The sequence below is a fragment of the Lonchura striata genome, chromosome 1, assembly GCF_046129695.1.
Source record: "Lonchura striata isolate bLonStr1 chromosome 1, bLonStr1.mat, whole genome shotgun sequence".
Classification (NCBI taxonomy): Eukaryota; Metazoa; Chordata; class Aves; order Passeriformes; family Estrildidae; genus Lonchura; species Lonchura striata.
The window spans coordinates 51544191-51669966 of NC_134603.1; the positions used below are offsets into that span (position 1 = coordinate 51544191).

Genomic DNA, 125776 nt, shown 5'->3' on the forward strand with positions numbered 1-125776 from the left:
CTGATACCAAATGATTTCACTGAGTATTCTGTAGCTTTTATACTGTGAGAAATAGTGAACAGCTATTCCTCAACTCCCTTCTTTGTACTACTTGTGGTATTGTAAAATTTAACACATTTCTTCCCTTTCCCTCCCACAGTATGTTTTCCAAATTGATGGTCTTGAGATTGCTTACTCTTTTTCTTTTGGGAGTAGCTCCATTTTGCAGATCAATGTCACTATTCTTATCAACACCCTTCCCAGCTCAAGTAAAATCCTTTCTAAATCAATGGCATGAAAAGTATATTTATGAGAACAGAATGTTAACTCCAACATTTGTTTCCTATTTTTCAACATAATATTCATCCCAAAGAGATCTCCTGGTCTAGCTCATGATAGCTTTACCTGTCTTTGATAAGAAATCTTTTCAGTATGTTTGAAAATCCATTTGTATGAACAACTGTAATGATCTGCTCATTGACAACTTCAAAAGACTGCAATAAACTTACAACTAAAACGAAATTGGGGCTGATGCTTCCTCTTTATCTGATATTTACATTTCACCCATGGATTGATTTTATTGTCTCCTATAGTTCCTCCAAATTTGATTGATAAAAGTCAGATTTACTGCCCTCAGAACAAATTCTGTAGCTTTTTTAAAGACTGCTGCAGCATCTGCTTTTATTTTTAATGGAAAAAAGAAAGTCCTTCAGTATCCTGGCTGCAACTTTTTTACCCTTTTCTATTAATTTAAATAAATGTCTAGGATTAAGGATATAAAGATTGATTAAATAATCAGTAATATATACTTCATGACTGGAAAATAGTTCAAGTAGACACTTTACAACTAATTTCAGTAATCTGTCAGTCTGGGGAGACCCTTTAGCAGCCTTTCAGTACCTGAAGGGAGCCTACAAGAAAGACAGAGAGGGACTTTTTACAAGGGCACAAAGGGATAGAACAAGGGGAAATGTCTTTAAACAGAAATAGGACAGGTTTAGATGAAATATTAGGAAGAAATCCTTTACTACAAGAGTGGTGGCACCCTGAAAATGTCACCCAGAGAAGCTGTGCATGCCCCATCCCTGGCAGAGTTCAAGGCCAGGCTGGATGGAGCTTTGAGCAACTTGGTCTAATGGAAGGTGTCCCTGTCCATGGCAGAGAGATTGTAACTAGATGATCTTTAAGGTCCCTTCCAACCCAAACCAGCCTATGATTCCACAACTTCTCTACTCTGCCTTCACTTGCTTTTATATCTCAAATCTTGTATATGGTAAATAAATGCTTTGTCAACATGGAGATTTCCCTTTAGCAATTCCAGTCTTGAACAGAGGATTCCAAGCCTTTCTTTTCCGCTAGAACCTGAAGCCAAATGCCATTTTTCTCTCATGGAAATTGCCAGGAAGTGCAGAACAGTCTTAACATCAACATACTGAGGAGTCTGTGTCTTCATTGCTGCATTTACGAAGACCTGTCAAGTCTTGGCAACAAAATTCATGCTATCAAGTTAAAAACCCAAACATATACTAAAATTTGATCCAAAAATAAAGGATCTGCTGAATTACTGATTGAGAAATTAAGAGATGTCTCCAGGATACTTGCAAGAATGTGCAAATTATGCATGGCTACTTTGTAGTCCTCATTCAGAGGAAAACATACACAGTAGTCTCTAAGCTTGAAAGAACTAAATGGAAAATGGATAAATCAGGGTGCAATTTTCCTGCTTGCAGACCTCCATAACAATCTCTTAAAATCTACCTCTGTGAGTTCCCTGACAGAGGAAAACAGATGAATAGTGCGAAAATTTGAAAAAAGAAAGGCTATTTTCCTCAGCTGAGCTAATATTCATACATGTATGTCACATGTATCAATGCCATACTTTCCAGAAACATTTCAGAGGTTGACAAGAAAGATCCACAATTTTACAAGAGCTTTTAGTTAATGTTTTCCTGACTCTCAGGAACGCAGAGAAGATGAAATGTGGACCTCCAGTAATAAGACTTATGTAAGTATAAATAAAACCCACTTCTACTTTTATAGAATATTCTACCATCTGACTGATTGGAATAAAAATATCATTGTAGTCCCTGAGATCATCATCTGCAGACTTATGTAACAGCAGAAACTGTTTTTCAGGAAAAATATTAATTGCAGCCTATTATTAGCCATGAAAACATTCTTCAGTCTTGTGAGTCATGGTTCTTGTCATCAGGCTCAATGCCATTGAAATGTGTTTCCAAAGAGCAATACCCTTAACTCTACTCGACACAGTGGTTGTGTTATTGTGGTTAAATACTGGCTCTCCAACAATTTATTATGAAATAAAATGGGTACATGTGGAAGGACTTGAATGGCATCACATACATTTGGACTTCTGAAGTGGAGGGCTGATGCTGCCATAGCAACTGCTCAAATTTTAAAACACCACAGTTAAACTCTCTGTTGTGATAGAAAACAGCTGTATTGGTAGCCTGGGGTCACCCAATTTTTACAATTACAGTTGTTTGCAGTGTGATCCATATTTATGCTATTAGGGGCTGCATTTCTCTAAGGATTTTACAGGCAGACTGGTGACTCTCTTGTCCTTCCTCCAACCTGACCAAGAATTTTGTCAACACCATATTTTCAGAAGATAGAGCTCCCTGTATATGTATTTATGTACACAGATACCAAAGCTGTGATTGAAGCTGGATGTTTCAATAGTAACATTGTCTTGATGTAGCTATTATTTGATTGTAAAGTATAATCCCTGGACTTGTAAATAAACATATTCATATTTTGGAATCTTACTTTATGTATTTGTATGTATATATTGCATCCTCAATCACAAACTTGGGGCAATAAAATAAGCCTTTTGCCAGATACATTTATCTGATACTTCTGTTCATTCTGAACCTAGCAGAGGTTTAGGAGACTACCTCGGCTTAAAAATTGTGATGCTTGAAAGTTTGTTGATGAGATATTTTTAATTTCTATCTTTTCTGGCATTACTGTTTACAATATGGTACTTCAGTTTTTTTTGGTTTTTTCACAATTAAGCAGTAATGAAGCAGTAATTATATTTAGTAATTATATTTATCAAATATTGACCTTTTTTCATAGGCTCAAGTGTTACATCTATTACAGTTATCTACCTCATGGGCAAATAGCAATATGAAAATATGTATAAATTTTTAATCCTTTTAATGTATTGAGTTCAGTTCCTGTGTTACATTCCTCCATTCCTCAAATGTTAGTACTTTACCAAGTAATTCCATATTTTCTCTATCTGCACCATTGCTGCTCTGAACTTGGTTCTCACTACTCTCAGGCTGCTTATGTCACTCTGGTGGAGTAAAGGCTTTATGTAAAGGTAGAAGATATTTTAATCTACCTATTTGCAGGTCTTTTATGTATAGTAATTGCATTGGGTATCTTTGAGCTGAAAGAGAATCAGTTGTTCTGGCATATAATCCAGCCCCCCCCTGTAATTTGCAACTGTTCACAGCCAGAAATGGTGTATTATGAAAGAGCTGCTACCTATTAAAATATTTCTGTTGGGAATCCATTAGTGAAAATTTATGTTCCATTAGTGAAATTAGTTATGTAGCCAACATAGCTTTCTACTAAGTGCTGGATGAACACTCCTCTCCCTCCCCACCTTTTAACCAGTTCACAAGTCATAGCAGAGCTTCTGACCACTGCTACCCTAGGGAAATCAAATGAAAGTATTTTTGGATATACAGTCAGTGCTACAAAGCAGAAACTTTCCTGTAGAGTGAAATGATCCATATAGATATAGGAACACAGTTATAGTTATGCTGATACTTTTGACAGGGTGCAACAGCTTCTGTAGGTAGTTTTCTCATGCTTTGGGGTATCTCTTTTAGCTCAATACATGTCTCCTCAAAAGCACTTCAGGCCAAAATGAAAACAAACTTTAAAGCACATAAAGGATTACAAAAAGACTAGAATTAACTCACTGTCAGGGATATAAATAAACTAACATAAATTTAAACCTTTCTCAGAGGAAACAATCTTTAAACAAGTTATTATTTTCTAAAAAAGAGTGTGAAACACAAACTCATTATCACATAAGCTGTTATATCTCTTGGTACCCCATGGAATGAGATGGGTAAAGAGTGGGTATAGCATCCACATGACAATCCTGAATACAGGCATCTCACAGGAACACTGGCTCACTTTACTGGGGATTTTTATTTCAGTTCTGGCTCTGAAACTGCTGGTATTTGGGAAGCACTGGACATCAAGGCTGCTGCATTGTCCTTGTGTAACACCAAAGGTTCCTTGACCTCAGTGCAACAGTGTGGAAAATAGATTATGACACTCATTCCTCACTCATGTTTTTAAAAATATACACCTTTTTATCTTGTGACCAGAGGTTAGCACAGGCTAACTGCTCTCAATAAATTTCTATTGCCTCTGAAAACTAATCAGCTTGGGAGCTCCTAATATACCATCATCATCATTACATTTGTCTTTGGTAAATTTACCTAAAATGTCTTTCCAGACAAGTAAATTGCAGCACAGCAGAGGAGATGAGAAATTGCTATTCACAAGTTACTGCCTTGCAAAGGTTAGCTTATAAAAATGTGTGCTGACTTAAGTAGTGCTCTTCATTGCCATTTTGGGGATGAAGATTTGGTTACATTAAGATTTCTTAAGATTAAGAGGGTGTTCTCATACATATGTAAATAAGAGGAATTGCTGAGTTCTGAAAAAATCACTTAGCTTTGCTTGCAGGTTTTTAGGAAATTATAAGGGCTGTGAAGATAGAAAACTTGCTTTAAATATTTCCATTTGTCTTACAAAACGTCAGTTTTCAGTACTTCCTCAAAGGCATCTCCCAAGGATAGTTAGGATACAGCACTGAAGAAATGAGTCAAGTGCCAGTTCTTGGTTGATAAGGTAATTTTGAAAAATCAGATACCTGACATCTATGTAGAGATCTTGTCCCACCAGTGGCTGCTCTTCCATGGACTACACAGGATTATCAATTTAAAAAATAAAAATCCTTAATAAAGGCTTGTTGCAGCAGGTAACATTGAGATCCTTACTTGGCCAGGTTTTACAGTTTTCTGAGAGCACTGATTTTCAGAAGATAAAAATCAAGTAGAAAAGAATCTTTGTAAACTTATAAATCATTAAGTTGTCTGAAGCTGTATGTGTGTATTCAGATGCTATGGAAGTCATTAACATGTTACAATGATGAAGAAAATGTCTAGGAGTTACTCTGGTGATATAGGACTTACATATGACAATTTGTTCCTATTATTTAGTATGATTCAAATTTTTTTAATGTGAAGATGCATGCCTAGAATTTTATATGCAAATTAGTGCCTCTTAATCTTCCTCCCATATGAACCAGAGCATTAGCTGGACCACATTTTCAATAAGGGGAGCTCCATATATACATCTGTGCTTACATGTGCAAATTCCAAAGCTGTCCTTGCAGCTGAATGTTTTGGTATCTGTTATTTGCATGAAAACTGTTGTTACTAAGGGTAAAACATAAGTATGCTTTGTAACAAATTATAGGCCTCTGTTTCCTGGAAAGATCTGTGCACATTAATTAATATAATATAAGTAATACATTGCCTGATCTAGTATCTCTTTTAGGCTTACAAAAATGGTAAAAATTTACTCCATATTTGGGAAACTACGACACCGAAACATCATATGCTGGCCAAAAGCATTGCTGTATCATTGCAGTCCCAAGCCACCAAAGGCATGTTGGATTGTTCAGGCATCTAAAGTGGAATTGTCCCATAAAATCTCAAATTGCCCTTTTATTGGCTAAGCAGTGTGAAGAAGTGCATGCTCCTCCCAAAAAACTGCTGTAAATAATCTTCCTGGTTACAAAGGGAAAGAGCATGCTTTACAAACAGACATATATTTGAAGCACAGCACTTCCTTAAGCAGACCAGTTTGTATAAGAGCTTACACTTTGCTCTTACCTCTTCCTGAGCATAAAATCTTGTGCCAGAGTTTTGCAGGGTCAGAGTAGCATGCACACATTTTTCTTAAAGTTATTAATTTGGTTGTAGAAGTCAGTGATATTCTTAACTCCTTCCAGGGCTCTAATTTCCAAGGTCTGCTTTTATACTTACTTCATTTACTCAATATTTCAGCTGTTGCAGATTATAGAAAAAGTTATCTCATCCATTGGATGCAGGATAAGCAAAAGGAGACTAATTTCCATAGCTACATTTAACATGTGTGAATAGCACTTAATTTTTCAGTAGGGTTTTTTCTCTGTAACATTTCCATTAAAATGAATCATTCTAAATAATGAAAATTATTCTGAAAAAGGGAGCCACAAATACATGCATAGAGTGACTGGTATCTGTTCCACTTTACCTTGCATGCTGTCATCGGAGGATAAATTTATAAACAAAGATTTTCCAGGATGTATTGCAGATTTGTGAAGAACAACATTATCTGCTCAGTCTTCATCTTTCCTCTGTGTCATATGTTCTGTAGCTTGGGAATACTGTACACTGTTTACTGCAGGCATGTGTTTTGCATGTCAGGACATGATCTAAAATTTATGTACATGGATTTTTGCATTGTGACAATTCCCACCTTTCACCAGTCTTTCCTAAGTACAGAGGAATGGACAGCCTGAATGGGGTCCTTCTGAAAACACTGCTCCAAGTGGCAGAGAATAGAGCCATCTATTGACTGAGGGGTACAGTAATGTCTCCCTTCTAACACTCATAATGCTTTGAGAGCTTATGTGCCACCTTCTGAACACCAGCATTGCTCACAAGTTTTTATTTTGGTAAGTGCCATACTTCACAGATGCATTCCTGAGAAGGAAAAGAACTAACTCCCATAGCCCCCAAGTGTGATTCTTTTAGCTATTAATCACTGTGATCTAGAGAGCCTGTACAGGACTTTCTTCCAAATGTTAGTATTTAATTTAGTAGCTACCTAACAAAAATGTAGGTGTAATGTAATAAATTGCAAAGTACACAGCAGGACTGTCTGCTCCAACATTATTTATTAAAAATATACAAACAATGTCTCTTACACATGCCTGGAGACTTTATGCTACCATGGTTAACGTGGAAATACTTTATTACCAATAGCTTAAAAAGGCTGTACATAAGGCCATAATGAACCCAAAAATAGAAATCACTGGAGAAAATCACAGATGAATGGAAACAGAATCTTTGCACAGTAACAGCTAGCAGACACATACATTTCCTATGAAAATAAGTAGTCCTCAGTTTTTAACTAGGAAAAAAAAAGGAAAACAAACAAACAAACAAACAAACAAACCGAAAACACCACACTAAAAGAAAAGACGCTCTACCAACCCAGTATGCTCTGACCCTCCATTCCCGCTAAGGCAGCGGAGCAGGCGCCAGCCCCCACTGGGTGGCACTCAATAACCAGGCGTGGAGCGAGCGCCGTCTGCGCGCCCCGCTCCGGTCCTGCCCAAGCCGACGAGCTGCTGCCGGCGGAGCTGCCCCTCTCCCGGCAGTATTCTGAGCCACGGCTGGATGTTTTCCATCAGCTTGGCCTTCACAGCTGGCAAGAGCAGCGCTGTGTGCTCTTGGCGCAATTGGATCTCAGGATGGAGACAGCAGCTGTGACAGGACAAGGCGCTGCCCCAGCAGCAATCAGCGCTTTGCTCAGGACCGTCCATCTCTCGTACCAAAGCCTGACCTTTACTTCATCCTTTTGTTTTGTGATAACAAGTCAGAACAAATCAACCTGTCAAACCTTCATGAAGAAGTTCTAATGCAGTTGTTGACCAAACCTAGTTTAATATACAGTGCCCACCATAATGAAACAAAGAATAGCAAACTTTACATCTGTTAGCACGTAATAGGGCACCCTCACAAATGTCAGCCTTTCAAGACTATGTGCATTCTTCAGGACTCAAACCTAGTCTTTTAACAAACACTAATCTTAAAAAAACTTTCTTTAAAAGTTTCTCTCTTTTTTTGTGACGTGAACTTGTTTGAAGTGAACCAAATATCTGAAAAAACCCTCACAGGAACTTAGTGCTTATTGATTTTGCCTGCTAAAACACGGTATCGGCATAGGCCTTTGTTTTCCATTTGTATGTTAAAGAACATAGTGTGTGAACATGGAATTGGCTGCAGGAGGTCACACTGAAGACCCATCCAGTCCAGCTGTGGCCAGCTGTGGCAGCATTACAGAGCAACCAAATACTGATGACAAATGCTCGCATTCCTAGCAGCCCAGAGCTCAGGCACGCATACAGAGGTGAGGTTTGTGCTTCATAGCTTTTGGTAGCTCTTTTGTTTATTTGGTGGGGGTACAAAAAAATGAACTTGTTTTATTTCCATTTTCTCAACATGTATACAATTTGCCTTTGGATAATCTCCATGGCAATATGTTCCACATTTAAATACACATTGCTTGAAAAAGGGTCTATTTCTGTTTGTTTTGAAAAAAAGAATGTTGCTGGGTGTAAGTATGTGTTAGACACAGGAGAGAAGTTTGACAGTTTTAAATCAGATGGGAGGGCTGCTTAATCCTAAACAGACTTACAAATGCTATTTGCATCATATATGATAAAAGGAGCCACAATTATTTTTATATCTTCTCTGAAGTCAAGTGATTACAGCATGTATAAGGCTTGGCTGCAAAGCCTATGACCTTGAGAACCAAAATAGCACAATGTTTATCCAGGCATAAAGATGCTGTGAGTATAAAGCTTATTATTTCAGGCCTTTCCAGACTGAGAGAAAAGTGTTATATTCATAATGACATATGGGAAGTATGGTGATATAAAGCACTGAGGTGAGATTCTGGCCATGTTTGAGTCATCTTACAAGATCTTTAGATGTGAAGATAGTTTTACACCTACCCAGTTCTGAGGCTGTCTGTGCCTGAGGAGCTGTGCCTGTTAACTTATGCTGTTTAAAACTCTCTGAGGCACTCACAGGGTCACAACACTTCCTTGTATCATCTCCGTCTTGTAAAACTTCTATGATACAAAATGCACGTCGTATATTTAAAGTCAGCTGAAGGTTCAACCTCTTTGAACTGACTCTAGACTAAATCCATGAAGAAGCTCTGTGGTTCCTCCTTTTGACAGCTTATATCTTAGTGTACTGCTTCCTCTAGAAGTCAGGCCAGGGTAATTATAAGTGAACCTGCTCCCTTAAATGGATAGGAAAAAGAACTTTGCTTTGGAAAACAATTTAAAGACCAGTGGCTGAAAGCTTTTTTATAAAAAATGCAATTAAAATCTAATTATAAAAGCCTGGATGTTTCTTGCCTTTATTCACAAGTATCATTTTTAACAAGTGAAAAATGGGCCTTGGCATTTACCCATCCTAAGGTCAGCCAGAAAGATAGGTGCAGACCTAGAGTTTAAAATTAATTTTGAATAAATCTGAAAACAAATCTCTCTAGACAACATTTCTTCCAGCTGAACCTATGTGAAGCCTGTTGAATTATGTCAACAAGGAAAAAATTTGACCTATCTTCTTTGTAAAATGTTGCAAATACAACAAATACATTGAGTAAACTGTTCCAGAAGGAGTGCAGCATCATCATCCAAAATATGTTGTAGGAAACACAAGGGTAGGTAGTGAGCTGAAGACTTGCATCATGGGGAAAAAAAGCTAAATAAGGATTCAAATCTGTTCAAACAAATTTAGACTTGCTGCTCTTATTTCTTTCGCTATTTAATTTAGAACAGAAGATCTACTTATCAGTAAGACAGAACCAAATTCACCTCTGGCTTAACTCAGCTGGATTCAAGACCAGGACTGAATCAATATTTTGATTGCCAGAGGATGACACAGACTAGGCATGGATAAAGTGCAGGATACAATTCTACCTACATATATTGAATATGTAAAAGCAGTAAGAACACTTAGTGCTCAATACATGGATGAAAACACCCCAGTATTTACTTGTACAGAAGACTTGGTCTACTGGACTCACAGATATCTTGTTCCTGTCCTCAACTTCTGTGTGGTACTACATCCCCTGGCAGGAGTTTCTTCTCGGGTCCTGCAAAGCCTGGTAAACTGGTGTTGGTACCAGAATCTGCTATTTGCTGATGGACAACTGGGCCCTGGGGACCACTGGGGGAGAGTTCTGAGAGGGTGAATCAGTCAACACTTCAAGAAGGCATCTGTTTCTGCTCAGCATTTAGGTAAACCTCTTGTTAGCAAACAAAAATCAAGCAATGTTTAAACATACAGACCTAAACACTAATTCTTATATCTACAATACTGTGACACTGCTCCTGCTGCATTGTGGTTTCTGATGGTTGCATCATTTAACAATTCTCAGCCTCCAAGGCAGTGCTGGCTGAGTTTGACAGCTCTCCAAGGGAAGCCAGAACTAAAGGGGGCATACTCTCCTTTCCCCAGTCTCCACTGTGCGTCACTTCTGTTTACACGTAGCTTTCATGTCAATCAAGACCAGTCTGGTCCAAAGGTTTCCTTCCTCTTTCTCTAGGTCAGAGCTAGTCTGTTCTGTCTGCCAGACAGATTTTACACCCTTCTGTGTGCAGGTCCAGTCCAGCCTCTCCAGGTGGGTGTTTTGCTGACTGCATGCTGATCATCTGATTCAGACCTTTGCAGACTGGGCATGATTATCTCAGCTCTACTATTTTTGTGTAACTATGTCGAGTAAACAGGTATTACACAATATTTCACTTCCTAAGTCAAACAGTCTTGTGATATGTCTGGATACCCAGGCAAGCAGGACGCCTCGTGTTTCTGCTTTAATTCAAGCAGACTTGTAGCATATTTGGGTACAACACAAACAAAATATATTTTTCAAAAAGGTCTCAATGCAAAATTTTCCCTACTGAGTCTTGCTTTCTGGCATTCTGGAGGTAAATTAGGCCATCCTGCAACTGAGCACAGCATGACTTTCCTTTTTTTTGTCAAATCACCTTTTACTCAGCAGGGAGCTACTCACTGACTCATCTGAGAACACCCTCTCCTCCTGAGCCACTGTAAACTGACTTCTCCTATCAGTCAAAAATGTGCATGTAAATATTGGGTTTTCTATAAAAAGGAATAGATCATTCACATGCTTAAATGTTAAGATGATGACTGTGCACTTCCCTGACTTGCAACTTGGTAGCAATAATGATTACTTGTTTAATGAGGTCTGGATACAAATACTAGAGGGAATTTATAATCTACTGTTCTTCAACTGTGAACCACAGCAGATGGTTTCAGTCTATGCAGATTAAGAGCACGGTAACACATTTTGTATTTCCATAATAAACAAGAATAAGTTAACACCAATTACAGTTAGATTGTGCAAAATAGGAAAGACAGCATTCCAAGCAGTGAACATCTACTGATTTGAGCAGATTTTGAGATAATAAATATTACATTTGGCAGTTTAGAATCATCCATACCACAAATGGAGGAGAAACTGTGAGAGAGAAGAATGCATCTGCCAAAATTGGGATTTGGTTCTCCTTTCCTTTACATCACTCTTCCACTCAAGTCTTTACAGTAATTTCCAACATAGGTTTTTTTATGTCAGAACTAGTTGGTCACTGGAACAGTTCCCCTGAGTTACCCTCTCTTACATCTTATGTTGTCTCCAGGAGGTTAAATCAAAGCATAAGCAGGAGAGGACAGATGGGGAAGTGCAAGAAAATGACACATCAGTATCCATCAGTGTGTCTGCTATCAGTTCCAGCAGTCTTATGTGTTGTCATCAGAGCAAAGAAGAGCATTAACAAGGAATTTAAAGGTTGTATTAGATATTCATACACATAGGAAATTTCTTCCTATTGGGCAGCACAGGGCAATCATGAAACTATTGGGCAATGGATATTGTTAACAGATTTTCCACAAACTCACCTCAACCAGACCTGCACAAAGGCCTGCTCAGGAAATCCCATGCCCTTGGTTTTTGTTCATGACTCACCATTCTGCAGCCCAGGTGGCTGAATTGATGTCAAACATGAGTTGGCAGTTCAAAGCTAAGCGATCTCTTGTCACTGCACAAGGACAGTGTGCAAGATGGAGAGGGCATTCTATGCATGACAGCATGTGCAGCAGAGACAGGCATTTCTGTTGAGTTAGTGACAAGGCAGGTCCTTGCTTATCTTTGAGGAGGGATTGGCAGTTAGCAAGTGTCATGCAGATTGAACCACGGATTTAGTCAGGAAGGGTCCAGGATGCAAAATGATACCTGGTGTCTTTGCTGGTGCCAATAGTTCATAATGTCACCTGGTTTCTGACACAAAATAGCTATTGTACAATTGAATCACAATAATTACAGGGGTTAGATAGAAGAAACTGTTCCAAATGCAGCTTGTCTTGGAAGCAAAAGCAATCATTTGGAGAATAAAGGAAAGCCAGTACTTTCCCATATTTTGTGGCCAAATTTAGAGAAATTGTTCACATCAAAATTCTGAAGGACTGTGAATGGGGAAAGATTGAAATCACTAGGATATTTGTTCAGGAGGGAGAAAAGAATGTGAGAGTGACAGAAATGCATAACAGACTTATAAGTCAGCAAAGCACAAGGGCAGAAGCTGCATTAAAGTGGGATTTTTTTTGATGAAACCCCAGATAGGAATTGTATGCTGAGAGATGTAAAGAGAAAGGATGATAAAACCCTAAACAGGAAAGACAGGTGAGTTCAAGGGCACTATTTTAAGATATGAGGGGTGAAATCATGCCTGGATCTGTGAAGAAGACAACCCAAAGAAGAGTGACTAGAAGAACTGACAATGATTAAAGACAGTCTGATGTGTGGGCAACAGAAACTAATAGAAATGATGAAATTAAGTTCTTTGGAACATGGTCAGAAGAGGAAGACAAATGGGAAATTTAAAGTCTCACTGTCTATCGTGGCTGGAATATCACGCTGCAGACGAGAAAGTGCATATGTGTTTTTGGGTCTGGAACACTCCTCTGTCTCTTCTCAGGCTCTGCAGGGTGAGCATGTATCAGTGTGTCAGCTTTCATGAGAAAGCTGGGCCTAGGCTCTGGCAGTCATGCTGTTGGCACCCAGGCTGGGTGCTGGGTCCCAGAAAGGTGTGAGTGTGTAGGGGACACAGCTGTGGGAGGCTCTCATGTTGCAAGTAGGATCTGTGCCTCCTGTCAGCTTAGCAGAGATTTGTTTCACCACAGGTATCAGAAGTGTGGAACAGCTGGATTCTACCAAATCACTAAGGTATCAAATCAGCCTGTCTGTTCCCAACACACTTAATTACTCTCCGGGCTTTAGATAGAAGACAAACTTAATTCCTGTATTTATAATTATTATCCATAGAGCTGTGAAGGTAGCTCTCAGTAGGAATATATGTTTTGGTTTACATGAGGTAAAATAGATTCCTTCCCTGAGGATCCACTTTGATGCAAGGGAAAGACAGATCTGACCTGGTGATAGCAAGAGCTATGCCAACAGAACATAAAGTCCTGCCAGGATCATCCAAGGTGAAAGATCAAAGATTAAAGAACAAATGGAAAACAGCTTCTGGTCATCTAGGATGGTGTCTATGTAATCACTCAGGAGAAAAAGAAAAAGTTACTATAATACAGTATAATTATTATAATATATAGGATAGTAGACAAAGAGTGCAGAAACCTACTGTGCCCTAGGATACCTGACAGAACACACAGCATTAGTTTTTAGACAAATGCATTAGAAAGTCAGTGCCGTAGAAGTCTTACTAGGCAAAGTAAAAACAGCCTTTTAAACTGCATGATAATAGCAACTGCATAATAATAACTTGACCAGAAGTCAAATTAATTCCTGGTAGAATTTTGCTGCTTTTAGGGGCAAAATGAAGATGTTGTCTCTTTTCATGCACACATTCGTTGTGTTGCATTTTTTGTTACTATTTTTTGTAACCTCAACCCCAAGAGGTGTAATGCATTTTAATTTCACTTTAAGTAGGTCACTGTTTTTCCTTTTCTGCACTGCCCTCTTTCTAAAACAACTTGTAGTCTAAATCTTATTTATTCATTTCAAAGGGGGGGGTGGGGTGGGGGAGGGGGGGTGTTGGCCAGGGAAAAAGCTCTACAGAAATTTCAAATCTATTTTGGCAATTTGACTGAATTTGACTTTAACCTCACCCACTCAATGCCCACCAGGCTGTTTTCAAGTTTTTGCTTTTCCATCTGCTAGTCCTACACAGAGAAGGATTTCAGGAAGAAGGCATCCCAGAAAGATTAATCTGCATACTGCAGATAAGAGGAAACTTGTTCTTGAGCACCATGACAAAGCAATGCAACTTGTTACTAAAGCTGTCACCATTCTGGTTATGCAGGATTTTTGTAAAAAGACAGTGTGTTACTGACCATCAGGAGCTTAAAAGAAAACTGCCTAAAACTTAATCCAATTATGGCCTTTCCATATTTGTCTCCACTGAAAATTACAGTTAACTCTTCTCCCGTCTCCCAGATACCTTTCAGAACTTGGTAATGCAATAACTCACAAAACACCAAAACAATAATTTACCCAGCATGAGGTGGGGAGAGATCTCAGTGAGGGACTGCCAAGAATCAGTGTACATGCAGGGAGTAGCTGTCTACAGGAGGGGTCATCTCTGATTGCTTGCCTGAAAGGTGGGGGGAGATTACCTCAGTAAATTGCGAGCGTGGGATGCTTCAGGTTGTAACATCACTGGCTGCATTAGGTCAGCACCCTGAAGCCCAGATTACAAATCCAGGGCCATGCCACAGGGACTGCTGTGCTACTTGGAGCTTGTGAAAGCAACATGCAGACTCCCATCTCTGTCAACACAAGATGTGAGGTTCACAGGCACTGTGGGAGGGAGATATAAATAATAAATGAGCTATATAATGACAGCTAGCTGTACCTAATTATAGTTCTAGTTGCCCTTTTGAATAAAGAAAGTTCAAAGCTGCTGCAAAAAGAGGCTGATACCTTTTCTGAATGGTGTTTGAACTTCAGAGATTATTAACGGAATCCACACCAGCCTGTCATAGCCTTGTTGAAGAGAGAAGCAATGTCTCTAACACCAGTTTATTTACACATCAAAACATTATTCATATTAAATTAATATTTAGCCTGAATACAGAAGCAATACAAGAATGAAATTAAATTATGTACATTATTTTGAAGATGTTCTTCCTTACGGCTTTTGCTACCTGACTTGGGAGACTAACATAGGAGAGCAGCTCTGCAGGCTCTGTACATAGGGAGCAGCTAACTCCAGAATGAATTGCAGGTCCCTAGTCTGGGCATTTAAGTATCCAATTCTAATTTGTTCCTAGTGCCCTTCCTATGCTGCAAATCAGGGATCATGAATGTCTGATCACTATGTACTGAATTTCTCTCAGATTAAGGGAAAACCACAGCCCATGGTATAGGATGCCCACAGAATTGGTGGGCTTGTGTTCTTTTCCAGCTCTTGGTCACTTCTTGTGGCTTACTGGGGGTCAATACACATTTTCCTCACATTTTTCTATCTGTAAAATAAATTCAATAATTCCTAATCACATTCAAAAAGAAATCTTCATCTTTGGGTAACAAAGCTTTAATTCCATACTATGATTATTTTATTCCCAGCACAAGTATCTATCTCTATTGGTACATTTAAGTTATCATTACATATTTCTAAATAATTTGAGTAGTAACTTAAATTAGGATTCTTTTTAAACTTAAAGTGCACCTTCATACATAATATGAAATGTTCTTTTGCATAAAAGTTAAATTTAAACTGCTAGAGGATATTGGAAAAACTGCATTTGTAGAAAGTCCATATACAATTCCAAGGGACTTGTAAAAGTGTACAATGCCTTTGGGCAAATAGTTAACAAAAGTAATTGTGGGCTGTTTTTATTCCATGTCGTATGTGCCTTTCATTTTCTTTTCAGTCTCTGTCCTCTTGTAGTTTTTTCTCTAAAGAAAAATGTTCTGTGGAAGTGGTTCCATGTGCAATCTCTACACTACCCATAAAGTCATCTTTTGTTGGAGGAGTTCTTCTGTGATGCTAATAAATACCCATTTTAATTTTTACAGTTTTTAGGTGAGTGTGTTAAACAATCAGGCACTTTGCCTCTACTTTGCTTACAGAAATGGGTCTCAGGTAATATTTTACACTAATTTTGCTCTTAATATATATTATTTTTTGATTAATTAAAGCTAATGTATCAAAAAAATAACATTTATTAATCTGAAACACTCCTGGGTATAGAGGTTGGTTTTCTGTATAGTGCTGCAACATGAAGATTGCAAGTAAGAATGTTTTGTTTCCCAATATTTTATGGTCTTAATTATTTAATATGATCTCTTGTGTTCGTCCCCTGTGTTTTTGCACTTCCTAAAATAGATCTCTGTAATGGTTAAATACAAACATACTATGTATATAATAAAGGTGGGTTTTTTGTTGGTTTTTTTTTGCTTTGTTTTTTTGAAAGACCAGAGAAATGTTAATAGCCTTTATTTTTTCTCTTTTTCGTAGTTGACAGCAGAGTTAATTAAAGGTATTTTAATGGGATAAAAAGCCTCTGATACAATTCGACAGATTTTAGGTTCTCTCCAGATTACTTGCTTTCAAAAGAATCTCTTCAAATGCCTTGCCAACTTTCACAGTTCCCACACTGCAAATTACATTCTATTTATATTACTTAATGTTAGAGCATGTATTTGTGGGTGCCTTATCCCTGAAGGTGCTCCAGGCCAGGTTGGATGGGGCTCTGAGCAACCTGGCCTAGTGAAAGGTGTTTCTGCTTATTGAAGGGGGATTAGAACTAGATGATCTTTAAGGTCTCTTCTAACTGTGTTATGATTCTGTGACTCTAAAATAATAAAAATCTAACATTTTGATGTATGCTTGGCTAACATTACTTGTACTCCTATGGCTGAAAGTACTACTTTTGAATGTCAGAGAATATACAGTGAATCCCTGTATATGTGTACATGAATAATGGGTTAAAGATTAATGAAAACTGATTTGTTTATTTTTGTATTTCAAAATGGAGAGTAATGTAACAGCCATTAAATTAAATTGAATTAAATACTATTATTGCCATTTAAATCAAAAGCCTGAAAGCAATTTTTTGGCATAATGCATACTAATAAAGAAATCCAACAACACAGAAATTAATTATTTGATTGCAAGTGAAAAAAATAGGTATATGAAAATAAATCAATGAAAATATCAAATTCTGGTAGCGGTACTTAAATTACAAATGCTGATAGTATCTGTCAGCATTGAGGAAATGATGAATAAGCAGCAGGAACACAACCACTGACTACACTGAATCCAAATGTAAATGGCAGTAATCTAATCAGAGCTAGTACCACATCCTGCCTGATCCCCAGTGAAAATGAAAAATGTTCTGCTAAAAGGACATAAACTACACTAACAGCTCCTAAGTGTATCTGTGCACATATGTACATATCCCTGTAAGCACACATACAATTATTTGAAAGAGTAATATGTATCCTAAAATGTCCTAATACGTTCAATGTTTTGTGTTTTGTGTTTTCTCTCTGTTGAAATGTACTGTGGCACTTGTTGCCCCATACACACAGCTTTCTCTACAGGAAAGCTTTCTTTTTCAGGTGCACTCACATAGCATGGCCACCATAGCTCTCACTAACCTGGCCTTTTGTCCCTGATGGATCATTTTGTCAGTACAAATCCATACCATAATCATGAAATCTTTTTAATAAAATTCTGTTTGCTGTAGTGTAGTTAATCCTGCCTTTTTGAAAATTTATACAAAATAAAAGAAGATAAGTAAGAAGCTGGAAAAGGTAGTTAATGCTTTGGATGAAGGAAAACACTGTAAGGAAAGCTGAATTTGTGTTCTGCTGTGTACTTATTAGAAGTAATTGTTACTCACAGTGTCAACTTGCAAATCATCAGAGTTTTAGTAAAAAACATTCACGGATATATTTTCAGTGTGAAATTAATGAAATTAATAAGGCTGCCCACTGAAAATCATGGTAGTTGAGAGGGTGGGATTCCTCGTCAGAGAGGAGGAGGATATGGTAAGAGATGTTGGAACTTCAGGTGATGCTTTGCCAATCTGGAATGCTGAGTACTCATCGGAATAAAAGACTTCCTCCTGAGCTGCTATTCGAAAAACATGAATTTATGTGACAGTGAAATGGGTACATTTGTACTCATCATGAAACCTGAAGGATCAAGGCTCTGCACAAGGATGGACCTGTGCACCATGTTCCTAGGAACCAGCTGCACCTAAGAAAGAGCCTGTTCCTCCCGTCTGGCGCAGATGAATTGTGGATGCCCCATTCCCAGGCTGGATGGGGCTCTGAGCAGCCTGGCCTAGCGGAAGAGGTGCCTGCCCATGGCAGGGGCTGGAACCAGATGATCTTCACGTTCCCTTCCAACCCAAACCATCCCGTGATTCTGTCATCCGCCATTTCAGCATTTGTACTGTATTAACCGGATTATGCTGTCATACGAGAATGCTTCTCAGACGCCAAAAAGACAATGAATGTTTATTGTTTTTCCTAAAGGAGTACAAAACATAGGTGCAAGCGGTCCAAACATTAAAACCGCAAACAAGTGGGCAGGAAAGTGGGCAACACAGGACTGCAAAAATCTTCACTAGCTTCCTGCCATTTTCCGCTGCTCCCAGCTCTTGTTTCCGAAGAAATCAGTTTTCTCCACGCTGGTGTGTGCCACGAGAGGCTGAAATGGGCGCGGGCACCCCGGGCACACTGAGGCGGGGACCGCCTGGGGCGGGGATCGCCCGGGGCGGGGATCGTGTGAGGCGGGGATCGTGTGAGGCGGGGATCGCCCGAGGCGGGGATCGCCCGGGGCGGGGATCGCCCGAGGCGGGGATCGCCCGGGGCAGGGATCGCCCGGGGCGGGGATCGTGTGAGGCGGGGATCGCCCGGGGCGGGGATCGTGTGAGGCGGGGATCGTGTGAGGCGGGGATCGCCGGGGCCGGGATCGCCTGGGGCGGGGATCGCGTGAGGCGGGGATCGCCCGGGGCGGGGATCGCCGGGGCCGGGATCGCCTGGGGCGGGGATCGTGTGAGGCGGGGATCGCCCGGGGCGGGGATCGCCTGGGGCGGGCAGGGACAGGCGGGACAGCGCCCGCTCCCAGAGCGGGCACGCGCGCTGCGGCCGCGCCCCGGCGCATGCGCGCTGCGCGTCTCCTTGGCGCGGCGCGGAGGGCGAGCCCCGGCCTCAAGGAGAGGGACCGGGATCGGGATCGGGATCGGGACACGGAAGCGCAGCGGGAGCGGGGATCGGCGCTCCTGCCGCCGCCGCCATGCTCCTGTGCGCTGCCCTGCGCGCCGCGGCCGCTCGCTCGGTAAGGGCTCCCTGCCTCCGCCGGCCGGGAGAAGGAGAGGCCGCGGGACAGCGGGGAGGCCGCGGCGGGACGTGGGGAAGGGCGGCCTGGGGCTCGGTCGGTGCCTGGGATCCAGGATCGCGGACCCGCAGTCCCGGCTCTTGTGCAGAGACGGCCTGATCAGCCCAGTCTTACCAGCAAGCAGCGTGCACCCGCAGTGTAGTGTCGCGGGAGGGTTGCAGCCTTTCCCTGTCAAATGTCCCATCGCTGGGAGCGCTCCAGACCAGGCTGGATGGCACTGAGCAGCCTGATCTTTAGGGCCCTTCCACCCTAAAGCGTTCTGTGAGTCTACTTTAAGAAAGCTCACAATTGCTCAAGAATTAAGTATAAAAAGAAACGTAATTTAATATAAAATTAATTTTTAATAGAATAAATACTTGCGGTAAAATTATACAAATCTTAGTAATACTGGCCAGGATCTAGAAATATTGATCTGTTCTGGCATGTCAGAGTGCAGAGGATAGTTGAACAGAACTTGCATAGGGTTCTGTTCGTTCTTCAGGTTTGTGTTTACATCTGTCCTCTTGTGCAGTTCTCAGCATTTGGTTTGATAAAAGCTAAAGAAGCATGCAAATGCTTGCTGGAGGAGAACTTCAGTAGCAGTGGTGTTTTCTGCAAACTTTATAGCAGATAGGATGTAAAGTCACAAATGGGGAAATTTATCATCAAATGTTGGACGAGAATTTGTATTGAAGGCACTTAAATTAAGCAGTAGCAGAGTTAAATCCTTCATTTCTACATTGTTCGAACTGGCCAAGGCAGGAGTAGAGAGATTTACTCTACTAATAGTACAGGAGAGCCCTTAATAGTCTCTTCTTGACTTTTTTAAATTATTAGTGATGGCAGTAGCACTAATGGCTTACAGTTAGAATGGAAATCAGGCTGGTTCTGAATGCAGCCACTAGCAGTATGTGCATTAGTAACACTGTATTTTGCTTGTAGGCAAGACAGATCCGATACTTGCATGGAACAGCAGAGCGCAATGCCACTGGAGCCTTATTTGTGGTAAATAACCTGTTTTACCGTAAGGGGGATGGGTCACAAGAGTTTGGCATGTGCTTTTTCAAATCAGCTTAAAAGCTTGTGATGGGCAGAGCTGTGCTATAGAAACCTACTGTCATTTACAAAGAAGAGGGTTTTTTTCTATAGAACCTTTTATTATAATTGTAATGGAGCTTTATTTTAGGTTTTATTTTAGTTTTTGGCTCTTAAGTTTCTTGCCTTATATAGTGAAAATGCTGTATAATTCATATGATTGCAGATGAGACTTTGCTTAAACTTTATTTCATTATAAACCAGTTCTTGTTTCCTTTATTTATTTTAGTTGAGTTTGTAATTGAATCTCATAAAACTTTTTGCATGTGCAGTTTCTTGCTTTCTGAAATTTGCTGCAGAATTACCTGTGGGCTCAAGTCCTAGTTGTGTTTACAGGAGTTGAAAAGTACAGTTCTTGTTCATGTTCTGTGTGATACAGCAGGTGGTACAATGAGTCGTAATTGAGGTCATTAAGCACTGTCATAAAAGGCATAAACAGTAGCAGTAATTGCAAAAAGTAAAAACCCCTTGAATTTAAGTTTGTAAAGCAGCTGTGTTGTTGGTCTACCTCTGAAGAGAATTGAAGCATCTCAACAGAGTATGTGTTTTGTCCCATTCTGCTCCATTCAGAGCTTTAGCTGGTCTGCAGTTTAACAGCTGAATAATTTGGCATTTTCCCAACACTTGGTAAAAATCAGCCCTTTACTAAAGAGTTGACCACTGCTGAAGACAGGTGCTCAGGATTTTTGGACATGTTTACGTTCTTTCTTTTCTGCAGCTGTCTCTACAGCTTTAATCATAAAATGAATTCAATAGGATCTCAGTATGTGCTTTGTGTACTTTTCCAGAAATCTGAGCAGGAATTGGCGATTTACAGGATAAGAGCTGCTGTTCAAGGAATAGAGAAAATGCTGCAGTCTGGCAATTTAGGAAACTTAAGAGTAGTTGGAGGTTGGTGAAGACAGGCAAAAGATATCTTTGGCACCTTAATAGTTGTTATGTCTGACATGTGAAGCTAGATAGCTTTGTAAATTCAAGATTTATGTAATTGTGTAAATTATTTGCTACAGGGAGGAGCAAAGGCAACTAGAAAAGTAGGTGCTTTGTAGATGTTTATTTAATAGCATTACTGATGATTTATTCCACAGCAGAATTTTTGCTAAAGGAGCATAAGAACTTGGTTCAGTGGGGGTTTGGTTTTTTCCTTATTGTTTTTGTTTTCCTCAGTTTTTGTTTTTTAATAAGGTAATACTTGTTCTTCTCTGAAGTAAAAGGTAATGGGAAGAAGACAGCCGAATGTCACTATATGTGTGTGTAATTGTTTGCCCTAACTAAATTCCAGATGTTACTTAAAATGTCAGATTTCAAGGGAGACTTATCTTGCTGGTTTGAGACAAAGGCATTATTTTCATCAACACCAGGTGTTCATATACAGTCAGAAAATTTGACTTCCCTTGGATTTTTGTAGAGAGAAAAAAATTTAAAGTTTTTTTTTTTAATTACAAGCAGAAATGTCAAAAGTTTAAAAACTGCTTGTGCAGGACTAATGGGACTAACTCAAACCTGTTGTGGTGGTCCTTTTAGTATGTCAGTTTACACACAAATGTCATGGGTTTATTTTACAAAGCTTATTGCTGCTTCTTGCACTTTTCATGTATAAAATCTATATGTGAGGTATAGATTTTATAAATGAAAAGTGCAAAAAGGTAAATGCATGCTGTGTATTTGTGTTGTAATAGCAGAGGACAGGCTAGCAAGGGATCTGGTTGTCATATGGATGTCATAAAATCTATTATTAAAAGGCACTTCTGATTTGCATGCCTATGTTTCCCTTTGCAAACATGTTACTTGTTAGCAGAAACACACAGAAATCAGAGTTCTTCTGAAATGCCTTTGTATTCTGAAACACCCAGAAAGAGCCTTTCTCTCAATCATTAAATTCAACTAGGTGCCATCACAGGCAGCTACATCGCACTTCAGTGAGAGGGTATCAAGTACAAAATTAGGTAGATTGTTTGCCCGTAGGAATGTAAGAATGTTTGGAATGCTCCAAACCTTTATGTTCTGATGGCTAGGGAAGGCCTGATTCCAGATACATTTATTATGATTACCTTTTTTCATTGGAACATGTATTCTCTATACTTGACTTCTACATTATTTTAGCTTTCTTAACAGCTAAAACTTAGCTTTTCTACTTTATTGTTTTCAATGCATGGACTGAGTTTCCTTAACACATCAACAGCCCTGAAGTGGACTTTGTCATAGGGCTGCAGAGGGGGTTCAGCTCAAAAGGTTGAAGAATTGCTGTATTCAAGTTTTAGTTACTTGTGAAGTTGGTCAGTAAGATACTTGGGTTTGAGAGCACTTCCAGCATTCTTAAAGTAAGGGGGAGTTATATCTTGAGTTCTGTTGGAGTACTGAATGTTGCGTACTTTCCCTTTAGAGGAGGAGTAATACATATTTTTTCAGTGCTGATTTGATATGGATTCTGAACAGGTTGTTGCCCTAAACATTGTCCCTGCAGCACCCCCAGTTCTCTCATTTTGGTTTAAGTTGCTTTGGACTGGTGTTTACCATAGGGCATAGGTCACGCTTCAGGCCAACTTTCTTGCAGTATACATGGAAACCAAATTATTCTAACTATTCTGTAATTATTCAGTGCTCTTGAATAATTTTCTGTGTCAAGAAAGACAGATGATTAGATCACTGGGAAAAAAGAAAGCATAATAATAAAATGGCCCAGGTTGGTGTAGCATAGCAAAAAGAATATGAGGTGACCATTCAGCAGCCTTAGTGGCTTCCATGGGAGTGCACTGGCATCTGTGGCTTGGGTAGCCTTTGCAGTGAAGGTGTTCCTACTTATATAGGCTCTGTTCTGCAATAGAAATGTGATACAGTCGATGTATGAATGGAATGAAAACTTACATAAGACTTTGGGAAATTGGGGAGCATGAGACGAGACTTGGAACAAGACTTGTATGGGAGGAGAGTGCAAAGAGAACAGAGCCAGACTCATTTTAGTGGTACCAGGTGACAAGACCAGAGGCAATGGCCTCAAAGAACATCAGGAAACACTTTTTAATTATGAGGGTGACAGAGCACTGGCACAGGTTGCCCAGAGAGGTTGTGGAGTCTCCATTATGGGATAAATTCAGAAGAAGCCATGTGGACACAGTCCTGGGCAAGCAGCTCTGGGTGTCCCTGCTTGAGCAGGGGAGTTTCACCCAGATGACTTCCTGATGTTCCTTCCAACTTCAACCGCTCTGTAATTTAAAATAGTTCTCTTTCCAATATTTCTCTTTTTCAATTTATCCTTATTTCTGATCTTGCTCTCTAAAATCTGCATCCTAAAAAAACATGTGGAAATGCACCTATGTGAATTAGGAGCATGTCAATGCGTGCAGGTCTCAGATAAATGGCACATTGTCAGACAAATGTAAGACTAGACAACATATAAATTCCTAACTGTTCAGGAGTCCTAGAACTGTGTAAACTCTTGATGAAAACTACCAAACTCTTCATGGCCCAGAATTAGATTAAGTCCTTTCAGGAAAACGGAGGATATAAAAGGTGGCATGGCCTATTTATTGCTCACCTCTGCTATAGCCTTTACAATATATCATGAAACCCTGCTACAGCTATACCTGTATTTTCCAATATAAAGTCTTTATTATCCCTCTTCACATGTAGGGCATTTAAGGATATCAGTTTACAGATGATACACTGAAAAGAACAGCTGCTCCAGACAAAGACGGAAATTTTAATAAATCAAATACATTTATTTACAAAAGCAGTTGAGACGAAGTACAATTGCTAACTATCAAATAGCTACAGAAGGCAAAATAATGGCAAAATAGGCATGCAGATTTGAGAAGGAAAAGCTAAGTTATGGAAATACCATGAATTTTGGAATTGATCTGTGCAGCTAAGACATGGAAAGGTCTGTAAGGGAAAAAATAATAAAAGTTGCACAGTATTTCCAATCAGTCTTTTCTCCATCGGCCTCTTTTTGAGAGCTTTTTTTACTCTTTTTTTCTACCAATAAAATTGGTAGAAAACACTCACCAAGACTAAATATGAGTCATCAGATCCTTTATCTGGAAGGGTCAGTCTGAAATAATGGGAATCGTGTTCCTCTTTTATGTTGTAAACCACACAATAAGCAAGAAATTAACACTAAATAAAATATTAGTGTGCTCAAAGGGTATTATTCATATTTCTGTAATTCCTCTTTTTATAGGAAAGTCATCCTTGATGAAGTATTTTATCAACGCTAATTTTATATTGGATTTGAAACTGTGGTGAGGGCACAATGCTTTCAGACTGATGGTGGCAGTCATATTGTCTGCTTTGGGATATAGACAGGATAAGCACAGGTAATCCCTGGACAGACCAACAGATGTAATTGAAGTATTTGCCCTTGCAATATTTCCATATTAAAATTTCTAAATCTAAGAATATCTGTGGACCACACACATTCTAAGTTCTTAACTGATGATACATACTTCAGTATGCAAGTGTTTCAGCAATGCTAAGGTTTTCAATAAATCCTTTCATTAAACCATTGCTGCTTAGTAAGAACAGTGTACTGTGGCAACTGCAAAATTGCCCTCGATTACTGGAGGAAATGATGCAAGTGGAAGTCTGTGGAGGGGGTTTATTTGTTCTAAATACACTTCTAAAGCTTTTATTCTAAAGCTGGATTACTTTGAACATCAAGCCTCAAGTATAGCTTGTATTTCCCCACAAACTTACCCTTTGATTTCAAATTTTCTCAATCTGAAAACAGTATGAAGTTTGGGATTAAACTTTACTCTATGTATTTAAAGGAAACCAAAATGAGCTGCTTAGAGACAGCTAAAAATTCTGTGCAGGAACATTTTCTGGTGGAAAACTATTTTAATCAGAACTAAGATTTTATTACAGGAAAATGTTACTATTTTCAAGACCTCCAAATTTTTATTTTCTGAATATATAAGAAATAATTAAAATTTGATGTTTCCCTAGAAGACCATCTTAAAAATAACTTGTTAGAATACATTATTTTGGCAATACTGATTCAAAATTCTGCTTCTTACATTTTTATTCAGATTTGTTTATAAAATTAAAATGTTAAAAATCCATTACAAATCAAAATAATATATTAAAATAGATTAATAATGTGTTTGAATGTGCAAATATTTTAATTCTACAACAAACTTATTGATGAATTATGGAGTTTTTTTTTAAATTAATGTTTTATGGTAAAGGGAAAATGAACTGTTGTTTTAGTCTCTTGTTTATTAAGGTATTAACCAGAGCATTCTTACTCTACCTATTTTAAATTTGAACATAATTGTCAAACTGTATTAACAGTGTTAAAATATGTATTTTGATAGTAACACCGTACATTTTCTCAATATATAATTTCACGTATTTCTCAGTAAATAATTTCTTTAGTGGGAAGTAATAGGAATAGGTAATGATTTTTAAGAGTGATGAAATAATTATCAATATTTTTGATAACTTTCCCAAATATATTTAATCACTTTAGTACTACAACATTTTAATGTGGACTATATAGTTTTTATTCAAGCAGCTCAACTGTAACTGTGTAACAAGAAGGTATTTTACAACAGCAAACATGTCTTGAATAATTTTCTAACAAGCCATTTTTACATGTTTTTCTTCTTTTCTTGAAGCATAGAGATAGTCCTGAAAACAATCCAGATACTCCATTTGAGTTCACACCTGAAAATCTAAAGGTATGCAGACAAAAAAAAAGTTCAATACACAGATTTTGTCTTTAGAGCAGTACTGATTTGTTTTCCTTCTTTCCCCTTAACAAGCGAATAGAAGCAATCATAAACAACTACCCAGAGGGACACAAATCTGCAGCTGTCATGGCAGTACTGGATTTGGCCCAAAGACAGCATGGATGGCTGCCCATATCAGCCATGAACAAGGTATTTAGTACTTGATTATCTTTCAAGCATAATTTTATTGTTATCTTTCAATACCTTATTAGACTATTAACATCAATTAATGAAAGCTTATTAACATGGGAATTTACATGTAGCACAGAATTGTGAGAATTCTCTATGAGACTACATTTTTAAAAATAAAAGGGAAAACTAATGCAGAAAACTCAGGGTTCTGTTTATATAATAGCCCACTGCTAGAAACTACAGGCAGAACAAATAAAAAATCAGATAAAACCTATTCAGATAGTCTCTTCTACCAGAGTGATTGTTAAATTAGGAACAGAAACTTGATTTTGTTCACTGCTGAATGTGGGGGAAGAAAAAGAAGGTAATGTCAGTGGAGTTTTCTTCCTCCCAGATTAATGGCATTTCACACATTGCCTGGATTATACTTAATCTCAAAATCTGCAGGGCAGTTTTAGTGTAGTCGATGTCAGGAGTGTTGAGTAATACCTTACAGCAAGTGCCTAGAAGACTTGTCAGGTTCATTATTAAAATTGCTTCAGAATAACCAGGCAAACAACTACACTGCTTCAAAGTGAGAGACTGCATGACAGTAACCAAATACCAAGAAATAAAAAAATCTGGTTTATATTCATATGAATAAATCTGTTGCACTTTGGGCACATCTGGTATATCATCAATTTTAAAGTGTAAAGTTTTAAATTCAGTTTAAGGTGAGGATTTTGAGCATTAGGGGAATGACAGAAGGAGGTGAATGAACATTTAAAGAAAGGCAACTACAGTTTCTACAGCATAACATAAAGCCTCAAAGTTCCATTAATGCTGACAGTGTATTAGTTTATTCTAGTTTCAGATTGATACTATGTTTAAAAAGATCTTAAGGCTTTTAAGTGAACAAATATTTTCCATGATTTCTTATTTGCCTGCTGGAGAAACTGGAACATAAAACAGTTACTCTGTTGAAACCAGAGCCAGTTCTCAACTTGAGCAGTTTGCCAGGGTTCCATGATAATGAGATCAGGATACTTGCACGAGAACTGGCTCCATGGAGATCATGCTCCACTCTGTACTTATTAGCTGTGCCAGGAATCTGCATATGTAGCCCTGGTGTGGCACAGAACCTGCTCTGTATGAATTAGAAAAGCACAGTACCAGCTTACAAGTATTCCTTACCAAAAGGCTTCCATGGATTAGTGTGGGCAGGCTCGTACGGGTTGGTTCATTGACACAGCCCAAGTGCAGTGTGAGCTGGAGCTGACAAGGAAAGCTCAAACCCAGCTGACTCCTCACATCCTCTTGTGTCTTGACAAGAGATGGTGGAGGGCAGCTGACTCGAGCTCGTCGCTTTGCTGATCCACGGCTTAGCAGAGTTTGTGCTCAAGCAGGGTGATGCCAGTCAGAGAACTTGGGTATCTGGTCTTGGCACTTGGAATACATTTGTGCTTTGATACCCATCCCCACCCTCTTACTTACCTGAAACTGCAAACAGGACAGGTGACTTCACTGAAATGGTTTGCTAATTGCCTTTACTGCTGCCCTCTGAGAATTCAATATAGCATGTTTTTGCCTGTCACAGGTTGCTGAAGTTTTAGAAATGCCTCCCATGAGAGTCTATGAAGTAGCAACCTTCTACACCATGTACAATCGCAAACCTGTTGGGAAATACCACATTCAGGTCTGCACCACCACGCCATGCATGCTGCGAGACTCTGACAGCATTTTAGAAGCCATTAAGAAGAAACTTGGTATGGCACAAATTTGTAATACACTTCTTGTACTTTTTTTACCTTTGTTTAATGATAACAACGTAAAATTCTTCATATAGTGGAAGAAAAATCTGGCCTTGTTCAACTTCATAAGGTTCACACAAGCCCACGTCTTTATGCTGTCAAAGTCCCTCTGGATGATGACATGATGTTAACATAATTTATGAATTCTCCATGGGAAAAGTCAATTGAGAATGGTGCATCATGGGACATAAGGAATACTCAGGGATTTTGTGTGTGGGTTGGGGCTTTTTCCTCCTCTTTGGGTGGTTATGGGGAGAAGAGAGGGTAAGATCAGCAACTGACAACTCTTCCCGATATGAAAAGATTTGTTAACTTTTTCTAAGAACCAGTGATAAGAGCTGCAGAACAGCTGTCTATTATCTGTCATTTCATATACTCTGTTGTCTGAAAAAAAGGCATATTTAGGTGAAATGTCTTGTTACTGCATAGATAGCTTAATTTCAACTGAAACGCTCAGCTTGAGAAATCAAAGCAGAAAGGATGATTCTGTAGTTTTTACTGAGACAGGCCTTACTTAAAATTTTCATAATTTCCAACCCCTTCCTACTAGTAAATGGAGGAAAACTGTCTTTCAGTATTTTTCCTTCCATAGAGTATTTTGTAGAGATCAGACCCTGAGATGTTACTTGGACTAACTCACCTCTTGGGGAAGGTCTGTATCTCTTAACAGTAGAACAGTAACATGGATGCTAAGTATGTGTACAGTTTGGTAAATCATCTTTTGTTTATAAACTTGAAAGTTGTGAATTTGTAGCTAACAATATTTGGATGTTGGTTAATTTGGGAACATTCAACACTGTAAATTAATGCATTTCCTATTAGCACATAAAAGCTATGTGTCCGTATTTTTTCATTTTACTGTATTGATTACTAAAAATGTTCTTGAGTAGATCTGTTGTATTTCTTAGAATTGTCATTTCATGGTTATTTTTTCAGTGATTCATACGTGTAAACAAGGTCTCAAAACTATATCTGAAAATTGACTTAATAGTTTATTAGAAACTTCTGTTTAATGGAAACATTTTGGACTCATTTAAAAGTGTTTAACTTTGCAAATGCTTTTAAGGCCCAACTACAAGTAATGCAGTGTCCCTGGAGGACTTAGATTTATGCTTCATTACTGTTGTTCATAACCATTGCTGAGTCTAATTAATTTATTGGTTTAGGTATTAAAGTTGGAGAAACAACACCGGATAAGCTCTTCACGCTGATAGAAGTGGAATGTTTAGGTGCTTGTGTAAATGCACCAATGGTACAAATAAATGACAATTACTATGTAAGTACTGCATTCTCTTTTAAAAGATTAGGCTTCTTTGCTGGCTTACCTGTATTTTTCAGTTGTTCCAGATTGTGAAGTTGTGGTCAGTTTTCCAATTCCTGTTGACAGGAACAACTCATTTTCTACAGCATCTTTTAGTTTCTTGCTAGAATACTTCATTTGTATCAGATGCATGAATGTATTTTTCATTTCAGTTACTGTCTTAATTATACAAGAGGAGTGATGCATTTTTGTGATTGTGGTCTGCCTGTAAATCTGGAATTTTAAAATAGGTATTTGATAAGCTTTTGAAAGCATTTTAAAGCAGTCTGTTGCAAAGTATGGACTAATTTAAGAAGTGTTGTCTTGAACTGTACCCCAAATTTTTCTGTTGCAGCCAACACTATTCTGCATGACACACATCATGTGTCGTGGCATACGTGTAGTCGGTAGGGAGAGATCCAGCTCCCTAATAGCGGGAAGCTGAAAACACAAACCCTTGGCCTCTATCGACATTGCTTAAGTTTTAACATAATATCTACAACTACACATAAAGTCTCAACATTAAAATGACAGCAGACTTTTCAATCTCCCTCATTCTTTAAACCATTATATGTGTTAATGGATAGGATCAAAATTACCTGCGCTAGGGTCACACTGATCTGATAAATTTGAAGTGCTGCATTTAGCATAACTGATGACTCTCTCAGTTTTGTCAGTGATTTAATTTTTTGTTTTACAGGAAGATTTGACACCCAAAGATATTGAAGACATAATTGATGAGCTAAAGGCTGGCAAAGTTCCCAAACCAGGCCCAAGGTATGCTATCTTTATAATAAGCTAAAATATATAATTGCCTGTGTTTATAAATTACATATATTATATTGGTCACCTACACAAAGGGTGATTCTTCTGAGAAACTAAATTACTTTTCCAGTGATTTGAGTTCACAGCCTACAGCTAAAAAGAATTTACTGAACAGAAGTGCATGCATTTAAAGACAAAACAAACTTGAAAGAACTGAGAATTTGCATGTTTTTGATGACTGACCAGAGGAGAATGAAATGTGAAAACATGAATTCTGATTTGTCTTAGTACTTAATAGGTGAATGATGTCACCTGTTGGAATTTTTGTCTAGGTCATTTAAACCAACAAATTTCCGTTGGTTGGCTGGCTTGTTGGTTGTGTTGGTTTTTTCTGATTTCTGATAAAAAACAAAGACTGTAAGTTAGTGAGAGGGTTGTCACTGCTGAAGTTTTCTTATCTGTTATTTCCCACTGTTCTTTGTTAGCCCACCTAGGTTCGCATCAGTGGGGAAATTAATTTGACTTGGGTGTTACCTATTCCTATTGTTTCTTTAAAGATGTTTTGAATACAAGAACAATAATCTTGAAACAGTTACAGTTTCAAATAAAACCAGGGAAGCGCCCATAACAAAACTGTGATTATAAAATTTGATGCTGCCTGGCCAATCTATAAATAAATAAAAGAAAACAAGTGGTCTTAGCTTGCATTTCAGTTATGAATTTTTTTGTCAGTACTTGAATTTAGAATCCTTTCACTTTAACAACTACATCACATTTTTTTCCGAAGGCTGAATGGGAAGAACAAAACAAAAAATAGTGGCTTCAGCCTTAAGTGATTTGTGACTGTCCTCTATCCAGCAATTAAACAGAATATGAGTTATTATCAATACCAGAAATTAATAAACTGCTTTCATTTTTCAGGAGTGGACGTTTTTCTTGTGAGCCAGCTGGTGGCCTTACTTCCCTGACTGAACCACCCAAAGGACCAGGTTTTGGAGTTCGAGATGATCTCTAAGGATTTTTGTAATAGAAGATGAACTGTCTGAAAAGAATAAAGTATCTTAAATCTTAGTAAAATGATGTACATTCTAATGTTTTGTTTTAAAAGAAAAATAACAGCAATTAGACTGCTTAACTTACTGTGGTTTTAACTACAGCAGTTTAATCATAATTCCAGATTGTAAGAAAAGTGGTTCTGTAGACTGTGTAAAGTGACTCCCTGAAAGTATCCACTTTCTCACCAAAGAGCGTAAATGAGAGATTAAAACTTACATCTTTTGATCTGTCATTGAAAATTGTTTCAGCTTTTTCTAAAGCTCTTTGAAGCAGCAACAAACCTAAATTACAAATCTGGCATGTGCAAAGAACAAAATTGAAAGGAGATTATCTGACAAAACTTCATCATGTTACTTTTATTGGCAATTTATAATCAAACACACACAAACAAGAAAGGTTATCTGAGCCATGTTGTGTAAAAAATCCTGTAGGTTCAGTTAGAAGTGGTTCTTCTTAAGTTTAATTCTTCTTAGTATCATTCTGTAATCAGGAAAAATGTAAAGCCCCAAAGAGCAGCAGTATTCTACTAAAAGAATTAAAAGCAACAAAAACCAACTAACTTCCTGTGCAAATTTATTTAGTAAAGACAAAGTATGGAGATGGGGGAAGACAGAATATACCAAAACAGTTCAGCATGTGTTTAACAGTAATAATATCTGACACTGGATCCTTGTTCAGAGATACTTCTTTGACCTTCTTACTGAGCACCAGCTACCTTCAAGAACTAATCTATGTGAAATTGAGGAATTTCTTTCAATATAAAAAATCTGAAGACAATTTTTTAAAAAACTGAGTGCATACTGACACTTCATACCTATGCTTATAAAACTGGGTAAATGCTTTAGCTATGCAGACATACATTTCCATGTAAATTAGGAAATGTGGACGTATCAGTCACCTGAGACCATACTGCACCTGCCTCATCTCAAATATGTCACGGAACTTACATTTGCATTACAGTTGATGAGACAGACGAACCTTAACCTTATAATTTATAATTTTATTTTATATTATATTTAGTTTGTTTTGATAGTCTTAATTAATAGTACTTCACCAAACTATTCTCCCTCTTTGGAGTTAAATTCTGTTTTTACAGATTACCTGCATAATGGCTATCTTGTGTAGTCTGTTGATACACACCTTTATTTCAATACACTGTGAAGTTCCTTCACACGCCATTGAAAAAGCAGTATTACTGTTGGTAGTTCTGGGAACAAAATATATCTGTAAATCATTTGTATGAGAAACTTGGCTATCTTCCATTTTACTATATTTATAAAATGAAATAATTTAATTGCATTCAAATGGAAAAGAAAATCCAATACATATATATAACTCATGAGTCAAGCAGTTTCCAAACAAGCATGAAAAAAAATTTTGTGAGAAGCAGTCCAGAACATAATGCACAGAAGAAAATAGTACGTGGATTGAAATCTTATCTGTCATATAAAGTCTCTGCTCTTCTGAAAGGTCACTCCATGTTTGTAATAGCCTCAGGCCTTGTAGCAGGCCAGGCATCTGGCACTATGTGGCACTTCTCTAGAGACATGAGATGAGGCAGACTGCATCTCTTATCTTGATGCAAAGACAGACTCAGTTTAGTATCCCAGTCTGACTACACTGTCTATTCCATTTTAACAGCAAAACTGTATTCTAGTTCATAAAGCCTTACCTTATTCTAACCTTTGAAGTATATGTTGAATACAAGTGAGGATGTTGCATGCATTGTGGAACTATACTGTGCTACAGTTATTCATGGTTTGGTATGCAGCAGTGAAATCCCACTGGATTGCGCAATCATGTTGAAGGGAAACATAGTTTTGGACCTGCCAAGGTTGAAACATCCAACTATACAAAAACAAAGCTCTTGAATGCCAGACTCCACCCATTTTTAAAGCCAGACAGCATTTGTAGCCTTGCAGCACTTTTCCCCCCATTTCATTCCATCTGCATGTGACAATTTTGATGTCTGTCTCATGAGCAGAACATGGACCTCCCACAGTTCCCATACTTGGGAGATTGCTAGTGATGTTCCACAAACAAGCTGTCAGTCATTTTGATGTAATGTGAGAATCTGCCAATCACTTGACTAGAATAGTATAATTTACATTATCCCTACTGTATGGCACAAATCTGATCCATCACTCTTTGAGTACTGGAGGCAGCTACAAGACTGTGAAATTATGGTAGACAAAGTAACTATTCTCTCTTATCTTACCCACTCCATCAATTATATGAGGCTTTATGGTCCTGGTTTCTCCTCAAAAAAGTTTGGGCAATCATTGTATTAAATGGTTAAAAAAAATCACATCTTGCGTTATTTCAGGTTTTGTTGAAATTTGAACATTTCAAACATCTCAAGTAGAAATACATATTCTACATTATTCGTTACAGGTACTGCTTACTATATGCAATAAATTAATTTCACAATGCAGGATTGTGATGAGAATTAACAAGGTGATCATTATGAAAGAGTTCCAGAATTGTGCAAGAATTGATGCATCCCAATTCTCTGTTCTGTTTTTGAATAGCTGTAGATAATACCTTGTGCTTGCTTTTACTAGTATTAAAAATGTGTATTTTACTATATACATTTGTAGCAGGAAAAATGTAACAAATATTATCAGAACAGAATTTTCATTATCCTCAATAGCAGAGGGTCACTAATATTAATTCTAGGCAGTAGCACTAACCTGTCAAATAACACTTGCAATTCTACAGTTTCAATCAAGTGGTTAATATCCTGGATTGTAAGAATAGTGGGTGGTGAGTTAAGCAAAAAATGAGTCAATTACTGCACCAGTCCACACATTCCTGAAACTGTTACTGTAGCACCAACTGAACTGATTATGTGTTTGCAGTGGTCTTGTTTGCCTCTTCTTGAATGAGGCAAAAATTAAACAACTCACATACTGTATTAATTATAATATTAATAATTTATATTCCACTTTCTAGGAAAGTGGAATATAAAGAAGAAACTGGGGAAGAAAAAAAAAAAAAGACTACCTTGAGAAGATTTTAAAATAGGTAGCCTTGAGAAAGGAAATGTGATTTAGGATACAGAAGCACAAAGACACCAAAAGAATCCACTGGACTTCAAGAGTAGGAGGTGACGATTCTTTCCTTTGTTGAAGGTAGTGTGGAGTAATAAGAAATTCTAGATACCAAACGAAGTGTGTGATGTTGGATAACAGAAAGAATTTCCATTACCACCACACACTGCTAGAAAAATGTTATCTAGAACAGTGTTCTGTCAATTAAATAGGGAGAAGCAGTGAAATCCCATCCCACCTGTGCAGGATGTTTGCTGGCCCCATGGGCTGACCTGCCAGTTACCTCTTAAGAGGCTAGCACACATGCTTTGACCTGTGTGGCATCCCGCAAGTTCTTGTGTCAGGTTTTTGTACTGCAGTCTGAAATTTTCAGTCCTTCAGTTACTAAACTGAATTCAGCAATGACACAGTTCAAGCAGATGCTGGACCTGTGTGGTCTGAAGACCGGTAGTTCACAGGGCTGGTGACACAGAATGGGAAGGCAGATCAAAGGAAGTCCTAAGCACACCAACACCATGCAGCTACAAAAGCATCTTGCAGCTGTGCTAGATGTAAAAGGGAGGGGCTGATGGAAACAAGGGCAAGAAATGAATGTAGGGGTAGCAACTAGCAGTCAACTGACTGATGCTTTTCGTTAGTCCAAACAGTAGTTCTTACAAAAGGCTTAAAGAACAGTATTTTTTCCAGTTACTGACAGATATTATTATCATATCCTAACATCTGTTGCAGCAGATATTGCTCATGAGACCCCCTTCCCCATTACCTCAGTGTCTGGTTATGAACACCTAACACACACCAAATTCCTGGAACTCCACACTACTCATGCACAAGGATCAAAATGCAGTATCACAATGCAGGCCACACCTGTAGCCTGTCACGTTTAACCATGTGCACCCATGTATAACACCATGAAAAGAAAAATTATTCTGCTTTTGCAAACTGCTCTTACTTTATGTAGGCTGACATTCCATAGGCTGTCTGTTATTCAATGAGTTTTCCATTTCTAGAGATAGCCTCTGTCATCAATCGAACACAAAAGAATTTGAAGGCAGCTCCCTTTGTGGCATAGTCACTCACGCTGACAGAGCTGTTCCTGGCCACTGGACAGTGCCCACTGTACACTAACAGAATCAAATGAAAGTGAAGGCAGTTACTTAACAACACAAATCATCTGTACCAGCATTTGTACAGGAAGATTGTGAAAGCAAATGAGACAAGTTTGTCTGAACAGTAAGCCGTGGAGCATGGGAACGAGAGATTTTTGATGCCATGCTCTATCCATGCTGATAGATCATTGCGGGGAGGAGGGGGGAATCAGAATGTACAGCAAGTCCACATAATAGGTGTCTTCAATCAAAGTTATGTTTTGATACAGAAAAAACCCCACTTTTCTGATGAATAGGAAATATTAAGGAATTTCTATCCAGTAACAGATTAAAGCAATCCAGTAGCAGAGTGACCACAGCAATTAAAACTATGCTAAAGGACTTTGTTTAGCTACCATGTCAAAATACTACACCTGGCGGCCCTTCAGCATCTCCCAGAAGCGATCTGGAGAACATTACTCGAGAATTCAGGAGTACAGCACCAGACGTGTTCCTTAAATCCTGCCACATACGACTGTTGTTACAAGCAGATGCAAAACCTCTCACGAGTGCAGATGAATGACCCCCCTTCCAAGGCTGCAACTAGGCCTACATCGTCAGTCAACTCCGTAACCCCTCAGATGCCTTTATATGACGTCTGACTCATTTGTACAAGCAGAGCACCCCCAAAAAACTAGTTTGGAAACCCAGAAATTGCCCTGTCCTGCAGCGGCGGGCGGATGGGAATTGTGCCTAAGTGGGGGGCGGGGGACGCAGCACTGACCAGACCCCAGGCGCGGCGGGAGCCGCATCCCGCAGCCTTTCGCGAAAGCGAACGGCCACCCCGGGCTTTCCAGCACCGCGCCACACGCACCTGCGTCCGGGGGCTTCTCCCAAAAACTGCGGGGCCTTTAGCCGCTGCCCCTCGGCACCCACTAGCCCGGCGATGGGATAGAAGGTACGAGGGAACGGGATGGGCAGCGCCCGCCGCGCACGCGCACTGCGCCGGGGAGTTAAAACTCACTGCGCCATCACCGCCGGAAAAACCCCTCCCCGGGGAGGGGGCGGCAGCGGCAGCGCTGGGCGAGGCGAAGCGAAGCGGGGCGCGCTGGTGGCTGTAGGTCGGCTCCCGTCCCGCGGCAGGGACCGGAAAAGCTCTCATCCGCCACCTCGCCCATGACCAGCCAGGGCCGCCGCCGCCATTTCCAGAAGGTTCCAGCGACCGCAGCCCAAGAGGATGCGCGGCTGCCCCCAGCAGCCCCCCCGTCGCGCATGCGCAATGCCCGCGCCCTAGTCCTCGTCCCAGCCCCGTCCGTGTGTGGCATCCCGCGAGCCCGTTATTTCCCGTCGCCCTGCGGGCGTCCGCGCCCGTCTCCTTCGGGATGGGGCCGGCCCTGGGAATGGAGAGAGGCGCTGCGCTGCCCACCCCGCCCCGAGCGCTCTGTCGTTGGCAGCGGCACCGCTCGACCGCGTCCCGTGCCCTGCGCGAGGCCCACGTGGGCGGCGCGCGGCCAATGGGAGCGCCGCCGGGAGGGGGCGGGGGGGAGCCGAGCGGCGGCGCGGGGTGTGAGGAAAGGAGGGAGGGAGAGAGGGAAGAAGGGAGAGAGAGGGAGAGAAGGAAGGAAGGGAAGAAAGGAAGGAAAGACAGGAAGGAAAGAAGAAAGAAAGAAGGAAAGAAGGGCGGGTAGGGTGTTCGCAATCCCTGGCGCCTGGAGCCGCGGCTGAGCCTCAGCCCCTGAGCACTGCGGGCGGCACTCGCTGCCCTGCCCGATTCCCCGCGGCCGCGCCGTCCACAGAGACAGCAGCAGCAGGAGGAGGACGCGTCCCGCTGCCGTGCTCCCGAGAGAAGGTAAGGACCGGAGCGCACCTTCCCGGCGCGCGGCGGGGACCCCCGGCCCCGCCCGGTGCCCGCGGGGTGCCGCCCCTTGTCCCTGAGCTGGGGGAGCGCCCACCCGGAGCCCGCCTCGGCGGTGTCAGCGCTGCCGCCGCGTCCCCCCGGGCAGCGGGCACCGCGCCTCCCGCCCCGCTCCGTCCGGCCGCGCTGTCAGCCCGGCAGCGCCGCGGCGGGGGCCATGGCCGCCGCTGTCACCGCCTGGCCCGCCGAGCCTGGCCGCTGCCCCGCCGAGCCTGGCCGCTGCCCCGCCGAGCCTGGCCGCTGCCCCGCCGCCCGGAGGTTCCCGCGGGAGGCAGGGCCGGCAGCGTGCGGGGAAGGCAGTGAGGCGGCGCGGGTGCCGAGTGCGGCATGGCAGTGTACACACACACGCACATAACACACGCGCCCCGCCTCCGTGTCGGGAATTTCGGCTGCTCCCTGCAGCCTCGGGAGTTGGTCCGGCAGCCCGGCCGGATAACGCGTTCCCTGCCTTCCCTGGCAGCGCCCGGCAGCCGCCGATGTGGATGAAGCGCGGCAACTCGCGCTGCACAGGTGACAGCAGGCAACAAAGGAAGGGCAAGGAATGAGAGAATGCCAGGCTCAGTTGCTCAGTTTTTCATTCTAGAGCCTGTCAGACTCTCGAGGTACCATTGATAATATTCAGTCTTGTTTGGTTGGGTTTTTTGTTTCGGTAGAGGATTTTTTTGGGGGGTTTTTTTCCTAAAGACTGTGTATGCAATAAGAAATTAAAGGATTCCTTTTTTACTTTAAACTCCCAAATAAAATAAATATTCTGCACAATCATAGAATCAATTAGGTCGTAAAAGATCCCTGAGATCGTTGAGTCCAACCTGTGACCAAAGACTGTCATGTCAGGTAGACTGTGGCACTAAGTGCTGTGTCCTGTCTTTCTTTAAACACCTCCAGAGGCATTGATTCCACCACCTCCCTGAGCAGCACATTCCAATATCAGTATTATTATTTAATATTAGCATTATCAGGTAAAGCTCCCGTGGAAATTGCCTGGACACTGTCACTGTGTTCCATGCCTTTCTTCTGCAGCCCATGTGATATGGAAGAAAGGGAATATTATGCCCCTGAATTACAAAGTAACTGATGGGATAAAACAAATTTTTAATGGAGAAAAGTGAGTGATGCTTACAGGAGCAAAAAGCTATTGGACAGATGTGGAGCAGTCCAAATGTACTTATGTTCCAGGAAAAAAATGTCTAATTTTGGAATACTATGAAAGGGTGAGATCATCATGTCTATAAGAAATCATTAACTATTATTAAAATAATTCATTTTGATAAATTATTGACAAGCCATGATGTGGAGGTTGGGGGTACTTCTCTCTAATTTTCAAACAGCAAGGGTGTGGGTGTTTTCAGTATGCAAGTTGATCATAGATTGGTTGTCCTCAAGTCTTGGTTACTGTAGGTAGGGACATAGTGAGCTGCTGTGCAGGTGCTATCTCACTGTAAGGAGCCTGTGCTTTCTTTTCCTTCTTCTGCAGTAATCCTTTGCTATAGTTCACTGGGTGAAAGTCACCAGAGCAACAGATCTTCAGCATTGTCTGAAGATGTCAAGGTACTTCAACTGTTCTTTTTATTTGAGGTTTATGCAGGTGCTGGGTGTCTCTTGCTTTTCTTCATTTTTGAGGTGGAAATTCACACTCCCTGCTGACCTTGTGACTTGATCAGCTGGGGACCTTAATCTCACCCTTTGTGGATTTAGTAGCTTTCTGTGCAAGCTTGAGAAATGCTCTGTTCCAATAAAAATTGTAGGGTTTGAAGTACAGCAGAATACTACTCTGGGAAGGTAGTGGTGAGCCCATTGACTGACTGTGTCTTTCTACACTCCACCTTCCCCTTAATAGTTCTACTTTTCTGTATGCGTTTTGCAGGCTAAAATGTCAAGGATGTTTTTCTTGGCACCCAGAGGATCATGATGGCTTTCTTGTGGCAAAGTCAGTTTTTCAGTGTGCAGTGTGTGAGTCCCTTTTCCTATTTCCTGGCTTTTCTGTAGTAATCACTGAGTGTGGGCGGTGATCAGAGAGCCTTTGGTTCTTTCACAAAGATGACAGCTCAGTCTTTCAAATATAAATATTTCTGCCTTTTTATTGCCATCTCTTTGTGTGTTCCTCTCCCACCCAGAGGATTATTCAAAATTGTTTGTGAACTCATAATACTACAGATATTAAAGCTTGGGACATATGTTGTGTAAGAAAGCAAGCCCCGTGCCACAAACTGAAGTCTGTGTGCAGTTTCTTCCAACAGGCTTGCACAACTGGTGACTTCTTAGAGGAAAGGATCTTTTAATAAGCAGGCTAAATGAGTGCTTGTGTGAAGCTTCTGTGTTGGTGTTTACTTGGCATTAGTTGCAGGAGGTACTGCTATGTTACCACTTAACCATAGGAATAAAAGCATACACTGAAAATCGAGTATCTATGCTTACAAATCAATGGTCACCAGTCATTCTCAAATAAACAGTTTCTTTGCACCCTGTTTAAATTGCTAGAAACTCCATAAGCTGTGGCAGCTTTAACTTAACTAGGTGGAAGGTCCTGGATCTCCTTTTTAGTGGAAATATAGGCACCTAGAAATGACTGAGCTAGAACTTCTTCCTCAGTATTGGGCATACTGGCAGGAAAACAAATTGTATTTTTTGAACTGATTTACCATGTTTAGACCATCTTAGGCCAGTGAAATTGCATGAGAGATTTGTGCAGTTGATCCTCTTCAAAACTGGAAAAAACTATTGATCACGAAATATGTAATGATTAACCTGCTACCACACTGTTAATATACAAACTCAGAACAACCTACTTTTGACATTTTTTTGAATCTTACCTTACAAAGTGATGGGCTGGGCATGACTGTTTGGTGTTTCTTCTTTTCTGTGTTCTCTTGCAGATGGAGTATTATAAATGTTGATTGGTCATTTAGTCTCCAAATCAAACTATTTTTTAACTACATCATTAGACTCTACTTAGACTCTAGTGACAGATGGTATGAAATAAATATTAGCACAAACTCAGTCTTGCATTTTGTGTTATTACACTGAATGATTTTATTAACAGAATAACAGAAGTCAGAGCTCTGCTAACATCTTTAGGTTTGTTTTTTTTTTTTATCAGTTCATTATTATTCCAGAACATAGAAAAGTCTTAAAAGTTCTTCTGTAAGCTTATGGGGGCAGTTTCGGGACCTTTATTGCCACCTTACTTAAAGACTAAATATTCATGTAGAGACATGAAGCCCTTGAGAGTATGTCTTTGCCTTAGTTTATTTTAGATTATTTCCCTGGATCTGATGAAGGATCCTTATGTCTGCTGCAACTGCTTTTGTCTTTCACAAGCAACATATGAATAAATGCTCCTCAGGTCCATGGCTTCTACAAAGAGTGCTCTAGGTAGTGATAATGTCACAAGAGGACTGATTTCACACTGGTTTATGTTAAGAAAAGCCATTAACAACATTAGAGACAGAATTAGGGGCTATATTAGAGGCAAAAACTAAAAATGCACTCTGAGGAGAAAAGCTTTACATATTTTCTTCTCTGGTCATCTCCTTTCTATCCTTGAGTAGCTTGCTGGAGATAAAGAGTATTGGAACAACTCTTTCCTTGCCTTGTATCTTATGTTCATGAAGCTGGAAAGCATCAGAGGTAGAAAGCACTTTTTGCCCTCCTCTCTGGTCTTCAGAATGTATTCAGTGCAACAAACCCCAAATAACCCTTACACATTTCCAAGTGTTCTGTGATAGATCTTTAAAAGTTCTGTTTGATGATGGCAGAAATGAGCTTAAAGACATTGCCTATGGTTTTCCTTCTCTTTCCAAGCCTTTTGCATTACTCCTGCTTAATAGGTATCTGGTTATCAAACCTCTCTAGCTCTGTTGGCCAGATAACTTTCTTAGCTGATTCGTGGAAGTGTCTTCCTCTTGTTTGTTTCCTTCAATATTGTCTGCAACAAGCAACTAACTGAGAGAAACCAACTTTCTGTGATGCTCCGTACTCTTTGGCAAACTACTAATCTGGGTTCTTACTACTAGTTTAATAATGAAGGGAAAACAGGCATTTCATTAGTGTTACTGTCTTTCATGTGTGGGTAATGCTAATCTATTAATCTTTTGACTTCAAGAAGAAACTGGTGTCTTGACACTCGTTTTACCTTTTTTAAGCAAATAAAAAAAATCCAGTTATTGAAAATAACTGGTTCTTTGCTTTCCAGTCCCTTTGATTCTCCAGATGACACCATAAAACTTCAATGAAAGTCAACTGCAGTACTCACTGTAGTTTTACAGCCCTAAATAGTTATACTTGTCTGCAAACAAGTATTCTCCTTGTTCTGTTTCTACTTCATCTGTTCCCTTGCTATCTCTTTTCCCCCAGAGAAAGATTATTTCTGTAAAGGAGCTGACAGATTATTTTGTTGTTATTTTTTGTGAGATTTGGCGATGGCCAAGAGGTGGCAATAAAGCCTGTTGAATATGTTGCCTGTCTTCACAATTTAGCCAGGACAAAAACTTCTGTTATCCATTTGTGAACCCATGAGTAAGCCAAGATTGCTTTCTGTCCTGCATCTACTGCTTTAGATTCTTCTTATGAGTAGTAGCACTCCAGCTACCTACTTTACCTGTCCTGAATCCTGCTATGACTGAAGGACTGTGAGTAGGTGTTGGGTCTTCATCTGTTCTTAGCCTGTGAAGGGCTTTTGTGTGTGTTTTAAGTCATGTTCTTTCTGGCAGTGCTGCAGGTAAGTTGAGGATTTTCTTGGTTTTAGATTGACAAATTATCATTAGTTTATGAAGATTTAAATAGAAATTACTGAGGTCCTAGTAATAACATATGGCATAGTTACGAAATCTATTGTCTTGGAGATCTGTAGGTTTCTAGAGGGAAAGTAGATTTCTGTGGAAGGAGTTGAAAATTGTTTGGCAGTACGTTTGCTTATCTTACCTTTGTCGAAGTGCTGATAAACAGGCTTTAAGTTTTATTCTGGTAGATTCTGTAGTCTTTCTTAATAGAAAAGTATTTATTTAGCAACATCTTTAAGTAATAATCTGTATATCAAACATGATGTTTACAACTCCACTTCTCCGTGTACTTTAAAGAGTGTATCATGTTAAGCTACACTGTGCAGGTGTTTCCTTTGAACCCATAGCTCATCCTAAAAAAGACTCAAGAGGAAGCACCTGTGAACATTCAAGTTTATAGACTTGTAGATTAAAAGTGAGGACTAATGGATTTTGCAATAAGTGGTTTTGGCTCCTAAGAGTTCTTGGGCCAGCATATTCTTTTATTTCCCTGGAATAGAATTCCTCTTTGTAGAATCAAGGATCTCCTTTATTTTGAGAGATTATTGAGAATAAAGGGCAATCCCTTCAGGCACTCTGGAAACTTATCTGTGTCTGATTCTGAGAGGCGAGGTTGTTTTTCCATGTAAATGTTTATTTTGACACCTAGGTCTTTCCCTCAGTAGGAATACAATGTTTGCATTCTACACAGTTGTCCTGATACAATTGGAGTATGACACCCATACTCAGAAGATGCACTGGTTCTTCTGGCCAGCTGTGTGAGGATTTCTTAGAATAAATGCTGTCCTAACTATGTAGCATAAGTTTCTGGAGAATGTAGAAGACACAAACCTTGTCCTGTGCTGAATGTGTCAGCAGGTGGAGAGATCAGCCTGTAGCCATCCTGCTGCTGAGGTAAAGAACATTTGCATTTCTGATTCATGGGACAGAATCATGGACTAGCTGAGGCCAGAAGGCCCCTCTGACCTCCCATCTAACCCTGCCATCTAGTTCCCCCCAGCCTCCCCACAGGCTCAGCTAGAGCAGTGTGCTTATGGTCATGACCAGTTCAACCTGGAATCTGGCCCAATACTGCAAGGAAAATATTATGTTCTAATGTTAGTTATTCTGTTGAGATTCCTTGCTGAACTTATGGTTGAAGGCTTGGTAAAGTTTCAGCTGTTGTAGTTGATGTGTTTTTCCTGACTAATTTTTAATAGTCAGAGCATGCATTCTTCTTGTACTGCCTGTGTGTGGTAGTCTTGTAAAGCTGTGGTACATTCTACCAAGTTCTGCTATACAGATTCTTAATTAAGTCATTAAAAAAAAATAAATTACTAATTAGCTGGTTGCATAAGTAAGACTTCTTTTTGGCTGTTAAAAATGTAGTTTCTGATAATTCTTTTTAAAGAAAGGCAAATCCATTTATGCCTTCTGTACATTATTTGTGCTATAACTTAATGGAAAAAGTCTCTTCCGGTGCTTGACTCTGAGTAAGCTTGTGAGTGAGAAACTGAAAGTGAAACAATCTTATTTTCTGTTGCCAAAGGAGAAATACGAAAGGTAGCTGAAGTATAATTAGCAATAAGAGAATTTATTTGGAAATTATTATTTGAATATTGAGAACATCTGCAAAGGAACTTAGTCCTTTTTTTTGATCCTTTGGAATTATTTAAAGAAGAAAAACAATTCTTTCTTCAAGCTGTTCTACTTGTTTTTATTCAATGATTCTTTGCAGAGCAGCCAGCCTGTGTATGAGCAATAATGGTAGTATCCTCCATGAAAAGACAAAGGGTTAATCTGAGAATAGAGAAATGCACTTGAGAATAATACAATACTGACTGATTGATTGATCTTGAATTCTGGCAGCAGTTCAGTTCCTTACTGGCCCACATGAAGGAATGCTGTAGAAATATTCTAAGTGGTTCAGAAGGAATGATGCCCCTTGTCACTATGTGGGAGCCACTTCTGCCACACTGAAATGAGGGCTTATGTCTGACTTCTGAAAGGAAGATTTGTCACCATTCTGGGAGAGGCAGTGTTTGTTTGTTGATAATGCCAGGAGATAACCAGAGATAACCCTATTCCTAAACATTCATTTCTTTTTTACATCTTATCCTTCCCTTTTTGTGGTAGGGAATATGTGTCTATATGCATAAAGAGAGGCTTCAAAACAAGTCTCTCAGAAACAGGGAGGAGTTTCTGCTTTTAAAGAATTCCTAACCATTCTTTAATGAAAATCATGTGAATGTTATGCAAGTTCCACAAGCTTCCAGCTTTTGTACTTCAAGCTGTTCAGTTTAAAATAATTTTTTTCATAAAATGTAATGCTTTTCATGCAGCACTTTTATTGGTTACTGAGAGAAAATTATATGATTGAATGGATAATTGTAATAGAATGGTCTGCCTTTTTTAGCAATATAATACTGGCTTATTTGTAAAGATCCTACCATTCCTGTGCAACCTGGGATGCCATTGTGATATCAAATGTCCTACTGTTTTATGCTTTTCTAGAAAGTCACCTTTTTCCAAGCCTGTTGTGAAAGTTAATAATTACTTAAGACTATGGTTTTCCAAGTTCATTTGTAATATATATATTCAGTCTACATGCTTCGCTACTAAGCAAGCCCACAGCCCTTCAAAAATTTCTCTGAAGTAATGGAGAATTCTATAATCTTAAACTGGTAGAACTGCTGTTCTGAATATATAGACATCTGTATTATTTCTGTATAAATCAGAGTACTTATTGTAAAGAGAGTTCCTTTAATTATTGTGAAGATCCTGTGTGTTCCTTTTATTAAACAATTAATATTTAGGATTTCAGACTTGTGAAACAATTTCTGTCCAAAAATTTAAAAAAGAAATCATGATATTTGATTGTACTTTCTTTTCTTGTTTGTTCAGGTACCTTCTCATCAGTGCTTTCCTTTTCCAACTCTCTGTTTATATAAAATATTTTTTAGGGATCCCTGTTGCAAAGCACCGTCTTCCCTGCTCACATGTTTTCAGGGTTGTGCTATCCTGTTTGTTCAGGCTGTGTTTGTCAGCAGTTTTTTTTTTTCACCCTAAATAACATTATGTAAACAGATTAATTTCTAAGGCTTTTTTTTTCTTTTTTTCTGTTTTTTTAAAAAAGGAAGGAGTCCAGCATCCTAGAAGGGAGCTGTACAAGAGTCATCTGGGAAAAGGATTCATCTCTTCCCTCCTTATTTTGCTTTCTACCTTTCCTCAACACCTTACAGGGTTTTGTTGAAGGTTTCTTGGTGTCTTGGATTGGTCTTGATACAAATGGGTTTACACAGGTTTAGGATCCATGAATCTAAATAATTATTTGAGAGTGTCCCATCTTTTGAAAATGACCTTTCTAGATACTTGGTCTTCAATACTCCTGTGAGATGTTAAAGACTGTCGCACTATTTTTTTTTTTTTTTTTTTAGTTCTTTCCTGTTCAGTTATCCATGTGGAAGAATTTTAAAGGTCATTTATAGATATTTGGGATCCTTCTTCTTTTCCTCTGTCACGCTCTGCTAGTAATTTTTAGGTCTTACATGCCAAACAATATTCAGTTGGTTGACATAGCACCTGCGAGGATATTTTGACAAAATGTTAGTTTTTATGCGTTTTTTGCAGTGTCTTGGGAAGACATAAACAGTAATTAATTCCATATGAGTTTAGAAGTGTGATACCAACAAACTGCTTTGATTTTTTTTTTTCCTCCCATAATTTTGATGAGTGGAGTGACATCTGTAGTGGGAGGATCTCAGAATCTGTTTGAGACTGGAAACTTCAGAGAAAGTAGAGGAAGGAAATGGGAGGAGTGTGTTGCAAAAGAAGAGAAACAAGTGCTTCTTGTCCATATTTGCATGACTTCTTGCTGTGTTCTACTTCTTGCTGTGTGGCTAACCTTTACCTTCTGCTTTGTATTAGAGCAGCATTGCTCTTTTGCCCTGCTGCACACAGCAGAATTGCATCATGAGTTGATGGGGCCTTGGATAATATTCCACTTTAAATTATAAACTATATGAATGTCTGGGGTTAAATGCATTTCTACAGTCTAGGTTACCGCTCTGGGAAGAGTCCTGTGGCAGAAGCTGAAGTAAATTCTCTAATTTAGGAGGTTGCAGGAATAGAGGTTCCCATGTTGAAGGAAGTTGAACATGGACCCTGAAAATTACCTATTTTCAGTCTGGTTTGGATTTTGTGTGAGCTACGGGCTTTTTATGAGCACATGCTAAGTGTTTTCTGCTTTGAGACTGTTTGACCTGCAGAAAGAGTGGTTGCTTGCAGAAGTTGAAAATTAAGTCAGTAGTAGCTATGGTCTAACCAAGTATTAACTACTATCCAATGCAAAATAATCTCAAAAATAAAGTCTTTGATGTTACAAGTGTGGCAGATTGGTCAAACTCCTCACTTCATTTTTTCTTCCCTTCATTATTTCTGTCAACCTAATTTGCCATCTGTAAAACGAAGGAAATAATGCATTTTCATCTTCCAGCAATATTGTGAAAAGAAATTAATATTTGTGAAGGGAGATGGTACGCTCCTTGTTTTGATTTATGAATGGTAATTTCTTTGGAGTTGTCTGGGATAGGTGCTGCTTTTTATTTAGGATGTTGGTTTTGGGGTTTTTTTTTTAAGGTATGGTAGATGTTTTCTTCCCTTTAAGAATGTAGAAATCAAGACAAGCTTAAATAGCAGGAATCATGTTAAAAGTGAGAAATAGATTATTTTTCTCTAGGAGCAGGTTTAGCCACTTCCTGCAGCTGTTTGTGATCATTTGTTCTTTGAAACTTCACCAGGTCTGATAGGTAGATTTTGGAATTTTAGTTGAGAATTTGTGAAGCAGGAAATGCCCAATTTACTCCAGTAAAAGTTTCAGTCCTTACTTGGTTGATATTTAATATTATGTAGTTGCAAGAAAAGCTTTGGGAAGGTGCAGGGTTATTCCTAAAGACAAGCTGTGGCATGAAAGAGGAGTAGTTTTTTGCTCAGATCATGCTGTTACTGCAGCATGATCTCTAATGAGCCATATGTATGAGCCCATAGTACCTTTAAGTCTGAAGTCAGTCCATGTAACACATCTCTAAGACATACTGGCATGTGGTATTTTCAATCAGTGAATAGGATTTTGTAAATTAAATCTTGGGCCAAAGTTCTTTCTTCTTCCACAGTATGCTGCTTGTGAAGTATATGATTTATAGGTGCCTACAGTTAGGAAATTTTGTACTTTCCATACTTCTTTTACTGTGTTTTCCTGCTCAAGTAACAAACTCAGCCTGGTCTGTGTAAAGTTCAACTGAAGTTGAATACGTCTGGCTGACTAGATAACTGAGAGACTTAAACAGACCTCTACATGTCTCTTCCCCTCAACTATTCTTTAATTCTATGTACAGTGAAGTTCTTGTATTCTTTGATAAATAAGTGTTTAGTTAAAATAAAAGAGGAAAAATAAATCTTACTAAAGGTTGATTAGAAAGCTATAGATTCAGTCATGCTCTTTATTAGAGAGTATTTTTATAAAGAAGTTGACAAGTATAGCTGCTACTACTACCACAGAGATCAATTTAAGAGTGTTGTGAAATCTGTGGAACTTGACACTTGAAACCAAGCACAGGTAAACTCAGGCTCTTAAAGTAGGATTATCTATAGGAGCCCAAGAAACTATATAGGCCAAGTGCAACTAAACTGCTGCAAAGGCTTTGTTTCTTTTCTGCATAGGATAGAGTTGTATGTCCTCACTTTTTTTTTTTTCTCTTCCTAGTAGAAATTCCTAGACTATGAGATACATTCCTTATTTTGGTAGGAAGTAGTGGTGAGTTCCAGCTGAAGTATTGGAAAATCTTTCTTGCTGCCTGAATGTTGGCTGTTTTTTAGGGACTTCATCCTATCCCTGTATAGTGTAGTCTGGCATGCGATGAGTAAGTACTTCAGAGTATATTAAAAGCTGTTCTGGAGATTGTGAGTAGTCACTGCCCATGCCTGTTTTACTGTTACATTTTATTTTACAAAGGACACCTTCATAAAATGGAGTTCAAATAAGTAGTTTATTTTGCTTATTGCAGAAAGATTTCTACAATTCGTAGGTTTGAATCTCAGTATCTCAACTTTTCAAATTAAAATGTAGGTATATTCTCTGATAGGACAATGAATCTGTTCTGTCTGTTAGCTAGTATCTGAGGAGTCTCCACAATATATATATGTGTATATATATATATATATACAACTTAGCTCATGGCACATATTTCTGAAATGTATGTTGATTAGGCTGATGCTTTGTTTTCTTCAATATTTTTAATATATCCACTAAAATCTGGTATGGCAAACTGTTGCAGGGAAGAGGTAAGGTGCTGTTTCTAAGATTGCACAATAGGTATAGCAAAAAAGTAGAACTAATCCCAGCATTGCATGTTCTAGCCACAAAGTTGTGTCAAGTATTGTGCAAATCTTGAAGAAAAAATGTAAAAAAAAGAATTTCTCACTTCTGAACCAAGAATGTTTTGTCATATTTTTATCATCAAATGTTGTAAAATCTGCCAAATTTGTGACTCATGTCCGTGCTGGGTACTGCATTTGCACTTAATACAGCAACAGACTGTTGCCTTAGGCGCATTAGTTTGAGACTGTGTTGGAGCTTAGTTCTTTCATCATAACCCGGAATGTGCATGCACTGAACCGTCGCAATTGTGTGAAAAGACCTTGTGAATATTTTCCAAATAAAAATGTTCTTGTCACCTTTCATCCGCAAAAGCCACTGCATATAACATTCAGACAGTGTTCTCTCTACAATACTAAATTGGTGTACTACCTAAAGCCAGTAGTAGTTAGTAATTTATTTGCTGGCTATTGCCAGAGAACTGAATTGTGAGTACAATGAGACACCATGGAGCGCAGGGCAAAAAGAGTCTGGTAAATTGTTCTGTTCATTGTATTTGAAGGTATTATAGTGTGTACCACATACAGGAAGTGGTGATGGTAAAAATACAATCTCAAATAGTACAGTGTACACAAATAGCCTTTTATTTAATCTTTTCTTATGCAGAATGTGTTTTCCTTTGAGCTTGTAAAGAATAATATGGTTCTAGCCTGCAGCAGAAGGCAGGCTTGCCAGTAGGGATGTATTGCAGTGTATATTTAGTCCATTATAGCTGCATATATCTAATGTATTATCAGCTTTTTAGGAAAAATGGTTTACTGTCTAGATTTTGTACCTATTCAACTTTGACTTTAGCACCCAGGGAGTTAAAATGTTCCCTAATCCTATTTAGCAATAATCTGTGCTGGACTACAGCAGCACCCTTAGTTGCTAAATGATTGAGAGGAAGTCTCTTTTGGAGGGATCCATGTAACACAAGAACCTTAAACTATTTCTGCTCAAATAAAGCCTTTAATGACCTTTTTTGTGTCTTCATTGTAGATCAAGTAAACTGCTCTAATGATTATAGAGTAGCTGTGTTGATATAGTTTTCTTCAATTAAGACCTTGGTACAAATATTTTTCTGGCTGTAGTCCCTGAAATTTTGACCTTTCAGAACACTGTTTTGTATAATGTTCTGATGAGATTTTTAAGTGCTTGCTCTCAGCAGTTTCCCATTCTTTACCATCATTTTGACATTTTCATGAGACATCAGCCATGTTTGAGACTTCATTGCAAGTATGTCTGTCCAAGGAGGTAGTGGAAAATGGACCACAGGGATAAACTGGTCATTCTCAGTTTAAACAAAAAGGATATGGAATGCTCATGCTTTTTTATAAGGCATAGGAATGACAAGACTAATGGCTTCTGGTTTGTGTTCTGTAACACAGAAAAAAAGTATTCTGGGGAAAATATATTTGTCTGTTGATCATGGAATCCCCTGTGCTTTCCTCCCAGAGACAATCCCTTCTCAGCATTGTCCTCCCAAGTCTCTCTCTCCACTGCATCCTTGTCACAGTCACATTCTGTCATTTGGCTAATCTGAAGCTTTAGATGTATTTCTGTGTGGGAGATACCAGGTTAAAATACAGACAGAGGTTCTTTTTTTAGACATGGTGTTTAAATTGCACCCCAGAAAAACCTGGTCCTGTGCTACTGGACTTCACTGCCCTCTTAATGTGTGTTGTGGCCTGAATGGTCTCTTTCCTCACAGTACCATATTGCTGGTCTTGTGCATCTTAGCACATCCCTAGCTTCTAAGGGAAGTATCCTGAATAATCTCTTGTTCTGCCTTAAACCCTTTTTTCTTACTGGACACTGTAGGTGAAAAGGTAGATGCTGATCTGATTACATGTTAATTTACCAGGAGTAATTTCATTGTGTAGCAGTTGACCCTGGTTGAGTAACTGTATGTAGGACTGAGTTCCATAAGAAGAAACTGGCAGTGCTGTTAGATCTCCCATAACACATTTGACTTAGCATTAATAATTAGTTAACCTCTCTTTTGGAAAGAAATCCCTTCTCTGAGTTGTTTGCTGAAGGATGCTTTTGTTGTGAAATACTGAAGTCGTTTGCCCTTTCCTGTTAAGAAGAAAAAAGAACACAGAGTGTTAAACTTAGTTAAATGAACATCTTTTTGCTAAAACTCTGCTTCTTACAGGATTTGAAAATATCAGTTTTCTCTATCTTTTTCGTCTTTTGTACTATACCCATTCCCTTTCTCCCAGGGTGTTAACCTCATCTGTCTTTGACACACTCCCACCAGAATGCAGATAACATTTGGTATGGCTAGGCGTGAGCTACCTACATACTTCTTAATTAGTCAGTGTGTGCATACGGGTTGGCCAGCTGGCTTTCTCTGAGAAGAATATGTAATGTTAGCTTTTGCCTGCCTTTCCCTCAGTTCAGCTGTTCTTAGCCATCTCTCTTGTACTCACCCACTAACTTTATTTTTCCTTTGGTGGGCTCTTAATAGCTTTGAGATCTAGATCATACCAGTCATTTCAAAATAAACTTGGAAGGGACAAATTTCTAGGACTGGGAAGGAGGAGATTGTTAAGAGAAAATCAGGTCAGTCTTAGTTTAAATCAGTGACTATCCTCTCTCCTCACTGTAGTTTAGTTTGCTATGTGTAATGTTTTCAGAGCTTGATTCCTCCTAGTTTAAGCTGGGACATGTTTAGGAATTTATTGAACGTGCTCCAAACTTTAATGTGCATTTAGTACATGGAACTGGTCTAGAAGTAGTTCAGAGCAAATCTGCTGAATGTGACTAGTGTAAATTTGGATTTTTATTACCAGCTGTTCCACTCTACAGATCTGCTCTTGATAATTCTTTACTTCTTGATAATTTATATGTAGCCATAGTTGTCATTTTCAGTAGTTTGATTTTATTATAACATTATGAAGCATTCCTGTCAACTATTTATAGCAGAAATTTAGTAGAGTTGATTCACTGTTTCCCAGTCTGGAGTAAATCCTTATTGAAAGAGAGGGATTTTTTTGTTTGTTTCGTTGGGTTTTTTTTGGTTTTTTGTTTTGGTTTGGTTTTCTTCTTCCCTGGAGATGAGGTAAGATATAAGAAATACAGGAAAGCAGAGGTAGTTGAGAAGATTGCTAGATGCCTGCTTTTCAAATGCAGATGCTTTCTAGAGCAGGAGGGTATATGCAGTTTCTTGAAAATTAACTTATCAATTACTGGTATTCTTATAGAAGGTTAATGCTGTGCCCCCTTGCTTTGATGTAGTACTAGCAGGCAGCTAACCTTCAAGATCAGATGTACAACAGGGCTACCAAACAAAACCTTCCCAAAGCATCCTGTAACATTGTCCTGGAGATGTTAAAGGGAAGACACTCTGAACCAGAAAGGAAACAAGTAGTTCAGTGAGCACCAGAACTAACAATGCTTAATTTCTTAGCAATTTGTGTCTTGTTGACTCTGGTAATGTGCAGGTCTCAACTGAAACTTCCCCCCATAACTTAGATAAAAAAGGACAGTGGTTTGCAAAGGCCATCTCAATCTGCAGTTTTCTTACAGGCAGTATGTCATGAAGGTCATTTTTCCCATGTGAAAAACAGTGATGGATTATTTTTTTTATTCTTTTTATCCACTGGTCACCTTTTCCCATGAAAATTGTGAGTGCTTAATAGATTTGAAAATTTCTGCTGCTGTCAAATTAAAAGAAAATCCATCTACAGGCTTGGAAGTCATTAGTGAATCATACATATGCATCTAACACAAACACATGGCCCTTAATTTCTCGGAAGAACAGACTGAAAGATGTAAAGGAGTGAATGACAGTGGCAGTAGCACTGTTGTAGTACTGCTTGAATTCCCCTTTTTTTTTGTACATAGGTAAAGACAAGCTTTTTCATAAGTGCTAGATATAAGTGTATACAAATTAATACAGTAACTTGTTGGCATTAGAGATTTATTATATCACTAGTTTTCTGTAGCTAATTATATGTGAAATTCTGGTGGTTGATGGGATTTTTTTTTTGTTTTGTTTTTAAAATTTTTTTTCTGTCCAGGGCTTTTTATATTAAATAATCCTTGTGTTTTGTCACTGCCCATAGATCTGTCTAAATGCTTACCTTTGTTACTTCAAGGAGAAAATAGAATTTTTAGTTCCTTAGTTGAAAAATGATTGAGAGAAGAGTTCAACAGTATTTCCAGTAGTATGACTCATGATTGGTAATGAATGTGCAGGAAAGATATCCAAACATAAAATAAGTATATCTGATTTTGTTACATACAGAGAAGTTTCTTTAGTGGGAAGCAAATTCTATTTTATTGAAAAGCTTGAAATCAGTTTATTTAAGAGAAAGCACAGCTGTGTCTGTGTGTCAGATGAAAAGCGAGGACACTGCTTGTTGTGACAAAGGAGAATAATTTGAATGTAAAGACTTTAACTTTTAATTTAGTGTGATTCAAAATGTGCCATCAAGATTGTCTAATAAACCAGTAATTGCATTAAGAAATGGCTGTGAGGAAAACTCAAAGCAGACAGATCTAGGTTTCCCTGGAAGACCCTGTTAATATTCTACATTTTCACTATTAATGCAAGCATTCGTGTTTAGAACTTGAGTTGAAATGGCATTGAACTCCAGACAAATGGAAATAAAAGATGAAATGTCAGTGAAATTACTTCTTCCACAGAAAATTTTATTATACACTATGTAATCACCAATTGAATAGTTTGCCAAATTTCTGGCCACCATAGTGATGTTGTAATGATTTTTTAAATATCTACTTTTTATGAAAAGTACTTTTTCTCAAATATGTGATGCATTTACGTCTGTTTTAAATTTTGCACAGTCATTGTGCAACAGCAGTCTGGTACTTGAAACACTTTATGAAAATAGTGCTGTTTGTTAGTCTTACAGTGTGGTGGTTCTGCTTTGATAATCCAGTATGTGACACTCAGTTTTAGTGAACTTCCAAAGCAGGTTTTTTTCCAAAACATATTTGACTTGGGTCAAGAATTTAATGAATTCACTTTTACTTTTGATCACAGAATCAATGGGTCAGGTTGGAAGGGACCACAGTGGGCCATCCCAGAGCACATGGCACAGGATTGTGTCCAGAGAGTTTTTGAATACCTCCAGTGAGGGAGATTCTCTGGTCTCTCTGGATTATCTGTCCCAGTGCTCTGTCACCTGCACAGTAAAGTTCTTCTCATGTTCAGGTGGAGCTTCTTGCATATCTGCTTCTGCCTGTTGATCATTTGAATCATCCTATGCTTTCTGTTTTCATTTACTTCTATTTGTATCTTAAGCTAAATGTATTATTAAAAATACCTTTAATTGAAATCTATTTTGAAGGTGTGTGCATAATCCTCTTGCCCCTATACAATACTTGAGGCTGGGGTTTTTTTGTTCTATCACTTTAAAAAATTGACTTTTGCTGTCCAGGTAAGACATGCAGGGAGGCCTTTTGTGAAGAGCAACTCCTGCTGGTGAGACAAATGAGACCAAGAGAGCCAAGCCTAAGCTAATAAATTTTACTAAGCTCATTAAGTTTGGCTTCTTGCTGTCATACACCAAAGAATGGCATATGAAACCAGGAAAGGAAGAGAAGCAAAGCAGGAATGGAGATAGTTTCAGGGAGTCAGGTAGCAGTAAAAAGGAAGGAAAGGAAACAGCAACATATGCAATGAGAAATATTCTGATTAAAATAATAAAGAAAACTTTGACCCATTGATTTTTTAAAAGTAGTTGTAATCATGATATATATAAATAGGAATTGTTACAAATGAAATTTAGAGAGAGGATTTGAGAGGCTAAATGAGCAAAAGCAGATTTATGACTTGTCACTTTTTAAACCCATGGGAACAGATATTTGCTACTATGGTAATACGCTATGTTTGGTGTAATTAGCACAGTAGTATTCTGTGAAGATAGTAACTTGTTGCTTCTTTTAGGATTAAGGAAAATTTTTGTAAATTACAGGAAACTCAGTGTAGTGTTTCTTTGTCTTCTTTGAACTGGTAACCATTTTTTATTCCTGCAGCTGTTACAAAAACTGACTAAAAACAAAAGGCTTATAACCATGTACTTTAATATTTATTAAAATTGAACAATTGCTCTCTGTATCAGTAAGGCTGCATAAATCCTGTTAACACTCCATAAATGAAGGGAATATGCTAATGTTTCCTGTGTCTTAGGTAAGAGCAGAACAGTATGAGTTTCACAATATTGTATCATGTATTGTAGTGGAGACAAGATTCTGGTTATAGAATGTGAAATTATTTCTAATTAATCTCTTCCTGTTTTTCATAAGCTTGTGGTTAGTGTTAAAAAAACCCAACAAAACAAAAAAAAACCCTCAGGTGTAGAGGAAAACAGTAGACCTTAGTGCAACATTTCCTACGTCTCAGGAATTTAGCTTTTTGAACTTTTCTTCCCCTCCTATTCTGGAAGATTAAGAAAGTAGTGTGTTACACTGTAGTATACAACAGTATTAATCTTAGACAAATATTCTAATTTTCCCTGGTTTAAGTTTTGTAGGGGATTGATGTGTGGGCAGGATGTTAGAAAAGTTTGTTTGAATATCAATGTCTCATATGTCAGGTGTAGTGTGCAAAATAGTTTTCTCAAAGTCACCTGCACTGGATTTGTTGTCGGTTAACTGTGTCAAACCAAAATAGTTGCCATGGTCCTAAAACAGCAGCAAATTCGCTACATGATGATCCCAAAGTCTCGATGATAAAGCAACAAATAGAAGTGTTGCACCTGAAATGATGACTTGATCAGGCATGAAATTACAACAACTCAGTAAGATTTTGATCATGTAAATACTTGTAACAAAATACATCAACTCAAAAAGACCCATAAAAGGTCACCAGCTCTAAAGTGCTGTCAAACGCAGTTTTACCTTTTATGTGACCTTTCCTCTCAGCCATTCTTACAAATACAGTGGCTCTTCCTGCTGTGGAAGAGGCAAGTTGGGCCTCTTCCGTCATGTGAATCTGTAGTGACACTTGTTTGGTATACCATGGAGATGAAACACTACACAGCTCTTGGAGCTTTGTATAGATATATATCTGTCTCTAGAAGTGGCCTATGTAATTGATTTGATAGACAGTGGAAATCAAGGTTTCTAGTTCCAGGTTTAAGCTTTAGAAAATTTTTCTTCTAACAGTTATCTCTTGATTCAGAAAGGATCATAAATAACAAAACTGGACTTTTTTTTCCATACTAATTTGAAATATACCAGGCTAGGAAGCTTTATTTCTCTCCCCAGTGTTGCTAGAAATCTTCATCATCTTTCTAAGCCTTAGGATGTTTAACATGAAGTGTTAAAATACCCAAAAAGGTAAAGCTAGAGGGATGAGGTCGTTTAGCAGCTGACTTGGTGCTTTTTTCATTACACAGTCCCCAGCATCAGCTATGTTAGACCTTTTGGGGTTTTGCCCCAAGGTTTGAGCTGCATGTGAGGAAGATGCTTGAAGCCAGGTATCATTATTATCATCTTTTTTGGGGTACTATTCAGCTCTGCTACCATCTGCAGTAACATTTGTCCTGAAATGACACTGCAGTGTGTATATTTATGTAATGTTGTTTGTTTGTTTTTCAGACACAGGATGAACCCACTGATACAAGATACAACTAGCTAAACAGCTATAAAATGCCCAAATTTGGGTCTACAAAAACAGTTCAAGTTGAAAATTCTGACAGCAATAGCACCATGGTAGAAAAAACAACTGCAAGAAAGGTAAAATTTGTATTAATCCCCATTTAATTTCAGTAATATGAAGTATGTTTCTTGATTTTTGTTGCTGTAATTGGAAGAAATAATTATGAATCTGTGTTCTGATACCTTCAGTATTGAAAACAGTTATACATTTTTACATTTATTTAACTGTAAGTTAAACTGTGGGACATAATTCACCTTTTATTGTAATGTGCAAGTTAATTTAAAAGGAGCTGGATGTTTTGGTTTTATTTGATACAAGTTAGTATATACTCTCCATATCTTAGCTAATTTGAAATCTTCATATACTCACAAGAACAACAATCAGTACTTTATTTTACTGTGTATTACTCTCTGTAACAAACACACAAAACAGGTGTGAAGGCCTGTGACAGAGCACAGACCAAAGATAAACACCAGTTTCCAGTATTCCTTTGTAACAGAGGGGCTTATTCCCTCCTTGAGGGAGGACTTAAAAGCCAAATGCTGCACAAAGCTTTAGAGTAGCATAGCCTCTGTACCAGGGAATCTCATCTAAAAATTGTACAGTCCATTTTTGAGTGTTGGAGAATGAAGGAATATGGGAAGTCCAGTCATGCTGAAGGGTGGTTTGTTGTTTGTAAATATGAAGTATCCCATGATTTTGAGAGTTCTGGAGGCAAGTTTCAAATCATCCAGTTCTCCAGTTTGTCTGCCTAGTACAGTTGTACAATAGACCAGGTGTTTACCTGTGCTACTAATGAGTAACAGAAGCTGGAGTAATCCTCTGCATTGAGACTGATGAGTGACATGTATATGGCCCTAAAGAGAGAGAATCTGTTTGTTTTCCAGCAATCTGTAAAACTGTCTTCCCTAGAAAAGGATTTTGTGTTTGTGTGTGGTAATACTTTTGTGTTGAAATCTGTATTCTCTGCAAGACCATTTGGTGATGAATGGATATAAGACAGGAGAAGGTTAAAAAACAGGTAAAGATTAGAAGATTCAGCATCTACTTGTAACTTTTTATCTTCCAAAAACATTCATAGAAACCTTTAGACCTTTTAGTCTCTTTCTAGTTTGTTTCATTGGTCCCGCTAAAGTGAGGCAAAGGTAATTCTTTCTCCTCATTCTGATGAACTACTTAGATAAGAGGAGGAAGTTAACAGAAAAAAATGGGGAAAGGAAATTGGCTTACTAGTAAAGGGACAAAATAATGTTGAATTTTCTTTTTTTTTCTATTTATTCTGGTCTTTGTTTGGATGTGGTCAAGTTAATTGAAGTGTCATTCAGTAATTTAGGGAAAGAGTAGGGAATGGAAGTTCGACAAAGGCTGTGAATATGGAATCCCAGTGATAGACTGATCAAGTTGATATCAAAAAGTAAGCTGATAAACTGCTTGCACTGTTCTATCCAATGCTGCTCACTGGTCACCCTGGTACAGTGGACAGCTTGAGATTAGAATTATGTAGGGTTTGGTTTGGAATGCCATGATACAAAACAATGTGTAATATAAGATCATAAATAAAAATGGAGAATTAATATTATTAATGGAGAGTATAAGTGTTTCAGTTAATATTCCTGTATTCAGGTTTTTAGCATAATAAACAGAGTTGTTGTATTTTTGAGAACTGAATACATGATTATGTTAAATAGTCACTTAAACTGTCATGTACCTGTTCTCTAATGGACAATTGTCAGAAGTGTTCAACTGGCTTTTGACTAATCTGCACTCTTCAGAGTGGATTAGGAAAGATAGAGAAAATATTGCCAAAATGTCATAATTTAGATTCAGCCAAGAAAATTATTCGAAATCTGGCAGGCAATAGGCTAAGAGCAAAGTGCAAGTTTGAACAACACAAAGTCATCAAGGTAAATCTGTACTACATACATGAACATAGAGCTCTGAAGTAAAGATTGACCAGGCCAAATCAATAGCGATAATTTTAATGAAGTATCTTCAAAAGGTAGTGGAAATATCTGTAAAGCAAATAAGGATTTTTCTCAGTGCATAAGCATGTACAATCATGAATTTAAAAGTTACAGTTCTTAAATCATTAGAATTATTAAAAATGTTAGGGAATCATTAGCTAATGTAATTGATGTTAGGGACTGCTAAGGCCTAGTGTGGAATAATGTTCATAAAAACAATGCCTCTTACAAGTGAACAGTAATGCTGAGGGATACCACTCCATTAAAAAATCCTCATCCTTCACAAAATAAAAACCATAATGATCTAAATGGCATAAGACTATTCCAATGGTTAGCATAGGATAAAAGAAAAAACACTTGCAGGGTTTTATTTCCATTTCATAGTTTTTACACTGTTTAGCTGGTTTTAATTGTGCACTTTTGGCTGTTGACAGAGAAATATAGTGAAGTTACTGTTCTTATTATTAGATATAATCTTTCATATTTGTCCAGAAATTAATGCTTATTATGCAGCCCTAACAACCAGTGAATAGCTATGTGAATCAACTATGTGTTTAGGTCTTCTGAGAACTCAACAACCCATTAGAAATAACATTGCTGTTAATAGGCTGAGTTTATATAATTTAGGGTATATGTATTTTTTTATTTCACTTGCTCATCTGGCAAGCATTAAAAAATAGTACAAGTGTATACGGCAGCTAGACCATCTAATATTTTCATGAGACACTTTGTTAACATAGGAACATGATGAAATTTTAATTTATCCAAATTTATACTTATATGGCCAAACTCAGGAAGTAAACTATGGATATCTCATCCAAAGGAGAAGCACATTTGGAGTTTGAAAGAATTAATTCTCTCCTTGGAAGACTACAACAATAGTGCCCAAAACCATTTAGTACCATACAGAATATGCTTCAGTATGTAATTATCTTTGATAGGCAGAAAAAGAATGCTTGTTCTCCCAGGGCTTAGTACATCTGCTAGATTATATGGCTCTCTGTTGTCTCCTTTTGTGCCTTGTCATTGATTGTAGCAATACCAGACAATAGAGCTGGAATGGGATATCAAGAAATTGTCCAGACTGCTGTTTGTTAGCCTTCTGAGACAGTTCTTGTGGAACAGATTAAAAATGTGTTCCTCATCATCCTCCAGTGAGGCATGCATTAAACGTTGAGACATGCAGATCCAGTTCATGCATTTGCCCCAGAGTAGAATAAGCTGTCCTCAGTTCCTGACAGATGTTTGCCAGACCTTTTCTTTAAAGGCTTGCCTGATGGAAATTCCCGTCTCCTTGGGCAGTTTATTCTGATACTTAATTATGCTGACTGGCATAGAGTTAGATACTTAGTAGAAGGATAAATAACCTTTGGTAGTCTCCTGTTGCCGTCTAAAGCCATTAAATGTTCTCTAGCTGTAGTGGCCATGGAAAGTATGTAACACTTTTCACTTTGCGGCAGTAGTTTAGTTTTCTGAACATCAACACGTCTTCAGTGTTTTATCTGATTAGCAGTTTTCACTTGAGATTAATTAACCTCTTTAGGAAGTTCATAGGATTTACAGATTATTTTATAAAAAATGTGAACTTCATTTTAGGTTGCTTATATGGGTCACATTAAAGTAATGCAACAGATCTGTTGATGCTGAGTTTTGAACCTTGTCTTGGACTCTGAGAAAGAGATGTCCATGCTGTTGCAATGACCAGGAACAATTGGAACAGTGAATGCTCCCTCTTGAGAATGGAAATTCTGGTCTAACCTGCAGGGTGTCCACTTCCTCTTCCTACTTCTACTTCCTCTACTTCCTTTACTTGAAGTTGAATCCAGGAAGCCATTAAGAGTTTTCTATCTTCTAACACAGCAGTACAGTTAATTATTTGCATCAGTTTGTAGGACCTTGGTTTTATCCTGGCTTTTCCTATTTTGTTTTTTATTTAAGACTGTTTTTCAAATCAGCCAGTCATTTTACATTTGCCTTGCCAGGGCTCTTTGCTTCTTCCTCTCTTTCAGTTGTGATGATGTCTGCATATCTGATTGTATCACTATTTCAGCATTGTCACCAAAAGTAATAAATAGGATCAACTTTGTACAGACTTCTCAAACACCGTGTTCATTGCATCTTTTAGATTGGAAAGTCCACCACTGAATGCTGAACACTTATTTCCATGGTAGCTAAGGAACAAAATAGTCTCTTTTTCTTCAGTTTCTGTGTATTCTATGCATAGCCTTTTTTTTTAAATTTTCTATGTGTTCTTATTTATCTGAAAGTATGCATTTTGAAATGTCTCTAATCCTAATTAGATTATCACAAAATTAATTTTCAGTCATTATTCAAACACTAGTGCATCAGTCATATTTAACATAATACATATAGGTAATTTAAGAATAAATGTGAAGCTGTCAAATTACTTAAGCAGCATGTGACTCTTTGTGAGCACCTACTGATGTATTTTACTGAGGATTGCCCCCAAAAAAGGAATTATTTTTAAAGATTACCAACTGCAAAAAGTTGTGGTTTTTTGTTTGTTTTTTTTTCTACTAAACAAGCTGAAACCAATGTTTTCTGCTTAGGAATTCTAAATTATTTTAAATTCTAAATTAGTTTTTTAGTTCATCCCTTCTATTGCATAGTACCTAGCATAAAATAATATTCTAGAAAAAAAAAAAAATTATGCCACTTCCACCATATTGTGGGAAATTCACATACATAGTAGAAATAATTGGTTTGTTTGAAACAAGGGATGAGAAATCTATTGATGAGGTTGGGCTCAAGTGAGAGACTTGTGTGTGTGGTGGAAAAGATGGGGAGAGGCTTAATGGAGTTTGGATCTGCTCTTGCCAGCTTAGAGATGCTTTTGGAAATTATGACTTGCGTTAGATGGATTAACTTCTTTCATAAAAAATACCACAGGCATTGTATGTTCCAAGGGCCCAAGGGAGTCTTAGGGGTTTGGGTTTTTAGATTTTTTTGTTCTAGCATGTAAAAAAAAGAAAAGGAGGAGGGTGTTTTTTCCTTTGGGGTTTTGAAGGAGAGTTGGCTTTGGTTTTGGTGTGTGGGTTTTATTCTAAAAAATTTGGAATGAAGAAGATAGGTGTTCTCTGAGGGCAGCAAACTTTACTCAGGAATTCTGTTCATACAGACTAATGCCTTCTTTGTAATTTCCCTTGTACAGATATTTGTCTTCTGAAGGTTATAGGGTTTTTTTACAGGTTCTTTTTCTAATCACTTCTGCCTAATTTATGGCAACATTTTAAACTCAGCATGTCAGATGATATCTTCCTACCTGTGTTTGGTTTTTCGGAAAAAAAATTTAAAAGGTGCCTTTGAGAACTGTAACTCTACTTTAAGTTATTTTTTAGCTTTCCTCTAATCTGAATATATCTTCAGAATTACCAAGGACCAATCTTTTGGTTTTCAGTGATTGGCAAGGCAGTGTATGTTCTTCTGCCTTTAGGAAGTTAATCTATTAGTAACTTCATCTGATCATGTGTTAAGAATGATATCAAACTCTGGAGTTGTGAAGCTGATAGAGAGGAGAATTGTTTCTGCAGCATGTATTGTACAGAAAACATGTCTCTGCATTGCAACTCTATTGGTCGCTAAGATGATGGGTTTTCAGAGGGTTCTGTCAAGCAGCCTTTACAGTAACCTAGTATCTTTTGCATTCTTTCCTCCTATATTAGTGAAGTAATCAAGTATAAGTTAATTGTGAGCCTGTTTGGATTTTTCTCTGTTTACTTCAAGTATGGGTTATAAGCCAAAATCTATAGATTTATGCAACTCAAGAATCCAAGTAGCTTGTACCTTTTTTTCATCTAAATTTGGTATCAGTTTAAAACATTTCTTCATAGATTTTTCTCAAATGAAACATTACACTGTTATTGTTGAAATAGAAAGGGAATTCTCTATTGATGGACTACAGGGTGTGAGTGGAAGCAGGGGAGGGTAACTAGAAGGGCTTTTGGGGGTTTACAATTCACAGCCTGAATTGCAGTGTGGGCTTTTAATGGGATTGTTATGGTCAGGAAAGGAAATTGGGGTGGTCATCAAGACTTGGCAAATTCTTGTTCAGTTTATGTTGTTCCCTTGCTGATTAATTAAGCCTCTAATAGTGAACAGCATTTCTACAGTGATGTATCTGAAAGTAGAAATAACATAGAAGTTAGTTATTTAAAAAAGAAATGACAATTGATTATTTGGTTTACTGACAAAATTTTGCAATACACGTACTTATACACAAGCACGTGCATTCTCACATATCAGTCTTTTCAGTTTGTATACATTATAAGACTATCCTGCTTTATGCAAAAATTACTTAGTATACTTTTTATTTATATTAGAGCAAGGACAAGATTGCATCCTACAGCAAAACTCCAAAAGTGGATAGGAGTGATGTGGGGAAGGAGATGAAAGAAAAGTCTTCCATGAAACGTAAACTTCCTTTTACTATTAGTCCATCCAGAAATGAAGATCGCAATTCAGACACAGGTAGAACCTTTTTATTTCCTTACCTAATTATTTGTTGATAAAATACATCCTGACTTAATTAACTGTATGTTTTTACATTGTTTCTTTTTTCTCCTTAAAAAGAATACTAAGTATAAAATATGCTTGCTTCCTTCTGATTGTTGCATCTCAGTCTGATAGGCTTTCATCCTGTCATTAGCAATGGCCAGCATGCCACCATAGTTGATCTATATTCTCCAGTTGTTTCCTAACCTCATTCTTTCCTTCTGTTTCAGTAACAAATCTTTCTTCATATTGTCATTCCTAGAGGTCCATTTGTTTAAACAGATGAAAAACCATGTGAATGTCTTGATTTGAGACACAGCTGTCAGTCTTTCATAGCCTTGTTTGGGGAGGAGCATTGGATAGATTCGTAGATGGACTGTCCTTCACAGAAAGGGTTGCTAAGGTGACAGGGCTAACTAAATTAGTCATGGAGAGCACATTTTCCTTTCAGTTCAAGTTCCTGTGATTTGTACCTTCTCTGCACAGGCTAAGTAGTTCTTCCCAGATTCTTATTTATATTGGAACTGATTTCAAGGCTTCAAACTGCCATTCTTAACACAGTTCTTTTCAAACCAAGATGAAGGAAGCTGGATACATTCCAAGAGGTACAATTTTCTCTGGGTTTAGGTAATTTATTTTCTGTGTCATTGTGCAATAGTAGTTCAGTTGATAACCAAACAGTATCCATGGCCAGCAGAATGCATTGAAATTCCCCAAATTTCTCAAAGGCTCAGTGCTACAGTTTTTTATACATTGCTTATTGTACATTTGAATATTTCCATGACCCTGGAATATTTCCAGTTGGTTCCCTTAATATGCGTAGATTTAAATGTAAAGTAGAAGTGTATACCTCAATGTGAGTTTAATTTTTGTTCAGGATTGATTTCATGTAGATTTGACTCCTTGATAATACATACATATTTTTATTACTGTAAAGAGACTTCAGTATGAAATCCATAGTTGAAATAGTCACATTACAAAACAATGCTTTTGGCTTTAGTTCTGTTCCCAGTGGTTTTACAGCATTCTTGCAGTATTCACAATGCCATTTGATTCTGAAAAGACCATGTCTAAATTAGAAGTATGCTCCCAGCACCTGATTTATTAAATTTTTTGCTTGATATTAGACCATAACTATTTTCTTGGAATGGAAGTAAATGTATTTAGATGTCATATTAAATATTTATTGAAAGTTTTCTCTGAAAATCTTTTGTCATGTCTCCCCACCCCCATCAGCTTTAAATACGTCATTATCCCAAGCATCTTGTAAAGTATCAGAACTTTTTGTGTGTTTTTTGCTATAGCATCTATTGTTACAGTTGCCACAAACAAGATTGATTACTTCAGACACTTAGACATGCACAAAAACACAATGCTAATGCTACAACATTTTTTTGTCAGAAGTTGTAGCAGGGAGGTGAAATAGACAGTTCAAGTGGGGGCAAGGTATATTTGACATAAAAGTAGAAGGCTCACAGCTCTTAACTGTGCTGGCAAGCATCAGAGCTTGATGAACATTTAATTTCTGCTAAGGGAGGGAGCTTAGAGCAACTGCCCTTTTGCAGGTGGGAAACTTGGTACATAACCTTCTAGAAACTTCAGAACAGGAGTATTGCTAGGATGAAAAAAAATATTCCTGTAATGTAGATTCTGTGCCTAACCAATTAGATTAGACTACTGGGAATTAGACACACTGGTGCCAAGTTTGTCACTGACATGGATTAGGACTGACATGAGTGATGATGAAATGCAATGCTGCTTCTGGCACAAATGTGGCATTATACATGGAAAAGCTTTGCTCTCACTGAGCTAAACTGTTACCTCTGACAGAATGTCTCCCTGATAGCTATGGACAGAGAATGGCAAATGTTGAGAAGGAAGAAAGTTTTGGAAATGAGAATGTAACCAGACACAGAGGGGGAAAAAAGAAAAGCTTCCTATCAGCTTCAAGGTCTTTAAAAATGGCTGAATTTAAAAATCCCTACATGTAAAAGTAGCTAGAAGTACTTCAAAATTTTTAATAGTTTAATAAATTATTTGTCCCCAAGATACAATATAAGGCTACTAGCTGATTGTAGAAACTCCAAGATAATTGGATTTCATCCTGTTTAGGCATGTAAATGAGTAAAAGAATGGGGATACCTAATTTTTAGAGCTTTACATCATTAAAACTTTCTTGGTTCTAGCTCCAGGGTCTTCCATAAACGAATTTTTTTTCTTTTTTTACTGATTTTTGTAAAAATTCCTCCTTTGTTCCTTTTTCTGGTGGGCTTTATTTTGGTTTGGTTTGGTTTTTTGGGGTTCTTTTTGTTTGTTTGTTTCAGGTATTGTCAGAATTTTGCAAGCGGTAATGAACATGGACAGCCAGAATGAATGTTGACATAACACAGAAATGTTTAGGGGATTTTTTGATTTCTGCAACACTATAAACAAAGTACATTTTACACCCAGTCAGTTTTGGTAAGACTGCAACCAAACAGCATTTGTAGAGTACGTAACATCTAGAACAATTATAGCCCACCTCTTTATCTAATTTTTTTTTTTATTTTTCTTAAGAAAATGCTGCAATAAATTTATATTCAGTATTTTAAGATTGAGTCTTAACAATTTAATACCCACGAGGAATGCAGCCAGTTGCGTAAAGGTGGTCCTGCAGTGCCATTGAGAAGGCTGCAGGAGCTGCCAAGTCTGCGCAGATCTGAAAGACAATGTCAGTCCCAGGAGAGCTGTGGCCCTCTGAAGAGGCCCCTGGGAACAGGACACACCTGGAAGGACACTCTGTCCCTGTCTTTGTCAGCAGCATCCTGTTGTGTTTCTTCTGTTGTACAGGGCTGTGACACTCCCCTGGCTGTGGTGGCTTCCCGAAACTGAAGGCTTTGTTGTGACATCCCCATTCTTGGTCAGAGCAACCACAAAATAGATGTATACATCCTGCAGGCATATATATTTATACTGCAGTATAGCTTTAGCCTGTTTATAAGTAAATATTATGTAGGAGTCTATATGCAAGCTTTGATTGAAACTGCTGGATCGGATGATCAAAGCAGAATTCTTTTTCATATATTTTAAAATAAATTCTCTGATTTTAAGTCTCCCAATCCAAAACCATAATTTGATTGAAAGGCCATCAGTTACTTAGACTACTTAACAAAATTACTTACATTTTCTTATTTATGTAATCTGGTTAGTTTTAAGTAGCCTCTGCTATGGTTATTGGAATAAGAACAATAGACAAGTGTTGATTTTGCAGAGGTCAGATTTGTTTGCTTTCTCTACCTTACTAGTCTGAAGAGAGAAATTTGAATTTTTCATAATTATTAAACATAACTGCAGATCCTAAAAATCTTTCCATTGTAAAGAGAATCTTATTAAAGAGTTGATTATTCAAGAGCAACGAGTTACAGTTACACTGAATGCAGCAATTTGTTGATCTTTCTTGGAAATTATGTTCTCCAGATTTACTGCTTATAGCAGAATCTTGGTTTTGTTTTCTGACCTCTTCAATTTCAGTCTTTAAAGCAGTCCAAACCTGGCACAGTCTTATTTCTTTTAGCACTTAGTTGACATCCAGAAGAGCAAAACAACTGATTTCTTGATGTTGCATGGGTATATCACAGTAACACAATTCCTGTGCTCATGCTCTCTGTAGTTACAGAGGTTAGTGGAGGTGTTGTTCACACACTGCTTGCTGGGTATGGGCTTATTGTTCAGCTATAACAGGTTTAACTGTTGTTTGGGCTACAGACAGGAAACTTGAGGTGGTTTTGTGTGTTGGTTTCAGTAAATAAATATGTCATGAACTTGATTAATTAGGTATCACAATAGTATCTTGAAATCTCTACATTGTTAAATGCACTATGGGGTCTCCGCATCACATTCTAAGCTTTCTCTTTCCCTGAGGGTAGAAAACACAGCCAGTCATGATGTGTTTCTCTTGGAAATAACTTCAGTGAGGTTGCAATGATCACACAGAGCTCCATAAACTCTATCTCTGAACCTCATCATCTGTATCTAGGTCTTGACCTAGCAATGAATGTATTTTTCTTTGGTTGTGTATCATTCAATCATATGACTTCATAAAATTTATTTCAAGCATTTAATATTTTAATTTTTCATGGTCCTATTTTTTGATCCTGTTATTTTTTATGATTTAGACTAAACTGAGAGTCTTTTATATAAAAACAGAGTATGATGAGCGAGCCCAGAAGTTTGAATTTGAGGTTTTTGGGGGCTTTTTGCTTAATTTTCTTTATCCACTGAGGTGATTATTTTACCAAATGAAATACCAAATGTTAGTTTGGCATGATCTGTTTCGAGAAATCCATGTATTACATTACTTAATAATTTAATTTTCCAAAACATTAAAAACTACTTGAGTGGGTATTTGTAATTTATCCGACTGGGGGAAAAAAGCAAGCAAACAAAAAACCAGACAGATTTTGTCCCAAGGCAACCAAAAATGTGTCATGCATAAATTATCCTAAAACAATCACTAATGTCTCTGATGTTCCTTGGGCCAGAGCATTTTAAGTATTGTGGGTGGATTCCATTGAGCCCTTTTACGAATAAGTGCTCAGATACTCCTGAATTCCTGTTTGACATAACTTGAGTATTTCAAAATAATTTAAGTGTTCAGTGAAAAGCTTGTGTTGCCAAGGGAAATATTAAAGAGATATAGTCCAGGGGGATTTAGCTGTGTATTATGAAGTTTGTTTAATAAAGGTGGTTGAACATGAAGCCACTTGAAGAGTTCTGGTTTTTATTTTTTTAATAAAAAGTGAAAAAATCTCTTATGTTCTATTTCTAACCATTATGTTAATTTCTAACTGCTGAAGAACAGCAGAAAGTGATGAGAATGTGAATGTGAAAGAAGATACTTGTATTCCATAGGACCTAAAAACAAAGTATAAAAATTGGAAAAAAACCCCAAACTAACTGAGTTTCATAGACAATTTATACATTAAATTCTACCTAAACTTAGTATCTTAAACTGATTCTGTTCCTTTATTAGGGAAGCTGTTACTGTTCGAATTATAGAAATATCAAGTTCACAGTGGTGAAATTTTCTGTTACTGTAAGATAAGAATAGCTAGTAAGTTTAAGCTCCTGAATGTTAAGTTGCTCTCCTCTTGTTAAAGTGTAGTGTACTATGTGATAGTATTCTTGGAACGTTGGTGTATTTTTTGATGTATAAAACTTTCTGTTTTATATGCCCTGCTCATTCTCTCCTGGCTTTTTTTCTTGTTGTTGTTTTTTGGTTTGGTTTGAGTTTTGGGGTTTCTGTTTGTTTGGGGGTTTTTTGTTAGTTTTGTTTTGTTTTGTTTTTGTTTTTTGGTTTTTTTTGCTTTCTTCCACCCCTCTTGTCAAAACCAGGTCATGTCCATGAGATCTCGGGGGGGATTATCAGGTGCACCTGCTATAATCTTGAGACATGTTGATTTTTATTAATTGAACTGTTTAGATTTACTGACAGCATATATGAAGTCCAATATCCATTTTAATAAAATTGTGTCTCCTTTTGAGCAGTAAATGAGTAATTACAGTATAACTCAGTGAGAACACTTATGTTCTTATTTGGTGCTTTAATTTGTAAGATCTAGGAACACTTTGCAAACACTGTGTTAATAAAATGTAATAGAAGAATAATTTACCACTGAAATGGATCACTGAACATGAGGCAGGAATAAGTTATGTTAATTTAAAAACATAAGTAAAACCCAAAAAACTCAGACAATCCCGATATATATGAGTGAAACCTAGATAATAAAAAACTTTATTTCATATATTTTGATACATTATTTTCTCAAGCTGAAAATAGCTATAAAATAGTAGGGAATAATTCAGAATGAAAATAAATGTGTTTTTCAAGGAAAGAATCATGAGTATTCCATAGCATATGCTAAAAAATATCTGATTGTGCTGGTCAATCTTAAATGTGTTATTTCGATGGAAGTACTAAATTAGTCAGTAAAGAGTGTGCTGTATTTTATCTTTGCAGAAAGAACAGCATGCTTGCAGTGAAAAGTTTAAAGCACAATTTTATTGTAAAGGTTTTTTTTTATTATTTTCCTATGCAGATGTTTTTACCAATCGGGCACAACACAAATATTGTTGATTTGAATATTAAATTAATTTTTTAGATTGTCAAGACTGTGAGTTGTCTGCAGTTTAGGAAAAAATAATTTGATTCTGTAAAAGGGATTGTTTACTTTTTAAACGTGATGGCTAAATTTATAGAAGTTTTTAAAATATGTGCATGGGTCTGTAGCTTTCCATTTATAGTCTTAAATACTCTTGCTGGCAATTGTTTAGCCCATAAAATCATGTGTTTCTTATGGGTCAGTGTGGAATTCAAGATAAGAACTGAAGATGTGCCTTCCTGTGCCTCAAAAGCACTGAATTACTAGGGCTTGTGTCTGTAATCAGGCCTAGAAAGTGAGATTTAGAGAAGGCTAGGAAGGCAGAAAATCCATTGAGAGGAAAAGAATGGAACAAGAAAGGAGGCAGAACCGTAGAAAGTGAAAAGATAACTAGGAACCTCAAAGGGACTTAAGATTCTAATTTTTATCTCTGCAGAAGTTCAGTGAAATTTTTCTCAGTGGAGTCTTCTGTTTTAAGGTTTTCTACTTTTGTAGATGACAGGGTTTTTTGGTTTTGGTGGGAGTTTAGTTTTGTTTTATTTTTGATGTGTTTACTCAGATGTGTAATTTTAGCTCCTGGTTTAAAACTTGGAGATGAAATATTAAACAGTTTCTGTAAATATTGATAAAAGGAAATAAGTTATGTATATACAATAGCTGTATGTTTTTGAAGGATATGAATTCTGGAGAACAAATTGCTCAAAATACCAGGATGAGTTTGAGAGAAACAATCTTTTAACCAATTACTTAGCAGATACCAATATTAACTACTTCTTTCCTAATGTTTAACATGGTGTCTTGAGAGAAGTAGAATAGAGTGTAATCTCAGATCTGTATTCAATGTTCAAAGCTGACCAACTGGTTTTACAGAAATTTTAAATTCCTGACTTTAATCTCTGAGAATTGAAGTTGTGACATACATAGCATTGCTCCTATGAAACAGGTTTTTCATCTGTTAAGAATTTTTTGGTAATCCTGTTTATAGCTTTAAGTGCTTTATCTCAGTAGTTTATTATCCTAATATGATTAGAACTGGTAACCAACACTAATGCAAATGCAGTAAGTTAGAGGTGTAATTTCTGTTTTTCATCACATGTCAACAATTACGAGTTTACAGGCCTTAAGAGGATGGTTTTATTTTTAGAAAAATATACTGATGGAACTGCAGTTTGAGTCTTGAAATGTTCCTGTTTCTAGAGAAGGAAGGTCCGGAGAAAAAGAAAATGAAGAAGGATGCTGGGAATAAGAAATCAGCACCCGTTAGCATTCTTTTTGGTTACCCTCTGTCAGAGCGCAAACAGATGGCACTTCTCATGCAGATGACAGCAAGAGACAACAGTCCAGGTGATCTTACAGAGTTAACAGTTTTCTTTCTCCTGCCTGTTTAATTCTGTCCTAGTCAGAATATTCAGATCACTGATGTTTTTCACAAATCTTTGCTTTTTTTCACGTATTTTAAATCATTCATACTTATGTTAAAATTTATTTCACATGGATTATTAATCTGGTGAAAAATTCTTGATCTTCTAAATTCATGTGAAAAGTTTTGCACTGTGATAGCTGTAAAAACTGAAAATTTGATTTCTTCTTTTGTTTATTTTTGCCTCTTAGACACTGTTTGGTATGGATTGTTTAAAGCCTGAAATACTTTCTTTTTTTGACTTTTATTGAAGCTTAACTATTATCTCATTTTCTCACTTTGGAGCAGGATTTTAATTTAGGAGGAAATGGGACAATTTCCTTCTGATTTAATGGGAGAGGGAAGACATTTTGTTCTTAATTCATTTAGTTCTTAAACCATTTCAAACTGTCCTTGGTCCAGCTGCATTTTAAAAAAATCTTCACGTATGTATATGTTCTACGGGTGTAAATTTTTTACGAAATTGCTATTTAAAAGCAAATGACTGGGTTTCCTTAAGGATCTATCCAGTCCACCCAGCTGTGTTGCTACAGCTGAGGATTTGTATGTAGTACAAATACACAGACTGTAATTCTTTAAAATGGCATCCCACTACAGAAAAATTTAGTGGAATTTTACTAGAGGAAGGGGAAGCAGCATAGATACTGATCTGGGTTATCTCACCTTGTCTTGATTCAGGAGAATTTATGCCAGAGTATGTGAACCTTGTAGTTAGGATAGACTTCATCTCTCCTAGAAACTTGCTTAAAATAGTAAGATTTTGCAAAATGCCCTTTTTCATATTGGAAATCAGCATTGTGCTGACACCTCTGAAGGGTGATGTCTTTTATTTAAATATAATTATTCACTGGTCATTATCATCTTTGAAGGCAAGTGTTTACAATTTTTTTATTTCACCTCACTTCAATTAACTTAATAATGACCATTTAAAAACTTGTTTTGTAGATTCCACCTTAAATCATTCCTTACAAACAACACCAACACAAAAGAAAACTCCAACCTCTTCTTCAAGACAAAAAGATAAAGTTAACAAGAGAAACGAAAGAGGGGAAACTCCTCTACATATGGCAGCAATTCGAGGGGATGTTAAACAGGTCAAGGAGCTAATCAGATTAGGTGCAAATGTAAATGTAAAAGATTTTGCAGGTAAGTTGAGTACTTTTAACTGTTTCAATTAAAGGTAACACTGAAGTTGTTAACAGAGGTTTCCTTTCAGTTCATGTTTTATACAAATGAAAAAGTATAACTTCATAGAAATTCCCAAAATTGTGGTTTTCATTTCCAGTGGCAGTGGCAGTACTGGGACACTAGAACAAAGTAGTACACTAGTACAGTGATTAGAGCAGTGTTTTAATACTGAGGGGTTTCCATTGTGTTCAGGGCCACGGGGCAGTGGGTATTGGCAGAAATCTGTGCACACAGATTTCTGTGTTCTTGCTGAACTTGGTAGGATTGTGCTGGGCAGAGTTAAATGGTGAGACTGTGGGCTGTGTGAGGAGATGCAAAGTCAGTAATGGTGGAGGTGGTGGTGCTGTGATGTGCACTGTCTTCACTGGGACAGCTGATACACACCAAGGCAGATGAGAATGGCATGGTAGCAGTTCTCATCTAGTCCTGCTGGATTAATGATAGCTTTGATGTGTCACTATTTGCTGTGATTTACATAATGGTTGATGAGCTTTGTTATGTTGTAACATATACAATATTTTTTAGGTTTATGGGTCTGGATTATGTTCTCAGTGGGAATGGTTGAGAGGAGTTGAGGTAGCAGGCCCCTGTGGGAGAAGCTAAGAACCATATAACACAATTAGTCAGCTCATACTTGGCTTCAAGTGATTAATGAGATGAACTGAAATCTTTAGGTAAGAAACAGATTGGTAATTTCTTGGTTTGAAGAGGGGCTGAATTTGTATTTGAACATGAAGCTGCCGAGGATTGGTATGTAGAGGAAGAGAAGACAAGCAGAAGTAGAACACTGAGATCTTCAAAGAAGTTGAGAGGGGAGATGAGAAGAACTTGTTGACAAGAGCAATTTTAGAAAAGGAGGGGGAGGTTCAGGGGAAGACAGGCCCATAGACATCACTGTGAGAATAATAGAAACACTTGAAGAGATGTAGTGGGTTGACCTTGGCAGGCTGCCAGACACCCACCCAGCTGCTCTCTCACTTCCCTTCCTCAACAAGGTGTGGGGAGAAAATAAGATAGAAAAAGTGGGTCATGTTGAAGACCATTTAATAAGAATTGCAAAAGCTGCATGTGCAAGCAAAGGAAGAAGAGGAATTTATTCACTACTTCCCATCATCAGGCAAATGTTCAGTCCCTTCCCAGGAAGCAACACCTCAGCAGGTGTAATAGATGCTTGGAAAGACAAATGCCATTATGTACAAACTACCCTCCTTCCCTCTCCTTTTAGTGAACTTCTATTGCATGACATCCTGTGGTATGGATTATATATTTGGGTAGCTGTCCTGGCTATGTCCCCTCCCAAACTCTCGTGCAGGAAGAGGGAGAGAGAAAACCATGACACTTAACAAGCCTTGTTCAGCAGTAGCCAAAACCACTAGTATGCTGTGAGTACTGGTGTAGCCCCCAAATGCAATGCACATTACTGTATGGGTTGCTCTGAAGGAAGTTAACTTCACAGCTTCATCCCAGTCTGACCTAGGGCAGATACTGAATTTAAAGGCAGATGAAAGGAAAAGGACAATGGCTGAGAACTGGTTCTGGCAATCAGTTGGATGCAAGTTGTTGGAGAATTTGTTCAAAATTCTAGAGTTGTTTGGGATTAAGTGAGATATTTTTTTTATTGTTGATCCAAAGTGAAAAGCAGAGTTGGCTGAACTTCAAAATACTGTGCAGAGAGGGAGGATTGAAGCAGTGAGTCATGAGTGGAGAAAAGTAGGAATTTAGTATGCAGTGTAGTTTAGAGAATTAGAGGTTTTTTAGCTAAGGATTTGGCAGAACTAAAGGAGCAGAAAATGAATTAGTAATGGAGGAAGTAGCCCTGCTCATGGGATATCTGCCAGAATGATACTGCCGTGTGAGAACAAGAGTAAAGGAAACAGATACTGACAGCAAGCCAGCACTAGAGTTGGCAGGCTGGACATTGTGAAAGGATGGAAAAGCAAAGCAGTACAACATGGAGAAAAATGAATTATGAAGATAATTAATACAGAGAATAAAAAACAGGGATCAGAGAGCTGAGAGCAGAAGAGTGTTATCATGTTGGGTGAGTGTGAAAGGGCAAATGACAAGAAAATGGAAAGATAGAGGTGGTAGCCAGACAGAGCTGGAAGTGAGTAACCCAAGTGATGATTGAAAAGGAAATTTAGTGTATGAAGAACAGAAAGAAGTTTTTTGCTTTAGAATGACTTAGAAACTTTTTTATTTTCTTCCCTTTTTTTTTTTTTGGTTTTTCCTTTTTTTTTTTAGCTGTTTTTAAAATATTAATGAGTGGCAGCTTGGAAGTTGAGTGAAGGCTGAAGGTGAGAAATCCCATTACTGAGGGATTAGATAAGTTAGGGGTTTCTTGTATCTCCACTTCATGGATGTACAAGACTGCTACTGATTAGATACAAAGCTCATGTGATTAAACTCTTTTACTGGTTATGTTGGAAACAAAAGTTGAATGCCTCCCCTGAACTGGGCTTTGAGAAGGTATCAATAGCAGTTCAGGTCAGCTGTGAAGCAGAAGTCATCAAGCTGTGAAGAGGAAATTGAGGTAAGGAATATAGCATGCGTGAGCTGTCATCTTCAGTTGACGCTCTGCTACAGAAAATGAACACTGAACTTATGGAAATCAAAATTGCAAACAATGACTAGTGTTCTGGGAAATACCAGAGTAAGTTCTCTGCCATTATTTATTAGCTGCTAATGTTGTTAATGGTTATGTGATGCTGTACATGTTCAGTAACTCTAAAGGAGCACTGGTTATGGCAGTTTGCTACACTTACTGTTTCCAATAGTGTGGCTTTCAAACGGTTTCCATTTATTTTAACATTATTTATATATACACCTATCAGAGTTCAAATGTTTACTAATCAAAGAATCTCTAACATGTTTAGCCTGGGGATTTTGTGCCAGATTTTGTCTTCTACTATTTGATTTGTGATTCCAGCATTCAGTTTAATCTCAGAAAATCTTGAAATTTGATGTGAGGTTTGAAGTTGATAAAGCATGTGTTGTTCATCAGAGGGATGGCGTTGCTGTTCTGCCAAAGACTGTGTGTGAGTCTGTTTTGAAATGTTCAGAGGCAGTAGAGATCTATCATTTTTCAGGAATGAAAAGTCAAATCTCTGATAAACCTGCCACTCTTCACTCTAGGTTGGACACCACTGCATGAAGCTTGTAATGTTGGTTACTACGATGTTGCTAAAGTTCTGATAGCAGCGGGAGCAGATGTGAACACACAGGGCTTGGATGATGATACCCCTCTTCATGATTCTGCTAGCAGTGGACATAGAAATGTGAGTCTTCTGGGAGAGTGGGAGGGGGATAAAAACATGGTTTGAAATGCTGAAGCTTCAGAACAGATCCTAACTGTCCTCATTGCAGTCTTGTAGTTCTGCTTCTGCTGTTTTGGGAGCATCTTAAACTTGTTCTGATTGTTTCATCTGACTTCTATTGCCAGATATATTCTACCAGTATCTGTTTCTTAAATATTTATAAGTTTTATCTTTACTTTCTTAGTAAATAAGCACTTAACTGACTTTTTTTGAGAAACTTTTACTGTATCGACTTCTCAAAAGAAAACTGTCTCCTAAAAGTATACTGTGGATTCATGTATATTATACATACATGTTTATAAATATTTAAAGGTATATATCATATATTTCTTTTAACATATTTTAATGGCATTGAAATAGAGAATTGAAGTATATATATTCTTCTTATTTTTTTAATTTACCAATCAGCATTTAGTGGAGAAGATAAATTGAGCTCTGTAGGTGCTTTACATTAACTTTCAAATTTGTTATTAATTTCTGCAAATAAGATCAAAAATGACTCTGCTTTCCCTTTATATCTCTTTTATTTAATTACTGTGTATGTGATCTGTTGTTGGAAGCAAAAGAATAGAATACATCGTTAAATCAAGTACACCTTGCAAACAAGATGTTAATTTTAAAAGGTTTTTCTGGAAAAGCTAGAGAAATTAATTTTGATAATATGTTGGGATTCTTTTTATTAGCTATTTAGTAATTGCTTTTTATAGGTATGTAAATGAAGATACTGGGTCTTTAGACCCAAATTGTAGTAGACAGTTGTAGTAGAGTCTTGGAGAATGGGACCTCTTGCTTATCTGGTATCAGTACAGGTACCTGTGGCCATCTGACATTATGTACCAGAATAATTCTCAAGCTTCCTATTAAGGTATCACTGTCTGCTGAATTTCGCCATTCTTTATACATAGGGAAAAAAAATAATTAATACTAGACACTATGCTGAAAATGCAGTGGCCTTGATATCACTGTAACATTAACAAAATGTTGCCCTTAATGGTGGAGAAGTTGATGATTTTGATTTATTGCACGCAGTTGCAGGTGGAGGTGCTTTGTTCCTCCAGTAAGATCTCTAAGGGCTTTTTGGAACTGCTGGAGAAACCAATAGTACTGTGACTTCTGAAAGCTACCTGTTCCTGATTTAAGTGAAATAAAATTTGGAGCAAGAGAATGAATCAAGTGCAGAGTAGTAAAGAGCCTCGTAGGTGGGGAACCAGATAAATTGTGTGAAGAAATGCTAGAACAGCAAGAACAAAGGCCCCTGTCTTTCTTTTATAATGATGCTGTGGGACAGAGAGCAGCTGTCTCTAGTCTTCCCCTTCACCTCCTTTATAGAGCAGACTGTATGCACTACCTGGACTTTGCATTTTAGTTGCTGAAGTCTTGCTTCCCAGTCTCAATATCGTAGATAGGACTTAGGATTGCATATCGTGTTACTCATATTTTGTGTGCAATGATGGATGTTTTGCTGGTCAAGTAACATGTTATGGATAACCTCAAAGTTAATTTATTTAATGCTGCAGATTGTAAAGTTGTTACTTCGACATGGTGGAAATCCATTTCAAGCTAATAAGCATGGGGAAAGACCTGTTGATGTTGCTGAAACTGAAGAATTGGAAATGCTGTTGAAAAGAGAAGTGCCCATCTCTGATGATGAAGACAGTTGCTCAGGTAAAGGTAGCTATTTAATTGCATAGTTAATGCATCATTTCACCTAAGGTTAAGTGGCCTTAATCTTTTGTATAGTGTTAGCTATTAAAGCTTGCTGCAGGTAACAATTCATATTGCTATGGTTGTCTTTCACTTATATTTCTAGAGGTAGTTCGTTAAATTTTTCAACTGAATTATCTGAAATGCATATTCTGGATTTTTTATTTTTTTTTACTTTTCTTTTTGTCTTTAATAAGCCATTCCCACTTTGCAAATTAGCTCTATATCAGAATGATGATTTTACCAGAGAAAGATATAGAGGAAAGTACCATATTTTTTATGATAGAGTGTGTTTCTGAGATGGTTTGTTTAATGGTGAAAAATTATCCCCAAAGTTACTTACTTCCCACCTTTAGAGGATGTATTAGGAGTCAGTGTTTCAGGTGGGTGCAACTTAGTTACTTAGGGAGCCACTGGTTTCTGTGGGTCATCTGGTAAGTAAGTTGCAGAAGTGGAGGCAGTAATTCTTGGTCCTTCTTGTGTTTCTGCAGATTGAGGAGTATTTAATTTCTTGGAGCACAGAAAGAATTGTTCCTCAGAAGCAAAAGATTCTTGACCATGAGTAACTTACTTGAGTGTCAGACAGGAACTTTTCATTTGGTTTTCACAGAATATTCAACAATTCATAATCTTTTAGATAAAAGAAGTGAGGTGGATTGAAAACTGGCTGAACATCTAGGCTGGAATGGTGGTGATTAGTGGCACAAAGTTTATTTGGAGGCCAGTAACTGCCTCTGTACCTTGGATTAATACTGTTTCCACTCCTGTTTAACACCTTCATTAATGGTTGGGATAGAGTGTTCCATCAGGAAGTTTCCTAATGACACAGAACTGGGGCTTCTGAGGAGGAGTGAGTGGTGCATGAGAGAGTTGTGCTGCCATCCAGAGGAACCTTAATGTGTTGGAGAAATGGGCTCATGGGGATCTCATGTAGTTCATCAAGGGGAAGTACAAAGTCCTGCAGCTGGGGAGAAACAACTATCCAAGCAGCAGTGCAGGTCTGACCAGCTGGGAAAGCAGCTTTATGGAAAAGGCCCTGGCTCATGCTGAACCATGAGCTTGACCAGCTTAACCATGAGCCAGCAAAGTGCCCTTGCTGCAAAGAAGGCCAGTGATGTCCCAGGCTGCATTAGGAGGAATGTTGCCAGCAGGCTGAGGGAGGTGTTCCTCCCCCTCTGCTGAGCACTGGTGAGGCCACAGCTGGAGTGCTGGGTGCAGCTCTGGGCTCTCCAGTACAGGAGAGACATTGACACCATAGAGAGAGTCCAGAGAAGGGCCAGGAAGATGAAAAAGAAAGGAAAGGCTCAGGGAATCTTGATGCATAAAAATACCTGAGGGGAGGTTGCAAAGAGGACAGAGCTGGGCTCTTGTCACTTGTGCACAGTGACAGGACCAGAGGCAATAGGCAGATAGTGAAACACAGGAAGTTCCATCTGAACAGCAGGAAACATTTTTTTTTACTGTGAGGATGACCAAGCAGTGGCACAGCTTGTCCAGGGAGGCTATGGAGTCTCCGTCCTTGGAGATAATTCACAAGCTTTCTGGGCATGGTCCTGGGCAGCTGGCTCTGGGTGTCTCTGCATGAGCAGGGTGGGTTGAATGAGATGATCTCCGACCACAGCCATTCTGTGATCTGTGAAAAGCAGACAAAGAGCAGCATCGTGTCACATGATTGTAAAAGCTGGTTTCTCTTTCCCAGACAAATACTTAAAACACAGCCCCCAGGAATGTTTTCTAGTCAAAGATGCAGTATACTTCAAGGGAAAAAAGTCCTATTGCTCTATGTTCTGATGTAGTGTCAACTTTTTTGGCATTAGAATAACCTAAAATACAGTGCGTGGTCCTTCTGTTCTAAGGAACAGCTGTGGCATCACTTCACAGAATCAACTTCAGTTTAGTGAAAGCATCAATCTTAAGACAAATATTTTTACATATGTGTAATAGAATATTGTTACTGTTTAGCAGCTGATTCCTCAATAGTCTGCACAGGGTATTGTCCTTTAGAAAGAATCAGGTTATACAGAAATTATGCGCAATATGTGAGGTTTTCAAAATTTAAACTGCATTACTTTTATTAGATATAAATGTTAATTAGTATTTTTACATGCCTAAGTGAGAGCTGTAAAGGGAGGGGAGAACTTTGATTTCATCACCTTTTGTTTTCTGTGTTTAAGATAGGTTTTATTATTTTTGTGTGTAAAGAGGTGACTGCTGAACTGAACTCTTTTGTCCTGAGGTATGACAAGTATCCCATCAGTATTCTATTAATTTTTGCTTTTTTTACTCTAGATTCTGAAGAAACTCCATCTGTAAATCCTTCCAGTGTAGATGGAAATGTTGATTCAGAAGCAGAAAAGGACTCTGTAGCCAACAACAGCAAACAAACAGTCCCTAGCAAGGCACCACTTCCCTCTGCACTAGATGAGTATGAGTTCAAAGATGATGATGAAGATGAAATGAAAAAAATGATTGATGACAAACATATTCTTAGAAAAGACCCAAGGAAAGAAGATGAAACTGAAGTTGAAAAGACCAGCTTATTTGTGAAACAAGAAAAAGTTGTCTTTTCAAAATCATTGAAAAACAAAAAGCAGAAACCCTCTAGAGTTCTGTATTCAAGTTCTGAAAGTTCAGATGAAGAAATAATTCAGGACAAGAAAATGGTCTCTCCTTGCTCTGTTTCAGAGACACCAAATTCTGATGTCAGAGTGAAGAAAGAATATATGGTTGCAAACGAGCACAAGCAAAAGGGCAAAGTTAAAAGGAAAGTAAAAAATCAAAGCAAAAATAAAGAGAATCAAGAAGTAAAGCAAGAAAAAGAAAATGCTAGAGTAACAAATATAGCTACTTCTGGGTTAGATCCTTTAGATAAAGCTAGAGAGGAAGAAACCTTTAAGAAGTCTTTCACCTCAAAAGAAGATTCTTCTTTACATCTGTTTCATATCACTGCTGGAAAATCTCCAAAGCATCCCTGTGGGTTAAGTGAAAAGCAGTCAACACCATTAAAGCAAGAAAACACCAAAACTTGCTTATCACCAGGAGGTTCTGAAATAACATTGCCGTCTGAATTAGTTCGGTATGACCACAACACTGATTCTGATTATCTAGTAGAAAGTTCTAGTGGCAAATCTTGCAAGCACAAAGAAAAAAGCAAGCATCATCAAAAGGATTTTCACTTGGAATTTGGTGAAAAATCTAGTCCTAAAATCAAAGAGGAAGATAATAGCTCAACATTTGAGAATTCAGAATATACTTTGAGAAAAATTGACAAGGAAGGTAAAACACTTAAGAAGCATAAATTAAAGCACAAAGAAAGAGAAAAGGAAAAGCACAAAAAGGAACAGGATGGGGAGAGAGAGAAACACAAACATAAGGATAATGTTAAAGACATTCAAAGAAGTATTGAGTTTGACAGAGAATTTTGGAAAGAAAACTTTTTCAAAAGTGATGAAAATGATGACACTTTGATAAATACAGAACATGAATCTCTTTCTTCAGACAGAAAATCAAAGCTAGAAAAAACTGTGGCAAAAGAAGATAAATTAGTTAAGGAGAGACAGTTCCAGAAAGAGAGAAGTATTAAAGATGAGAGAGAAAAAGAGAAGAACAAAAAGGAAAATGAGAAGTTTCTCAAGGATGAAAAAATCAAAGATACAAAAGAAGAAAAAGAAGTTATGCTTGCAGATAAAGAAATTGAATTGTTCTGTTTTGGTGTTAAAGATGAGGCAGCCAGCGTTCATATAGTAGAAAGAGAAACAGATACTGAAAAGCAGGAAAAGAATTTAAAGGAAAATAAAGAGAAGACAGAAAAGCGATTCTCAATCAAAGAAAAAGATTTTGAAAAGATAGAAAGAAAACATGGAGAAAAAGAGAAAAAGTTAAAGCATGAATACAAAATAGAGAAAGATAAAGCAGAAGTAAATGAAAATACAGAGAAAGTAAAGGAGAAGTCCAGTTTTCAGCAAGCAGAAAGGGGCCATAAGGAAAATGACAAAATAAAAAGCATGGGTGCTCTTAAAAAAGTTGACGACAGGGAAAGAAATAAAGAAAAAACTGATAAGAAGCATGATAAAGAAAAGGCTGATAAAGAGAGACATTGGGCTGAAAGCAAAGAAAAACACTGTACTGAAAGAAAAGTCAAACAGTCTGAAAAAGAATCTGAATATACTAAATCAGAAAAAAATAGAACCAGAGAAAAGGAATTAGAAAAAAAAGACAAATCCAAAGACAAGGAGACCTCATCATTAGCAAGCTCAAAACATATGCAAGAGGAAAGGAGATGCACTATTACTGAAAGTAATAAAACAGTTCATGACAAACTGTCATCTTTGAAGGAAAAACCAAAAGATGATTTGTTGAAAACTCCAGATGGTAGAGAGAAAGATAAAAAAGATAAAGATATAGATAGATACAAAGAGAGGGACAAGCATAAAGATAAACTGCATCAAAGTAGTTTGCTTAAACTAAAACTTGAACATGAGAAACTTAAGCCTAAACCAGCACCTGCATTGAAGGATGCTCGGCCTAAAGAAAAAAGATTAGTCAATGATGATTTAATGCAAACTAGTTTTGAAAGAATGCTTAGCCTTAAAGATCTGGAGATAGAGCAGTGGCATAGAAAGCATAAAGAAAAAATAAAACAGAAAGAGAAGGAACGTTTGAGAAACCGCACTTGTTCAGAACATAACAAAATGAAGGAAAAACCCAAACACTCATTAGCTGAAGTAAAAGGCAAAGAACTGATTCGTTCAAAAAGTTCAGAGTTGCCAGATGTCTGTATAAAAGAAAAACAGCAGAAAGATGCTACAAGTAATAGATCTCAGTCAGTAGACACGAGAAGTGTCAATGTTGTAAAGACTTCATTGGCTTTAGATAATTTCAACAGATCACCCAAATCAGAAAGTGAAAAGATGGGGCTGAGCTCCAGGTCAGTGTCCATGGTTTCTGTTGCAAGCTCTGAAGATTCTTGCCATACCACAGTAACTACTCCAAGACCTGTAACTGAATATGATTCGGACTTCATGCCAGAAGGTTCTGATTCCCAAATGTCTTTTTCACAGTCACCATTTTTGGCAAGTGCCAAATCACCAGCCCTTGTGGAAAAAGAGGCTGATGGTCTTGCTGAGTTGCCAGATCGCATTAAGCCACCTTTCACGAACAGACTTCCACAAATGTATGTTAGATCAGCATCTGCTGAAGATGTTAAGTTGGTTTTAAATGAGTGTAGGCCTGTTATAGAGGTTCGAAGATGCAGCATGCCTGCTGCAGTTTCTGAACAAAGCAAACAGCCTGGAAAATCAGAAGAAATCAACCAGAACGCTCTGCAGTCAGTTCAGACTTACAGTAGCACTTCTCCTAAACTAGAGCTACTGTGCAGTGCACTTGAGAGAGATTTTCAAAGCAGTGTGGCTGTTCTGCAGTCCAGCTTCACATCATCTCCAAATAGAGCTGTTAGCAACAAGCAGGCAATAACAGGGACAAATACCATTAAAGATAATGCTCAGATGAGCCCTTCAGAAGACTCTAGCATGCATTTAGAACCATGTAGTCATAGTGGTGTGACTCAGCAAACCAAACTGTGGGATGTGCCTTTTGACAGACTTAATCCATTAAACAATGACTTTAACAGCTCAGGTTGTGGTGTGTCAGAGCAAGATGCTAAAAGCATTATAGCAGTGCATAATTCTGAGAGCAGGACGTTAAAAGAGCAACAAGTATCTGAGTTTTTGCCTCAGCACCCTGAAATTAAGCGAAGTTCCAGTTCTCAAGAATCTGCATCATTTTTGCCTTCACAGTCGCCTTGTTCTTTACCTACCCAGCCACTTCCAGTTGTGTCAAAAAATGTTTCCTTACCAGGCATTATCAGTCAAGATTCATCATTTGTACAGCAGCAAAATCTAGTTCAGACTGCAACCTCTGCTTTGGAAACAGATGCTACTAGTACCAGAGAGCTGGAAAATGCTTTCTTCCCTTCAAACATTAGGAAGACTGATGCACCTATGGCTGTATATTCTGAGGGCTCTGCAAAAGACGTTTCACAGGGCTATGAAAAGGTGAATGATTTGCCAATGGTACCATCAGAGAAGGATACTCCTGAAAGTGATAGCAGTTCACATTTAAACGTGAATTTGTACTCATTCAGTAAAGTTGTTTGTAAGAATGCCCTGGGTGAAGTGGATAGTAACACAGCAAATACTTCAGATATTAGAAATGAAAAAGACCAACAAGAAAAGTTGGTCTCTGTACATATTGTTGATAGTAAAGCCAATGCTGAACTCTGTGAACTAAGTGCAGGAATGTCAAAGGGAATTACAAATGAATTGGTTAATAAAAGTCCCTGCACTGCAGACAGAGAAAATGTGTTGGCAGATGATTCACCACAGTATTCCTCTATATCCAATTTGGAAAATAGTTCACAACAGGTTACACAGGAAGAGGTGCATAAATACAGCCAAATAGTTAAAGTAGAAGAAGAAGTTGCTGAGGATCAGAAGATGGAACAGCAAGAAGTACCTCAAAGAATCACGAGGAACAGAGCAAATTTGCTTGCTAACCAGGGCAAGCAGAATCCTCTTGGCTGTACACAAACATCGGAAAAAGAGTCTGAATCTTCAGCATCTATGAAAGCAAGAATTAGATTAACTGAAGATGATGATGCTCAGGTACATCATCCACGTAAAAGGAAGGTGTCACGCGTGCCTCAGCCTGTGCAAGCGAACCCTTCTTTGCTGCAGGCCAAGGAGAAAACCCAGCAGTCGCTGGCAGCTATTGTTGATTCTTTGAAACTTGAGGAGATTCAGCCGTACAGTTCTGAGAGAGCAAACCCCTATTTTGAATACTTGCACATAAGGAAGAAAATAGAAGAGAAGCGTAAATTGCTGTGCAGTGTTATTCCTCAGGCACCTCAATATTACGATGAATATGTGACCTTCAATGGCTCCTACTTGCTGGATGGCAATCCCCTGAGCAAGATATGCATCCCAACTGTAAGTAACATGGTCTTTCAATATGCATGCAATGAAAGGCATGCTTTGGTTTTGTTCTTGTAACTTCCATATTCTTCCTAACATGCTTCTGAATATTCTGCTAAAAGCAGTGAGTTGAGATATGTCAAAATAATATTGATTAATAGCATCATATTTAAAAGCCTCATTCACTGGAAATACAAACAGTGGTTTCACAGTTACTATAAGACAAACTATGTATGAAATTTGTCAAGGGCACACAGACAAATACTATGTTTCAAAGTATGTAAAGCCTGCTCTTTCGGAAGTGGAGTAAATTATTGAGAGCTTCTCTTAATTTCTGCTGTCAATAATTTCGTTAAAACTAATTAGTCAAAGCTGTTTTGTTTGAAGGGGGGTGGACGTGCTGTGCTTCAAAACACCAAGTCTGTTGCCAAATGTTTTAAGCAGGAGAGTGCCTGCCAGCTATCTCAAAAGCAGCAGAAGTAATCTGCTGTGTCCTGGCTTTTGTAATCCATCAACCTAAGCTGTTCATAATTTTATTAAATAATGTCATGGGTTTTTTTCTTTTTACTGAAGAACATCTGTAGTTCAGAGACACTTGTTTAGGTCTAAGTTCTCTTTTTTTCAATGGACAAGTTATGATATCAGCTCATCTAAGATAACTCACCCTTACTTAAGGGTGAAAGGCTTTAGCTTTTTCCAGTAGAGTTGAGGATTTTTTTGATGAAGCAATGAATAGGAGTTTAATATGTAGATTTTAAAATGTTTGCTTTGTTATGCAGCTAGTCTTAATTCCCTGCACAAGCTGTTTGTTCTAATTTTTTGGGGATTACTAGGCCAGTTGCAGTCTAAGGAAGGATGTGGGTAAGACCTTCTTGCAAGGTCTGTGGGTGAACCAGGGTGTATGGTAAGCTTCACCACAATGTGTGTACCAGGCTGTCAGCCTTCCCAAGTCTACAAATCTTTCTCAGTAGCTGTTGCAGCTTCTGTAACATCTTTATCACTGGAGGCACAGATTTCTTTTTTTTTTTTTTTTTAAAGCTGCCGCTAGTCAAATGCATACTGTTTCCAAGCTACAGCTCGCTGCTTTGGCATCACACTTCAGTGCTTAATTTGGGTCAAGTGGAAAGTAGAGAAGCATGGAATATATTTTTTCCTGGCCCATCTCCTACCTGAGCAATAGAATTCAATTCTCAATCATAAATGGCAATGTGTGCGTAGACATATAAGGAGGGCAGAGTTTTTGACTTGATAGTAAAGTACTGCCTTATAATTACTTCCTGTCTCTATTACTATGTATAATAGGAACTCTGCAGTTATTGACAATAAATTTAGCTATTGGAGAGCAAAATCTCAGGTAACAGGCTCAGAAAATACCAGAGATGGGTGTGTGCTTCCTATTCTCAATGGCTTTTAATCAGTTGTTGAAAAGGAAAGCCTCTTTAAAAAAATTGATTAAAAAGTAAACATGTAATTAAAGAGTTACAGTTACTGATTTTTGTCTCATTTAGATTTCTGGTTTTCCTCCTTACATGTACACGTTCTGATGGTAATGATGTTTTAAACAGTTGTTTTGTATATACTATATGGTCCTGGTAATGTTCTACAGATGTAGAGAGAGAACAGGTGGAAGTTGATATTTAAAGTTCCTAGAAGCAAAAGGGAAGAAGATAAATTTTGAGAAACCAAAATAAATTATTAGGAAATTGGGGATTATTTTCATTAGAATTAAAGTGTAAGAAAAAGCATGAGTTTTGCTCTAAATAAGAAGATACTCTAAGCAATTCATTTTTTGTGTCTGAAAAATCTCCAATGCAACTGTTTTATTTAATTACTGTCACTTGTGTAAATGTACAATTTTGATAAAACTTTTCATGTTTCCTTTCAGAAAAAAATATTGTTTAAAAAATTAGTAATAGTTCAGATTTAACTTATCTATAGAATTTGCTTGTGTACACAGTTTAACGATTTTATTTAGTCACCATTGAAAATTGTAATCATAATAATTCCTGTTACAAATACCATAAAAAGGAGAATTGCTAAACCAAGGATCATTTCATTCTCAGAAATGAGTGTTTGTTTCTTGTACACGTTGTCCAACAAAGTGAAAATAAAGACTAAGCTTTGTCTCTCTGAATTATTAATAACATGTTGTTATACCTATAATGCAGAATTTGATAAGCAACTGTAAAATTACCTTTTTGTCATGTTTGTTTTGCAGTTTTTTCCTTCAATTCTCTAATAATTCTCTGTTAACCAAATTTTTACTCATCAATTGACATAGAGAGAAAGTAGATACCCTTTCTTTAATTATTCCTGTGTTACAGATATCCTTTGTGTAGGTCTGTGTGGAGACCATATATTTAGCTCTGACACTCTGAGTCTCGGAATGGTTGGTGTATGGAAAAGTATGTTTACTGTTTTCTGCACTGGAATTTTAATGATGCACTGTAGTTATCTGATGAACTTCAAATGTGCTGTAGGTGGGAACTAGGAGATGGTGTGCTAAAACCTTGTTTCCACAGCCTTGTCTATATATTGTAATTTACAGCCCAGATCACCTAAGGCTGAGGATATTCATGTATGAATTATGGCTTCCCTCTCATCAGTACAAATACAAAACATAAGGTAGGAGACATCAGGTCAGTTTAAAATTGAAGAAAAAAAATCTCAATCTTCTAACATTTCGATTGTACTTGGCTCTTGGCTCTGTTGCCTTTCAGATTGTTCCAAGTTCTACAGGGTTCAGTCATCTTTATCTGTATTGTCTCCTGAGAGGAGGTATCAGGATGATTCACTGCCAGCCTTCAATGGCTGTCTAGCAGATTTATTTCTAGTAAAGGAGATTCTGTCCAGTCTCCCTAGCGTTGCTGTAGAAGCTCAAGTGGTAAAATCTAATTTTAGGGGTATTACCAGAAACTTGTTTTCAAAATGCATGAAATAGAGCATTAGAGCAGGCCGGTTGTTTGGATGACATAGAAGAGTGGAGGAGGACAAATTGGCATTGAAGGTTTATGGAATGAAGAGTTGATGCTCTTGTTGTAGTTGTTCTGAAGTATGCAAGGCAAGCAGGAAAGTTGCTGATGGGTTTTGATGTGTTGGAGATGGGGAGGGCATGTCTTGAACATGAGCTCTAGCCAATCAAACCTGCTCTAATGGCTGGCTCCAAGTGAGGTGGAGCAGAGGCACAAGGCCAAGTTCTGTCTGGCTTTTCTGAGTGATTTCTCAGACTGAATCAGGCAGGGTCCCTTTGTTTCCCTCTCTTCTGTATGAAGTCTGGGCCCTTAAGAAAATAGTTCAATATTTTGGTTATGCAAAAAACAGAGAGCACCTTTTTTTGTGGTGTTCAGTTTCATGCTCTGTTTTTGCAAACCCAACCTCTGTGTTTGTATTTTCCCTACACAGTTTTTTGTGTTCTCTTTAGTAACAATTTCTTTGACTAGAAGGTCTGAGAGGCTCCTCTGGCTGTTCCTCCCTCAGAACCTTTAAGTCAGACTTTTTGGTCTCAAATAAACCAATTTCCTTTGTCTCAATCTGTGCTGTTTTCACAAGCTGGATTTCCAGTAGGTGATGTGCAACTGCCCAAATCCTATGTTCAGATTCCTAAAGATCTGAGGATCACTCTTCCCAAGTTTCCAAGAAGAGAGGAAAGAACAGATCATTGCATATAATTACTGTAACCAAACCTAACATTTAGCAGTACATTTTGGCAGATGCTGCTGGGCTGGGCGGGAGTGAAGAGTTTATGAATGTATCCAGTGGTAATAGGGATCTCTGGGGTCATGGAGACCTGTCAGTGTCACACAGGTTTGAACATAATCTTGTGTTCAGGGCTGAACATAATCTGCTGAAACAGAGTTCTACATGTTTATATAAAAGTCCACACAGCTCTGCTGTCTAGATGATCTGCTCCTTGTCAGGTTATTTCTGTGGTGTTGATTCTTATTTCTGTTGTAAAATTAAACTGTCTGTAAATTTAAGGGAATAACATTTTATAATATTTGAAATGTAATGACGTTACAAGGGTGAATGGCTTCAAACTGAGAGAGGACAGGTTTAGATTAGGTATCAGGAAAAAATTCTTCACTGTGAGAGTGGTAATGCTGGACCAGGTTGCCAAGAGAAAATGTGGATGCCACATCTGTGGAAGTGCCAGATTGGATGGGGCTTGAGTAACCTGGTCTAGTAGGTGGCATCCCTACACATGGCAGGGAGCTTGGAACTCAATGACTCCTGAGGTCCCTTCCTACCCAGACCATTCTGTGATTCTGTGAAATTGTTCAAGTGATATGGATGCTTGCAGCTCAAGTTTTTATTTCTGGAAAATCCAGGAGCATAAACCCAAAGGTTATTTAGATTCTCTCTTGTATCTTATCTGTGTGGTAAGCAAAATAATGGAGATTTTGGGAGATGTTTTAGGTTTAGTAAAAATTAAAACTTGATATTATTTACAGGCATCTTGTCTTATTTTATTGAAAGACAGTGACAGCACTAGTGTACTGTACCATGAATGCAAAGTCTTCAGGAAAAACTAGAGTATAGGGGGTGTATTTGTTTTTAATACTGATGTTTTATAAAAAATGGCATATGCCATAAACGTTGCTGGTTTGAGAGCCATACTGTTTTCACTAAGAAAAAGGAAGTCTATCCTATTCTGTAGTTTGAAATATGAAAAAGTTGAATGTCATTTTATGCCATATAATAATGTAAGGAATGAACTGCAATCAGGTATTCAGATTATGTTCTATAATTCCAGAGACATTGGCTAACTTCCAGTTGAGAAAAAATTGTCCTGAAAAAATTTTCCAATATAGTAATAATTCAGGCATTTCTGGTAGATAAATCACTTTGTTACTGGAATGTATAGGTGCAAGATTGTTACTAATAGTCTAGTTTAATCTATAGTGTATCTGTATTTCCATGATGGATTTATTACTTCTTGACAGTTGAAGGATCTATTTTATTGAAAAGACTTATTTATCTTTCTGCTTGTGTTATGTACAAGGTAGGGTATAGTAACTGCAGGTATGTACTTGAGCTGTGGTTTTTGAGTATCAGTGGTAGTAGGCAGTGTTTCATGTAATTTGAATGGGTCTTTCCAAAGCACTATCAGTGCTCTTACATCTGTCAGTTGTTAAAACTCATGCTGAACTGTCAGAACTGGCATAAAGGAAAGTAAACTTTAGGTGGAGTCTTAAAACTCCCAAGAAGTTTATTAGTTACTTCTCAAAAAGCATCTGATTTCTGCAGTTGCCAGGAGAGCTCCAGGTGCCTTGTCAGTGTTTTTCATGCAGCTCAGACCAGACAGTAATGTTTATAGTATAGCAAATTAGTAACAGCATTGATATGTCACTCAAGTTTGTGATTTTCTAAAATTACTTTCTTTTCAAGGAATAAAGTTTTTTTAAAACTTATTTGAATAACTGACAGGAAGGAACACTTTTTCAGGCTACTGTCTGGGTCTCTAGTCTGTTTTTGTGCTTTCCTGTGTTCTGCGTGATTGCAAGATTAGGAGTATGGTTGGTTATCTTTTGGCAATATAAAATGCTGTTGCTATTGTATGAATATATCAAGTGGTTTGGGGTGTTTTTAGCAATACTTTTTTTTACTTTGCTCTTGCATTTTACTAGGCAGTTTTTATCTTCTCAAAATGAACAGCTGTGTTTTAAAGAGTCTTTAAAATGGGAAGCAGGTTGTATTCTTCCTATATTCTACAGTATAGCCTTTTAAAAAGAACAGCTATGGAATGCTGATAATGACTGTTTAAAAGCACTAAACAGGTTGAAACTCCATTTTCACTTGGGTTTATTAATTTTATGATATGGAATCCTTAAAACTTTTTACTGCAAACACATTGAATTCACATAACTAATGGAAAGTAAAAAGCATTTTTCTTTAAAAATGCCTTGTTTATTGTTTCTTGGGGGTTTTTTAATAGATCATATGAGCAGTGCTAAACATGTTAACTACATATTCACTGTATTATTTATAAAATTTGTTCCACAGATTACACCACCTCCATCACTGTCGGACCCACTTAAGGAACTATTTAAACAACAGGAGGTTGTAAGGATGAAACTACGTTTACAGCACAGTATTGAAAGGGTAAGACTAATGTATTTTTTATGTCCTGGATTTAAGCTTTAGGATCTTTTCCCTTTTCAATGGAGAGACTACATTTTTCTCAATTTAACAATGTTTAGAAGTAATCTTCTTTTCTGTTCAAATGTATTAATTGGAGAAACTTTGGGGTTGGGGGGGAAGGTTTGAGCAGCTGTTTACAGAACCCTCAAGTTGGTAAGATAATACCTTTTTCATGTTAATTGCTCTGAGTTGTGTCCCTAGAGGCAGTGGGAAGGAACCTTCACACTAGTTTTGAAAGCTAATGATGGCTGTAGACTTCAGAATCAAATTGACTGAGTTAAAAGAACTGAAGATACAGTAAATTTTGTATTGAGAGGAGGCATGTGTGGCTCTAAGACTAAAACACGTTTGGCAATATTCTACTCAGAAACTGCCTAGAATTATATTAGAACTACATCTGTAGGCATCACTGATTTTGAGCACAGAAAAAGAGAAAATATTCCTAGTTTAGGAGTATTCTTTAGTTTTAGGTTGCCCTTTTTCCTTGGTAACCCAGCTTTAGATGCCAGGATCACGAGCCAGATAGTTTGTGGGCACAGGCAGGGTCCCTTTCTGACAGGGGTGTATCATAATGATTTCCATGTAGTTATACAAGGAGCTGCCACATCAAACCCAGTGGGATACTTTTTCAATTGACAATTTCAATGTGATTTAACAAATTCATCTGAGGGAGGGTTTTTACTTGAATTTAGTATTTCAGTGAACAGTATAAAATACAAAGCACAGAAATTGTAAATGTGGTTCAAATTCTGAATGAAATCAGTTGCAAATAAAAATATTGTGGCCAGCACGGCGAGGGAGGGGATTCTGTCCCTCTACTTGCTCTGGTGAAACCATACCCTTGCCCCAGAGTACTGCATCCAGCCCTGGGTCCCCAGCAGAAGGAGGACATGGACTTGTTGGAGTGACTTCAGAACAGGGCCAGGAAACTGATGAGAGAGCTGGAGCACCTCTCCTTTGGAGAACAGACTGAGAAAGCTGGGGCTGTTTGCCCTGGAGAAGAGAAGGCTCCAGGGAGTCTTCATTGGGGCATTTCAGTATTTAAAGGGGCTTATATAAAAGAGGGTAAGTGACTTTTAACACAGGCAAATAGTGATAAGAAAAGGGGAGGGGAGGTACAGTTGTAAACCAAAAGAAGAGAAATTTAGATTAGATATTAAGAAGACATTCTTTATTGTGAGGTGGCGAGTCACTGGAATAGGTTGCCCAGAGAAGCTGTGGATACCCCATCCCTGGCAGTGTTCAATGCCAGGCTGTGTGGAGCCTTGAGCAAACTGGTCTAGTGGGAGGTGTTCTTTTCCACAGCTGGAGGGTCATAGGTAGATAATCTTTAAGGTCCATTCCCGCACAGACTCTATGATTATAACCAAAGGAAAGGTGGTCCTTTTCCTGTTTTCTGAAAAAACAAGAAATATATTGTATTATAATGCACCTTTTTATTTTGATAAAAATTAGAGCCATTTTATTGTAGAGCACTAAACACATACAAACATTCTTCTGTGTCTTAAAAATTTGTGCATATTCCTAGTTATTTTGTTCATATAGGCTGTTCTTCAAATTAAATCCACTTTATACAGCTGTAAGTCAAGTTTTGTTAAGCGAGTTGTATTTTTCTTGTCTCAGTTTAGGAAAGAATATTTATACAAATGTGAATTTAGGGAGTTACTGCATGTTGTTTTTAAAAAATTATCCTGCAAATAATGTATTTCTGCTTCAGTTTGCTTGACCACTGTGCCTGGAGTAAAAGGCTTTATACAGTTAATATTCATAAATCTGTATCCCAACCCTATGCTCCTCCTACCTTTCATCTTTCATCACCCTCATTAACCAGGACTTGCCTCAGTAAGTAGAAACATTCAGCCATCAGTGGAGGCTGGGGCTAAGGGGAAGGTGTTTTCAGTTCTGACATCCATGGGACACACTGCTTCATCAAATTGAAATTTCTTATTTGATTAGAAGAACAACCCCTCCTACCTTCAGCAGCCCGTTTCTCACAGTGTTCAAAAATGTAAGCCCTGAAAAGAAATGTTTCAATTAGTGGTCATTTTTATGAATGTTTAACTCACTAAATGTATATCTATATGTTGATATCTTAATTAGGAAAAGCTTATTGTCTCTAATGAGCAAGAGGTTTTACGTGTTCACTACCGAGCAGCCAGGACCTTGGCTAATCAAACTCTGCCCTTCAGTGCCTGCACTGTGCTGCTGGATGCTGAGGTGTACAACGTGCCTCTGGATGCTCAGGTAAAGATTTGTCCTTCACAGCTTCAGTCAAAAAGGTCTTGCTAGCCTGGCTCAAGCATTCAGAGAGAATTCTGTTCCTATAGCAACATTGTCATTGATTTGCCTGGAATTAGGATTATGCCCACTATAAGTTGTTATTTATATTGGGCCTCAGTTGGGTGTACAGTAATAGGAGGAGATGGATGTATGTGTGTGGTTTTTCCATTTTGTACCATGTCTGGTTTTCTTTCACCTCCAGGAATTATGAGAAGATAAAATAAGAAAATTTTTCTACTAATTTTGTTACAACAACCAGATTTCAGTCATAAACAGAACATGTTTTTGAAGCTTACGAATATAGCTTAAACAAGAGCAAAGAAATTACCAGCATAGAAGATGACATCTATCAGTAATCCAGATAATTGGAATGCAGTAATGTGTGAAGTGATGAAATTGGTTTATAAAATCTGGAGATGTTTTGTGGATGTATCCACATTATGCTTTCCTCCTCTGTTCAAGGCAGTCACTAGAACTGTACCATCAGAAACAGATGACCAACAGTGAAATGTTGAATACCACCAGATGAAATAATCTTTTTCAGAATTATTTCAGGCTTCATATGGCTCACCTGTGCCCTGTTATTTATATGTTCAACATGGGTATTTAGTCCTGATTAAAACATAAAATAAGCAATGTGCTTCACAATCTGTTTATGTTGTATGGACTGTCACTCAAAAATTGGCTGCAGCTGTATCTCTAAGAGAAAATAATCTCATTGTGTTGGTATTTTGTGGACAGTTTTTCCAACTAACAAACACAGAACGAGCATTTGACACCTATTACGGTGGCTGTGAGAAGCACAAGGAGGAAATGTTGATGTTTTGATGTTGATGTTTTGGGTGTAATAAAAGTGTTAATGCATTGAATGTTGGGCATTTTAAAATGAAACACATACATTTCCAACATATGAGAGATTTTACATTAGTTCTGCAGCCCTTTTTAGAATTATTACAGCTTCCAGTGTTTCTTCAATCAGTGACTACATTTTTCCCCAGTCCTTGAAGAACTAGAGCTATGCCCAACAAGTTGATTCAGCAGGAGATAGCAGTTTATGGAGACTGTGTTGTCTCATTTTAAGCTTCATACAGATAAATTTTTAAAGTATAATTTTCTTAGTATTTCTAACTGATAGGGCAAAAATTTTTCTCTTCCAAAATTCCAAATATACTTCATTTTATTTCTGCTCCAGTTCATAGGCCTTGAGCTTTTTAGAGATGAGGGATACATGAGTTGTGCACATAACTGAATTTTTGTAGTTAACATTTTACAGTTCGTTTTAAGTAAGATGATTCTGTATTTGAATTTTGTGAAACAAAAGGAATCTTTTTTGGGGGAGAAGTTGAGGTGTTGTGTGTGCTCCCCAAGTATTGCCTTTTTTTTTTTTACTATCTATATAATAACAGCAGTAATAAAATGCTTCTCCTTCCCCCTCACTACTTCAACAGCTTTGTGTTTCAGTCTGTGGTAATTTTTCTCAGGAAATTACATTGCATATAATGTTCAGCAAATTATGAAATATTTTTTTTTATGTAATTGAAATCAATGTTTTATACTACCCACCTGATGGTTTGATTAAAATTTGTTTAATGGGAAGAATGTAGATGCATAAGAAAACATTGTCTTGTAATGCATTCTGCCATTTTCCTGTTACCCCATTAGCAAATACTAATTTTGTTCTCTAGAAAGGTCAATCTTTGCACATGTGGTTGGGCTTCTTTTTGTTCTTTCTGCCTCAGTGTACAGATTCATGCAGTGTCTTATTTTCTCCCTGAAAGAGGAACAGCAGTTTCTTGTATTGAGTGGTTATCATTTAAATGTTAGATTGGCATAGTCTGGCTTTAGGACTATGCATAGCATATATCTAGTTTTTCACAGTGGGCAGATGTGACATTCCATATCCTTTTGAAAAAGTTGGAATTTAAAAAAAAAAAAAACTATTTCATTAAGCAGGATGTAAGACAGGTCTGCTCCATTTTATAATCTCCTTTTGGGGATTGCGATGACAAAAATATTTTTAATTGCTTTCAATACTTGAAACTATAGTCAGTTAAATGAGGCTGCTTAATATTTTCTTTATTAATGTTTTTGCTTTTCCCTAAGGGATATCAATTTGATTTGTTACAGAATTTTAAAGAGAAAATAGTAATTTTGTGGAAGGATATGCCTTTTATTAGTTAAGACATTAAGGTATAAATCCTTAAGCCTTCCATTCTAAATTTCAAAATCAGAGCACAGTAAATAGCTTGAGGAAATCTGAAAATACTCATTTTTAGTGAGCAGCTAGCTCACAGTGGAAGTGTTGGTCAACATTTATACTTTCATATACCTTTGTACTTTGAATCTGTTTTTCCATGGGAAGCAGTGTTTGTGGGATTGTTTACTATTTATGTCCCACAGAGTAGGTTTTGTGTTTTAAAGTATCAGATTTAAAGTTTCAGATTGAATCATGAAGTTTTAATCAATTTTTGTTTTTTGCAGACTGATGACAGCAAAACATCGGTGAGAGATCGATTTAATGCAAGACAGTTCATGTCATGGCTGCAGGACGTTGATGATAAATTTGACAAATTAAAGGTACACTTCTTGGTTTTTCCACTTTAATTTTGTTTTGTTTTTTTATGTCAGCACGGAGATGAATAAAGAATAGATTTGTGTGCAGTATCATGGGCTTCTGTGGAGGCAACACAAAGGAAGGTCTGTCAGTATAGAAAAAAACCTAACTTTTGTTGCCGTGTAGTGTAATGGAAAATACTGCAGATTTCTAAATATATACTGGGGGAATTATTTACTATTACCAGAGAGGCTCTTCAAGATATTTCCTGTGTTCAAACTTGACGAAATATTTTTTCAAATATTTCAATAACTTCTTTCTCAATTTTAAACCAGACGTGCCTTTTGATGAGGCAGCAGCACGAAGCAGCAGCGCTGAATGCAGTGCAGAGACTGGAGTGGCAACTTAAACTGCAAGAGCTTGATCCTGCTACATACAAATCTATCAGCATTTATGAAATTCAGGAGTTTTATGTTCCTCTTGTTGATGTTAATGATGACTTTGAATTGACACCCATATGACAACCAGCACCATCTGGCTCACCCCTCCCCGTGGACAGCTAGAGACTGAGGTGCAGTGATGCACAAAGGTATTTTTCTTTTGAGACAGAGCACTTAATTCTGTGGAATACTACCTTTCTCCATAATTCAGGTGTTCCTACAGAGAAGTGTGGCACAGACACTTGTTCAAACACAGAAAATGGATGCTGATTTTAAATTCAGATTCCCAGTAACTGCTGTTATCTGTGTTTTAAAATTACCTGTAGATTTAGGGCTTATTGCTGAAAAAGATTATAAAACCTGGTGAGTTTACAGCGCTGGAAGCTGTTAATAACTAAAACATCCACCAAAAAGCAAACGATACTTAAAATCTGCTATAAAGCTTTGTATTATGAAACTTCAGTAACAGTTGGACTCCCACAGAAAAATGATGAGAAAACCTGTGGAAGAAAGTGTAAGACTTGGAGGAAAAGAATCAATCTTACTATATTTTGTAAATTACTGTACAGATTTCTTTTTGGAAGAAGATGAAGTATTGTCTTCATTTTTAAATAATTTATTTTATACATATTGTGCAAATGTAAATAGTCTTGTAATTAATGTTCAAACCTGTATAAAATAGATATTTTAACTGTAAAACTGTTTTTGTCTAATGTTTTATTGGACCAAAGGTGTCGTTTTTATTAAGTGTAGTGTGTTCCTGGTTGGCAGTTCCTTTTTGTATGGCATGCGTTTGATTTAGCTGCTTGTTTCATCGCCATAACTGTAAGAGGATTGAACTGTACTGCATGCTCCACAGGACTCTCAACTCCTTCCCTTCAATAACTGATACCTAAACTGTTGTAATATTTACAAAATCATACTTCATATTAGTCTGCTGTTGTAATGCCATACCTATGACTTCCTATACTGAAAATATTTTTGTGTAAAGCAAAAAAAACCCTTTTGCTCTTATATGGTGGTCTCGTAATAGAGCCTATTTTTTCCAACAAAATGCCTTTGAATTAAAATTCTTAAATTGTATATTGTCTATTTTAATATTAATCTATGGAAGGGATGTGTAAATAGTTGTAAATATAATACTTAATAAATTTTATTGGTCATGTTATTAGTTGGAATTTCTTCATATTGGAACACTTGATACATCAAACCTTAGCATTCCTGGAATATGTAAGGAGACTCAATGGAAAAATTAAAAAAAAATTCTCCATGTTGTGAAATTCAATACTTTTTTATTCTTAGTACTGTTAATGAGCAAACAGTTAATTATTTATTAGTAGGAGGTTACAGATATTCATGAAAAAGATTTATTACCCTCCAGGCTGTAAATTATTCAAGAAAGCTTGAGATCTGATGTCAGTGAAATTATTTCTGGAGGAAGTGAGGCTTGGGCAGGACAGCTGGTTACTCAGAATAAGAGATTTAAAATCCTTGATTTTGAACTGATTTTTAATGACTAGGTGAGCTACCACAGAGAACTTATTCCTTGGCTTATGAATTACCAGGGGGCATTTCCTGGGGCAGAGGGCAAACAGGCAGCGGAACAAGAGACTCTGTGGACAGCAGACTCCTTCCATCTGCACATCACTGCTAGTGCCAGTTTAGAATAAATAGTAACTCAAGCACAGTAAAGCCAATTAATATGTAGTTCCTGCCCTGTAACTTTTTTTTTTTTTTTCACTTTTGATTTGTTAGGTACCTGTGGAAGGAGAAGTTGTTCCTGCTTTTATTACAGGAATATCTTCCTGACCTTATTCAAAAGTGAAACTATTGAGGAACAAGCAAATTTCTTCTCAAAGTTAAATACTCTTCTGACCACAGCTGTAAAATCTTAAAATGCTGCAGAAATCTGTTTTATCTGCTTGAAAAGATGAGGAAAAATGGATAAAGCTGCAAGGTGTTAACTAGTAAGTGGGTACAAGTTACTTCTATCAGATACTTGCTAAAGTAGTAAAGAGTAACAGACGACTGGAAGTGGCAGAAATATGAGATAGGAGTAATTAAGAAGCTAGGAAAAAGAACAGAAATGAAACTGGGTTGCAGAAGTCTTGGCTATGCTAGAAAAGAAGTGTGTGACAAAAATACTTGGTGGCAGTATTTTGTAAGGAGATCTGAAGACAGATGTTTCTTAGTATTAGCCTGGGTCGTCTTTATAAGGAGAAACTATTTTCCAGTATCAGGGTCTGTGCAACAGAGCTTTTACAATTGCAACTTCTTAGTAAGTTTTATTACTCCAAATATTTCAATCCCACGGATAATAATCTCTTGGCGTCTGATTTGAATCCAAGGTTTGTTCCGGTTTTTGGTTTTCTTTTTTCATTTTCTGTTCTTTCCCCGAGTTTACTCTGTGGGATGATACCTCACGTGTTGTTTAAGGACACCAGCCTGTGGATTTACCTCATCAGAGTGGCAGGAGCTGGGCAAAAGGGATAAGACGAAATGCGGTAATAACGCGTTGGCGCGATTGCCCCGTTTCCCTCGCCAGAGTCTAGCTGCCTCCTGGGAAGCCCGAGAGCTACTCGGAGTTTCTGGGTTCCCAGCCAGGATCCTCTTGTGTTTTTCTTCTAGGGACCAAACTTGTTACCTTGGTCCCTTGGAGCTTGGCACGTGGGAGGATAAAGTCGCCGTCCTGCCGCGTTTTAGAGGTCCTGGGAGAGGTTGTCCGGAAGCCCAGGGTCCCCTCAGAGTGCAGGGAGCCCCTGGCCTCCCCCGGGCACCTGCACCTTCTCAGCCATCGGGGCAGCTCATCGCGTTCCCCTCTAGCGCTTCCAGCGGCGCTGCCCCCCGGCTCCTTTTCTCCCGCCTCCCTCCGGCACGGGAGCGCTGCCCCGGGCGCCCTCTGCTCCCGCCCCGGCTTCCCGGGCTGCCTCGCCTGCCCACAGAACCCCGAGTTTCTGCCTGCCCTCGCGCTTTCCTGAAGAAGCCCCACTGGAGGCAGTGGCCTGGCCGTCCCGTCCCGCTAGGCACGGCCCGGCAGCAGCTTCCACCCACCGGCCCCTGCCTCCGCCTCCTTCTCCCGCCCCGCTCCGCGCAGCCGCCGCCCGCCGGGGCGGAGGGTCCCGGGGGGAGGGTCCCGGCGCCTGACGGTGCCCCGAGGCGGGGCGATGATGCGAGGCCGCCGCCTCCGCGCTGCCTGCGGCCGAGGGGGGAGCAGTGGGACGAGGCGCGGGGTTGCTGCCGCCGCCGTCGCCGCCTGCGGAGCAGCGAGAGCCGCCTGCGGAGCGCGGGGTGCCCGGCCCGGGGCCGCCCGGTGAGCGCCGCCGGGGCAGTGGGCGGGGGGCGGCAGGGATGGAGCCGGTGGCTGGGGAAGAGGAGGTGGAGAAGGCGGCGGAGCCGTCGCTGCTTCTTTGTGGCAGGAAAGTTTCGGTGCGTCTCGGCGCGGCCGCCCCGCTGCCTGCGTGCCTGCCCGAGGAGGAGGAGACCCGCTCCCCGTGCGGGGCCCCGCCTGCTCCGGGCCACTTCGGCGGGGGGTGTTCTCGCACATCTCCCTCCCTGTCACCGGCCTCCCGGCAGTGCCATCTTTGGGGCCCGGGCCTCTCGGGAGCTGCGGCGGGGACGGGGAGCCGAGCGCGGGTCGATCGGCCCGGGCGTTTTTTGGGGAGTTTTTCGCCCCGGGTGCGATCCCGGCGGAACGGAGGAGCGACGCTGAGCCGGTGCCGCCGGAGTGGGCTACGGCAGAGGAGGGGCGGCGGGCGGGGGTCCTGCCCCGGGGGGACGCCGCGCAGGATAGAAGTCTGGTCGGTGAATCGGACCTGGAGCGGCGGGGGGAGGCCGGGGGAGGGTACCCGGACCCCGGTGCGCACCCGAGGGTTGTGCGCGCAGACGGCATCGCTCGGCCCCGCTGCTGGGAGCCCTTTATGTAACGCAGCCCCGCGCCCGAGCCGTGCGGGAGCACGCCTGGATCGCTCCCCTCGGCAGGCAGCGTGCTCGCCTCGGCTCCCGCGCCCGGGATGCGGCACTCGCCGGGTCCGGGCCAGCAGCTGCAGCTGCTGGAAGCGTTCTTGGCTCCGGATGGCAGGGAAGGAAAGCGGTGAGGGAAAAGATTCCATGTTCTCCGTGCGTGCCCCCCGGGTCTTGCAGGGGGGTCTCCCCAGCAAAACTTGGTACAGATGGCGGCGTGCCCAGCTCAGCGAGATTCAGAGGCATTTAACAACTATTATAAGAAGGACTAATCGAACACAGACTTTCGAGATCCGGATCGTGCCCTCATTTTCCACTTTTTTGCTCATTGAGGATGTTGGGTTTTAACAGAAAAAACATGTCTAGATACCAAAAGAAAGCAATCCAGTGCTCCATTAGCATTCTTTCTCTCTTAGGAGAACAATACAGGCTCACTGTGAGCTTGCCCAAACATGGGCTGCCTTTTATTATATATTGGTACAGTGCCTGGTGCAGTAGGTCCTCTTTTGGCCGGGCTCACGTGCAAAGCGCAAGTAGAAACTGAGTGACACGCTGCTAATCGTGATCTATTTGTCGCAAATACCACCTGCCGACAGGCTGGGTTTTCACAAAGGGAAGAAAGGTGGAATGCTTTGAACAAACCCAGTTCCTGTCTGTTTGATGTAGCAGATGCTTGTCATCTCTGGTTGACCTCAGACACTTGCTTGGCTCTTGGAAGTTACGTTGTTCAAAGTGTCTGGTACTTTTTTTTTAATGGTGTCTGTATATTTTTAAAAAAGAAGTCAATTTTATAATTGGGTTGATAGCCTATGTGACGTCTAAGAGTCCGTGTGAAAACAGCTACCTGTCTGCATTAAAAATTACAGGGGCAACTTACCTTGTAAAAGGCTGCTGTGCTGCCTTGGTCCTACAGACCTGTGTGTAGCTTAGCCTGAGGAGATGCTACACAAAACCCACCCTTCTGATTTGGGCATTTACAAAATTAGGTCTCTTTTAGTGGATTTTCTCATCCAAGGCATTTTTTTACCAACACTGCTTATAGGATGTCATATTTGATACTGCAAACTTAAGATTGCTCACCTCAAGTTTATTGTACTTTTAATCCAAATGTGCAATAACAGAAAGCTTTGTACAAACAAGTTAGCTGGAGGAGGAGGAGTTGGGTTTGCTGTTAAGTACTCCAATTTGCATTTTTAAAAAATATTCATATTTATTGAAGGAATTGGAAGGTGGAAATGGAATAGAATTTAACTTGTGTTCCAACAGCCTTTTCAGTCGCTGGTTCTTGTTTCAGTGCTGGTTGAAATACTTGTGAAAATTGCTCACCTGCAGGAAACATGAGGTCACAGTACATCACGGCGCCCACAGTTACTGTCCTTCTGTTCCTGCTGTGGATCCCATCATCAACAGGCTGCAACAAGGCTCTTTGTGCCAGCGATGTCAGCAAATGCCTGATACAGGTACGAGTCCTGTGTCCTCCATCTGCTTTCCAGTGTTCAGAAAACTGCGTCCTGAAAAGATACAAATAACTGGTATCTTATGTTGAGTAGTGTCTCTGTAAAGAGGCTGTTTTGATCTCTTACCCATATAAGTGCAGATTAACAACTATTTGATAGACAGAGAATACCAAGTACATATATATATGGGCATGTTGGTTTTTTTTAATTGAAACTTTTTTGAGCCAAGAATTATGTCTGTCTGGGATGTTCCCCTTAACTTTCAATTTGTCCAGCTCCTTAAAGCTCAAGCAGAGGGTCAGGAGTTGACACTTGATGCTCTCCATAGCATCAGGTTTGTACAGTGAGTTAGAAGATGCCTAAAAACCAAACCAAATACTTATGAGCTGAACTGGTAGGAAATGGATGTTAAATTCAGATGCTGCTTTTGACTCACTGCATGTCTGTACAGTGAAAGAAACTGAGTGAGACCAGGTTGCTCTTCTTAGATCAAGAGTTAAGAGATGTGGTGTGCAGCAGAACAAAAGGGCATTTTCTAGCAAAATGACAAGCAGTTCTGGTAGCTACCAAGTATTTTTTTTTAGTCATGGTAAACTTCTTGACTCCAGACTGAGAAAGGAGGCTTCGTGTGGTCAGCTGCAGCTTTTTTAAAAACAACTGTTTCCTACGGCCTCTTTGTAGATTGGAAATGCAATAACAGAGAGCACCAACGTCATATGGCAGTAAGATGTGAGTGTGCTTACTATAAATCAATGGTCACAGCCTGAAAAGAGATGCAGAAATGGCCTCAAGCATTTCCATGTTTACTTCATTTCACGGACTTCTGTTTAAAATTTGTCTGGGTTGCAAATAAAACCACTTGTCAGATTCACAAATCCACTCCACAGAATGAAAACTGATGAGACTGAACCATCTTCTTTCTGAGTTCTGCACTGCTTTTGCTTTAAAATTAAAAAAATGAAATTGCTGCTTCTTCCAGCCCCACTACAGTTTGTGGAGTTGTTAAATAGGGGAGCAAGAATGAGGATTCTGATTTTTGCCTTTTCAAACAGATCGCCAGTGGTTTTGCTGGCATGTTGGACATTGTGCTCTGTGACAAACTGGTGCACCTATAATCCCCTTCTCTTGCATTTTTAAAAACCAGCTCTAGGATTGAAACCTGTAAGAAGTAACATGCTAATTGTGGCATTGGATGTACATGGCACTTAAATAGTAAATCCAGTAGAACAGATTTGTTGATTCAGGGGAAGGTTATTAGTCCAGGTACTGGATTTCAGTCCTGGAAGCTGTTAACCTGCTGCTTATTTTTCTGTAAGCAAAGGGGACAACAGGGAAAATGTGTCTCCTTTTCTGGTGTCACTGATGGAGTCCACCATCTGTGAATGAACAGGTATCTCCTCCTTGAGAAATCATCTCTTACGGAGTCAAGCTTGAGACAGCAAGCATTTAAACTTTATTTTTATGAGCTAGTCTGAGTAGAACACAGCCCAGGAGGAGTGAAGTTAATGTTTCCAGATTCCCTACTCAACTGGCAATAAATGGCTGAGGTTCAGCAGTGCATGGAAATGGATGATATTACTATACTTTCCTTGGATTATATTAGCATCTCTGTAGCAACACAGCCCTGTACATGCAGAGAAACCTCTGAACTGCTTTACTTGTGGTAGGTGTGTTCTCTCTTACTTTGTACAGGTGATGTGGAGTCCCTTTATAAAGCATTTCCCTAAAATCAAAATCATATGCAATAATCTGAGACCCTAAAGTAGCCTAGGCCATGTGAGTTGTGTGCAGTCGCAGGGGAATTACACTGTTCATTCCCACCATCTGGCTGCTGTCTTCCTGCACACAGGCCCGACTTACCAGTCAGTATTCATTCTTTATAGAAGAACAGATCAGGTCAGACTAGTCTGATTGTGGACAGGAAGACATCATAAAGCTTTGACTTAAAGCAATTGTCCTCTTTCTTCTTGGCTTTTTTGTTTTAAAACTTCAGTACTGTTGTGGCAGAAGTGGTGTACTGGTATATGAAATGCATATTCTTTCCTGGATAGGTATGCAAGTAGAGTATATCCATGTACTTTTTTCCCCTCTAAACTCTTCTGGAGGAATCTGAACTTAAAAATAAAATACCATATTGAGGAAGGTTGCTTGACTATCACATGGCATTTTTCCCTTCCCAACTTTTATCGCTGTTCAAGTTCACCAAAACCCATATCTTGAAACCAAGATAATGTCACTCAGAGACAGCCAGGGGAGCAAACAGATTGTGAATGTTTGTCATCTGCATCTGTATGCAGAAAGCACAGCTGCCTGTCCTGGAGACAGAGAGACAAGAGAGCTGCTCTCTCAAAAAACATATGGTTAACATAAATATTTTTGCCAGCATGGCTAGAGGTCAATACAGTCATTACTGCCACTCCTTAGGAGCTCCTCTGCTTAAGGGTGGTCCCTACATAAATATTTATTTTGTTAGATCCAGAACAGTGCATGAGATCAACAACTCCCGTGGATTCAGCTTTCCCTGTGCATCCTGGGCTCTAGCTTTATTGGTGCTCCTCTTTTTCCATAAGTAAAGGCCTGAAAGAAAATAGCTTGAGGCACCTCTCTGCATAAGCTCAGCCTTCACTAAGAAACTTTGTGGCTTCCTGTAGTTGTTGAGAGAGTTGTGGGTAAGACTTGGGAGTGTAGAGAGTGAATCCACAAAATCAGTTTGGCCCTTCAAGGCTCTGGCTGTAGCTCCTTCCCATGTCCCTGGGATTGAGGATTGGAGTCCATGAGCGCCTGTTGCTGTGCATTCCAGGTGGAGCCCTGGGTGCACACGGAGTGTGCTGCAGTGTTTATTGAGCACATCTGCTGTTGGCTTGGCCGCGTGGGTTGTTTTGATGTTTCCATGTGTGGAGGAGATGAAAAGGCCAGTTACGCTGGCTGGGCGGGGGGAGGCACGCATTGTGTCCTTGCAACACGGAGGAAATCCTTGCAGGCAGAAACCTCGAGGATGAGATGTTCCCACAATTGTTCATAGCAAAGGGGTTTGAGGCAAGTCCCAGGTTGGCTCTTGACGGGCAGAGCCCCCGGCAGGAGTTGGGCTCGGGTGGAATGTCAGTGTTGGGCTGGAAGCTGAGCTTTGCTACCTTATCTGCAACAGTGCTCTAAACTGTTGCTGTGCATAGGAAACAAATGGTGTTATAATTCAGGCATGGTTTTACAATCCTTCTAAAGAGAGGTTGTTTTGTGGAGAAAACAGGATTTTCTCTCATAAACTCTACAGACCTGCAGCCACTTCAGCTGGTGTGGTATCGTTCCAATTAAAATCTCTTTTCATCTGTCTTTTTTGCCTCTTGTTAATCTTGTGTACAAACTTGTCAGCCTGAAAGGATTTCCAAAACATTTTAGCCCTGTGGTATGAAATAATTGCCACTCCTTTACTTCAGGGCTTCAGCATCTAAAAATTACTTCCAGTGTGTGTTGTAGCTGCAGTACGTAACCCGGTTGGGTTAACAAAACAGTTCTGGTTGCTTCATTTCCAGGAGATTTTCTCTTATTAAACTGTTCTAGGAAAAAAAAAAAAGCTCTCTTTCACTCCCCCTTCCAGTTTGCAGAGAGGTTTCCTTCAGGTCCTACTTCTCCCTGTACCAAGAAAATATTCTCTGGAATTTCAAGAAAGCTTTGGAAAAAAATCAGATGTTAAACACCTTCTAAAAATTTTTGCTTGCTCTCTAGAGCAGGAGTATCTTTATTATACAAACATGCCTACTTCCTACTTAATACTGTATTTTTAAACTGTGAGGCTTATTTCTTGCCTAGCAAAATACATTCTCCGATGCACCTTCAGTAGTTCAGCTTGGGAAGTTGCCAAGTTGACTTATGAGTAATATTTTCTTCCACTGACGCCTCACCACCCCCAGCTATCAACAAGGAACGTTCCTTATTCTGCCTTGCTTCACCCACATCTCATGTAAGCATTCTTTTAAAAAGATGTATCCTGTACCAGTATCCAGTGTAGATGAGTCAGGCAGGAGGACTCAAAACTGGTTAAGGAAACCATGGATGTGCTAACAGATATATGGAAAAACATACAATTATTGCCCCAAAGTAGCAGAAGACTAATTAATTAGGTTGTTCTTCCTTCCTCTCCCTCCAACTTTAAAATAAATAAATAATAATGAAAAACCAACCAAACAAACAAAAAACCCCAAACAGCAACAAAAAACCCTTAAGTATTGCATTGGTCATGGGCCCCTCCTGGAAAAACAAACTTGTTACAATCCTGGTAGGTGTAATGGTTCTGGCCCCAAGTCAGTGCTTACACACAAAGATGCTAAGCAGAAATTTTTGTTAACAGGTTGCAAGTGCAGAATTTAATTCTCCGAGAATACTCTTCCATAAAACAATTTTAGTTTAGTGAACTTTCTGGCTTCTATTCATGCATTACATTTCATAGTTTAATGAGAATTGCCTCCTCCTACATGCTGGCCTGTTGATGTCTTTAAAATGTAAAAGTTGTTTCCCCGGTTTTACTGTTGAAGAATAAATTGGATATTTTTAATGCTAAACTCGTGGTTATTTTTAAAGTTGTTCTATTCAGGCTTTTTATTCTAAAGGCTGACAAAATCTGTTTATCAAATGGTAAGATAAATGCTTTAGAAATGCATCATTAATTCACGTAAGTCATCTTTCTAAGTTTATTATGTCTCCTGTGGTGGAAATTTGTACATCTTTTGTTAATCAGCCTTTTACTTGGAAACAGCACAGTTTATGTGGAAACAGTGATAGGTGTCATTCATAAATTTTGAGGATGAAAAAGTAATAAATATTATTAGTTTTCCACTCTGTAAATAAAAATTCAATATTTGCAAGGGCTGCCTATTGCAGAAATATGTGTGGAGCAGGGGTTCACTCTCTATCAGTGGGGCAAACAGGTCACAAAAAACTCTCCAGGCAGCAGTGTTTCTCAGCATTATTTATCACAAGCAATAGTTGGTGAATTTTGTTTCTTTGCTAGATTGAAGATGACTTGTGACCTGGGATGAAGTAAATGGAAAATAAGGAATCAGTGGATTTATACTGCCTTGGTACAGTGTAGCTTGTCTGCAGCACATTCTAGGGCTTGTTCAGTTCTAGTCCAGACCTGGGAGCCTTGGAGCTCCATTTGCTGTGTTCTGGAGGCCTGTCCCTATACAGACTTTGCTCTGACCTCCCTCTCTGAAGTGCACTCCTTGGTCTTCTGTGTGCCCACGTGAGTTGGTGTGAGCGAGGGGTGGCCACTGTGCAGCTCAGTGGGCTCTGGATGTTTACAGTTGCCAGTTTTGCAGAGTAAAGAGAACAGGTGCAAGACTGCACCTTGCCATGCCTTGCAAACATATTCCTGACATTTGGTTTAAAAACATCTCCTTTCTCCCCTACCTTGTGCTTCTTAACAATAGCAAGCAAAGAATTATTTAAAAAGTGGAATTTTGCCCAATTTGAGCTTTTCCCAAGGTACTTCAGAAAGAAACCTCACTTTGCAGGTGACATTGGTGCCTGCCACCAATGTAAAAGATAAATGCCCCTTACCTAGCTGGGGTGGAACCATGGGTTGAGACTCCAGGATAGGAGAATTTCAAACCAAACCACCTTCCTGCCCTTCTTGCCTGTCCATGATGTCTCCTGCAGTGTGTCCCTCCTCTGCCTCTGGATAATGCAATCAAAGAGTGGGGATGGGCATAATCTTCCCCCGGCCTGGTGTGTAACAGATTTGTCAGTGGCCCTTCCAGTAAAGCCAGGGGTGGAAAGATTCCATGGTCAGTGTTTCCAGTAACAGGATTTCGTTTTCTCCCCAGTTGTGTGTAATGTGATAGTTAGACAGACGTCATCAAAACCAAATTCTTAGACAGGATAACCAAAGGGACTTCTTGGCTTGTCTGTGTTTTGTGCTATGATGTAATTCAAGGCTGTGAATTATGGTCATGCAGCCTCAGTCTTTTGGCCAAACTGGAGTTACTAATATGGGTTTGAGTTAGAGGGAAGGAGACAGCCTGGTTTTTAGATTTTCTTCATCCATGTTGGCTTTTTCCATGCTTTGAGGTCCACAAGTGTGTGTCTCCAGCAGGGCTGCTAAACCAGAGCTTTTGGGTTTAGGTAGTACAAAGAGAAATATTTGTCTTTATGCTTCCATGCCTTTTCTATCTTTTTAGTTTATTAATGGTTAGAGAAAAATACTTGTGTACATAATTTCATTCCTAGAGGCTCTAGAAGTCTTGTAAGTATCCCAAGGTGTCAGTTTGGAGAGATGAAGATTGGGGTTGTTTTCATAATAGCAAAAATGAATCATCTAGACCTGGGGCGGGTGGGAAGGGGGGAAAATCTGGTCACCAATGTTGCAAACAGAGAGCAATGTGTAACAAGTGTTTGGAGATACAGAAAATCCTGTGGTCAGATGACTTAAATTGGTAAATTCCTCTTAGAATCCAGGGATAGGTGTGATGGTAGACATCATGCATGTCAAGAGTGGGCACATGCGGCTTATAGTAGCTTTCTTTTTTAGTTAAATTATAATGTACGGTCACTATTTATATATAAAGAAGCATCTGTCTCCAAGTTTCCTGTTGTGATGGGAAAACATTCAAAGACCTTGTAGATTTAGGCATGCACATGCGCAGGAGTGCACACACCTATCCCATGAATAGTATTTTTTGTATTTTAAAAGCTTGCTTCAGATTTCTCTTCAGAATGTCACCTTTAAGGAAAGAAAAAAAAAAAAAAAAAAAAAGGCAAATTTGCAAAAGATCCTTTTGTAAACTTGGATCGGTTTTTGGCTGGAGTTGTTTCACCGTTTACTCACTGTCTTAGTGTACTAAGCTTTTTTAATGCACTAATTTGAGTTGTGGCTTGAGGAAAAATCACTCTGCTGTGTAGTTACTTTACATCTGGGATTGCTGCAGTGTAATGAGTGTCTGTTGATTCCAGGAGCTGTGTCAGTGCCGCCCTGGGGAAGGGAACTGTTCCTGCTGTAAGGAGTGTATGCTCTGCCTGGGCACACTTTGGGATGAGTGCTGTGACTGTGTTGGTAAGTTTGCACTTTTGGGGGGACTTCCTTCTTTTTTTACATTGCTTTCTTCTGCCATGTGCTGAGCTCACAGTCTTAAAATAGAAGTAAAACACTGGGACAGAATCTGTGCTTTAAGCATCTTACAACTCGTGTGGGTATGGAATAAATTACTGTGGAGACCCAAACATCTGAAGGCTGTGTCTGCTCTATGGAGCTGGGGGTGGCAGTAGTCCAGGTATTGCTTGTTAAATGTCATCATAGCTGATTATTAATTTTGTCTCTCAAACATAAAACCCCTATTTGAATTGTCACTTTGAGGAAACTCCCAAGTGTCTGCCTTGTGGGGTTGGATGCTGTGCTTCTATTTCTGTGTTTCTGAAGGTTTCTACCTGTAAAGGCTGCACTGACAGGTACAGCAGCAGGACACCTTTAAGACTGAGCTGGGACTACTAGTAAATATGCATGGCCCAGTGTTTCCACTGTTCTTTTATTTACAAAAATAGCTCTTTGTGAAGGGTGAGAAAGAAGCAGACAAGGCCTAGATGGCAGTCTTAAAAAGTCTTTCCTTGTGACTGCTGTCCCAGCACTTACTTGCAAAGCACTTAAGAAGGTTGCATTCTAGTTCTGTTTCTTGTTTTATATGTTACAAAAGCTTCATCTTCCTGTGGTTATTGTAAGTCTCCCTGTGCTGCCATCCGAAATCCTAGCTTCATGTAAAGGATGCATCTTGAGTGTTGTACCTGCTCTCAGCTTTTCTAGGTCACTTTTCTCTGAATTCACGAAGGTGATTAGTGTCAAAATGCCCATTTTCCGTGCAGGTTATTTCCCAAGTTTAGGACCATTATCTGCTGTAGAAACATAGTGTACTGATCTCTAGAGAGAGGAAGAACCTACATCTTGGGATTGTGAAGTCCACACACAAGCTGATTTTCATAAATCTGCAGGTGACTCACTGTTCTGTGGCTCTTCCCATAGTGTTTTCCAGGAGAGGAGTTAACAAGGTTTCAGGCTCAGTTTCCGTGTACTGAGTAAACTAAAACTTCTCCTGATGGTTCTTAGGGTGCCTCAGACCTTTTTGGATTTTATGGGATGGTCCTATTCTTCTTCTCTTCAGTGTAGAATCATCCTTGCTGTAGCCTTATTCAAATGAGGAAACAGGAATACATGCCATATCTGACTCCCTAGACACAGTTCTTTGCTGATACCTGAGCTGATATTTTAAGTTTTGTTATAAGCTGATCACGTGTAATGTAAAAACAGATAGATTGTTGTGTCTTACAGATCATGTCTGCCTTGAGGGCAGAATTGCCTCCTGTCCTCTACCACTAACTGTACTGGTGCTCAGTTGATGCCCTCATGTTTGCCCTCCCTTCTCTGACAGAGAAAAACATGCTGGAGGAGGGAGAACAGCAACAAGTCCTCCATTCCCTTTGAGTTAAGCTCTTCTAGTCCCTTGTAGAAAGGCTTCCATCATTTTAATAGACAATTTCTGCATCTTCTCATCCATTCCAAAGCAGTAGTGGAGACATGTTTGATCCTTACAGGTTGCTCATAAGTTAAACTTTTTAACCAAAGCTGCTATTTTATAATGTTTATTATATAAAATTATTATTATTATTATTCAAATGCTTTTTAAAACAGTAAGAGTGAAGGACCTGTGTGGATGAGCATTTATCCATTAAAATATAAGCAATGATTTTTTGGTACCATCTTAAGGTAGTTTTCATACTGCATTGATATGCACACAAACTTGTGTACATTCTGCAGGATTTTGGTAAACAATCTTGATGCTATTTTTTTTCCTTTGTGTGTCCTTTTTTATCAGTGAAATTTATTTTCTGAATCCTGCCTGGCAAAGGTCTGGTCTGACAGGTCTAGAAAAGCCCACTGGTTTCTGTTTCACAACATTAATACAATGACATCAACTAAAGCCTTGATGTGTCTGTACAAAATTCTTACCTGGTTTGATGTCTTCCTAACTGATTTTCAGGTCGTCATCCTTCATTGCAATTGTATGATCAATACAGTGCTTGTTAAACTATTGTTAATATTACTGCTTATTAAATGGTGGTGAGAAAGGGATAGAAATTTTTTGTTAAAGCACTGAGTCTAGAAAGGTCCGTGAAGAACAAACCTAATTGAGAGGAGTAGAAAAACAGTCATGTACAGTAGTTTGTATCATTTGTAGTTTGTGTTTGTGTCATTTTTTAGTATGACCTGATGTTGTTTGGAAAAGAGGCTTATTTTTTTTTCCTATTTTGTACTTGGCTCACCTTTTTATAGGAGCAGACTGTCATGGAGTGTTTCACTTACCAGATGCTGTTAATCCTAACCACTTGTTCAAGATTTGCTAGATCTCATGCTAATCACCATGGACAAACGTCCCTCTGCTTTGTTCACTATGCTAATCCATCTACTTAGGTTGAGAAGATTATGGGTTTGTATAAGGCTCTAGTTAAACACAATTATTTGTGAAGCCAGAGTCCTAATGGATCTATGGGGCAGGAGATACTTCTCTGGTTGTATGAGGCAGGTAAACTTTGAACATTCATATCTCATATCAGTTTAATACTTCAGGAATTGGTGCACAGTTGTAGCTGTCTAAACCTGTGTCTGTGAAACTACCCAAAATTATATCCAGATGCACATGAAGAAAATGGATTTGCCTGTCTCTTGACAGATGACACTGTTAGCAGTGTTTTATCACTCCTGAGTTTAAAATACCTATGCAGATACAAATTTTCTTTTTAATCTTGGTAGACTAAAAAGGTAGATTTAAGTCCACAGATTGGACTTAAATTGACATACCCTTTGGTTTAATTGCTAGTAATAAATATTAGTGTTTAAATGGTTAATGAAAAACTGGAACTGACATTGTGTAACACAAAAACATTTTGTAGGAATTGGCAAAGTGAAAAAAAGATTACACGGTTTCAAAAAAGATACTGTAGAAGATGTTCAAAAATAAGGAAGAGGTAACCTAGAAATGAATATTTTGCCGTTGTGGCCCCTCCAGCTAAGTAGCAAAATGAGGTTCATCTTGGCTGTCTCTACACAAGTAAAGTAATTCAGACTCATGCTCTGTCCTGATAGTAATCTTTGTATCTCTGGCAGATGACTAAAAAGACCTAGTGCACTGCTGCAGCAGATGAGATGGAATACTTGTATAATGATCAAAAGTTTCATATACCTCAGACTTATCAAGATACTCCCTTTGTTCAGTCCTAACTTTGCATTCCAGATTTATGCTCCTATCGATTATACTGTGCTTTGTATGATCTCAGGGAAAATGAACCTTCCATGGAACCTTCCATTTTCTAAGCTGTAACACTGACAGGGAAGCAAAGTGCTGTTTAGATGAGGTTTTTCTTTTCACAAGTCACAGGTGTGTTTTGTAGAAGTCTGAATGATCCAAAACAGGCTGTTATGGAAAACTTGTCCTGCTGTATTTGATAGCACTTCTGCTATTGGGCTGAGAGTGGGATAGATATGAAAGATTTCTGTTCAGCAGAAAAAGAAGCAATTTTAATTCTCCAAATATTCCTACTTGTTTTAAGAAGAGTTCAGGGGGTTCTGTGTAATTTACTGTTTGTTTCCTCTGCAGGTATGTGCAATCCTCGCAATTACAGTGACACACCTCCAACATCCAAGAGCACTGTTGAGGAGTTGCATGAACCAATTCCTTCCCTTTTCCGGGCACTGACAGAAGGGGATACTCAGCTGAACTGGAATATTGTTTCCTTCCCTGTGGCAGAAGAACTGTCACACCATGAGAACCTTGTCTCCTTTTTAGAAACAGTGAACCAGCCACAGCATCAGAATGTCTCTGTTCCAAACAACAATGTCCACACACCTTACTCTAGTGACAAAGGTAATGAGTGCAGTGTTTAAATCCCTAGCATCTCCTTTTGTCTCTTCCAGGAGCCTTCTCAGTGCTATCCTATGCTTCTGTATGTTTGCTTCTTCTTTTCCCATAAGAATGTATGAAAGGTTCAGCCTAATAACAGAAGGAATGAGGCAAAGGTGCTGAGGAATGTGGAAGATGGTGTTAAAAATGACTGATGCTCTCAGGAGACACTGAACCACATGAATTTATAATTATTTCTGTGGCATGAGGCAGTTTGTTCATGTTGTTTCATGTGCACTGGCAAGGTGTGCTCTCTGACCTAGAAACAGTTACCTGTAGCTTAGGAGACTGGACAGACCAGAAACTGAATCCAAATTATGTATCAGTGCAGAAGTAGGCAACTGAAACATGGCTTAAGAGGTCTGAGAAAACCATGTGCTATAAGCTCTTTTTTATGGAACAGTTATTTATTTCTTTCATCTGAGTTGGCACTATTTGAAATCTTTAGAGGGATGTTTTGTATGAAATCCAGGATTAATAGTAATTAGTAATAGTAATTAGTGTTAATTAGAAAACCTAAACAAGATTAGAAGGATTGATGAAGGAAGGATATATGACAGACTGTCTTCAAAGTAAGTAAGTTGGTCATAGGGGTTGAACTTACAGATTCATTGTTCCTATTTCATATTAAGTTTTCATATTCTTACCTTCAGTTTAGAGGACAGACTTCAGGATACTGTTTGCTGTGGTTGGGTGGGGGAAGATGAGGAGTTTTGAGGTAGTTTTGACAGTGGTATAAAAAAAATACTGTCTGTTTCTTGGTTTCCATACTAAACCTGAAACATTTTTCCCTGCAAATCATTACATCAGACTTTAAAGAATCTCATAAAGAGTTCATAGTGGAATTGCTGCTTAATAGGGGAAAAAGAGCATCTGATTTATTAGTGCAATTAATGCTTTGCTTCCTTCCCAATGTACACTTTAAATATTCGTAACCCATATGTTGCTGTTGTGATGGCCCTTTTATCTTATCAATAAAAGATACCCTAATTGATGGACATGCTGCTTTTCCATACCAGTCTGAACCATTGGCCTAGTTGTGTTTCTGAGTAGGACTGCTGCTGATTAAATGGAACCATAATGGCAGCTTTTCTAATTTCCTTTGGCTAAGGCACATTAGAAAAATAAATTAATTGCAGAACTAGGAAACCAGATGGGCAGAAAGCATCTCATTCATATGTCTTTGATGCTATTAAAATGCTTGCTTGCCATTATGAGAATAATGTACAAAGTCATGTAAAATGGAAAGCCACAAAAAGCCCTGTGTGCAAAGACTACAGAACTTACAATTATAAATTAAACTCAGGGGAAAAAATTATGTTTGGTACAGCCTTGAATATATCTCCATTGTACTTAGGTACTGCAATCCAGATGGCTGTTCCCTGACAGCCCTTTACTACCGTACCAACAGGATGGGCTAATGATAGTTTTGGATTAAGTTTAGAATTTGAATTGCATTTCAAGGGTGTGGAGCAGTTTTGAGTTCAACGACACAGACAAATACATAACACTGACAGACAAATAAATAACACTGCCATTTTTTCTTAGTCAAAAGTCCCCTTCGTTTCTTTTACTAGGAACATATTAGAGTTTAGGTTGAGAGAGCTCTTATTGGAATGATGACAGTCCAAAAACAACAGTTATATTTGGAAATAGTTACCAAATGCCACTGGCTTTCAGGCCTCAGCAGACACTTAAAACAGAAATAAATGTCAGAGCCTGTTCTTGTAATCATTGGCTATGCCTTCTCCATCTTAGTGACCAGTGAAGAACTGGAAAACATAGAAAATTACTTTCCACATCCTATTGCTATACTTTTAAGTATCTAAATACGTAAGCCTTGGTCACAGTGTAGATAACTTTGCAGTGCTCTGTTTTCTCAAAAATCATAATAAATTTTGCATATAAAAACATTGATTATTTGACCATTGAGAACAGAGGAGATGGAAAGAAAAATTAGCATCTGGCCTTGGTCAGTTGATGTTTATTATGGTGGATGCAGGACAGCTGTACATCCAGCAGCGTTGGATGTTGTATGAGCCATGGGGTAATACATTGTTTCTAATACTGTTTTTCTGAGCTCATTGGGGAAGCCATAATCAAAAGGTGGAGTAGTAGGTTGGGTCTGAAGAGCCTTGTGAGCATGGGCACAGTGAGGTAGCTGAGGAAGTTCCTGGAGCCTGATGGCTTCTGCCATGCTAAGTTCAGTCACACAATCAGGTCACTGCTTTAACAAGATGGAAAGTGTTAGAACCACTGAAAAAGAGGGAGGTTTTGTGAATGTGTATGTGTGCTCAGTGGCAGTAAAAACAAGCATAGCCTGCAGTGGGAGAAACAGACCAGGTCTTTACCTTTTCCTTCTCCCCAGAAATGCTGCTAGGCTTGAGGGTAGGTCTTGCGAATGGAGATACCCTTAAGATGACTTACTAAGCAGTTGTCTTTGAGGCTGTGACAATCAGGGATTTGAAAGAATATTCCTGTGAGCAGGAGCACAGATGCTTTATGTTTTCTTTACAGTGCTGTACCTCCTCCATTTTGTGGTTCCTTGCAAGCTTCCCTCCAACATGGTGTGCTGGCAGCAGCCGATGTCATGGCCTGTAAAGGGAGAGGGGTATAGATGTGCAGTGGTCTCTGTGCTGTCTTCTGAAATATATTCCAAAATTTGGAAAGGTTCTGCTTACAAATATCCCTTGTCACATAGTGTAACACAGCTCTGATTTCAGCTTTTCTGCTCCTTCTTGCATGGATCACCATTAAGCTGGCCCAGGGTGCCAGATTTGCTTGATGCAGTTCTGGGTGAGTGCCAGGAAAAGCAGCACCAGCCACAGGAACCATGAGCTTTGTGCCTGAGTGGCGTGGAGCCACCACCAGGGAAGGCGGCTGTGGATCCAAGAGGAGGTGGGGTGCAGTGGGATATAAAGCATTCCTTTCTTGCCCCAGCCTACTCTGAATCCAGCCAGCAGACCTTGAACTTCCCCATTATTTTCTTAATGAGTGTCTTCCCTTTCCTTCTGTGAACTGACTTGTAATGTTTTAGCTGCCAAAGTTATGCATGCGCTGCTGGAGCTGCTGTAGCTCTTTGTATCAGTTGTTTCTGGAACTTGAGACTCTACTTCAGAGAGGATTGCCATGGCTGTTAATCTGGAGCTACATTTGTACTTCATTCTCTTTGCTTTACTTCTGGCTGATGCCCTCAGAGCTCTGAACTGTGAGTTCAGAGATTTAAATAAACTTAGTTGTTTCAGATGATGACAGGATGTTGGCAAGAGGGAGAGGGGAACTAGATAATTTTTTGGCAATTGATAAAACAAAATCTGTGCTGTAGTTGTTAAGGGTTTCTGACTTAACTGCTTGGTGACACAGGGGATGGTGTCTGGTCTGCAGTTCTGCTCCCCTCCAGTGCAACAGGGAGACGAGAGCTACAATTCCAGTGAAGAGACATCTACTTCTGTAGGTAGCCTAGGAAGATTAAAAAAAAAAGTTTCTTTTTATAAATTAATTGACATAAAATTTACTTGTCCAAAAGTAATAGATTATGTAAGTTGATTGTTCATAAACAGTTGCAGGTTCATCTACCTGTTCCTGTTTTCCCCGCTTCTCACTACTGCACTAGACTAGTTTATTCTAGTGGAAGGTATATCCCTGCCAACAGAAGGGGGGATGGAACTAGATGATCTTTAAGATTCCTTCCAACCCAGGCCGTTCTGTGATAAAATGGTATGACCACTGGATGGACAGTTACCTTCTTAAGGAACTTTTAGAGTTACCAATAAGGTGACCAGCAGACAGCTGAAGTTACACAGCACATATAACTTCAAAGATCCCATACAGCAAATTATCATTAACTGGGAAGGTTCTCTGAGTTGCTACATTTTTCTATATATACACTAATACAGATAGTTTTATAGCAAAGCCTGGTAGTTTCATCTTTTAATTTAGACTTGATTGTTGTTCACTTTTAATTTAGACTTGATTGTTGTTTCTCCTACACAGCCTTCACTAAGTATGAAGTGTGAGGGGGGAAAAGGTCAGACATTAATGATCCGGGAAAAAATGCTTACTGCTGCATCCTTGTGCTGCATCTGCCGTCTGTCATCCTTAGGGTGTGAAAATTGGCAAAATACAAATGAGAAAGCTGTTACTGCACTAAATAATATTGTATCTACACTGAGGGAGCCAAGTGATGACTCGGTAATTAGCTTTGTGACAATTTAAGTACTCTTCCAGATCCCAGCTGAGCCTGTAGGTATGTATTTTTTTCCCCTGTGTGACTCTATTTTTGCAATCTACAGAGCAGGATTTGGTGCTTAAGGAAAGGAACTCTCCTGCTTTCAGTAATTCAGCCTCTACAGGAGCACAGAGGCATTGCTGAGGAGGGGACCAGGAGTGCCCTGTGACCAAACAAAGTGCACCCTGGACAATCTGACTTGTTCAGACCTGGAAAGTCTTTCAGTGAGCAAGACATCAGAAACAATTTGGTAACACATACATGGAGCACATCGTCCAGCTGCTTAGAGGAGCTGCTTGGGACAAGATGGATTTACTGCTGGCTTTGGCCTGCTACATGCAGTCTGGTCTCTCCCCTTTGCAGCATTTTTGTACTTGTCCTCGAGAACCCTTGACTTGTGTGCAGGTAGAAATAAACTTTCTTCTCTACTCTCCAGTCAGTCAAGATTAATATCCTTGGTTGTCTCTGCCACCATAATAAGGTTGAATTTTGGCTTTGGTCCTGGGAGAGTGATTCAGGAAACCAGCCTGCAGTCTCACAGGAGCTGACTGATGCCACCTAGTTTTGCAGAGTTATAGACCAGGTGCTGCTGCTCCTCTGGCCTCCTTTATCCAGAGAGATGTCTCCCTGTTCAGTGTCATCAGTCTTTACATCCTAGAAATCACAGGCTTCCCCAGGAGTTTATTTTATTTCTGCAGGCATTAGCTGATGAACTGGGGGTTTCACCAGGGCTTGTGAAGCAGTACTAACACTGCTGAGGCTGTCAGAGATGAGGTTAACATGAAGGTGAGCACAGGTGTCTCCTTATGCAGAAGGAACTGGACATTCTTTGGGGTGAAGACAGCCTGTAAATGCTGGGAGCAGTTAGCACACCTGAGAGTGTGCACAGCTTTCCTGACAACTTCCCTGATCTACCTTAGGATTTATTTTGTGTGTTGCAAGTTGGAGTGCCATGATCAACAGATCACTTCTGGCAACCCCATGGATGGTTGCTTCCTTTGAAGGGCTATCTGGAGATAGCTATGAATCATTTTGCCTTCTCAGGTTTATCCAGAGACTAAGTCGGTTGGAGATGGCATCCCAAAAGGTGATTTTGCAGGAAGAAATCTTTCTAGATTAGCCAGGATTGCCTGTTTCAAGGAAGAGGCCTCATGCCTCCAGTTGATGCCTTCTAAGACTATGTATGGAATTTAAGATCAAACTTAATGTAGAAACACTTCAGTGGAAAACTACCAAAAAGTAATCATAGGACTGAATAGAGATAAAGCAAAAATATATAAAGAGTATGAGTAATGTCCAACAGAGGCTTCTGTAAGGCTCTTGTCCTTGAACCCCAGCACTGACTTGGATGACTGATGGGACATGACAATACTGCCTGAAGACTTGCTTCTACTTTCTCATCCCTACCCTTCCACTAAAACCTTCCTGTGAGAAGTGAAGGGAACAGATACCTAGGGCTATCTGGGCCTTCCAAGAATGGATGGTGTGTGCTTCTTATGACTATGGCATTTGAGCTTTTTTGTCACTGATGATGAAATGTTGCCAAGTCCTTGTGCATTCCCTATAGAAGCTGGAGCTGCTGTCTGGCTCTGAATGCCTTCTTGTCTTTGAGGCTGTGGTGGCTGCATCTCCCTACTGCTTTTCAGCTTGGGCTGAGCACTTCAGGTGTATACCTATCACTCCTAGCACATGGTACCATAGCATACGCTTCTATTCAGCTCTTTCCTCTTCCTCTCTGTCAATCAAACATCCTTATTGAAGCTGTAGATATGTTGGTTGTTTTCAGGTAGAGGTTTTGTTCTCTGACAACTCTATTCCTCTGGTTGCTGTGCCTCGGGATATATTATAAGGGCTTATAGAAACAGAAGTGCCAAGAATGGGACAGGATTTACACAGTGCACTTTGTTTCCAGCAGTTCTTCGGGTACTGCAAGATTTTTTTTGACAACTGCAGGTTTACTTGCAGCACAGCTTTTCTGGGACCAGAAACTGCTTCAGCTCTGGGTCTGCCTCTCCTGCCCAAGATCCCTATTGCCTGTTGCATCGTATCTGGTGTCTGGAGCCTGACCAAGGCAGTGGATACTCTGTTGCTTTCAGTGGGCTGGCACCAGGTCCTCTGACCTTCTTGCAGCTGTTTTGGTAGTAGCAAAATAATTTGACAGTGGTCAAAATCAGTCATTTTAAAAAAAATCAAACCAAACCCGCTGCCTAGATTTACTATTTAAGTTTGGATTACTTTTTTCTAATCCAAACTAATCTACTGGAATGTAGATCAGTGGCTTTCTCCCAGGTGTACCATGAGTAGTAATAGGCTAGAAAGCTCTTTGACATCTCCTGCTTACAAGTTGGTCTGATCTGGGTGAGGGAGACATCCCTATTTGCAAACAGCTGCCAGTTGAGATTTGCCCAAAGTCTGCCAAGTTATGCTCTGGGTAAATGTTATGTAATCATGGTCCTTTGGAGGATGAACCAAGTGTTGCAGTATAATCACTTGGTCAGTACAGAAGAAAGGTGGTGAAATCTGCCAGCTTGGAGAATTTGAAGTGGACTGAGGGTGGGATGGCTTTATTTTATAGTTGTGGTGAATGTCTTAGCTCCATTTTGATGTTGCAGCCCTGAACTTCATGGCATTTGAAGTAATTGCATCGGTGTTAGAAGCATGAAGTCAACACTTAGGTAGAAGGGGGTTCTTAAGATTAGTAGTAAAGCTGGTGATGTTGCTAAAAAAACAAGGAAGAAAAAAGTGTGCAGTTTCATGCTGATGAAAAAAGGATTCTCTAGTTCTGTAATTTAATCTGGATAAAGATTATTGTGGAGTTTGGGGTGGGGGGGAAAGAAACATTTACAACCAAATAATGGTTTTGATGTTTTTTTAAAATAACTTCTCTAAACTTGAAGTTTTTTATGGTAGCATATTACCTTCAGAGAACACATTCCTGCTTGAAATTTTGGCATAGCTCATCCCTACACTCTCATAACTGGGGGACAAAACTCAAAAACATTCTTGCCTGTGAATACAGAAGTAAATTAATCCAGGAGGAGATCGGAGAACAGGTTGAGTTGTAGATGCTGAAAAACTGAAGTGAATAGATTTTACCTTGTCTCTGTGATTTGCCTCTCTGCCTTTACTGTCACCTTTTTTCCTTATGTCTCATAATCCTGTTGGTTTGCAGTCATACTTCTAAAGCTGCTCATTTAACTAATTTCTAACTAACCTTTAAAAACACTTTAAGTCCTTTTAAACCATTTTTTTCCCCTCTTGGTTTAGAGCACATGTGTACTGTGGTGTATTTTGATGACTGCATGTCAATACATCAGTGCAAGATCTCTTGCGAGTCCATGGGAGCTTCCAAATACCGATGGTTTCACAACGCCTGCTGTGAGTGTATTGGGCCAGAATGCATTGACTATGGCAGTAAAACTGTCAAATGTATGAACTGCATGTTCTGAAGCAGGAAAATTGTACTATAGCAATACTGAGGCCAAAGTAATCTCTCTCGGTTAAAGAGACTGGGATTGCAAATACTGCGTTTTGGTGGAGTGCCTGCTGGTTGCAATTAAATGTACCTGGTTGAAAAAAGGATGTATAAAATCAGAGAATTTTTTTTAATTCATGTAAGCGAGGCTAACTAGTAGATGTTTAAACGCTATGTTTTAAACTTATTTTTCTTTATTTCTGCTCAAATGGTACAGTCATGCTCATCATTACTGTTCCTTTGATTTGAAAGTATTGGCTATACTGGTTTTCAGAACATAGTACTCTATCTTGTAGTTTAGAATAGGGAAACTTTTAGAATATGGCCATGAGATTTCCATTATCTAAATTCAACAAATAAATAAATGGCTGCTAGGTTAGAGGGAGTGTGGATATTGTTTAGGGGCTGGGTTTTTGGTATTTGGTTTCTAGTCTTGTTTTTTTAACTTTATTACCTTCCAGTTTTTGAGGTTAGCTTTTATTGTGGAAGTGATATTTGGAGAAAAATTAAAATTCATGTTTTCAAGTTCAAAGAATGGGCTGTCATGGATAAAATCCTAACTTCTTAGAAGGGCCGCCCAGCAAAACACCATGTATGGGATACTTTTCCTCCAAGTTTCATTTGCCCTGCTCTCTTTTAATGCCTATGATGCATAATTTATGCATTACACAAATAATATTTTCAGTCTTCTCTTAGATCCCAAAACGAAGCTGTTAAGTGCTGTTGCATTCCCCACCTTTTGCACTGTTCTCTAGGGTTGTTAAACCCTGAATATTTAGTGTAGTAAAGGAAACATGAAAGGCTACGATGGATTTAATGACTAAAGGAATAAAGAATGAAATGACGGGAACAAGCAAGCGGTACAGGTCTGCCAGCTGAGCAGCTGGCAGCAAGCACGTTCCCATGTAGTAATTTCCTGTGAATATTTATTCCAAAACATTTTTATTATTATTAATTTTTTTTTCCCCATAAATTTTTTGTCAATGAAGAAGGGAATATGTGTCTGCAAAGGCAAAGTTAAAGTGCTCTGAGTTTAGAACATTGTCCATTTTTCTAAGTAAGAGTTTTTATATGTTGACAGTTACATAGCAGCTACTATGACTGATTTAAGGTGTCCACTGATAATGGTACTAAGTACAAGGATAAAGTGTATGAGTAGTTAATGATCAGCTTTTTGTATTTATAGTAATGTAGGTTTTAACTCCTTCAATTTTTATGCATATATGCATATGCAAACACAAAAAGAACTTGACTATTCATTTTTCTCTCATTAACCTCAGCAAGAGGGATTAAACTGTTTTCTAGTTACATCTGTCTATCTGTACCATGTACACATGAAAGCAGTCATACTACATTTATTTTGTTGAAAAAGTTGCCTGAATGTTTTTTCTTTTTTTTTTTTCTCATGATACAGTTCTTTCAATAAGATGGAATAATAATGATAATAATAAAAGAAAAATCTACTCTTGTTAAATAATTCTACTTTCTTCAGTGTCTTTTTCAGCTATAAAGATGTACTTGAAAGATGAATGTTATTGTTTTGAACTAGTGGATAATGGAATGTCTTCACACTTTAAACTTACAGTTAAGTGATAAAAGATCATAGACAAAAATAGAAAAAATTAGCTTATAATGGAGGAGTTGTTATTCCTATATTTTACAACTCATGTTATTATATTTTCTTCTGCTAGAATTTCTTAAAATGAATGGAGAGGAAGAATATGTTAAGAGTACCTGTGACTGTTTGTAGCTGGAGGGTGATACATCAATGTTCCTAACTGAGACAGGCGACACGTAGCAATCAAGCAAGCAGGAGATCATTAGCGTGCTTCAGATTTTTGCAGTCTTAAATTATTGGGAATATGAGGGTAGCTCAGAATCTTTTTAGGGGAGGAACAGGGCTGATGTTTCTGGTCAGGCACCTGCTGCCTCATGGATCTGTGACACTGTCTCCATTTACATCCTCAGAATTTCACTGTGAGGTCAAATCAAGTGGGAGCGGGAGGGATGAGGGAGCAGCCTAACAGGTGTCCAGGAAATGCTGTGGGGAATGGCATAAAAATGTAAACACACTTGTCTGTAGTGGCCTGAGAGAAGGTAGTGCACACCTTCTGGGGCTTGCCTTACTTTTTGTAATTCCTGATGCTGTCTAGAGTTTGCTGAAAGTGTTGTGTGTACACAAATGTCATGCAGCAACACCCAGTGTATTTTATGATGATGAGTGTTTTAAGAGGTATTTTAATAAAAAGACATTACCGGTTCTTGTGTGTTCTTTCTCAAGAGTTTCTCAGGGAAACATTACCAGGAAGCATATTACAAAAGTTATTGATCTAGATGGACAGAATAATACTGAGAATTAACTATTCAGCAGTTTTTTCCATACCTAAAAGTGTTGCTTTGAAGTATTTTTCTGTGCATAAATGATAAATACTCAGAATGTTCTTTCTGGAAAACCTAACCATTTTAGAAAGTTGTTTATTTAGTCTTATTAATTTTGCAGGAAAAATCACAATTTATTTTGGGGTCTCTTATTTCACCCTACATCTCATTAACCATCAAACCACCACCTACATAAGAACATGTTTTTAAAACTTCTTTTAGTCAGGAATGTTCTCCAGGTAAAGCATTGGCCACTTTTATCACTGTCCTTTGGGATAGAATTGTAAATCACCAAATGTAAAGGGAAGAAAAAAGGGAATTCATATAGTAAGAAATTATACAAATCCCTAGTGTGTTGGGGGTCTGACTGAAAAGGGCTAGAGGGCCTTTTTTTATTCTTTCTTTAAAAGAAAAAAAAAAAGTTTAGTTATTTTGGGGTTTGGGTTTGTTTTGTTCAGGTTTTTTTAGTTTGTTTTTCCTTACAGACACTTGAGTACAAAGGTCATAATGTGACATTGCTTTCCTGTCATTTCTTAAGGTTCCTGGCTTGCTTTTAGTATGCTTAATGGATTTCACATCTAATTAAAAAAAAAATTAGTATAAGAACACCTGCTTGTATCTTTAATAATATATCTATGGTCACTCCAGTGTCCCTCCTAAAATTATGGGGCTATTTGGACACCTGGCTCCCAAGCCTCTCATCCTGCTGGCTGGAGTGACTTGAAGTTTGCTGGCATTGCACAGTGACACAGAGACCCACACAACATGGCTACACTCCAGTCTCCAGCCCCATGACCCATGGTGCCCTGACCTACAGCTGGCACTTACACCTTCATGGGAAAAGCCTGGAGACTCGTAGCCTGGGAGGAGCTGAATGAGAAGAGAGGACAGACTGTACTGATGGGGTACCTGCAGAGCACAGCCAAACAACAACCTTACATTTTCCTGTTGGATGGTAATGTCAGTTGGGCTTGGCAAAAGGAACACCTTTACCAAGGTTTGATACATTGCCTTGGCACGACATCTTTCACCAAATCACCAGTACATCATTAAAATGTGTGCTACTCACATGGGAAAACACACTTGGATACAAAATCTTCTTAGAAACAGAGCAAACCCTGATTCAGAAAAGTAAATCTAAGATGTAAAGGTGGCCGAGGCTCAAGTTTTCTTATACCCTTTTCATTGCTTAAGTATTGTCCTAGGATGATGTTATGGTGTTTGTATCTCCAATGTGTGTTCTGTTTATGTTTGATATTATGTTCTGTGCTTTCAGAACTGACTCTGAAAGTGAAGGTTTGTTTTGCCTTGTTATCAGCCGGTTCACCTCCCCCCATGGTCTGCTGTCTAGAAGAGGCTAGTGCGGGCTGGCTTGCTTTTGTTTGCTTGCTTGGCTTGCTTGCTTTGCTTGCTTCTGCTTTTGCCTTTGCTTCCTAGTTAGTTTAGCCAAGCAGTCCAATTCTTTCCCTGGACTCTTTCCTTTCCTTTTCCTGAATACCATCCAACCTGCTCCGGACTGGGACCTGGGAAACGCCAAGGAACACCGAGAGCCTGTGCTTTGTGATCTGCAGCAGACATCCCCAGTGCCAGAGAGCAATCCCCAGCGTCCAGACCCGGGCGACCACTCCCAGGAAAGACTTTCTGGATTTGTTCATCTCTTCAGAGTGGTGAAAGAGTTTTGTTGTCATCTGGTGTGAGAACCCCGGGCTTGGTCAGGGGTCTCGTGTGGTGCTAAAGTCTCTCCTCCAACCCGTGCTTCCAAAGAAAAACTCCGCAGGCTCTTGTTGTTTGGTCCCAAGGCAGTTTATTGTGAGTTATCTAAAATATTGTCTTTGCGGGCTGCGGCTGTTTGATCAGCGGCCCAAGCAGAGACACACACACCCTGACACCCTCACTGTCTGGTGTCTTCTTCTCCCTCCCCGCCCAGGGCTGCTGCTATCTTTTATATGATATATTACATATTATATGTTTACAATTTTTCCCCAATACCTACTACCTATATTACAAAGTGCTTTTCTACTCTAAACCAATTCATAAGTGCCAGCATCACCAAGAACATGGAGGTAAGGAAAAAGAAGGAGGAAGAACAGGATCAGCCCACTTTCCTCCATCTTAGAACTTCTGACCCCCATGTACAAAGTAAAAACCCCCCTGTACAGGTGCTAAAACCCCCCTGTACAATACTAAAAAAATTTCCCCTCTACTTTGTAACTACTTTTACTATACTATCTAACCCTTTGTGACTGCTTGTTCCACCTCCAAAGTTGGTAAATCATTCCATGGATCAAACTCAAAATCACAGCTGTTTTTCAGCTGTCTGCCAGGGTCTAAAATGCTTCTGACCAAGGCCTGGAACCTCCAAAAATGTCTGAGAGACATTTTGAGTTCCAACAATCTGTTGTTAATTTTTTTTTTTTTTTTTTTTTTTTTTTTTTTTTTTTTTTTTTGGTGCTGGGGAGTGCTTTGTTTGTTAAATAAACAGGTTCTTTTCCACTTCTCTCAGAGAAAATTTTTTTTTTCCCGAACCAGGTGGGTGGGGAGGGGCCATGGGGGGTTGTTTTCTGGGGGCTCCTTCCAGAGGGTTTTCCCCAAATTTGCCCTAAACTAAGACAAGTATTTATAAATTTTCTTCCTACCACAGAGAACTTGGAATTACTTGGCTTTGAGCAACCTGTTCTAGGGTTGCCTGGGGCAGAGGGGTTGGAAATAAGTGGTCTTTAAGGGCCCTTCCATCCCAAACCATTCAGTGATTCTGTTGCTCCATAATACTGCTCATAGGAGTTGCTTAGGCAGAGTTCAGGATCATACACCTTTTTGGCTCTGTTCTCCTGCTCTGTGGTAATTTCTATGAACATTTTTTCTCCCCCAAAGGCATGAACTAATTTACTACCTCTAGGTTTTCCTGTTGTATCTTCAGGCTCTCATTGTTTCACTTGTTTGTTTCAGTTTGTGGCCAACTCGTTTCTTTCCTAAGCTAAATATTTTTATGTTTGCTGTGTATTCCTTTATTGCTAAGGAGAATTACACAGCACATCTGAAATTATCCCAGAATGATACAGCCCACATAGACTCCCATCTGTTCAAGACAAACTCAACTCCAGAACTGGCTTTCTTGAAGTAGTAGTAGGAGGAAGGAATTATTTATTAACACAGCTATGCCTTTCCCCTTTTCTTTCCCTGACCAAATGCTTTCTGAAGCTCTCCTCCATTATTATTTTATTACTTTTATGAAGCTCAGGTACATCAGTGAGACTGATTTTCCATGCAGAGAGCTTGCCACCTCAGAATCCTTGCTTCACTTTGTCTTTAAAGCAGTAAGAATTTACTGAGTGAATGTGAGGCAAGCTGAGGGTGTAAGAAAGTGCCTCAGTCTGTGTAAGTTGGTCCCAGACCACAGTGAATTTTGCAAGTCAGAAACCCTCCAAATCTGTTTCACATGGCAGTAAATTGGTATAGCCAGCACTGCATACAATCATTTGTTTGTCCTCAAAATCTGGGAGAAAATTCATTCTGGGCTCATTAGCTGATGAGCCCATTGTGCATGAACTTTTGTTGGCAGTGGCCTCTAATAATACACATTCTTCAGCGCTGAGAGCCTCTGGCCACTGTCACTTCAAGTGGGGATCCTCATGGGCAACCATCTCAAATTACTACGGGATGTTACAGAACTAACCCTTCTCTCTTCTTTTGCCAGGAGTAAGGCGGCCTTTATATACAACAAAAAAAGAAACACATTGGCTGTGATGTTAAGTTAAATAGCCTGGTGAGCCTTTGCTGTTACACTGTTTCTTCTGGAGAGGAGGAGGGAGACTGGAATTTGCGAGGTTATGTAAAAAGTGGTGAAGACAATATCCCTGTGCTCCAACACTAATCGGAGTGTTTACAACCCTCTCTTTTGTAGCTTCCACTGAATAGCACAAATTCCTGTGGGGGACCTTTTACATTACCGCAGGAGGTGGCACAAAGAGCTCATTCGACAGGGACTAAGCAGCACTGAGTCTCAAGTGAATAAATGGAGCAGGTGGCACGCTGCCACGGTATTAATGTGTCCAATAGGCCGGGGATTATGCTCGAGGCTGTGGGAATGAATCGGCCCTGCTTCTGACTGAAACAAATTCCCCTGTTGATGAGCAATCCTGAAAGGGATTCAAATTACGCAGGTGCTCAACGTAACAGAAACTTCCATTGTAAGAGGCAAAAAACCCCCACAAAATTCCTTATAACATCACTGTAAACAGGATGCATCTTGAGATGGGGATGTGTTCCTTGGCACAGGTCACCTCCAGCAGCATCCAGAGCCTTTCCCCATTTCTCTCGCATTCCAGAAAGCAGTAGAGAGAAGTGGGTAACTCCTCTCAGGAGGTCAGATTTGTATGGTGGATGAAGCCGAAGCCTTCATGTGAACGGAGGAAGAGGAATTCTGTCAGCAGTAACATCACATGGAAGGTGGTCCAGGCGCCCCCACCTGCGGGGCTGTGTCAGCTCCCACTGAGACTGATGGCTTGTGGTGTTTGCTGACCTCCCATTCTGACTAGTGTAATCTCACAACTCACTTGGCCATACCCATCTGTAATCACTGCCAAAAGAATCTCAAAATAACATAACGGGTCAGATTGGAAGAGACCACACGGGGTCACCTAGTCCAACCTCTCTGCTCAAGAAGGATCATTCCAGAGCACACAACACAGGACTGCGTCCCCACATGGTG

General features: G+C 38.9%; 3 protein-coding genes and 1 long non-coding RNA gene across 8 annotated transcripts; 3 read left to right on the top strand and 1 right to left on the bottom strand.

Moving 5' to 3' along the window:
• The first annotated feature begins 19079 nt into the window (after positions 1-19079).
• Positions 19080-31167, top strand: NDUFV2 (NADH:ubiquinone oxidoreductase core subunit V2). Its single transcript, XM_021525176.3, has 8 exons — positions 19080-19231; positions 20213-20275; positions 25987-26049; positions 26134-26250; positions 27809-27977; positions 29189-29298; positions 30023-30099; positions 31009-31167. Exons 1-8 carry the CDS (start codon positions 19190-19192, stop codon positions 31100-31102), a joined length of 735 nt encoding a protein of 244 aa, XP_021380851.1. The 5' UTR covers positions 19080-19189; the 3' UTR covers positions 31103-31167.
• Positions 31168-31484: 317 nt separating this feature from the next.
• LOC144246499 (uncharacterized) lies at positions 31485-36274 on the bottom strand. 2 transcript variants are annotated; one of them, XR_013340201.1, is made up of 3 exons: positions 36156-36274; positions 32245-32350; positions 31485-31623 (listed from the first exon to the last, which is right to left on the bottom strand). It is a non-coding gene; the product is annotated as an uncharacterized LOC144246499 (long non-coding RNA). The 2 variants fall into 2 exon arrangements; XR_013340200.1 differs by lacking the exon at positions 36156-36274 and having other exon boundaries at positions 32245-34134.
• Positions 36275-36803: 529 nt separating this feature from the next.
• Positions 36804-95915, top strand: ANKRD12 (ankyrin repeat domain 12). 2 transcript variants are annotated; one of them, XM_021525174.3, is made up of 12 exons: positions 36804-37130; positions 55944-56081; positions 62309-62456; positions 69818-69964; positions 70986-71186; positions 74364-74506; positions 76063-76210; positions 78539-83235; positions 89224-89322; positions 91462-91605; positions 94123-94218; positions 94531-95915. In XM_021525174.3, exons 2-12 carry the CDS (start codon positions 55995-55997, stop codon positions 94714-94716), a joined length of 6096 nt encoding a protein of 2031 aa, XP_021380849.2. In that variant the 5' UTR covers positions 36804-37130; positions 55944-55994; the 3' UTR covers positions 94717-95915. The 2 variants fall into 2 exon arrangements, with proteins under 2 accessions (XP_021380849.2, XP_031359865.2); XM_031504005.2 differs by lacking the exons at positions 36804-37130; positions 62309-62456 and having other exon boundaries at positions 55965-56081.
• A 1916-nt stretch (positions 95916-97831) lies between these two features.
• On the top strand, positions 97832-120949 carry TWSG1 (twisted gastrulation BMP signaling modulator 1). Of its 3 annotated transcripts, none has more exons than XM_021525172.3 (5): positions 97832-97945; positions 99871-100055; positions 106998-107097; positions 110684-110950; positions 118482-120949. In XM_021525172.3, the coding sequence occupies exons 2-5, from the start codon at positions 99933-99935 to the stop codon at positions 118661-118663; spliced, it is 672 nt and encodes a 223-aa protein (XP_021380847.1). In that variant the 5' UTR covers positions 97832-97945; positions 99871-99932; the 3' UTR covers positions 118664-120949. The 3 variants fall into 3 exon arrangements, with proteins under 3 accessions (XP_021380847.1, XP_021380845.1, XP_021380848.1); XM_021525170.3 differs by having other exon boundaries at positions 99890-100055; XM_021525173.3 differs by having other exon boundaries at positions 99928-100055.
• The last annotated feature ends 4827 nt before the right edge of the window (positions 120950-125776 follow it).

Coding starts and splice junctions, on each gene's coding strand:
- ANKRD12 (XM_021525174.3), top strand. CDS start 55,995: ATGCCCAAATTTGGGTCTACAAAAACAGTTCAAGTTGAAAATTCTGAC. Junction 71,187..74,363: donor AAATGTAAAAGATTTTGCAG/GTAAGTTGAGTA, acceptor TCTTCACTCTAG/GTTGGACACCACTGCATGAA. Junction 74,507..76,062: donor CTAGCAGTGGACATAGAAAT/GTGAGTCTTCTG, acceptor TTAATGCTGCAG/ATTGTAAAGTTGTTACTTCG.
- NDUFV2 (XM_021525176.3), top strand. CDS start 19,190: ATGCTCCTGTGCGCTGCCCTGCGCGCCGCGGCCGCTCGCTCG. Junction 27,978..29,188: donor AGCCATTAAGAAGAAACTTG/GTATGGCACAAA, acceptor TTATTGGTTTAG/GTATTAAAGTTGGAGAAACA. Junction 29,299..30,022: donor AAATAAATGACAATTACTAT/GTAAGTACTGCA, acceptor TTTGTTTTACAG/GAAGATTTGACACCCAAAGA.
- TWSG1 (XM_021525172.3), top strand. CDS start 99,933: ATGAGGTCACAGTACATCACGGCGCCCACAGTTACTGTCCTTCTGTTC. Junction 100,056..106,997: donor TCAGCAAATGCCTGATACAG/GTACGAGTCCTG, acceptor TGTTGATTCCAG/GAGCTGTGTCAGTGCCGCCC. Junction 110,951..118,481: donor ACCTTACTCTAGTGACAAAG/GTAATGAGTGCA, acceptor CTCTTGGTTTAG/AGCACATGTGTACTGTGGTG.